General features: G+C 32.4%; 13 protein-coding genes and 2 pseudogenes across 17 annotated transcripts in view; 8 read left to right on the top strand and 7 right to left on the bottom strand.

The window, feature by feature from the left end:
- Positions 1-218, bottom strand: part of LOC140836979 (annexin Gh1-like) — a 2675-nt gene extending 2457 nt beyond the window's left edge. The window contains exon 1 of the mRNA XM_073202897.1: positions 15-218. Coding sequence (XP_073058998.1) covers positions 15-90 — 76 coding nt within the window. The 5' untranslated portion in view covers positions 91-218. The remainder of the gene's footprint in view (positions 1-14) is intronic.
- Positions 219-4306: 4088 nt separating this feature from the next.
- LOC140836977 (protein SCO1 homolog 2, mitochondrial) lies at positions 4307-8996 on the top strand. The gene is made up of 7 exons (XM_073202896.1): positions 4307-4595; positions 5171-5285; positions 5388-5466; positions 6595-6795; positions 6880-6969; positions 8360-8492; positions 8603-8996. The coding sequence occupies exons 1-7, from the start codon at positions 4525-4527 to the stop codon at positions 8709-8711; spliced, it is 798 nt and encodes a 265-aa protein (XP_073058997.1). The 5' UTR covers positions 4307-4524; the 3' UTR covers positions 8712-8996.
- Positions 8997-10271: 1275 nt separating this feature from the next.
- Positions 10272-13545, top strand: LOC140836069 (TPR repeat-containing thioredoxin TTL4). Its single transcript, XM_073201480.1, has 6 exons — positions 10272-11349; positions 11566-11761; positions 12175-12347; positions 12512-12845; positions 12936-13087; positions 13373-13545. Exons 1-5 carry the CDS (start codon positions 10463-10465, stop codon positions 13053-13055), a joined length of 1710 nt encoding a protein of 569 aa, XP_073057581.1. The 5' UTR covers positions 10272-10462; the 3' UTR covers positions 13056-13087; positions 13373-13545.
- A 415-nt stretch (positions 13546-13960) lies between these two features.
- Positions 13961-14852, bottom strand: LOC140836976 (PLAT domain-containing protein 3-like). The gene is made up of 2 exons (XM_073202895.1): positions 14696-14852; positions 13961-14625 (listed from the first exon to the last, which is right to left on the bottom strand). The coding sequence occupies exons 1-2, from the start codon at positions 14759-14761 to the stop codon at positions 14158-14160; spliced, it is 534 nt and encodes a 177-aa protein (XP_073058996.1). The 5' UTR covers positions 14762-14852; the 3' UTR covers positions 13961-14157.
- A 28930-nt stretch (positions 14853-43782) lies between these two features.
- Positions 43783-47587, top strand: LOC140836975 (probable trehalose-phosphate phosphatase J). Of its 2 annotated transcripts, XM_073202893.1 has the most exons (12): positions 43783-44021; positions 44166-44443; positions 45094-45234; positions 45373-45444; positions 45537-45629; positions 45767-45823; positions 45952-46053; positions 46137-46214; positions 46296-46365; positions 46522-46592; positions 46705-46797; positions 47269-47587. In XM_073202893.1, the coding sequence occupies exons 2-12, from the start codon at positions 44174-44176 to the stop codon at positions 47377-47379; spliced, it is 1158 nt and encodes a 385-aa protein (XP_073058994.1). In that variant the 5' UTR covers positions 43783-44021; positions 44166-44173; the 3' UTR covers positions 47380-47587. The 2 variants fall into 2 exon arrangements, with proteins under 2 accessions (XP_073058994.1, XP_073058995.1); XM_073202894.1 differs by having other exon boundaries at positions 43783-44443.
- Positions 47588-72748: 25161 nt separating this feature from the next.
- LOC140836974 (protein DETOXIFICATION 27-like) lies at positions 72749-76787 on the top strand. Its single transcript, XM_073202891.1, is given in 9 exon segments — positions 72749-73124; positions 73238-73345; positions 73347-73780; positions 74020-74106; positions 75065-75121; positions 75696-75934; positions 76062-76180; positions 76479-76568; positions 76678-76787. Coding segments are annotated over 9 exon segments (1479 nt in total). The 5' UTR covers positions 72749-72839; the 3' UTR covers positions 76738-76787.
- Positions 76788-77199: 412 nt separating this feature from the next.
- Positions 77200-81945, bottom strand: LOC140837462 (glucan 1,3-beta-glucosidase-like). The gene is made up of 7 exons (XM_073203624.1): positions 81441-81945; positions 81136-81255; positions 80433-80444; positions 80290-80379; positions 78857-78923; positions 78501-78588; positions 77200-78133 (listed from the first exon to the last, which is right to left on the bottom strand). Exons 1-7 carry the CDS (start codon positions 81708-81710, stop codon positions 77698-77700), a joined length of 1083 nt encoding a protein of 360 aa, XP_073059725.1. The 5' UTR covers positions 81711-81945; the 3' UTR covers positions 77200-77697.
- A 4698-nt stretch (positions 81946-86643) lies between these two features.
- On the bottom strand, positions 86644-88029 carry LOC140836068 (uncharacterized). The gene has a single exon (XM_073201479.1). The coding sequence runs from the start codon at positions 87864-87866 to the stop codon at positions 86949-86951; it is 918 nt and encodes a 305-aa protein (XP_073057580.1). The 5' UTR covers positions 87867-88029; the 3' UTR covers positions 86644-86948.
- Positions 88030-92103: 4074 nt separating this feature from the next.
- LOC140836067 (uncharacterized) lies at positions 92104-94582 on the top strand. The gene is made up of 5 exons (XM_073201478.1): positions 92104-92341; positions 92444-92512; positions 92701-92783; positions 92972-93174; positions 94324-94582. Exons 1-5 carry the CDS (start codon positions 92178-92180, stop codon positions 94390-94392), a joined length of 588 nt encoding a protein of 195 aa, XP_073057579.1. The 5' UTR covers positions 92104-92177; the 3' UTR covers positions 94393-94582.
- Positions 94583-99818: 5236 nt separating this feature from the next.
- On the top strand, positions 99819-102834 carry LOC140836971 (ABC transporter G family member 9-like; annotated as a pseudogene).
- A 430-nt stretch (positions 102835-103264) lies between these two features.
- On the bottom strand, positions 103265-111079 carry LOC140836972 (peptidyl-prolyl cis-trans isomerase CYP37, chloroplastic). 3 transcript variants are annotated; one of them, XM_073202889.1, is made up of 12 exons: positions 110802-111079; positions 110354-110611; positions 110180-110269; positions 109368-109463; positions 108029-108136; positions 107585-107634; positions 106785-106887; positions 106427-106480; positions 104070-104222; positions 103847-103969; positions 103728-103777; positions 103265-103642 (listed from the first exon to the last, which is right to left on the bottom strand). In XM_073202889.1, exons 1-12 carry the CDS (start codon positions 110994-110996, stop codon positions 103525-103527), a joined length of 1398 nt encoding a protein of 465 aa, XP_073058990.1. In that variant the 5' UTR covers positions 110997-111079; the 3' UTR covers positions 103265-103524. The 3 variants fall into 3 exon arrangements, with proteins under 3 accessions (XP_073058990.1, XP_073058988.1, XP_073058991.1); XM_073202887.1 differs by having other exon boundaries at positions 104064-104222; positions 110802-111078; XM_073202890.1 differs by having other exon boundaries at positions 104064-104222; positions 110180-110227; positions 110802-111078.
- On the top strand, positions 104251-106407 carry LOC140836973 (NADPH-dependent aldo-keto reductase, chloroplastic-like; annotated as a pseudogene).
- Positions 111080-111400: 321 nt separating the features above from the next.
- Positions 111401-118729, bottom strand: LOC140836970 (3',5'-bisphosphate nucleotidase AHL-like). Of its 2 annotated transcripts, none has more exons than XM_073202885.1 (3): positions 118323-118729; positions 111888-112560; positions 111401-111780 (listed from the first exon to the last, which is right to left on the bottom strand). In XM_073202885.1, the coding sequence occupies exons 1-3, from the start codon at positions 118477-118479 to the stop codon at positions 111477-111479; spliced, it is 1134 nt and encodes a 377-aa protein (XP_073058986.1). In that variant the 5' UTR covers positions 118480-118729; the 3' UTR covers positions 111401-111476. The 2 variants fall into 2 exon arrangements, with proteins under 2 accessions (XP_073058986.1, XP_073058987.1); XM_073202886.1 differs by lacking the exon at positions 118323-118729 and adding an exon at positions 116904-118309.
- Positions 118730-127621: 8892 nt separating this feature from the next.
- Positions 127622-130733, bottom strand: LOC140836969 (indole-3-acetic acid-amido synthetase GH3.6-like). The gene is made up of 3 exons (XM_073202884.1): positions 130343-130733; positions 129222-130135; positions 127622-128420 (listed from the first exon to the last, which is right to left on the bottom strand). The coding sequence occupies exons 1-3, from the start codon at positions 130594-130596 to the stop codon at positions 127843-127845; spliced, it is 1746 nt and encodes a 581-aa protein (XP_073058985.1). The 5' UTR covers positions 130597-130733; the 3' UTR covers positions 127622-127842.
- A 9076-nt stretch (positions 130734-139809) lies between these two features.
- The window catches only part of LOC140836968 (organelle RRM domain-containing protein 2, mitochondrial), a 4830-nt gene continuing 460 nt past the window's right edge, over positions 139810-144179 (top strand). Inside the window, exons 1-3 of the mRNA XM_073202883.1 lie at positions 139810-140047; positions 142010-142078; positions 142168-142274. Coding sequence (XP_073058984.1) covers positions 139876-140047; positions 142010-142078; positions 142168-142274 — 348 coding nt within the window. The 5' untranslated portion in view covers positions 139810-139875. The remainder of the gene's footprint in view (positions 140048-142009; positions 142079-142167; positions 142275-144179) is intronic.

Below are 144179 nucleotides of genomic sequence, written 5' to 3'. Positions count from 1 at the left end.
ATATACTAAAAAACCTGCGAAAGCTTTCCTGAGTTGCTCAGCATCCTCGGCCGGGGAAGGGACACTTGAAGGGATTAGGATGGTCGCCATAGCTGAACTCGATCAGTCTCCAAGAGTACACGTAATTCTGGTGGATGAATGAATAAATGCACGTAAATGTAGGGTGGTTGTCGTGTCATGTCTTGACGTGAGGACGTTTATAGACAAATTTATTACGCGGATGGAAAAAGTCCAAGACAAGGAACGCATCGGGATCAACGTTTACAATGTGAAATTAAATGGGAGGATTTCTTTCTTTTAACGGATTACTGTAATAATAACGCAGCATGAAACGTAATATTCATGTGAAACACTATACACAACATGACCATAATGTAGGAGATCTTACCAGAAACCGAATGCAGAGTAATTTATCGAAAATTAGTGTATCATTCTGAAGACATGAATTGGAGAGTTCAAAGCTATCCAATATCTAATCATTCTTATAACTTTTAAAATAAACATATATAAAATTGTTATATACATTTTATCATACATATACATATATATATGTGTATATATATATATATATATATATATGAGTAGGTAACTTTACAGATCTTTATTTGTAAAACGTATCAATCATGTTAATATTTACAGTAATAATTACAGTAATAAGTAGTATTTTTTGCATAAAAATTAATACACAAAAACTTTTGTGAGACGGACTCATGAGTCAATTTTTTAGACAAATATCCTATTTAGGTCACACGTAAAAAAATATGTTAATTTTTGTGTAAAAAATATTATTTATCATTGTAAATATGAGAATGGTTGACTCGTCTCATGTATAAAGATTTGTCGCATAAAGATCCGTAAGATCGTCACACAAGAGACCTGCAAAAATTAATATTCTTTTATGTGTGACCTAAATATGATATTTGTCAATTTTGAAAAAAATAGACAGAATTTGAAATCTATATGAATTTGGTGTGTTTGATTTGCATATGTTTTATTTATTCTTGCAATCAATAACAAAGATTTACAAGGCATAAAAAAAAACAAAGATTTATATGCAAGGATTTCTTTTTAGTTTGGAGAATAAGATTGGTATAACTGAGTTTCAAATTCGAAACGTCTTATAAAACTTACAACTTTTGGAGCATGGACAAACCTAGGGAGGCTAATTTTTTTTCGATAAAAATCGATGAGTCAAAATACCCCAGATATCATATTAAGCAAAAACTTATGTGAGTCGGTCTCACAGGTCGTATTTGTGAGACGTATATCTTATTTGGGTCATCCATTAAAAAGTATTACTTTTTATGCTAAGAGTATTACTTTTTATTGTGAATATAGGTAGGGTTGACCCGTCTCACAGATTATGATCCGTGAAGCGGTCTCACATAGACCCACTCATCACATTAATACATTATTCTCTTAACTTATGTATCTTTTTAATTCATGAGTAAGTCCCATGTGAGACCGTCTCACGGAACCCAATCTGTGAGACGGGCCAACCCTACTCATATTCACAATAAAAAGTAATATTTTTCATGGATTATCCCAATAAAGATCCGTCTCACAAAATACGACCCATGAGACCGTCTCACACAAATTTTTGCCTTAATTCATTAGTTTTTTTTTAATATAGAGTTTAATTCTTTAAATTTAACTATGTTATGAAAAACAGATGCGAATAAGTCTTTTGTGAGACGGTCACACGAATCTTTATCTATGAGATGGGTTAACCTTACCGATATTCATAATAAAAAGTAATACTCTTAACAAATACGACCCGTGAGACCGTCTTACACAAGTTTTTGTCAATAGAAGCTTCATCACTTTGTCCACTTTATCGATTTAAATATCAATTAATATGGATGACAAGAAAATAAGTAATTTACTTAGTATATAATAAAATGATCTTATTTTTATTTATCACAAAACACATAACTCCAGATTTTATATATATTTAAAAATATGATTTTTTACAACTTTTAAAAATAAACGACGTCTTAGCCACCACAATATATAACATGAAATCTTAAGTAATCCATACCCAAAAAAAATTAAAAAATTAAAAGCCCGATTATATTATAATATGACCAATACCAATAAATATACAAACATATAGGGCTGGGGTGGGCTTGGGGCAAGATAGAGCTGGAGCTGGTCTAGTACTTGCTAGAGGACCATATGCAAAAAAATAAAACACATAGTGTTTTACAAGTAGAATTAGATTTAGGATTTTGAACGATTTCGGACGATTTGCTTTTTTTATTTTTATTTTTATTTTTTATGAATGATCAAATAGAATGCAAAATAATAGAACATATATTTAAAATTATTCGAAAACAATAACAATAAAGTATCTTCCAATCAAATCATACAAAAATAAAATTAAATAAAACAATAATCAATATTCAAAATCCAAGTCAATAAATTCTAATATACTTGTGCGCACAATAAGACAATCATAACAAAATGACCTTTGTACTTTATACTTCTAAACTTCAGACAAAATATTTGTAATATAAAGAATTAAATATTCTATCAAATACAAGACTAATTCGAATAATATTTAAGAAGAAGATATTTTCATTTTTTTTTTGGAAAATGAATTTTGAACTAGAGTTTAAAGAGAGTGAATGATCATTTCATTAATTGAGTGTGTTGTTTACAAAGTATAATAACCCTAGATAAAAAAAACTGTCAAGTGGTTTAGGTGGGTGTTTGCACAATATTTGGTGTTGCGGGCGTGCCAGGTGCGAAAATGCACCGATTTGTGTGAAAATGATAAAATCTAACTTCTAAATATTCAAGCGACGTGAATTCTAAATTCGACCGTCAGTTATAGTCTCCTAAAACAAATGCAATGCCAAAAATAAAGAAAACTATTGGAAATTGATGCAAATAAACCCCTTACATGATTTTGAATTTACAAAACTGTAGGAATTCATTAATGACATGAAAAATATAATAAATTGTTGCTGAAATCTAGAATGAGAAGACGTAAAATGCTAGAAATATACTGAAACGCTTGAAACTAATGCTTGAAGATTGAAAATTTTGCAGAGAGTATTTTTGCAGATTTGTCTGTAGAGTTGTGTGTGTCGAGTCTGTAGCCGATGTCCTTTTTTTCTTCCTAGCGCTTGGGCGGTTCTTCTCCACTCCCCCATGATCCACGTTCTTCCGCCTTTCATCCCACGATTTCTTCCCTCTATGCCACGATCTTTTGTGATCAGTTTGAATCGATATAAATTAATCTGCTACAGCTCATGGGCCCATATAATTAAATTGGGCCTATAATTAAATTGGCCTTCCATAATTAATTATTTTTAGCCCAAACAGTGGGTGATTTGGTGTTCTTGACGAAAAATAAATAATCGCACTGTATTATTATTTTTTTATCGCGTTTTTAGAAAACATGAAAAAAAACGGTCAGTTCAATTCGGTTCATGTGATTAATAAAAAAATTTGATCATCCCTACCAGCTAAGTTATGTCCCTCCTTTGGCCATATGAATTATATATCATCGACCATACATAAAATTCCAGATATAATTATCCTTCCATTTGGTAAGTATGTTTACTTGCCACATTCTTAAAATACCGTGACAAATACTCCTCTATTAAGTAAATATAATAGGTCATTTTTTTTATCGATGAAAATCATAGTCATTATTTTTTAATGAACATTGGATAAATTATTAGGCAAACGTAGTAAGCCAACAAACTAGACAAGTAAATCATACTAGATAAACCATGTGTGATAGGAGCTATCGAAAAAATATTAACAGAGAGAATCAAACTTACAAATATTGATCAAATGCTTATATACTTTACCAACTCAAACAAATCGACTTCTTCCTATTTAATAAATCATATTAGGTATTTTATGGTTTCTATAGGTTTCTTGGCGAAATTGATGAAAAATTCCCTTGTTTTTTTCCCCACCACTATAATCACTATGTTCAATTTAATTTTTCAAAATATATATTTTCAACTACAACGTAGTCTAAAATTCTAAAATAATTTTTACGCTATTAAAATTTTAAATACGTGTGTGATACAAAAATAATAAATCTATCATTCTTTATGATTAATTTTTAGTAGATTTATCATAACACGTCTCATATATCTTTATTTGTGAGACGAGTCAACTCTATTTTTATTTGAAATAATTTTGACATAAAATATAATAATTTTTTATTGATGACTGAAATAAAGGATTAACCTCACAATTTTTTTTTGTATTAACTAAATATATATTTTTGGAAGATGAAACCAACTTTTGCAGTTAAAATATTCTTTTCAATAAAAAAGTGTTTCTTTCGGGTCGAGAGAACCCGCCCACAGTGCCCAAGATCCGCCCAGACTAAATTCTTGGGGAAAAAGAAAACGCAGACGACCATTTTTACCATCAGGAGGCAGAAGAATTGAGAACAGTAATTATACTCTTTTCGTTTTCCTGAGTCAGTTGCTTAATTTTCATCCAACAACTACTTTATATATTCAAGAAAGTATTAATGAAAATTTGAAAATGTCATTGTCGAAATTTGTCTTCTCCTCGTTGAGAAATTGTTCGAGAGCATCACTTCCGAATTTCAGGAGGTAATAATTTCATTTCTTTTGATATTTGAATTTGAATTAATTTTTAAATTATGTTTTAGCTTTTGCAATTATACAGATGGAGTGTGTGTTTGGTGTCATCTGTGTTAGATTAGTGTGAACGAATTTAGTGGGCTCTGTATGTGATAGTGGAGCTGCATTTGCAAGGAGGAAGCTAATGTATTTTGGGGGTTAGAGGGTGTTTTTTTCTGAGGACACTGTCTAGTGTATAGTTGTGGATTGATAGTAGTTGACTGGAAATGAATCGTTTAAAGAAGTATGAGATTTGTAATCAGAGAGAAGTGGTGAAATGTAATTTTTAGTTTACAGCAATTGATGTAATGCTTTTTCTGTGAAAAACAGCTGGATACATATAAGACAACTTATAATTTTGGTGTAGTTAGAATTTGAGCCAACTTCATTGATCTTGGTTACTATCTGTTTTCTTTCTATAGGCAATGAACACTGTAACCTATACTCATCTCATCAGAAGCCCAATTTTATTGTTCATATTATTTTGAATGAATCTTAATGTCTTGCGACTACGACATAGAAACATTTTTGTACCATTTGCATAGGTTTGATCCATCTAGAAGACATTGCTCTTCCAGCACAAAGCCCACAAGCAGGACTAATTCTCCTCTTCCATTACCTGAACAGACTGTCTCCCCCACCTCTCGGACACCTTTTGTTGTATGCAATCGTGATTTCATTTTTTTAAATGCTTCGAAATTCCATGCTGTATGCAATTTCTTTGGGCAGTTAATTCGTCTCATCTCACATTTATTCTTGCAGTTTGTTACTGTTCTGGCTGGAATTGGTGGGTTAGTTTTCTTCATTCACAATAACGATGAAAAGAGAGCAGTACCAAAAGGTGATCTCACAGTTACTTATATTGATTGATCTGGCTTTTGAAAGCATACGTTGTCTCTGTTTGTCACCTATCTAGGTCCCTGACGAATTTTAAATTTTGTGGTTAAAGCGGCATATAAAGATTTAGAATTGCTGTTAATTCAGAAGAAATTCATCAGGATTCGCCTAAAACTTGTGGATGTTTGGAGTCTGGAGGCAACATAATTAGCATATCCTCTATTGATTTGGTCAGATCTTTGTGAAATTTCTGTTGACAAAATTCTATTATAGATGAAACGCTTAAATTCATGGATGGCCTTTAGGGATGCAGCCACATATTAATTTTTTTTCAGTAATATAATTTTTGTTAAAACCCATGGAAGGATGTGCGTTGGGGTTACGTTGTATACACTAACCAAAGACAAAGCTGAGAAACTCAACTCAATGCATAAATAAAGAAACGAGCGTCCAAAATTCATTTATCTGAAGAGAGTGACACCCATGCATGTGTTTATACACCTCTTATTATTTTTCTTGCCAAACATAGTAAACTGCATCACTGACTATGACCTTGAGGCTTAGGCTAGGTGTCTTACATCTTTACCATGCGCCTTTAATGAAATATTTTCAGTGAATGATTCATTAGCAGTATCTTGTTCAGTCCTGATCAGTTATTTCTGATGTCCTTAAAAAATTGAATGAATAATCTAGGAGATTGCCCAAAATATTCTACTTTTTGGATATTAGTTGCTCTATTTTAGGATCTGTTTGAGGTGACTACAAAACAAGTTTTTGACCTATAGTTCTCACCTAAAAGTCAAGGTGTAAAATTCTCATCCCGGTATACTCGCTTGTACGTCAGACAGCAGGGTGCACAATGATGAAAATGGATTACGGGGAGATCCAATAATACTGTAAAAAGCTGTAACATCTATGGTACCTTGAATTCAAATGACAGCTCTTAATTTCTCGAGTTAAATGCACTGAGTTTTGTTGCAACTATCACATTTACTGTTGTAGCTCTTAATTATTCCCCTTTACTTCTTGTGTTTTACATTAATAAAGTGTTTGGACTAAAGCCATATTCTTTATATCTTGTCATCATTGATTTGACAACTTGTTAATAACGAATCATTCTCTGCAAGAATAGGCAAAGGTGAAAAGTTTGAAAGAAGTGCCATCAGTGGGCCCATTATTGGTGGCCCTTTCAGTTTAATCAATACAGAACATCAGCTTGTCACTGAGCAGAATCTTTTGGGTAATTGGGTTCTTCTATACTTTGGTTATACTTCATCTCCTGATGTTGGACCAGCTGAAGTTCAGAAGATGGCAAAGTCGATTGATATATTAGGTCATACTATTACCTTTAGACTGTTTCATCTATTTTTTCATATTCAGTCAGATTATTGACACTTTGTTGTTTGATGGAAATAAGAGTCCGAACAGAATCTTAAGGTCTTGCCTATATTTGTAACCATCGATCCTCGACGGGACACCCCGTCACAACTTCGTGCTTATATCAGAGGTGAGTTGTTCATGACTACCGTTTTGTTATCTTCATCAAATTAGTTTAACTATGAATTTGATTAAAGGCTGATAGAGCACATTTATCCTTAGATGTTCAATGTTAACATTGAGGGTGCTAAGATGTGATTCATTAGTCTGACCTTACAAAAGTATTTACAACACGTGCTTTTAAATTATGGAATATGGCCATTGTGTGCTCCAAATATTGTAAATGCGTGCGGGCCAGGTGCAAATGCACCAAATTTAGTGAACAACGTAAAAGAATCTAACTCTTAGAAAATCAAACGATGTAGGAACAAAATTTGGTCATAAGTTATGGTCTCCTAAGCCAATATACAGAATAAAACAAAGGATTTAAGTTGATAACAATGCTGGAAAGAGAAGAACAGACTCCTACTATGATACTGTATTTGCAAACATCACAAGGAGTCTACAAAACATAAAATTACAATGAAATTGATAACAACTGGACTGAAAATCTGGAAAATGATTGAAACTAAGAACTAAAGCGACAATTTTTTTGCAGAGTTGTTGCAAGCGTTTTGAAGACGAGTTGTCTGTTTTCTGTTAATTTCTTTCTGTTTTTGTTCAACGCTTGGACGATTTCTCCCTGTTCTGCTCAACTCCCCACTGTCATTAATGAATCCTGCCTTGCTCTTGTCGTACCCGAATCAATTCAAATTAATTTCAATATTTAATGGGTCTTTCCATCATTTGCTAGGCTTGACTTTGTAAAGTACTAATTTTATCTTATTGGCCTGGGCCAATCGCTTGGGCCAAATTTAATTTTAGCCCAAACAACCATATATTCAACTCTTATTGGATAAAGGAGCTCGGATTGTCCCATGTTACTTTGGCTTATATATTTGTGTATGCACATAAGTTGAGTCTGTAATATTTCTATCTTTAATGTTAAAGTCCTTAAATGTTGAGATTATTCTTCTTCGGAAATGACTTGGCTCCCATGGTGTTTCACGTATCTGATTGTGTTATTGGGTCTTTTTTTATTCTTGATTCATACCATAAGATTTATGGTTAATTTTAATGCTGTCTCACCAGCATTCTGATTTTTATCTCTTTTCTTCAAATGTAACAACATTGAATTTCAAATTGTGAGTTATAGGTTGAAGATACAACATAAACAAGCACGTCTTTGTACTTATAGTATTGGCATTCTGAAATCTTCCTAAACAGATTGAATCTGTATGTCTTCCATATTTGTTTTTGCCCCTGAATTTTATGTTAGAAGCGTATCTATCAACAGTAGAAAGGTGTTTTCTGCAATTTCAAATTGAGAAATCTGATGTTTACCGCTATCAACATGATGTAAGGATTTCCTCATCTTAAAGTAAAACTCTAACTCCATTGCTTTTCTTTTATGAACACAGAATTTGACTCGAGAATAGTGGGATTAACAGGACCAGTGGCTTCTATAAGGCAGATGGCACAAGAATACAGAGTATTCTTTAGAAAAGTTGACGACGAAGGAGATGATTACCTTGTTGAATCTTCTCATAGCATGTAACTCGCTAGTTCTCTCCCTACATCCCTTATGATGCTTCCCTTTTCCAGTCAATGGAGTTTTACCCAATTGAAACAAATGTCCTGATCGTATAACTATTACAAAACAGGTACTTGGTGAACCAGAGCATGATAGTTGTGAGGTCCTTCGGGGTTGAGTATAGCCCAGATGAGCTGGTGAAAGCTATTGCTGACGAGATGAAGAGAACTCCAAAATAATCTGAAAAAAATGCCAAAACTGTGGGGATGTTTTGATTTGGACAATCTCAACTACCCTCTCTTCGGCATTATGATGACCATTATTACATTTGAAGATTGAGGCACAATCCCTTTCTTCAATTATTCAGGTGGAATTTGGCGCCAGTTCTTTGCTTAAATATTTGTTTCTTTTCTTTCAAAAAACAGAACAGAAAAATTCAAGAATGTTATTTTTGCTTGGTTTCGATTCTTTTATAGTTCAAGAGGATGATGTAGGAAATGCAAGCACGTTGAACTTTCATTTTTAACTTTTTGATGGTACTTGATATTTTTTTGGTCAATCCAATTATGATTTAAGAAATGACAGGCCTCGTTCATATGTGGCTGCCTGCTGTAATTGTATCTCGAAACGAGGACACAATGTCTATGCTTTTAGACTGGTCATGGTGGAATTTCTTTAATTTTGGATGTAAGAAATATTTCTCAAAGTAATTTTTAATTTTAAAATATTTTTTTTTTAATATTAAATAAGATATTACTCCTTTAAATGATTGCTCCACAACATGTAAAACAAGCGAAGGTATTAAATATTGATTTTGATATACACACATATTTCGGTAGTATCAATTTTTAGAAATTTCGAGGATATATGATTTCGATAGGAGAAAATCAGGAAAACTTATAAATATTTAAAATTTCAAGTAATGAACTATCATGTCGATTTCTTAATAAATATTTAAAATTTCAAGTAATGAACTATCATGTCGATTTCTTAAGGACTAACATATAATAATATATTTGCAAAATAAAGCAAATTTTTTGTTATTTTTTATATTTTTGAAACTCTAGGAAAAAGTTGTTAAAAGGATTACATTCTATTATGATAGTAAATCTAAAATGCCGATAAGAAAATTAAAAATTTGAGAGAAATTTTAAATAATGAATACGACCACAACACCAAATGCTTTCCTCTTTAATTCAACCAAACAAGGACGGAGCATGTATTTTCCTTTTTCTAGTCTAAAAATTTTAAGAACCTCATTTTTTACATGACCGAGTCTCAAGGAGCAGTCTTTCCTACGCACAAACCAACAAGAAAGTAGTGATTTTGGTTTCATGGTTTTGTCGATTCGCGATTTTGGTCTTTTATGTTATCAAATTCCAGTTTTAGTTCTATATTTTTTGATTTTTGACAATTTTAATCATTTTTTCATAAAAAATATTAATTTCTGACATTGTAAACGTCATTGTCATATCAGCACTGTATTGGTGTCACGTCAACCTCAAATCGGAAAATGATTAAAATTATCAAAAAAAATAAATATAACGAACTAAAACTAATACACGATAACATAAATAACTAAAATTAAAAAAGAAACAACCACACATTACAAAACTATTTTCCAGAACAAATATCCCAAAATTAACAGGATGATTACTAATTTTTTTTTCCTATTTTCTCTTTGACATACCCATACGGGAAACCTATAAAGGAAGAAAAGAGAGTATTTGAGCGAACTAATTATTTAATAAACTTTCTTTTTCATATATATATATATATTCCCAAACAAGGGTCTTCTACAAATGAATACATATTGTTTCTTCAATTCATTGGCCTCAAATATTCCAACTTGAATGAATTATTGACAGAAATTTTAGCGTTCTCTTTTCTCCGTGCATGAAAATTTCCTGATCAAAAAATTTAATCTTCACCATGCCTAGCATGATTCAAAATTTCAAACACGAGTAGGGAAAGATTTTAAATTTTGAAAATGGGAGACATTTCTCCAGAGAAAAGATCAGGTTGTGGGATATTGAATGCGGTTTTTGGACGTAGGAGCATATGGCCAAGAAGATCAACATCAACAGGCTCTGTTCAATCATCAGGTCCGAACAATATTACCCGAATTCCAAGCTCTCCGATATCCAAAAGGCATAGGGGTGGCTCGAATGATGCATTCTTGGGCTCATCCGACAATCATAAACAAGTCGATAGGATCATTGCCCGGCCCCTCCCAAACCATTCGAAATCTCCACCCGTACATCAGCAACATCAGGCCTCACAAGCCTCATATCAGGAAACCGCGGTTTCAAGAAACCAACATGGCTATGTACAAAAGAAGAAAGCACCCCAGGAATCGCTTGGAATCTCGGGCGAGCTTGATAGCATGATCACAGATCATCAGAGATCGAAAGGCTCGAGCACGTTAGTGAGGGCATCTTCGAGTAACGTAATGCTGATGGGTGATCTAGGGAATTTAAGGCAACCAGGAGGAAATGTAGACACGAATCCTTCCAATGTGTTTTACCAGGTCAATGAGAAATGCTCCACGAGTGTTAATGTCGTTAAGAAGAAGGAAGGATCTGAAAAACCAAGTTCTTCTCCTCTCTGTCGGGCTCTGTCGACTAGGATGGATCCAGAAGAGTTGAAGATTATGGGCAATGAAGATTACAAGAATGGGAGGTTTGCAGAAGCTTTGGCTCTGTATGAAGCAGCAATCTCCATTGATCCCAACAAGGCGTCGTACCGAAGCAACAAAAGTGCGGCGCTTACTGCCTTGGGAAGGCTTCTTGATGCAGCATTTGAATGCAGAGAAGCTATTAAAATTGATCCGTTTTATCAGCGAGCTCATAATAGATTGGCCACTCTTTATGTCAGGTAATGAATTTACTTCTAAATTTATTCACATTGTTCGTCGAGACGTGGACAACCCCGATGCAATCAAATGATGACAGAAGGTTAAGTTCTGTTTTTTTTGGCGCAACGAGCAAATACGTAAAAATGTATAGAACAACCGCAATAGTTCTGTTTGCCTTTCCCGTGACATTGCAATATAAATGTGATAATTTACTGACTATCACAACAATTTGACAGATTAGGAGAAACAGAGAAGGCTGCGCATCATTTCAAGCAATCAGGATCAGAGGCTGATCCTGATTATATGACCAAAGCTAGAAGAGTACAAATTCATCTGAACAAGTGCTCTGAGGCGAAGAAATTACGAGATTGGAACACCCTTTTAAAAGAAGCCGGGTTTGCCATCGCTGCCGGGGCTGATTCCGCACCATTGGTACGTATGCCGCCATTGCTTGTACATTTCGAGCAATTTATTTACTATCGAAGTAGTTGTGAATCGTCGGTTACTTTCCTAACGGAAGACAGCGGTCAAAACGAGAAATCTAAATCAAGAAAATGATACACAACACAAGAATTTATCCATGTTCAAATCTCAACGAGAGATTTTATCCTTGCCTCCGTCTACTATGAATGGTTACAAGTTTCGTGGAAATAATGATACAATACGGCTATTTTTAACAGTATTGTTTATTTATTCTCGATCGTGATCAAACTCTAGTTTCTTATCATCCTTAAAACTTCTATATCTTAATTAGTCTTGCACTCCTGATTAGACATGAAACTTGAAAACATTCTTCGAGAAGCTAATTATCAGATTCTGATTTATGGTTGGTTTTGTGATTGAAGATATTCGGTTTGAAAGCTGAGGCCTTGCTGAAGATGAATAGGCATCAAGAAGCCATGGAAACAATGGGAAAAGGCCCGGACTTTGACATTGGAGAATGTGTAAAATTCTTCGGCCCGATCGGAAGCGCAAGCCTCCTACTATTTCGTGCTCAAGTTGACATGGCTGCTGGCAGGTTAGTCTCATATAAAACACACAAAAATTAGAGAGAAATATAAATAGACGGATTCAAAACAATGTCGTTCCACCCTGATCGGAAATGGTGATCTTCCTAGTTCCTACTTGCCCTCTTTAGCTCTATTTCATCCAACAGACATATTCCATGTTTATTACTATTAGGTTCGATGACGCTTTGGCAGCCGTCGAACGGGCATCAACTCTGGACACAAACAACAAAGAAGCAAACATGATACTTAGGCGGGCAAGGGCAGTCACGATCGCCAGGTCAAACGGGAACGAGTTGTTTAAGGCGGGGCGATATTCGGAAGCATGTGTGGCATATGGAGAAGGGCTTGGTCACGACCCTTACAATGCAGTGTTGTTGTGCAATAGAGCGGCCTGCAGATCTAAACTTGGCCAATTCGAAAAGGCTATAGAGGACTGCAGTTCAGCACTCGAGGTCCGCGCAGGGTACGCCAAGGCCAGGTTAAGAAGAGCCGACTTGTATGCCAAGGTCGGATGGATGCCTAGTTTTTAAGAATATTGATTGGCATATGAAATGAATAATTTCACATATATCATGTTTTTGCAACTGTGATTACAGATGCAAAACTGGGCAGCGTGCGTGCAAGATTGTGAGGTATTGATGAAAGAAAACGCCGACGACGAGGCGGCGACGATATGGAAGGAAGCCAAGGCACAACTAGGAAAGCCTAGAGACTGAAAACGGAGGAAGGCCATATATGGATGTTTGAGGTACTTTTTAGATACTAATCCATAAAATGTAGGGTCAAACATGCATATGACAAGTATGTTTTTTGTGAAATGGTCTCACGAATCTTTATCTGTGAGACTTTAACTTTACTGATATTCACAATAAAAAGTAATACTCTTAAAATAAAAAGTAATACTTTTTCATTGATGACCTAAATAAGATATGTCTCACAAAATACGATCCGTGAGATCGTCTCACATAAGTTTTTGCTATTTTTTTAATGAATATTTGTGTATATTTATTCTTTGTTTGACCTGCAATTTTAGGTTCGAGGCTGGAGGGAAAAATGGACTCTGTCTTTCAAGGAATGAAGATAATAGGATATTCATTTTAGAGGTAAAAAAATAAATCATTAGTAATAAAAAATATATATATATTTAAATGAGTTGTCACTTAATTAAAAGTAGTCGATATTGTATGTCACGTTTGAAATGTGGACACCTTGATTAATTGGAGATGTATATATCAAATAGATTGCAGTAAATATCTTCCTATATATATATAATTGGAATTTTACAGTAAATCGAATGATACAATCGCACAAAAGGTATAAAATACTGAATAATAAATCCTAAAAATGCATGGAACTGATTAATCATTGGTTGGAAATTATTTTTGCACGAAATATCGACTTAAATCCAATTTTATACCCAAGTAGTAAAAGTTGTTGACAGAAAATTTATTTTCATTAAATGTTACAGCTGCTTTCTTTTAAAACCTTAGCCAACTTGGTCCTCATAAATTATTTCAATTTATTGATATTTTATCAATCTATCCACTGGCACAAATAATAATAAGAATTAATTATTATTATCATTATTATATATGACAAAATCTTCCAAAAAAGGAGAGAATCAAAGAAAAATGGGGGCCTAAAAGACAATTTTATTTCCGCAAAATGACTACAATGCCCTCAACGAGCAGGGGGTTTCGGGCCGGGCCCCAACATTATCAAAAGCGCCACACGACAAGTAGTAGTACAAAGAAAAAGAACTCAATCACACTACGGTGTGACGAACTCAAAGCCCGCAACAAAACGGGCTGGTGCCAGTCACGAAACAGAAATGACGGGCAAATCGGCATTGTAGATCAGGGGAGACTTGCTTGCATCGGACGAACAATAATCTCTGATGGCGGTGAGATTATACGGCTTTGTATCCAGCGCCAGCCATTGCTCCACCGTGAACTGCGTCTGCGCGCAGTCTTTGTGAACCCCGGTAGTCGTCACCTCCACATAGTTCACATACCATCCATGCCCAGATCCGGATCCATCCGAGGTCAGGTTCATCGCACATGCCGGCCCGTTTAAACAAGGCACTCTCCCGCTGAAGATGTCCAGATTTCCTCTCTCGAAATAGTTGTATCCCTCGCCCATAAGCCCGCCCCACGTCTCCAGGTTCTTGATCAGGTACCCGTAGCCGCCGGAATCGTACAGGGTTAAACTTATGATAGAGTCGGTACCTCCTTTAATGATCGATCCGGTCCGCACGTACACTGTTAACACGCAATCTGGATCGGACTGCGCATGCCGTAAGCATTAAACATTGAGTGAAGAAACATTTGAAGGAAGATCGAGAGAAGAAACTTACGCATCTGATGATTGTGGAGATGGAGAGGAAGATGAGCAGAAGGAAGCTCAGGCGGTTGACTTCCATGGTTGCCTAGCTTGGATCTTGGACGATGAGGTGGAGTTTGTTCTTATAAATACCAAATTAATTGAATGAACGATTGGTCGAAATTTTTTACTGTAAAGTTTAGATTAAATTTTTATTGTGTAGCCACGTGGTTGATCGGCCATCCTCATTTTTTTTTAAAAAAAATAATTTAAATGACTATATTTAAAATCATAAATTAATAATTTACTATTTTAAAATATTTTTTATTCAACCAACATAAATTTAATAGTATATACTTGCATTATACTCTTCGAATTAATAAATAAAAAATTATATATATATATATTATATTTATTAAAATAAAAATAAAAATGTTTTTTTTTCAATTTTTAAATAATATTCATCATATTGACTGTTGTATAAATAAAAAGTAATATAATTAAATTTCATGAAAACAACAATCATATTTTACAAATTGTCATTTTTTTTTTTGTAATTTTAGTAAATTATTAATTATAATATTAAAGAGATTTTATAATATTAAGGAGATTATAGTTTGAGTAGGTATCTTTATCTGTGAGACGAGTCAACATTACCGATATTCACAATAAAAATTAATATTCTTAGAATAAAAAATAATATTTTTCATTGATAACCCAAATAAAATATCCGTCTCACAAAGTACGACCCGTGAGACCGTCTCACACAAGTTTTTACTTATAGTTTTACACGAGATTCTTCTGACAAATAGTTATTTAATTAATTTATCAAAATATTAATTAAATAAATTAATCCAAGTCATGAGAAAAATATATTATTTTAAAATTTTATTACTCTATAGAATATTAAATTACAAAGGATTTACTTAAGTTACTTATTGGATATTATTTTATAAGTATCCTCAAATTTAGTCATTACACATGGATTTTAATCATCCGATGGAATATACCATTATTGTACCAAAAAAAAAAAAAATTCAAATTCCAAAATTGTCTTAAAAAATCAATTCCTTGAAAGAACTACACGTGTAACCTCAATTATTAGTCAAGAAAAATCAATTTGTAAAACAATCCACGTGTAGTCTCAACCGTAAAGATAAAAATAAAGATAAATTATAGATAAAGATAAAAATAAAGATAAATTATAGATCTCACGTTATGTACAGATGATATGTACCATCGTCTAACAAATTAATATTCGTGAGACAGATCAATTTTATTTATATTTAAAATAATAAGTAATATATTTTTGTATAAAAATAATATTTTTTATGAATAGTTTAAATAGAAACTCTGTTTAATAAAATTGATGGATGAAACAGTCTCACAAAAACTTTTGTGAAGATAAATACCATGGAATTGCAACTACAAATGTCCATGCCATTATTCAGATAGATTAATATTAATTATCACAATAAATGATAATGCACATTTCTCACATCTTAATATTATAAATGTTAATGATTACAATCAAAATTTTCTTATAATAATTATTTTAAATATAGATTATTGAGTAGGTCTCATGTGAGACCGTCTCACGGATCTTAATCCGTGAGACGGGTCAACCCTACCCATATTCACAACATGTGAGACCGTCTCACTCTATATTTTTCATAAAAAAATCTAAATAAAACTTCCATTTTACATCGAACAACTCTTCTAAATTGAAATAATTTCGAATTAATTTTTTAGTATTATTTGATTAAATTAAAATTACATATATAATACTTGTGTATCTTTTACTGGTTGTAATTAATGTTTTGTAATTTAGTTCAACTAAATATTTATTTAAAGTTTTATGTTATCTGAGGAAAATCATTAGGAGCTCGTCAGTTTTTGCTGGGCCAAAATGGGTTTTGTTTGGGCTTGAAGTAAGGGTTTGTTAATTGGTCTTTAAAGATAATTTCCATAGAGTAAAACAATCAGGCCATGTTGGGCTTTGGCTAAGCCCAATAATACTGCAGGATGACATAATACCCACCGTCTATACAGTGTTCAAAATCAATATTATATCTATTTTCTTTATATAATACAATTGATTGAAAAATATGTTGAACAAATTTATATATATATATATTATATATATATATATATTTTTTAAAAAAATTCTATATATTACATTAGGTAGCCATTTAGGCGGTCGATTTTTTTTAACAACACTAGGAGACATTGTCTTTCTAAAAATTGAGACGATGGATGCCACCTTTAAAACACCAGTAATAAGTAGTGCAAACGAAGTCAGCTGACTCAAAACTATTCAATTTATATTAAATTATTGAATTTGAGTCAAACTAGAACATTTTTGAATTTTTTTCGAGCTGAAATCGAACTCAAATTTTTTTATTCAATAGTTTTCAAATGACCAGCAAGCTTTATATTTATTTCGAGTGAGAGTTCGAATAACTCGAGAATAAGTGATCATGATAAGGGCCTCAAACCTAAATTTTAAGCCCGTAAAAATGAAAATCATTTTCGATCGGGCTCGGGTTTGGGCTGACATAGTATATTTTCATATGCAAAAACTTGTGTAAGACGGTCTCACGGATCATATTTGTGAGACGGATATCTTATTTGGGTTATCCATGAAAAAATATTATTTTTAATGCTAAGAGTATTACTTTTTATTATGAATATGAGTAGGGTTGACCCGTCTCACAGATTAAGATCCGTGAGACGGTCTCACATGAGACCCACATTTTTCATATTTGTTACTATTTTTAATAAATAAAATGATCTAAAATATTAACAACTAGAAATTTACTCATAAACAGTATATTCAAATAAATTTTCAAGGAGTGGGTCTCATGTGAGACCGTCTCACGGATCATAATCTGTGAGACGGGTCAACCCTATCCATATTCACAATAAAAAGTAATACTCTTTCATGTGTGACCCAAATAAGAGATCAGTCTCACAAATACGACCCGTGAGACCGTCTCACACAAGTTTTTGCTATTTTCAAATACGAAAAATCATATAGCTTATAAAAAAAATCCAACGGCCCAACTGGATTTCATTTAAAAACATCTGATATGGCATGATTATCAGATTTCGCTTTAAATTTTATAATATTGCATTTGAATGAAAGAATTTTGATTTAGAGTGAGACATTCGAATTCGAAGAATTGATTTCAAATCTATCACAATTGTCATTATATCTACGTAAATAAAAAGATAATGGATTTAAAATTTACATAATATAAATTCATCCGAACAATCAGATCGTACGTACACGGACTACGTAGTTGCAGTATTATTAGTCATGCATGGTAGGGGCCATGCAGTTCCTTCAACTCTCAACATTATGCTGAAATGTTCTTACAAGATTCAAACCATTCCTTTTGGCCTCATCAGGGTGCAGTGGCTGCATTATTCCAACAAAATTATTAACTAAAATACAAAATTGCATACTGTTTTAGGTAGCAAATTGACCCAAGGACATGCAACAATTCAATAAGGGAAGATGCCAATCAGAAGACGATCGAGAATGAGTAAACTTAATTATGATACATGGGATTAAAAGTAAGCGTAATTTGGTGAAGCAGGCGAGCCTCGCATAGTTTAGTTAATCACGCGGTTTACTTGTTTAGCTTGGTCTGCAGGCTACTGCAGTAGTCGGTTGGTTTAATTACTCAACGCGCACTGAAAATTTCATCGTCACATGAAATTTATTATAAGACTGGACAGTCAAACTGTAATGATACATGGGATATACTGTAATTAATATACATTTGTTGTAGGATAGCTTTAATTAAAAGCACAAAGGAATTAAGTTTAATATTGTATTACCCACTAATTAATTACTACTTATTAAGTAGTATCGAGATCAAGAGCGTGGGGGTCGAATCAGAGATTTTTTTACTTTACAAGCCCCACCATTAAGCCTAGTACTTCCAAGAAATTGATTGAATAAAAGTTGAAAAAGCAGATATATTAGCAGTAATTAACATGCATATGTTGATGTTGATGCCACCAACGTGGAAGACCATTATTTTGATCTGGAGCCTTGTAAAGAAGGCCCCCCCAATGCTTCAATCAACTGTTTCTGTTGGAATTTGATTGTAACACTTCTTTTTCGATCGAGTCGAGGGATTAATCGGTCAAGACGACTCTATTCATGAAGAAAATGAAGTATATAATCAGAATATATATATAAAACTTGATTTTTCTTTTATACGGGTGAAATGATTGCTCTTGTCGGGAGAGCTATCGGCTCGTGGCTCTTGGACTGCTGTACGGTTTAAAAGATTGATGTTGTATTGTTACCGTGAACTATATTTTTTAGTCAAATTGACATGTAATTGGTTCTATAATTGGTATAATAGAGAATATCGCGTACTTGATTCTCATAGATTATTTCAAGAAACGAAATTATTGAGAAGGACATTGTTGGAATGCAATAATTTCCCTTGCTGGAAGAGTGGTCGACAGTATATGACGTTTGGGCTGTTGTAGTGTTTAAAATATTAGAATTATATCGTACAACATGCTATACCTTTTGGTAGAACTGGAAGAGCTCAAGACCTAATACTCACATTTATGAATTTTCATGTTTTCAATAATTGTTTTAAATCTACTTACAAGGATATTAATGTTTCATTAAATTAAGACGGATACAAAATGTTGAGATGCATCACATCAGTTGGATAGAGTACCTGAAAGTCGTATATATGGACTTGGATAATCATCTCTCTCTTAAGCTAGCTTTTGAGGTTGTGTCAGGTCCAAATCTCAATCTTAACACGAAACAATTATCAGTAGAACACTCGTTTCGTATAGATAGTCTTATTCATCCGCGAACATTCGAGATAGGATGATATTCAATCGCTACAAACTAACTAACCATGTCATTAGAAGTTAAAAAATGCTACTTTTTGAGGATATTAATCATAATAAATCCTCTGGAAAACTAGAAGATAAAAAGGGTTAGCACTCGGAATATAATTGAAGAGGCTAATCAAGATGTGACAAGGAAAACCCTTAGCTTTTTAAGATAGATATCCTCTCCTCTTTCTACTATGCTGGAGTGTAGGGTTATATAATATATATATATATATATATATATATATATATATATATATATATATATATATATATATATATATATATATATATATATATATATATATATATATATATATATATATATATATTGGTGGATTTGCCGACCTCAAAGGGCACTGTAAGGATAAGGGGATAATATATATATATATATATATATATATATATATATATATATATATATATATATATATATATATATATATATATATATATATATATATATATATTGGTGGATTTGCCGACCTCAAAGGGCACTGTAAGGATAAGGGGATAAAGCAAACCCATAGCAAATTACATGTGCATGGCTGCTCGATGAGACTAATGTTAAAAAGATGATCACTCGATTGTTTATCACATTTGTCTTTCTTTGTGCTTAATAAAATATATAATATTATCGATGGCGATCGCCATGGTGCATCCTAGTTCCTTTTATCATGTTATCGACGCCTTTGATAAAGATTATTGTGCAATATTTTAATTAACTTGGATTTTACTTTTAAATACATTATCTTTACGACGAAAACAATCGAGATCTTGTATCTAACGTACAATAGCATTTTCTGATCAATTTATAGGTTTTACAGTACTGATTTGTGTTTTTTTTCCCATCCAATTTTTGTCTTTCTTCACGGAAGTATTGACGTGGGGTCGAAAAATGATAATATGGCATTGAGAATTGATGACTTAGCTCCAGACATCAAACACGTCAGTAATCGATTGAAAATGGACTAAAATTAATAGACTAAAACTATGAAAAATTCTTATATTTTGAGATCTTTCTTCAGATCATGATAAATGTATCAAAACATAAACTTATTAAATATTGGATCAAGAAAGTAGGGTACAAAATCTCAATATCTTTATATTATTTAATAAATGAAACACTATTTTGGAATGTTATAAAAACAAAATGTCATGAATATTAAATTTGCATCGAACAACTTTATTTTTTTGTGGGAAAATGCCGTAGATATTTTTTCTCGTTTGATATATACCTTTAGCTCTAGCACGATCACTAATTTTATTCCTAAAAATTACGAATTTAAATAATTTTGTAGCCCGTGGATTCGAATTTAAATGTCTCCGCAAAAGCATCTAACATCCCTTTTGAGATGACTCACCATTCCAAAACCTTTCTAAAGGTACTACTTTTAGTAACTTTCAGAATATATATATAGCAAAAATTTGTGTGAGACGGTTTCAAGGGTCGTATTTGTGAGACAGATCTCTTATTTGGATCATCCATGCAAAAATATTAATTTTTATGCTAAGAGTACTACTTTTTATTGTGAGTATATGTAGAGTTGACTCGTCTCACAAGAGCTCTAATATATATATATATATATATATATATATATATATATATATATATATATATATATATATATATATATATGCTAAGTGGAATATTGACTATTCAGGATTAATGTATATAACTGAAATGGATTTTCTTGGCGTCTATAAATTTTGGACACGACAGAGGTAATAATAAAATATAATATGATCATCAAAGTTCTGTTAAATCCATGCTAAATTATCATATTTTACTTTTTTCCTTTTCACTTTTCTATATTTTTTCCCCATAATTTTTAAATCATACGAATATTCAAACTTTTATTGTTGTAAAGAATAATTCTTTTTTATAATTTGATAGGACTACATTTATCATCAAATCGTGAAGAAATACCTTTATGCTAAGATTCAAAACGAAATAAAGAACACATTCGATCTACGATTGATTTGATCGCGCCACAATATAAATCAAAATTAATTCTACGATCATATATACGAGATCATGAACATGTAATAATTAACAGAAAATTAGATCCGATGTATAATTTTTAAAATAGATTTCTCGTTGTTCTATGTAGAACAATCACTACTCTCTCTTGCCACGACTAGACGAAGTTACATCATTATGTTTTTTGATAAAACAACAAATATTCGATCCTATAATTTATATAAGATCCAAGATCACAAGTATAATTCTCATTGATTGCAATGAGTGAAATTATTGGAAGAAAGATCGTAGGACGCGATTAATATATACTTGCTGAGATAGAGATTCTCACACGTGTCGCTTGAGCTGTTATACAGTTTAAAAGATTGAGTTGTATCATTACAATCAACTATAACTTTTGATAAAACGACAATCGCTCGGTCCTACAAGGGGACCAGGCATGCCATTGGTGTCAACTTGTACATGGTAATCCATGCCGAAAGTTTCAAGGCAGTTATGTTGCTTAGCATATATGCACACACACACGAAGTATCCAGGAATCAACTGTTTTCTGCTTAATTGGAGGCGGTGCCCCCACATTCCAACTATATCTTCTTCTTCTTTTTTTTCCTACGAAAGATGCTGGGCTGAGTACTAATGATTTATGTATTTTATTATTAGGAAAAGAATAGTTAGACTAAGCTTGTTCGTTCTGTTTGTGTCCGAAAATGAAATAACAAGAATTTTTGACATTCCTATCTTATTCGAGAGTGACAAAATTAAATTTCATTTGTATATGTCGACCCTTTGTGGAAAAGTACGTGCTTCAAACGTATCACACACACACACACACTATGATCTATATATACCCATCCGACCCGTTAAAACTCAAAAGCGTGTCCTATCGATCCATAACCGGAGTTTAATGGGTTGGACTGATAACATTATTCACATAACTAGTTGAAATGAATCTATCAAACTGATCTCAACTGAAACGTTCAAACTGAAAGAACATTTAAATCAACTATGTAAGATTCCTGAGACTCATTGTCCAACCCAATATCAAGTTTAACATACTCATATTCGACTTAAAAATATCGGATACGAGTTGGACACTCGTTTAACTCAGACTTGTTGTCATCTCTAGTCAAACCGAGCTTATGTGTGTAATAATTTGTAGATTAAATTTTATTTTTATTTTCACACACGATTAGTTAATAAACTTGGTTAAATTTAAAACTCGAGTATATTTTAAATCTTGATTAGACTAGTAGAGATATATGTCTTAAGATTGAATAATTGGTGACCGATAAAACGACGTGGCATGACGCAAATATGCAATGCCAACCCTTAAAAGACATGGGAACGAAAATGCAACACGTACACAAAAAAAAAAGAAGTCAAAATTAAAAAATTATTAGATTTTTACTTTTTGAAATTTGATGGCCTCAATAATTGGTCCCACTAAAGCATGATAAATTCATAATGAATGAATAAATCCAAAAATACCTGAAAAATACTTTACATCGAGGCATGCAGCAGGTACTAGTCAATTCCTACTATAAACTAATCATTAATACTATCACATCTACAAATTCGGTTAAAAAATTCGATCTGTGTTACATCGAGAGTGTTATTTATTATGTATTTTTGTATAAGATGATCGTCTAGATTTAAAAGAAAAAATTATGAGATCAAAATATGATCGTATGGTAAAAATACATCGAGAGTAACACGTTACGACTCTATAAATCGATTTGATCGATTGAGTACAATAATAATGCCTATTGTCAAGTGGGCTGTGTCCCGTTTTTAAACAGTGGGCCGATGCCAAAAAGTTCTGTGGTAGCCATTTGGATCTCAGGACTCAACTTTTTTAGATGCCGACTCTATAAAAAAAGTAGCAACTTTTTCGGGGAAAAAGTTGAAAAAGATTATTTGTACGTAGATCCAAGGTGTAATATATGTGAGATATATCGATTCGATATATATCTAGAGTGGAGAGTAATATTTTTTTTACATAAAAATAATATTTTTTCACGGGTCGAGTCTGGTAAGAAATCTGTCTCATAAAATTAACTCGTGAGACTGTATTATATAAGTTTTTGTGTATTTATATATTTCAATTTAATTTTAAAATTATTTACGTTGACATTCCTTGAGGTTCACCAATCACAATTACAAAACCCCCAAAATAAATGTGAAAATAACAAGCATCTCATTAACATTTTTACATGTCTAATACATTACCTCCTCCATTGAAAAATTAATAGTTTTTTTAATTTTTTTTTAAATCTCTACAACATTCAAATTGATTATTTATTAATATTATTATACAAAGTATAATTTTAAGGTTCTTATAATTATTGTCTTGAGAAGTTTTCATAATTTTTTAGAATAAACAAAACTTTTAGTATTTGAAAATTTTGATTTCACCTTAATTATTTTTATTCGCTTCATAATAATTTAAATTAAATTATATACTCATCAAATTAAATAATAATAAAATATTTCACATTTTAAAATTAAAATATTGCAGAAATAAAATTAATTAAGATTCAATTACATTTGATAGTAATTTTAAATAAATTTATCATATATTAAAATTATACTTAATATAATAATTATGATCAAAATATATATGGAACCAAATTATAATAATGAGAAAACCATTTCTTTTCATATTTTAAATTACAAAAAATTATTATACAAATAAAAATAATAAAGATGAATCTTCTAAAAAACTTGAAAAGATTAAAAATTACAATTTTTATAAGTAATATAAATAAAAGGGCATATTTTTTATGTTTAGAGTTTTTTGGATTACATATATGTTTTCGTAAATCAAATTTGTTGGATCTCATGAATCATTAAAAATTATAATTTGTATAAGCTATATTACTTAAAGCCAAAAGGTAACATTTGTTATAGAGATTTTTTATTATAATTTTTGAATTAATTTTTTTAATAGAGATGATAATATGTATATAATTGTTAAGGGATTCTTATTTATTTGGTGTTTTTTTTTTTGGTAATTTTGATAAAACTTAAGAGAGATCAACATAATCAACCCTTACATTTTTCAAAATGATGCATTCTGTAATGTTTCAAGCCCAAAAAATAAAAATAAAAAAATCAAGTTTGTTAAGATAAAATTTGAATTTAAATTCTGATGTTAACAAAATCGAACTGATCGGAATGGACAAAGATCGAGTTGTATATATACACGGTGAGAGATTCATTATACACTCAAGAAATCTGAACCAGCCAAATTGATTATTATGGAATCAGTGCGCATGTATCGAGCTGATACATTGAAGAATGACAAAAACTTGTGTGAGACGGTCTCACGAGTTGTATCTGTGAGACGGATCTCTTATTTGGGTCACCCATGAAAAAGTATTATTTTTTATGCTAAGAGCATTGCTTTTTATTGTGAATATGGATAGAGTTGACCTGTCTCACAAATTTTGATCCGTGAGACGGTCTCACATGAGACCCACTCTTAAAGAATTAGTCGAGACAGTCCAACCAAGCTGAGCATCGATCCATCTAAAAACATTATCTGCACAATCAACCAGTTGTTTCCGAGTTATCTTCGAGAATGTTTTTACATATGACAAAAAGTTTTGAATGTCACACTCACTCAATATTTTGTATGTGAGCTAATTTGTGTTGTGGCTTGATTGTAAAGTATCAGAAGCAGTCGCAAGACAGATTGTTAGTAGTAGCTGGAGTGAGTTTGTACACGACGTCGTACAAATCAAATTCTCTAGTTGAATTTTTATGATAACAGAAGAAAGAGATACATAAAAGCTTTGTCTTCGAACTTCCATACACAAATTTTCGACTTTTTTTTATATGTCTTTACCTTATATTACAATTTGAGCATATCAGTTTTCACTTTGTATTGGAAAGCTTTTTCCACACTTTAAAATATTTTTAGTGTCTTGTAATATCTTATTTGATTGAGAATATAACTTGAGATGTTAATCCAGCTTTAATCTAAAAGTTACTTAAAAATATTTTAAAATATTTATTCATCCCCTCTAAACACATATTCGATTCTAACAAAGTTCTAATAAATATCTGCCCAAACATGCTTTGGCTGAGCCGCTAAGAAAAGAAATATGATAATATTATAAGGATAATGTGATACATAACTATGTATTTTTGTAGTAATTTACTTAATTTGTATACAATATTCTCCTAAAAAAAATAATTTATATCGTATCATTTATTCTTCATTAAGAGAAATGATATTTTCTTTACTAGTCATTCAATAAAAACACGTATTGAAATTAAATAAAGACATGATGATATGATTGAGTTGTATCAACTAATTCTATTTAATTATCAAAATTGAATTTGATCCATTTATTCTAAATGAAATTATAATTAATCATTTCTTGATTAACTATAAATATGTCAAAATCTACCATTTGGGTTTTCCTATATGAATCATTTTAATAATGGGTGTTTGAAGAAAAAAGAAGAAGAAATAATTAGTTGTTTTGGGTTTAGACTTTAGATATAGAACTTTATTTCTTATTTTGAATTTTGTATTATTAAAAATAATGTTCTGGCTTTATCATCGACTAGTGTCCCTCATACATATTAAATTTTTTTATGTTAATTTTTTTTTAGAATTTCATGATATTATATTAAAATTTAAAGTTTTAAAAACATTTTATATAATAATTTTTTTATTGTTTTGAGTTGAGGGGGTCTCATGTGAGACCGTCTCACGGATCTTAATATGTGACGGGTCAACCCAACCCATATTCACAATAAAAAATAATACTCTTAGCATAAAAAGTAATACTTTTTCATTGATTACTCAAATAAGAGATCCGTCTCACACAAGTTTTTGCCGTGGTATGATTATTTAATTTAAAAATTCAAAATTCTAAATAAATATTTTATTTTAATATGATAGATATAGATAGATACAAATTTACTAAAATATGTTTGATTACATTTCTTATTAAATATATTTTTTTTAAATTTGAGAAAAGGGATATTTTTTATTAATCAAAAAATATATCATGAGATCATAATTTAGCAAAACCACTTCCTCTCCTATTAAATATTTGAGTGCCCCCAGAAAATTAATCTATTCATAAAGTGTTTTTACTAGTGGTCAAAACAAATCTCATGGGCCATAAACATTGATTAAGTAAATTAAATAATCAGTTGATTCAAATCCTTTTTTTCTTCATTTTAAATGCACTTTAAAATTTTCCCTTGTTAATGTAGTCTACTAATATTCTTCAAAAAAACAAAACTATATACTTTTGTTACTGATATGATTTCACAAAAGCTCATATAAGGCCGTATCACAGTCTAATTTTGTGATATAGATATATTATCCGATTTATGAAAAAATATTACTTTTGATTTCATATATATAGACCAAATCGACCAATCTTATCCATAAGACTGCCTCACAAAAAGATCTATTGATTTAATTTTAAACTGTATCAAATCGAGAATTATTTTTAATTCATGTAAAAAAATGGTTCTTTCTTCCTAGGCAAAACTTGTGTGTGACGGTCTCACGGGTCATATTTGTGAGACGGATCTCTTATTTGAGTTATCCATGAAAAATATTATTTTTTATGCTAAAAATACTAATTTTTATTGTGAATATGAGTAGGATTGACCCGTCTCATAGATTAAGATCCGTGAGACGGTCTCACATGAGAGCTACTCTTCTTCCTAAAACACTCTCTCCATTAAAGGTGGCCTACCCAATAGGGACATTGTGTGTATATTCAAATGAAAATCTTAGAATCGTATATTTATAAATAAAAATCAGCCATCATCTTAATAATGTGAGTTAGAATAAAGTAATTGAGTAACATTGTCAAAAGAATAATTAGGTTGAACAAAATAAAATTATAAAAATATTGGAACCTACTTTGTGCATGTATCACACTCTATTACTTTAATGAATTGTCAAATTTAATATGACAAAGTTTAAGCAAATGTATTGCATGCATGCCAGAAAATAAAATTGGCAGAAATAAATCTGGAAGTTGTATTTTATTATCTTAAATAAATTTCTTCAAATTATAATCATTGTTTGCTAAAAAATTTCAGTAATTTTTTTTAATTATATGATTTTGATATGCTGTTTACCCACTGTGTCTACCAATGAGTTAAAACTCATATATTGTATTGGGTGCAATAATTGTCTCTGCTTGGTAGAGCGATCGAACCGTGGTGCTTGAGCTGCTGTGCGGTTTAAAAGATTTGAGTTGCACAATTACTACTAGCTATAGCTTTTGGTAAAACGGCAAACGCTCGATCCTATATATTGAATGTGACGAAACATAACTAAATTGTACATCCAATACACGATTCACAAGTTTGGGCACAATCTGTGGTCGCCGTTGTATTTGTAATCATAATTAATCTCCTGTTTCATTTGATTTTGAAATCTTTGTTTGTTCACTTTGAAGTGGCCATTTGTCGTCTATTAAAACATGAAATTAATTGAGTTTTAATTCAACAATGTTCGAATTCTTTTTCAAAATGGATTTATTAATTAGCAACATTAGCACAATTTAAGCTTGGACACATTATTTTAATATTGCATTAGTTAAATATCTATTTTGAGCATAGTTAATTACTACGAACAATGCAATAAAAATATGTATTTGTTTTTTTAATTCTAGGAATGTATTTTGCCTTCAAATCATGTCTTTCTTCTCAGTTTTCCCAAGTTAATTTTCAAACAATGTAATTTTTTTTAATAGAAATTGTGAAATTTTTCTTCCAAAAATTAGAATCATTCATTTATTTCAGCTCGACTGAGATCGATCAACATGTCCCAAAAAAAAAATATATGATCTCGAGCTAAAGCTCCACCGAGCAAATCATGTCTCACAATTTTTCCTTGGTACAGACTAAAGAAGCTTGTTTTTGTTGGGTGTAATAATTGTCCCTGCTTGGTAGAGAGATCGAACCGTGCTGTTTAAAAGATTTGATTTACACCATTACTACTAGCTATAGCTTTTGGTAAAACAGTAAGCACTCGGTCCTACAAACTTAATATGTTTTCCTAATTTAATTTAAATTTGATTGTGAAAGATTAAAAATAATCGAGAGGTCGTTTTCGTGGAAAGACTGCGTACACATTTTAGTTCTAAATAAATGGCCATTTGTAGTACATATATTAATCGTATACGTGGGATATAGATTTCGTAAATCTAATATTTATTATTCTAGAACCTGATATTCTCTACGGCATACCAAATTGATTTGAAGAATTATTCTCATCATATTTGTATATAAATGCATTACTCTTTCTTATTATTCGTCCGACAAATTGAATTTGAAAGAGTGGCGCCCCATGTATTCATTAATCTATACTAGTTAGGCAGATTCTTTGACCCGACAAGAGCCAAGTGAGCAAGAATTTTGGCGGATTGAGCGTTAAATCGATTTTTGATATGTTGTTCATCAATCATACTCACATTTATATCAACCGCTAAGATATCATTCAACTATTGGACATGATGAAACATATCAAAATTGCGCATCTACTAGATGATTGTCACGTCAACGGTTAGCACAGAACTAAACACGGTTGATGTGAATCATATCAAAATTTCTCGACATATATACACGATGAAAAATTATAACTTGTATTAGTACAAATGAAAAGTATTTAGAGATTTTTTCTTTCTCGCTAATATGTGTGTGTGTGGAGCAAAGGGAGATGCACCAAAGATCTTAGAATGGTTTATTTTTATAAAAGGAAGATCTTCGTAGTTGAAAAAATGTAATTTTTTGCTATTCTTGATTTTAAAAAAAAACACACCTTTTTTTCAAATGTAATTTTCATTATGTTTGGACGTACTATGTACGGGGCCGATCCTAACAATATTTGGGCCTGAGTCTAATTTTTAAAAAGAGGCATCTGAATCATAATGTGTGCTCATATTTTTTTTAGTTCCATAGCAATTTTTCAAATTTAATCAATACGTCAAAGACAATATAAAAAACTAAAAGAATAAAAATATCAAACATGTCCAAACGATCACTAAAAAACAACCCGGCTAACAGTTTTAGAGCTAAAAATACTAATCAAATCTGTATAATCAAGTTGTTCAGTAATTTCTTTCTCAATCGATAACATAGTCAATTCATTCAATCTTTCTCGTGACATGGTTGATCAGAGAAAAGTTTTGATGAGCTTTAGCTTTGAGAAACTTCGCTCTGCACTTGCTAGTGTGACCGGGACAATCAACAAGATTTTATAAGCAATATGAGGGTTTGAAAGCCGGATAAGCATTACATTTACTAAAATTTCAGTCAAAAAGCGTAGATTATAGATATCATATAAAGCCCCGAAGAAATTAAAAAACTACAATAAAAAATTTGGAGCCCGAACAAAGCAAATACAAGAAAATAGACTTACAGGTCCTCACGGGTCTTTCAATCAAACCTAGAGATGACGCAATGACTGGAGTCGATTAAGGGTTGTCTACATATGAATATTGGGGAAGATTGGGGAATAAATCGATAACAGACTAAGCAAGTTCCATCTAATAAATACTTGGTTTTGGGCTATCTGGTAACTAGTATTATATATAATATTTTTTTAAAAAAAATTTTGGGCCCAAAAAAAAACAAGTGCCTGAGTCATTGGACTCATTTGCCTCTTAATAGGCACGACCCTGACTATGTATGATAATTGGTAGCAAAAGTTTAAACATAAAAATAATTAAAACATCACCAGAATTTATCAAAAAAAACATCATGCTAATGCAACAACTTACAAACCACGATAGCCTGTGTTGGTAAAAAGAATCGAACTCATTACCATTGTTCAAACACTCTTCTATACAACCAACTCGAACATATATATATATATATATATATATATATATATATATATATATATATTATTGAGGTTCATGCATGCTTCTGTGTTATTTCGGTGAACGTGCTAATGTTCTTTAGGAATCTTGAAACAAGTTGATTATTTAAAGAAGAATCAAGAATGAAATCAGAGGCATGACGTTTGAAAATCTTCTTTCACTACACGCCTAAACCAAACAAATAATAGAGACAAGATATGCAATTTGTACAAACCCTTCATTCTTTTGTATTATACTTCACTTATGAAGCTTAAATATTTGGCAAAAACTTGTGTGAGACGGTCTTACGGGTCGTTTTTCTGAGACAGATCTCTTATTTGGGTCATCCATGCAAAAATATTACTTTTTATTGTGAATATGCGTAGGGTTGACCTATCTCACAGATTATGATCCGTGAGATGGTCTCACATGATACCCAGTACTCTAAGTGTGTTTGGTTGAGTGGATTAAATAAGGATAGATTAATAGTCCAATATTTGTCGTTAAAATTTTAAGATGTTTTAATAATCATTTTGACTCGGTTTAAGATTCAATTTTATTAATCAAATAGTTATCCATAAAATTGGATCTTAAAACGGGTCAAAATGATTATTAAAACAACTTAAAATTTTAACGATAAATATTGGACTATTAATCTATCCTTATTTAATCCACTCAACCAAACACACCCTAAATATTTATGCCCATAAGTGCCAAAAAAATTGTCAGCATAGTGTGTATATTTATGTTTGTCATTCCTATCAAAATTAATCTTTGATTATGTGTACGTACGTACTCGAGAAATCGAAATCTGAAAATTTATACGCAAACCAAGTAATTAAAAACGATGGACCGGAGGAAGGCCTTGGTCCAAGGCCTAGTGATCTTGAGTTTAATTATCATCGTTTGCGTGAGATGTTGGATATGATTTAAATCCTCAATTGAATTAATTGTTGATAGGATTATAATATTAACGAGACACCTTTTTATTGAATATCATATATATTCGGTCTTTGGTAAATATTTCGATTATATATATATTGGAAATTTTTTAAAAAGAAAAAATTGCAATTTTATTCCTATTTTGGATTTTAGTCATATGATCTGTCAAAGTTTGGTTTAATATATTAAATTGAATTTTTGTTTGTTTTGTTTTTTTTTTATTTGGAATCACTAAATCCATCAAATATGTTTTATTTGACATGGATTATCTTTTACGTACCACATATGACAAGAATTAAGCTCATATTATTATAATTTAATTTCATTCAATCAAAAAAGAGAAAAATAAAGCAAAATGACCTACAATACTGAAAAAATTTACAACTTCTTTTGTTTGTTTTTATTTATGTATATTTTAATATGTATAATATAAATTTTATTCTTGTCATATGAAGCATGTAGGAGCGCATAAATATCAAATAAGCAATATTCGATGAATTTAGTGGTTTAGTGAAAAAAGAGGACAAAAAAAATGAAAGTTGCTAGAAGAAAAGCCAACTTTTGACAAGTTACGTAACTAAAACTCAAAACATATCAGTTTACGTAACTAAAATTGCAATTTTCCCTCGGTTTAAATGACTCTCTTCAAAATTGCTTTGAGATATGTAACATTAATATCGAAATAATTTTATATTTATGTTTCTTACTTAATAAATCATAAATTAAAACAGTTCTAATTGAAAATTTAGTTCAAGATTGTAACTTAGAGTAAGTTGACTGTTAACATAAAAAATAAGTTTTTTTTGTGTATCTATTATGTATATCACAAAATTGATCAAGGAAATTAACTAATAATTTTTTTTTTTTGTTTATATTTTAATAACAAATGAAAACTGAGATGTTAGTCGACATAGGAGTGTCAAATCGATCTGTACATAAAAACAAAATAATTGCAAAATAATGTATAAAGAAAAGTTCTTTCCCGATGAATATAATATAGAAAAGTCTGAAACCGATGATTCAGGCGTGGATATAGGAAGCACTTGGGGATTAACAAATGTTTCTTCTAGTTAAATGTTTGCTTCCTATCAATTTCCTTTTTTCTTTATTAAAATATTTGATTCTTATAACTTTTATGAATATAAAAAGGTCACTTGTATTAAAACGCAATATTTGTTTGTAAGTACAGCATCTTGGCATGGAGAGCATGTATTTATTTAAATATTTGTTGGCCATTTTTGAAAATTTTGAGATTATATTAAAATTAAAAACCATAAATTTATTTTTAGAATTTTTTTTAATATAATCTCAAAATTTGTAATAACTTTTAAATAAGGTTGAATTTGATTTAAACTTGTATAACACTTAGACAAGATTGAGATAATTTTGTGTTTGTACATTTATCACAATAGACCTTTTTTTTAAAATATATAGCAATTTTAAAAAAATAAGAGTATTCGATACTAAATAAAGAGGGATGTAAAATATTTTATAATATTATGAGGATCATCTATATTTTAATTAGTGCACAGATATAACGTGTGTGATATAGTATATGAATATTGTATATACATGTTTATGAATATGAGGTTTTTGATGGGTGTTCGAGTTTGTGAAGTAGGCAAGTGTTTGACTAATGATTATGAGTTTTATTCCTTTGTCATTAAAAAAAAAAGAAAAATTGAGGATGTAGAGGATATAAATAAAAAAAAAATGTTTAATCGACCGAATTAAAAGTACTTAGTCGAGAACTCTCAAGTTTTATAATTTAAAGATAGTTTAAATATTTCAAATGTTCAAACCATTTGGTGGTTTTCATAGGTATCACTTTATATATACTAGCGGCTTGACACACAAATTGTGTGTGATATAATACAATTATATTGAACAAGGATCTTCAAAAGAGCAAAGCATACATGGTGTTGTGCATTGTAGAGTCGTCAGAATATATAGATTTCATACGAGGTCCACTTGATCCAACGGTGGTATCGTGCAGTGTTGTGTAGAGGTGAGCAAGATTTCAGTTAAACCGAATTAACCGACCGAACCGAGCCAATTCGAAAATTCGATTCGGTTATTTCGGAAATTCGATTTTCCAATTTAAAAAATTTGGTCATATCGGTTAATTCGGTTCGGTTACGGTTTTCAAAATTTTGAAATCGGTTAACCGAATTAACCGATATAATAAATATTATTATTTAATAAATTTTTTTATTTATCAATTTTTATAAATATTTTAATTTTTAATTTTAAAATCGATATAATATGTATTAATTGGGGTTTTTTAGAAATAATTTAATTTTAAAAAAAATTAAAAAAATAATTTAAAAAAAACATTTTCAAAACTAATGCAATCCGCGTTTACGGAGCGCGGAGGCTGCTCACGTGGAGCAGCGTCCGCGCTTAGTAAGCACGGACGATGGTCCAGGTAAGCAACAGATTATTTTAGCGACAAAATCTATATCAACATCGTCGCTAATTTCCGACATTTTATAAAATCGTCGCTACACCGTCACTAATTTAGCGACAGTTTATAAACCGTCGCTGTAATCATTTAGCGACGGTTTAAAAAACGACCGTCGCTAAACCATCGCTAAATGCGCATAATTTTATAAGAGAATTTGAGCGCTGCGAAAAACCATTTTTGCTGTAGTGAAGACAGAGAAAAAAACAAACAAGAAATTCATCAAGAAATAGGTGTGTTCATCGGGCGGTTCGGTTCGGTTTTTGGTTTTAAAAATATATAATCCGATATCCGAACCATTTTTCTTCAGTTCGGCTCGATTTTCTACCAAAACGGTTAGGTTATTTCGGTCGGTTATTTCGATTTTGATATAATTATTTAAATTAATAATATAAATATATTGTAAAATATAATATGTTAACTTTCTACATGTTTTCTTAGTAAAATTTTTAAATATAAGGTTTAAATTAATTAAGAAAACAACAATCAACTAAAAATTGTTCAAAATAATTCTTCATTCACTAAATATCATATCAAAATATATAATATAAATAAAAATATAAAATTTTTTATTAATTTAATGAAATTTCGGTTTTTTTTCGGTTTTGATATATATAATCCGAAATCGAACCAAATAAACTTCGTTTTTATTATTTATATCCGAATTACAAAATTCGATTTTCGGTTCGGTTCGGTTCGGTTCGGTGTTCGGTTTCCTCGGTTTGGATTTTTCGTTTTTATCCGAAGTTTGAACACCCATAATCTTCACTACAACAAAAATAGCAGAGTAGTTCGGCATTTAGCGGCGGTCAAAAACCGTCGCTAAAATTTGCGACGATTTTTGAACTGTCACAGATTCCATTAGCGACGGTATTTTAAATGCCGCTAATTCATTTTAGCGACAGTTTCAGAAACTGTCGCTTATATGCGATGGTTTACTAAACCGTCGCAAATTAGCGACGGTTTGTAATCTGTCGCTTACTCACGTGACGCTGCTCCACGTGAGCAGCGTCCGCGCTCTGTAAGCGCGGATTGCGTTAGTTTTGAAAATGTTTTTTTTAAAAAATATTTTTGATATTTTTAAAAAATTTAAATTAATTTTAAAAAAAATCCGTATTAATTATGTTCAAATAAAACTTATACATTTGTGATGTGTGTGATTTTATGTTTTTATGTATTTGTGTAAACTGTAGTGTTAAAAAAAATTACATATATAATTAAAGTTAAATCACAATTTTTTTTTAAAACTAATCAGTTAATTCCGACCGAATTAACCGATTTTAATTCGCTTCGATTTTCATCGGTTATGAAAATTAATTCGGTCGGTTCGGTTATGGCTAAATATCTCGGTTCAGTTATGGCTAATCCTGTTCGGTCGGTAACCGAATTGACCGGTGTACAACACCAGATCCAAAACCAATAATATTATGTGTTAATCATATTTTGTACATTTTTTTAAAAATAAAATATGACATGAGATTTAGTAAGATGATTATTTAAAATTATGAAATATACTAATATAAACACACACACTATCATACTAAATAAAAGTAATTTAATAAAAAAACACAATATTTTTTGTTTGAAAGAGTCAAATTTAAGAACGCACAAAAATTATATAATCAGAGCCAAACGTGTGGGGGTAATCTTACAATTAAAAAAAAACACTTCACCAAAAGTTAATTAGGTATCCGAGTATCTCTTTTGATTAATGAAATAGTTAAAAATGGACAACCTTATGCTATAAATATAAACATTATTTTATTTTATCATAAAAAATTAAAAATAATAAAATTAAAATTTGTACTACACGAAACAAATAATTTTTAAACCTCGCCCAAAATATCATAAAACTATATACACATTAATATATATTAGCGAATGATACAACATGTGTTGGGTGCAATAATTATCCATCTTTGGTAGTGCGATCGAACCGTGACGCTTGAGCTGCTGTGTGGTTTAAAAGATTTGAGCACATTACAATTAGCTATAACTTTTGGTAAAGTGACAAGCGCTCGGTCTTACAATCGGTATCAGAGCCAAGGTCACGGGTTCGATTCTCATTTATTGTAAATAGTGCAACTATTGAGATGAAGATTGTTAGGTGCAATAATTGTCCTTGCTTGGTAGAGCGATCGAACCGTGGTGCTTGAACTGCTGTGCGGTTAAAAGATTTAAGTTGCACAATTACCACTAGCTATAAACGCTCGGTCCTACATCATGCATATATTAAATCTATTTAAGATATTTTAGTGAAAAATTAGTTGTTATCACAAACTCGCACCATTGCAAATCTCAACCGTGTATATGTATATAGATATATATACAGTATGAATACGAAAAGTTTGGTCAAAAAATTACAGGGACGCATGTGATGAATACTGAATTCGATGAGTCAACATTAATAAAGAAGAATCTCATACTTTGTTTGGTAACGAATAATGAACAATAAACAAAGCTTTGTATTTATTATTCTCAATCTCGTACCTCGATCTTTCGGTTCACTCCTACAAACCTTTCAACGAAATATTCATCAACCACCGAGGCTTTCATTTGTTTGGTTTACATACGATTATATCAATCTTAATCGAAAATCGAGAAAAACGAGATGTTATTCTTATGATTTCGATATTTTCTAACACATGAATAATATTAATGTTGATAGTATTTGATACCCCTATAAGTATATGGGTTCATTCATTTGATACCCGTATGAACAACCCGGGGTACCGGGTCGTTTTATGAACGCCCGGGTAAATCTTCCCTTCCCGGGTGTGATGGCTTTATCTGCAGTCCTTTTCCAATAGCCCGGGTCCTCATAAAGCTAGCCGGGTGCTTCTCACCTCTCCGGGCACAATCACTTGGGCAACCTCGAGAATGACACCACCTCGAGAAGTGAACTGCACTTGAGTGCGATTTATACAGGCAATCTAATCTGTCAGACAAACTTGGGCTTGGAGTGTCCGAGAAGTCATCAGAAGCTAGTATGGTAAACCGACTTAGTAGATGACACGAGAATCGAGGTAACTATCCATTCCTCTCCTATAAATAGCAGATATTAATGTCATTAAATGATCCTGAGAAAAAAAAACCTTTGAACTTTAAGCACTCTACGTATTTTTTCCTCAAATATTGCTCGAAGTTCATCATCTTACAACCTACTGACTTTATCATCGGAGTGGCTACGTCGGATATCCCTCCAGCGCCCATTCACGAGTTCTTTTCATGGTTAGCAGGTGTTGTTCAAGCCATTATCTTCGTTCAAAATTCCCAAACATTATAAATTGTTAATTTGATCCGTTGGAGCTTCTGACCCGATTCGCCCATTTCAACGAGATCTTATCAGTATTGATTACGATGATACTATTAAGATAGTTTATACTCGACCGACCAAATCTCTTAAACTGCGTGTGTATCGGGCAGGTGGCTGTTTCACGAGCACCTACAACTTGCCCTCTCACGAATTCGTGCCAATAATTGACGCGTGGTTTTTCTATTGATGTGTAATTAACAATAATAATAAAATAAAGCAAATAGCTGCTTCGATTTTTTTTTCCCTTCTTAAAATGTGTGGGTAACATGCCAATAGCTTTGACCACGTCAATTACGTTTTCAGTTGTTTACACAATAATAATAATAATAATAATAATAATAAAAGATTTACTTGGAAATTGACTATGGAGTATATAAATTATTATCTGCTAGGCTTTAAAAAAAATTCGACCATGTCCGTGCATGCACTCGTGTTAAGATCTTGGTTCATACAGACAACTGAGTCTTAAAAAGAGTACATTTAATGCTATATATATATATATATATATATATATATATATATATATATATATATATAAAATATATATATATATATATAAAGGTAAAATTAGGAAAAGGAAGTTGGTGTCCTCTCTAAGTAGTTATTAACATGTCCTCTCACTTAATAATATAGTATATAAGTATAGACATATGTGTGATATTCATGCTAAAAAAAAATTAAATTTATATTGATAATAAACAAATAAGTTTTATTTAGTGTAATTTACTAATATTTTAATGTACGTAGTGACGTCTACAATGTGATGCACATATGATGTGGTATGCATGAGCATATATGATCAAGTGAATAATAATTTGAGGAAAAGATTAAAAAAAATTTCACAATATTTATTGTACTAAAAATGTCGAGTTTTGTTGTCCTAACTTTCCTATTATTATTGGTAAAATCAGTTATTGATATATATGTTTTAAAAGCGAGACCGATTTTTACTAGGAACTATCATTCGAGAAGAAAAAAGATCTAGAAAAAGGAATGTTTTTAGTTATATTAGATTATCAAAAATTTAAATTACCATTTCGCAACTAAATGAAACATAATAAATAAATTAAATTAAGCACGATTAAATAAGACAGATTTAAACTACGGCGATTATATAATTACATTATATTAATAAAATATTAAGAATTGTCAACAACTGACGAACTATCGAACAAAATAATTTGGACTCGAATGAGTTCGGTTCGAATTTCGTAAGCTCAAATACGAATTAATTTTTTTTTATCATGTTCGAAAAGTTCGCGAACCAACTCGATTCGTTTACACTTTTAGTTGGGTTAATTAATGATCAGGAGTTCGATTTTCTCTGATATAACTTTCTCCTATGACTTTAAGATTTTTATCCGATACAATTTACATAATTATCGTGATTTACATTTGCCTAATGCGTACGGAATAATAATGATTACATGTTATATCATCGAGGAAATTTAATATCATGGTTATACATAGCATAGTAACTGGTCAGTGACATTGTTTAAGGATGTCAAATTTAGACATGACTCACTAATTTGATACGGTTCAACTCGAAAAAAATAAAGTTTAAGTTTGGGGTTTGGCCTGAAAATTTTAATTTTTTTTTAAAAATATAATTAATAAATATTGCCTATTTTTTATATATTATATGTCCGAAAAAATATTTATCGTATATTTATATCATAAATTTTCATAATTTAATATCTATTTTGAATATTTTTTATTTTTAAACAATTGTTTATTTAATTTAATAAATATATTTTATTTTTCTATAATCAAACTTTCAAATCTAAATCATATATATGACATAGATTTTGTTATTATGTGTTTAAACTATAATATTATTTTTAAAATTTTATTTTTTAAAAAAAATTCAAAATCGGGTTGATTCGAGTTTGGCTTCGGGTTGGCTCGGGTTCGGGTTTGGGTTAGACAATTTTTGAATAGTACTGTTGCTCAACCCCTAATCCAACCCACCCAAATTGACGCCCCTAATTTTGTTGTCCAATTTTTTCTATTAAACTATTGTTCCATTTTACCACATAGGCCGTGGCGATGTTGTTGTCCAATTTTTATATAATTTTTTGGATCTTGAAACCATGTTCTCCTTCAAATTGGAAAAATTAATTTTTATTTTTTAAAAAAGAAACCTATCAGAAACATCCGTGTGGCCACAAGCCACGTCAATCTTACGGGGACAGGTCCTGCTTCTCCATCTGTCATTTGCGAAGGCATCGAATTCGCCGTCGTGATGGGGTTGGCACGGCGGCGAAGATACGGCGCCACTCGAACATTCTCTCCATTATCGGTGGACATAATTAAAATTTTTAATTGTCCTCTAATTACCATTAATTAGTGTAAAAACTTGTTAATCTGGACGCCATAGCACAAATAATACATTTGACATTAATATGAATTCGTTTTTACAATATTTATGTTGTATATTCTGAAAGGTAATCAAGGCCTAGAAAAACTTAAGCTCGACTCCTTAGCAAACTATGCATATTCCCTAAAATGGATAATCATCTCTCTTCTATACTTCATAGGCTTAGACAAAGGTGATTAAACAAGGTGGTTAAACACAAATAATGTTCTCCTCTCGCTCATCAAGAATGTCCGAGTTTGTGAAATTAATGATCGTTTAATAAGTGATCATAAGTTCGATTTTTCCTATCAATACTTTATCTAACGAGTATGGCACATATAGTTTGCATAATGTAATATGATTTGCAAACTAATATATCATATCGGAATTAATTTACATTAATGCGAACCAGATGATAACGACTATATGTTCTATCATCATAGTGTAAACTATAAAACGAAAGGGGAGAAAACTATAAAATGAAAGGGGAAATTACGTTTTAACCATATTCCCATGCAAACGAGTGTATATGGATCTCATCTCGTATAAGAAGAAGAATAATTGTCACGACTGAAGTAAATATCAAAATTTGTTGATTTAGTAATGTGAGATTACTAAATAATTAACAATTTTTAAAGAATAAAATATGACATATCTTGATCATATGAAGTCCAAATTTTTTAAAAGTTAGATTTAATGTAGAAAACTCAAAGATATATAAGTTTCATGTTTTGAGTTTTGGAAAATTTGATCGTTTGACCGGTTCAAAGAGATATATCGATGTTAAAAATATTTTTCGATATTGCGACTTGTTGTTTTATTCAATTGACGATCTGACTTCGGTTCTGGAATCGTTGACACGAGATCTTCGATTTGAGATATAAATTTTATATTTTTGGTGATGTTTGAAATCCGTCGATTTCTGAAATAAATTCGATAAATTGTTAAATCATACAAAATTTGAAGATTGTTGAGTAGTGTATGATTTTAACAAAATAGATAACATTATAATGATGTTGTTTTGAATTATTCGTAATTTATTATAACTAGGGATTTTAATCGTTCAATTGAAACTTGAGAGCTGTTTTTCAGTTGTTATTAATTCTGATTATATATTTGTAGTCTACGATGTACATGCTACATGTTGATATAAAGTTTTCGTAGTTTAACGAATGTTGTAAAATAACCTATTATTTGAAGTTAATTAATTAAGGTGTATTTGATGGTATTATTGTAAATTAAATATACCGAAATATTAAATTGATGACCGATAAGAATTTATAATCGAATTTTATATTTTTTTGAATTATAAATTGTTGTTGGGTTATTTAATGTTATATATGAAGACTGTTATGATTGTGTTGATACGGTGACAATGATCTGATAATTGTTTTTAAATTATTTAAATATATCACACGCCTCTAGATCAAAGAAGTGCCCAGATTTTATATATGTACTCGATTATCAGGTAAGTATTAACGTATATGTTGTTATTGTTTAGTATTATTAAATACTATTGTGTTGAATGATGGTAAATCACCGAAATTGACTGATTTGATATTATATTTGTTGGTGTTTATTATTGTTGATGTTGTTGGTTGTCGTTGTCGAGAGACGTATTGTAATGCCCGAGATTTAATTATTTAATCAGACATTGATTAATTATCATGATTGAGATTATATGAACTCGAATGAAGAAACCGGGCGTCGTTGCATTGTTAGCCAAGAAATTGGGACAGAACCTTCGGCGCTCGAGCGGCAGAAAGTTACCGCCCGAGCGCCAATGCAATATAAGAGCACCCTTGGGCAGAGAGTCTGGCGCCCGAGCGGTAGTTTTTGACCGCTCGAGCGCCAGTAGTGGGAAAGATAATCACCCGGACAGTATGTTCGGCGCCCGAGCGGTACCTTTCAACCGCTCGAGCGCCACCCGGAAATCATGAAAGGTAGCCACGTTTCTTCAGACATGCAGCGTTGGTATATATATATACATTACACGCCTAAATCCCTCAGAAATCATAAACGAAGATCGAGAAAAGGGTTCAGAATAAGAGTTGAAAATCCTTATGCCTTTTGTGCGGAATCCGCCCGTCTGATTTTGAATCCGACTTCAGCACCAAGTTCCTATCGACGTAGGCTACATCTGGACGTAAGTTTTGTTACGTTTAGACAAGATTTGAATGTATGATATTGTCAGAATTGAATATGATTCGGATATGATGTTTCTACTAAAGTAGACATTATAGAATTGAAGTCAGATTAAAGAACAGACTGTTCCTGTAATTGTTATGATTTTTGAAAGATATTGACTGAGATTTTATAACAGAATTGTGTTAATATTCAGAGTATGAATTATGTGGGCACAGATTATGAGTTCAATATTATATTTGTGATGTTCAGATTGACGGGGTTATTCAAATTGTATTGTTATGTCGTCGAAACATCAGTTGAGTTAGATTGATCAGATTCGGATATGATTTCGATTAGATTGTGATATTATTGATATGACTCAGATTGTATCTTGTTCAGATATTGATCAGATTGTATACTGATTTGAGTATTGATCAGAACAGATTGTGTATTGAGTTAGTTACTGACACGGCGTATTCGATATTGTCATTTCAGATTTGATATGGACAGAGTTGAATACCAGACTTCGTCTTCGTCAGACAGGGACAACAAAGGTATAATTCATGTGATATCTAGGAAGATACAACTCAAATCAGATCCCATTTGAGTTTCCCAATAAAATCACATACTTGATTATTGTTTGTCTCTTAATATGATTATGATTTGTTTATAGACTTTATATTCAAATCTTTTGGAAATGAGCATGCTTTGTTTACAGATTGTTATACATTGCATTTGAGATAGGAAAGTTTGACAGATAGTCAGACATCTAGACGTTCGGTGTATCGTACATAGGAGCAGACACCCTCCGATTGTAGCACCACGATACAGCCATGGCCGAAGTCTAGGAATAAGACATACAGTTACCACGATCGGTTGAGTAGGTAACAGCCATTGACGTCTTATTCATCACGGGATCCCTAGAGTTATAGTTGAGTCGAGTCTAGACATGATTTGACTAGAACTGCATGTGTTTATAGAGGTGGTTTCATAGACTATGAAACCCATATTTATTGCTTTCAATTATGATAGCATGTTCATATGATATGATTTGAATTGCATGATTATCTGAACTGAGTCGTATGCTTATTTTGAGTAGATTCCATAGATTATGAAATCTATTGCTTTGAATATATTCATGATAGCATGTTTTATGATTTAGATTGTTTATATACATGTTACCATGTTTTATACTGGGATTTATTCTCACCGGAGTTATCCGGCTGTTGTCTTGTTTTGTATGTGTGCATGACAACAGGTGGGACTGGATCAGGGTCAAGATGAGAAAGAGGCTGGACTAGATAGCGTGGTGATTCCGGACTTACTGTAGACTTGTTTTATTACTTGAACTTAGTAACTAAACCTTAGACTGAAGTTGTACAGTATTGTACTTTTCTACTGAATTGTAGTTGTTATACAGAGATGTATATTATTTAGATTCTATTACCTTCCGCATTTACATTTTTAAAATAAAAATTTTTAGACCCTGTTTATCAAAACTGATAATTAAGTCCCAACGATGATTAAGAAGAGGATTAGCGTCCGGGTCCCCACACGTATCGTTGTTATTGTTCGATCGACGATATTGTTGTCGCCGGAGTAGGGGTGCGACATATCGTTGATGTTGTTGTTGCACAGTGATGTCGTTGGTATCGTTGGTGGTTTGATTATCCAGAAACAGCAGAGTGCGTATTTTTGTTATGATTTCAGTTATGTTTTATGTTGTTGTTAATATAACTGTTATGTATTACGATGATGATAGTTGTGTATGCTCATTTTTCGGGGCTGTTTCTGTTGGACAGGTTACATGACTATGCCGTGAAATAAGATAGAGGTGAAGCACTCTGTGTGTCTAGTCAAAAAGTTGTGTAGTTGATAGTGTATAGAGACAATATAATTTACAGTTTTATTTGAATTATGTGTATATTTATTATACTGTTTCTGCTATACTGTTGTATATAGTGTGATGATTGCACTATTTTGTCATATATGTATCATCTTATTATGTCGTGGAAAAGAAAATTTTTTATGCATATGATATCACATGTTATATAATTACGTGGCTATGTCACAATAACCAAGACGGTCACCCCACACGAGAGTATTGAATTTGGGGTCCCACCATAGGGGGCAATGTTTTCGTCCATTAGTATGTGGGTGCACCTATAAAAATAACCCAACTCCCTCCAAGTTTTCTCGCACAACTCAAGCTTCTCTCTCTCCCCCACCCATTAAGCCAAATCTTTGTCTTTTGCCTGCGCCTCATTCGAGTTCCTTGGTTTAGCGCTGCTTTATGTTTTGTCTCCAGTTTCACCAGATTTGAGTCTCCATTCTCTCCACATTTATCAAGAAACAGGGACCTCTGTTTCTTCAAGAATAGTAGCTGCATCAACTAACCACCACAATTATTTCCAACTTTTCGACTATTTAACTAGGTAGCCCTACCTTCTATTTTTCATCTTTTTCTATAAGGGAAAACCCACTATTAAAAGTCTTCAAGAGAAAAGGACTTTGTTTCGACATTTTGTTTTTCATACTGGTCTCACTCTTTTGTGTGTGTGTGTGTTTGTGGTATAAAGGAGCGAAAATGACTAAGCAAAATGTGGTGGTATCCGAGGCCAACTCAGGGATCAACGTCGCCATCACGGTGGCGGTTTCAGGCTCAGCCCTTTACACCACGGCGGCGCAGAAGCCGCCCGTGGTGCCGCGCAGTGCTTACATCACTATTTCGAAGAAGAAACTCCTGCAGAATCTTGAAATTACTAGCGGCGCTAGAATCCATTCTTGGGTTGACTCCATGAGAGCTTCATCTCCCACAAACATGAACCCTTCTTCCGGTGACCACCACTCTTGGATTGTAAGCCTCGTTCTTTTTAATATATATAATATAATATATATGACGCATAAACGTGGGTCGAGGTGTCGCAACCTCATAAACTAGAAATAAATTTCAAGATAACATGAATCCGAGATGCATATTTTTAAAAAAATTATCAAGAAATCCTTGAGAAATGTATAGCTGTAAAGTTATATTTTCTCATCAATTAATCTAGATAGGGACTTAATCATATTGGCATACCAGGATCACTCGGTAAAATTTTAAATTTCTTATTCATACAGTAATGTCCTTTCGGAATCTTTAAAATCAAAATTTTGATTTTTATTAGGTTTATCTAACAGATTCACATACAGACTCACTCAGTAGAATTTTAAATTTGTTAAAGTAATGTCGCCCGGATCAGTTCCTATATTAAAATCAAACCTGAAGCTGTGACTGTAAACTAGCCTCATCAAAATTTGCGTGATCTTAGCCTTAATAATATAATAATAATAAACTTACAAATGTCTGAAAGTTCACCGCCTCAGTGAGTTTGGGATATGCATGGACGGCAACTATTGCCATGTGAACATGTGTTATGTGTTGTCATGCATACACGTGTGAGTATTTGCTTCATTCTATATATATTAATGTTAATTTGCGCTGTTCCAAAAAAAAAAAACCTGCAGTTGAAGCATCCATCGGCTCTCGACATGTTCGACCAGATAACAAAAGCTTCCAAGGGAAAGCAAATAGTGATGTTTTTGGACTATGATGGTACCCTTTCTCCCATTGTCAACGACCCCGAGCAAGCCTTCATGTCTGAGGCGGTCAGTATTCAAATTTTACGTTAATCCTTTAAAACATATCCCCATCTGCTGTGCTTGCTTCTAATTAACTCCCAGTATATATTTTTGCGATTCCATTTTTGAACTTTCGTTTTATTGAATGGCTACTTTTGGTTGCAGATGAGAACAACAGTGAGGAAACTTGCTAGGTATTTCCCTACAGCCATAGTGAGTGGGAGGTGCAGAGATAAAGTACGATTATTTTACATTTTTGGTTGCCTTTGGTGATCATTAAAGTTGATATGTATAATTATGCAACAATATATATATATGCGTGTGTGTAGGTGTATAATTTTGTGCGTTTGGGGGAGCTGTATTATGCTGGAAGCCATGGCATGGACATAAAAGGCCCATCAAAAGGTTCCAAACATAAGAAAGTGAGCCTTTTTTTAGCTTTTCTTGTTTTATTCACTCATGGAGCCAGATTAAGATATGCGTGAGTGTTGTGTGTGTGTGTGTATATATATATATATATGTATATATAATGTATGTATACATTTGAAATATATTTCAGGGAACGCAAGCTGTTTTATTCCAGCCAGCTAGTGAGTTCCTGCCCATGATAGATGAGGTGAAATGATTTTATATATATATATATATATATATATAATGTGCATGACTCTTTATCTTCGATGTTTTTTTTTTTTGGTTATTTTAATTTAATAATGTATCAAAAATATATTTAAAATATACATTCAGGTTTATCAACAACTTTTGGAGATAATAAAATCCACCCCAGGTGCTATGGTGGAGAACAACAAGTTCTGTGTCTCGGTACATTTTCGCTGTGTTGACGAGAAGGTATACACACACACGTACAACATTTATGCAATTCTTCACAAATAAACCAATTATCGGTGTTGAAATTTTGGATGGAACCGCAGAAATGGACCGAACTAGCGAAGCAAGTCGGGTCGGTTTTAGAAGGGTACCCGAGTCTTCGATTGACTCAAGGAAGAAAGGTGCGGATTGATTGCATGTTATATATGTGATTCTTAAGTTATGGGTCAATTTTTAAGCTTTAAATTTGATGGTGTACGTAGGTGTTGGAAATTCGTCCTACTATTAAATGGGACAAAGGGAAGGCTCTTGAATTTCTTTTAGAATCACTTGGTAAGTTTTCCAATACTAGCATAAAAGTAATAAAACCCGCCCCGCCCCGCACCGCACCGCCTCGCCCCTAGCTAGCTACTGATGAGTTATATATACATGTAACAGCACAATAATAATTATAATATTGAGAAGTGTGGGTTGAATGTCATTGGACAGGGTACGCCAATTGTAGTGATGTGTTTCCTGTTTACATCGGAGACGATAGAACGGATGAAGATGCATTTAAGGTATCCAAAGTGACTTTTTTTTTAAATAAAAAATAAAAATTCTTTTTTTGGGGATACAATTATTATTTTTCTTACAATTTGACTTCTGTTGTTTGATACTTTTTGAAATAAGGTGCTAAGACAGAGAGGACAAGGATTTGGGATTCTTGTTTCCAAAGCACCGAAAGACACGAATGCATCATATTCTCTGCAAGAACCATCCGAGGTATGATTCCCCGAGATGTCGAGATCCCATATTCCGGTGTTTATTATTATTATTATTCGCTAGACATTTATTTATTTTTATCATGAAATATTCTTTTATTTTTGTAATTTGACGTAATGATCAATTCATGAAATGTAAAAATATGTGCTCCATTTTTAAATTCGTTGGGAATATATATAATTATATGATTCAAAAGGCCCTAATTCAACTTGACACGACCATTTGTGCTCTGGAAAAATAGATCAGAAGCCATAAAAATCAGCTTTGTCTCGTATATGTTTTTGACGTGAAGTTGCATGATGTAAGAGACGTGTCTTCCAAGAAATATCCAATTACATAAACAATCATGCAAATGATCATGAATTTTCCCTCAAAAAATGAAATTGAAAATGGGTTTTTTTACATATTAAATAATTTATTTATGAATAAATTATGTTAAATATTTAACGTGTATTAATTTATATATAATAGGTAATGGCATTTCTGCGTCGCTTAGTTGAGTGGAAAAGGCTCTCCTTAAGACGAGAGTTTAGAATGAGAAGACGTCTGGTTGAAGATATCAGCGTGGCTCTACCAAATTGACAAGTTTAGCTTGTGTATTATTATTATTATTATTGATTACTATATTTTCTAGGAGAAAATATTTAGTTTTGTATTTTATATGATTAAAAGAAAATTAGGAAGAGAACAAGGAAAAAAATTATTCTCTTGTTCTCGATTCTCATGCACAACTGTATTAATTTACGACTTACTAATTAAATACAAGTTATTAATTAATTTCCTTTGTTTTTTGTATTTTTAATTGATTATTATTTATTTTTGGATATCAATTAGTTGCATGATTATTATCTTAATATTGTTAATCATGGTGTAAAATTATTCAAAATGGCGTGGTTATTTCCATGCATGGCGTATACTTAGTCGCCATCTTCCACAACCTACTCAAAATTAATTGAAAACTAAGAAACCCGAACTAGGAATGGCCGCGAGTCCGTATCTAACGGGTACTCGACCTGGATCCGATTCGTTTGAGGCATGTATGTGTATAAATGAATAATTTATTTAGGTATGTTTTATATTTGTATGACCTAGAATTAAGATGGCTGGAGAGCTCAAAGTCCAAAGGTAATCTAGCTAGATATGTTTTCATATATGTATAATTTATTTAGAAAAATGTATCGATGTGTGTGTTTATTCTTTGTCGATCTGTTTTTCTCTTAATCTTACATGCATGTTTGTTTAAATTTTTGCAATATTTTTAATTCATATTTTCATCAGACATCAAATGCATGATCATCACCTTAAATTGATGAACAATTAATGTTTTGGTGGGCTCACAAAATCAGACGAAATTGAAGCTGAAATATTTGGATCAAAACTTAAGAAATCCGGCAAGACTTCTACAAATCAAGCTGGACTAGGCTTTAAAGGATATAAAACAAAGCACTGCCAAAGTTCAAACTGAGTTTTCAATTCTTTAATATCGAAGATATCATTTTCAGTTAGGTTCAGTTGATGGAGTATGTTTTCTGAGAAGGAATAAATCTTGAAATGTCAGAATCCCCGCGCACTACCTATTTGTATTATTTGGAGTAAGGAACAAGACATGGAAACAGCTGCAATTTTTGGCAACGACGCTAACACGATCCGAAAGAGCCGTTCAAATTTGAACGTTGCATCTCATCTATAAATAGATTGTGCCTCAAAACTCTCATACTCTAAACACACACTAGAAAAATTCCTGAATATTGAAGTTTCGAGATCCCTGCTGAGTGCTGATAGAAGAACTGCTGAACTTTTCAAGTAAACACTTAATTGTTTATTTGATTATTTTAGGATCACTTGTATTGAGTTTATTCATTCTAAAGTACGTGTTAGAAAGAGTTTTTTTTTTTTAATCAGATTATTAATTGTCTGTCAGCAAGGAGTTTTAGTAAAACATGAGCAAGCTTTTTTGAAGTGAGTCTTTATAAATTATCTTCTAGTGATATCTTTTTAGCAACAGAAGGCAGGGAGACTTTTTCGAACTTTCATAAACAAATTTTTTGCAACATTCACTTACTTTATTTTTACGTATGCTGAACCATAAAAGCGCAACCGAGTTCAATGAGCTTATTCCGCGTATTAAGAAGTTGGCTAGCTCAATGCAATCAACAAGATTGATATAACTTTTGTTGTTGCTAACCCAATACAAATTTTCAAGAAACTACAGTGTTTTGAGAAATATTTATTCACCCCTTTAAACATATATATGATATTGTAAAATAGTAATAGAGATGGTTGATCCCATCATCCAACAAGATATCTTTGTTCTCTAGAGAAGAATTTGATTAGGGAGAAATTTGGATACAGTCACATCTTGTTCAGAAAGATGTTTTTGTTATTTTGTTTTTATTCTGAAAACACCACCATGAACAGAGGACGCTGCAACCTTTTAATTTTTTCTTTTTTGTTTTTGTTATTTTGTTTTTATTTAATGTCATGTTTCCTTTGTGTAATAAAATGGGACTTGAGGCTACGTATCAAATATGCGAGTTCCACTAATTGGAAAGACAAATAATTTTTAAAGAGTAGATATTTTGTGAGAAATTGTTATGTATAAAACGAGTCAATTTGATCCATACCTATAATGGAAACTAATATTTTTAATATAAAAAAAAATAGTTTTTCATGGGTCGGGTAAGGTCGGATATCAATCTAAAAAAAATTATTCATGAGATTGTTTCTTTGAATTTTTTTTTGTTTTGAGAATGATGGTTAACCAAAAAAATTTTTTTTTTAAACAAATTTCTTTTCAAATATCAAGAAATTTATCTTTAAAAGAATTGCAATCTTTTTATTTTTCTAAAAAAAATTATTCAACTTATTTATATACATGTTGGTTTATTTTTAAAAAAAATAAAGGAAGGTGCATGCATGTTGGTCTACTTTTTTTTTTAACTAATAATATGATATAGCTGTATAATAATAATAATTCGAATATATAAAATTATTGAATTTTTGTAGGCAAAATGATTGAAAAAAATAAAAGGTATGTATATATGTCTATCCGTATTTTTTTTAAAAAAAATTGATATATATTATTAATCATATAAGGAGGAAGGCTACCTACTACAATAATATTACTAGTAAAAATAAATAAAAAATTAAGTGGACAGATATATATACACAAATTTTTTTAAAGCTAAACCTATATATTTAAATAAATAAATGTATTTAAAAAAATAAAAAATAGAAAGAATTCAAGAATTTTGCTTGGGAAAATTTTAGAATTTACTATATTTCAATTATTATTCCTAATATCATTATGTTTTTAATTAATCACATTACTAGTAAAAAATAGACAGACACAAATTCGCACTTTCTCTTATTTTTTCTAAATTTTCACATATTCCAATTATTATTCCAAATATTAAATATATTACTAGAAAAAATAAAACAAAAACAAAGTGGACCGATACACATAAACTATCCTTTATTTTTTAAAAAAAAACTAAATCAAAGCATATTTAAATAAGTTACATAATTTTGTTTTGAAATATGAAAAGACTAATCTTTTCTGAAAGATAATACCTAATATTTTAAAATAATTTTTTTTAAATACATGATTTTTAGGTTCACCACCATTTTCAAAATATCAAAAACTCCAATGAGTCTCACGAATAAGTTTTTGTGAGCCGGTCTTTCGATTCGATCCAACCCATAAAAATTATAACTTTTTTTGTTAAAAGTATAGTTTCCATATTATTATGTATCGGGCCGAATCATCCTATAAATATCCGTTAAAGTTCTCACAATATACCTATTTTTTTAAAATTATTTATCTTCCAAATTAGTGAAATTCACATATGTAACATGTGACCTCATATCCTATTTAATTACACAAGGAAACATGATTTTAAATATAAAAAAAAAACCAAAAATAACAATAAAAAGGCTGCAGCGTCGGCTCTTCCAGGTTCAAAGTGAATATGACTTTCTTTTTAAAAATAAAAATTATTAAAATAAAAACCCTACGGTTGTCATGTCTTCGTAGGTTTCAATACCAAAATTTGACTTATTAATATTTAGAACAATTATTTGAATGACCAGAAACCCAGTTAAATTATTGGGGACAAAAAAAAATACTAAAGAGTGGGTGGCTTTTTTAGCATTAAGCATGTGGACTTGGGTTTGACTAGATACATAAATTCCAAAAGTCGCAGTTTGAGTTCAGTCACGTGTTGCCAGGTGGTATTGTTCTAAATATAACATGAAATTCAATACAAGTTATAATATAAAGATGAATTGACTTATTTATTCAAAATTATGCTTTAAAAACTATAAGAATTTACCAATGAGTCTTGAGTCACACAGCTAAGAAACAATAAAGTTTCCATACGATAGGTTCCGTATGTCGAAAATCATATGTACTATTTAGTTTTTAGATTCCTATATTTCATTACAATATATATCTCAATTTTCCATTGAAATACTTATTTCGGGTTTCTGTTTTGAAAATAAGAAATTTCGAGCAAAATAATTTAATGGATGACCGAAATAAAATATTCGTCTTACAAAACTATGAGATAATCTCATAAGAGTTTTTGTGATCTTGGATTTGCTAAGAAATTGAGTTTAATAAAATAATTTTTATTGGGAAGAGTAGAAATTGATCTAAATCTATTTTCACAAAAACGAATTGAAGTGAATTGGTGACATTATATTGAGATAAATGACAAATGGACTGAAAATATTATGTTATTTTTTTTTAGCTCTAATATAGAAAGATATTACCAACCAACACATTTAGTGCTCCACTCGTCCCAACTTTAATGTTTGCCACGTTCAACCGATCAGTTTTTTTTTTAAAATATATAAAATAAATATAATTTTGAATAACCATGCATGTAATATATATATATAAATTTTTCAATAATATTAATTTAAGTAAACATAGGATAAAGTTTAACTTTTAAAAAAATCTTAAATAATTAACAGATTTTGTTAGTTACAAATATATATAAAACCGCAAGATATTCAAGTAAACATCTTGTTGAATATCACATCGAGTGTCCCTCACACATATTTCTGAAACCCGAGAAATTTACTATATTAAATGTTTTCGCAATATTCACATAAACATCTTCTTAAACGTAATCTGACAGAACTGCCAACTCACTCCACCGCGTTGGCTGGCGCCCATCAGCCCATCGTTACCCACCTAGTGATGGGTAAGATAAACTTTCTCTCTCTATATATATATATATATATAGATACACGATTTTAAAAAACAGAGCTAATATAAATGATTAATAGGCTAAGCGACTTGAGATAGGAAGCACAAAGCATTGCATGGAAGAGGCTGGTGATGCTTATGCCAAAGGTAGCCTTCCATGATAAGACAAGTAGGCAAGTTTCCAAGTTGCAAACTTTAAGGAAGTCACTTTGGCAAAAATCTTTTGGAATTTAATCTTATTCAAGGCGAGTAGAGAATATTGTACCGATGACATAGCTTGTATGTGTCTTGTGCGATAATAAAATAAACTGTTAAGATTGAGACTTAGATCTAACTCAACTTCAAAAGCTAGTTCAAGGGAGGTGGATTGTCCAAATCCATATGTGCAACTTCTAGAGATTTTATCCAACCAATATAGATAACTAACACACCCTTTCACACCCAGGAATGAGTATCTGAAGCGTGAAATTTACAAATGACCAAATTATGGGCAGAACGAGTGGCCTAAGTATGGACAATCTAACACATAACAGTGAAACTGAATTCTGATATCTTGTTAAAATGAGACTTAGACCTAGCTCAAGAGAGAAGATTGTTCAAGTCCATATATACAATTTCAATAGATTTTGTTCAACAGATGTGAGACCAGTAACATAACCAAAAAAATGTGTTAGGGCACCCACAATAGGTGTTAAATGGATGTTAAACGTCTACTGATATTTTTTTTAAACAGTATATACTTAAATCATAAAAGCAGTTAAACATATATCGTAGATCATCATAAAAGCTTAAATCATGTTAACATGCAGGTGATATGAGTAAATCATTTAGAACAATTAAATCATAAAAGTTTACAGACTTGAGGCTTGAAAACCGAGCTGCAGAAACTAGCGGTGACACAACCCGAGGACCACATGTTTTCCGCATTTTGTTTTTATGAGATTTGAGATTATATGAACATTTTTATACGCTGGTTTTCATACGCTGATGATTTTCACAATTTTTACTCGTTTATGTTTACGCACTATTTATTGTCAAATACTTAAGATATTTTTAAATGTTATTTCGAAAATGTGAGCTTTTATTTAAAACAAAAAAAATTATTTATGCGCTTTTAAAATTAGTAGATGTTACAGCATTCTCCAATGTGAGTGGGCGTTATAACGCCCACTCACCTGAGAGAGGGTGTGGGGTGTTCAATTGTTTGAACGCCCCTGTGTCAATTTTTTTTTCAAAAAAAAATTGGATAATTAGCAAACCGTCTTCTATGAGCGACAGATTTTTACAAACCGTCGCTGATTTGCTTACATACGGGCCCCACGTGTTTTGAATTATTTTAATTGTGTTTTCAAATTTTGAATTTCGGTTTTTTTAATGAATGTCTAAAAGAATGTAGGGTAAAAGAGATATATTGTTGCAATGAATATGTGGCAGTGGAACCCATAAATAATGAGTTTGAATGTTAAAAGGAATGTTGTTAAAAGAGATATGTTGTTATAATGATTATGTGACAATGGACTCCATGTTTTTTGATGAGTTGGTTTGTGTTTAAACACGCAACAAATGTGGATGCTCTTATTGATGAACGCATTGCAGAAATATAATTTTGGCGGATGGGATGGATTAGTAGCTAGGCTGGCACATGTTACTTCAATTCCACGGTCGCTTTATTTCTGCCAATGAATCAATAATTGGTGCTGTCTAATATTTATATTCAATGTATGGCATCTAACAACACATTTACATTCACGTTTGATTTCAGAAAAGTAGGTTGTGAACGTACATATACTTGTGAAAGTCGCTTTCTAATTATTTTGAAATTTGTGCTACCAAATCAATGGACACCGTTCGTACCTTTGATTAAACTTGTGAAGTATATTGGTAGTGCTCCGAGACAAAAAAAACACGTGGAACCTGTCTAGAAAGTAAATTTTAGAATTTTGATTTGGATATGACAATATATTCTTACTAGAGGCACACTTTCGAAGTTTATGTTGGGGTTACTCCGAGACTAGAATTAGATCGCAATGGAATTTAAAATTTTTCGATCTTTATCTATTCATGTTAATGGATTAAAAGAATATATTTCATGTTGACCGTGGATGATTTGATTGAGCTCAAGTCAAGTTCAAGTAGCTCGGTTCTTCACTTTGAGTCGAGTTTAAGTTTTAAATATTTTATTTGAGTAGCTCGTGAGCCTTTCGTGTAATTAAAAAATAAGAACCAAGTTGATATAAATAACGACCTATGTACGATTCAAAAACAACAATTCGTTTTGAACATTGAAATTTATAAACTATTTAAGGACTTGCTTTCGGACATTCAAAATCTCTATCACACTTTTTTTATTTTCGATGAAAATTTTTTAAGAACTTCTTATAGAGCCAAGCTAATATTTGCAAGCACACTTTTCAAGTCCACATTTGATCATTTGATGATCACTTATTGTGTTTGCTCATTATGAAATCTTTGTAACTTTGACAAAATGTTGGTCTAGATTGCGTGTTTAGCTAAGAGTTTCAGTAGACTATGAAGTGAGTTTTTGAAAAGTACTCGTACTAACCAAAATCTTATAGTAATATCCTTCTGCAAAATGAAGACGTAGAAGAATTACATTACCATCAATCTTCCATAAACATATCGTACTTTTTGTTTCTTGTTATTATCTACCAGTTTATTGTCACTAAGACTTGTTAAATTTGACCATTCTGTCAGCACTCTTGCTGAGTCCAACAAGCTCCCTTCCGCATATTTTTATTTTGTTAGCTTGGTATACTCAGCAGAGTCCAGATAAAATTTGTGACATATTATGCTTTTTAAAAAACTAATGTCTTATGTTTAATTATGCGGCTCCTTAGCTTCTAGATTCAAACATGTTCTATTATAACAAAAAATTTAAGTGAGGCAAAAACTTTTGTGAGACTGTCTCACGGGTCGTATTTTGTGAGACATATATCTTATTTGGTGATTCATGAAAAAGTATTACTTTTTATGCTAAGACTGTCACGCCCGAGCCCGGACCCGTGCTTACATGACTGTACAATGTGCCTCTATAGCAATTACTTCGTATTCGTCATCGTATTACGAAAATGATTAACCAAGTTGTTACAGAAGTCCATTGTAATCCATTACAAACTCATTTTAAATATTTCATTTTTAATATGTGGGACAAATGTATCATAAAGAGTATTACTTTTTATTGTGAATATCGATAGGATAACCCATCTATATTCACATAGGATAAACCCATCTCATAGATAAAGATTCGTGAGACCGTCTCACAAGATACATGTTCAATTATTTAAGAGAGTTCCACAATTTATCATAGCATTAAAATGTGAATGCATGTACGCTAGTGATATGTTGCAAGAAATAAAATGAATATACTAAGAAGGACGACCGAATCACGTTATTCAAGAGCTAAGTGGGTAAGACAAAGAACATGTGCCAAGCTGCTCCATTGGCCTACGGATGCAATGTCATATCTTATTTCAAACGAGTAAATATCATGGTCAAGCCTATAAGGTAACGAGCATTCAACGGGGAAAATGTAATTTTAGTCATGCAAGTTGATATGCTTGGAGTTTTAGTCATGTAATTTGTCAAAGTGCGGTTTTCATCCAATAAATTAGAATTTTTTTGTTTTTTTTTCCACTTGAAACCATTAAAATAATTAAATATTTATTATTTGATATTGATGCTCTTTTATGTGGCTTATGTGATGAGAATAAAACATATATTATACACATTTAAATTCAACTAAGCATAAATAAAGGAAAACCATAAAAAAAATTCATCTCAATTAGAAATATTGTAAGTCATTTTTATTTATTTTCTCTTTAATTTTACTTATATGAGTTTTAATATGTATAAAATAAACTTTATTTTTGTCATATGAGTAATGTAAAAGAGTTAATGTCAATATCAAATAAGCAATATTTGATAGGTTAAATGACTTCCAGTGAAAAAAAGACCAAAATAAAAAAAAATTCCAAGTTATTGAATGAAAACATAACTTTGACAAGTTATATGATTAAAACTCAAAACATACCAACTTACATAAATAAAATCGCAATTTTCCTACATTCAACCACATGAGCACGCCCGAGGAATCGGGTTATCTATTACTATCAATTAAGAATCTCTTTAATAGAGACAACAGATTTTCCAATTTTTCGCTTATTTTATATCACAATTATATTTTGTTTTTATTTTTTTAATTTCAAAAAACATTTTTTTTATTATTATTTTTTAAATTACATATCAAATAACAACTGCGACTAGCAGTTCAATAATTTGTGATGCAGATAATGAACATAATTGTTTGAAGTAGTTTGGTAATTATTTGAAGCTAGTGTGTGGGAATTTAACAGATGACAACTAAACAAGAGTACGCAGCAGACAAACAAGCAGATATAACATACTTTTAATCGACGGATCAATATGTATTTACAGGGTTCTGATTAAATTCAAATATATATTAAAGTCTTCTCGTCATAAATTCAGTATTCAATCGTCATATAATTGAGAATGTTTATGTTTCATGCTAGCTTTCTGTACATTGTTTACCCAATGTAGTTTACCTGATTAGCATGACTTGCACACTACTACGTTAATACGAGAGTTTATCTATCGCGTACAGAAAAGTGATGGCTGAGGATTTCATCGTCATTAAAAACATACGATATATATGATCTACTACATATGTTTACCTGACATTATGTATTAAAAAAAAACATAAATCTTTTAGAAACAACATAAAATATGTATCAAATTCTACACTATAACCATTATATATTCCTAGTACTTTAGGTTGCGAATCCACTAGTTAGCAAGGGTTGTAAAAATGGTTGAACGAGGAGTTGGAATCCACTTGAAAGTTGTACATTTGAGAATGTACATCAAACCACCATCCTTTAGACGTGGAAAGAGGAAATCCACTAGGTTTACCCCATCATTGGCACTTTAATTAAGTCCTTCAAAGATTCAATTATTGGTGTGAACCAAATTATATCTTACCGTTGAGTGATAATGTAAAATATAAAAAAAGTTTGTCAACATGTTAAAATTCGGTGGAGCACATTTCCTTGCACACACATATGTATATGAACCAAATTATATATTACCGTTGAGTAATAATTTAAAATATAAAAAACATTTGTCAATATATTAAAATTCAGTGGAGCACATTTCCTTGCATGCGCGCGCGCACAAATATATTCTACAAAAGTGTAAGGTTTGGGGCCGAAGAGGACGAGGGGTGATCGCTGGCTAGATGAGGTTATATGGACAAAGAGCGGCTCCTGGTAGGCTTCTAGGCTAAGAAGACATGAATAAACCGATCTCACACCGGAATGAGAGAGATTCCAAAACTGTTCAGATATGAGACTATGAAGTCGAAGATGACTTTAAAAAATTGATATGTATTATTCATATCAAGAAGACACACACCTTCTTTTCGGGAGCTCATCATATAAGAACTCTAAAGTTAATGTGCTTAACATAAGACCATTTTGGGATGAGTAAATCCCTGTGATTTTCTCTAGGATACATGTGAGTGAGGACATAAGCACACTAAAAAGACACGTCTTGGTACAATGAAGACAATTGTCGAATCTAAGGCGTTACTGTTGGTATTAGAGTCGTCCTCTCCTAGTACAGTGTGGTTTGGGGACGAATCTAGTGGAAGCTGGTGGGCATGTGAGGCCCGGGACCGAAGAGGTCGGGGTTGATCGCCAATGCCATAAGGTTGTACGGACAATGAGCGACTCCTAATAGACTTTTAGACGAAGAAAACATGAATGAACCGATCTCACACCGGAATGAGAAGGATTCCAAAACTTTTTATGTATAGGACTATGCAGTTGAGGAGAACTTAAAAAATTTGATAATGTAATACTCATATCAAGAAGATGCATCTTTTCTTCGGGATCTCAATTCACATAAGAACTCAAAAGTTAAGCATACTTAACTTGGAGCAATTCTGAGATAAGATACCCCTTGGGAAGCTTCTTAGGATGCATGCGTTTAAAGACATAAACACTTTAGAAAGACAAAATAGAACGAAACCACATTACTTGTGCATTAAAATTAACCGGCTGTGGCGTTGGGTAAGCAAAGAAAATGAAGGAAAATTCGAACAAATCAAAATAAAGGTAAAAATCGTTCCAAAAGCTGCACTGAGAAGTTTCCAGATAGTAAGAGTGCGTCGGGCCTGGAAATTCCAGACGCCACGAGCCCACTGCGCTGTAGTTTCTTTACAGGGATTTCCACCGAGAAAACGTGAGTGATGTAAAATCCAAGATTTCCGTTTAACCGTGATAATATTTAATGCTTCAAATGGTTCACCAATGCCTTGCCAATTATTGCATGTGGTTTAAGTCATGTTGTGAAGTGTGTGTGTTTCGAATTTTGCATGTTGTGTGTTGTAGCTCGAACAGCCACCTACTTGTTGGGTATTTCCCAAAATACTCACATTTTCTCTCTCTCCTCCCTCGATTTATCTGAAGAACAAGTTAAGGAAGAGGAGTCCGAACAATTTTGGGGCTGGTGATTCACGCGATTAGTTGTAGCGATGTTTTGTTATATTTTCGAGATTTCGTATTTTAAATTTCTTTAAAGACGCTTCTGCATTAATTATTTATTATTCAGTTATAAAGACATTGGTATTTTGGAATTTATGGAATAAAGTGGTTTCGGTTTACACTGTGCTAGAGGCTGGTTGTTTTTCGATTGTGTGATCGATGAACAACATCGGTATCGACTAACTCCGGTCTCGGGGCGTGACAGGTGAGCCCAAAAATGGTCAATAATGTTTTTGCAACTGTGCATTACACGTTGATTTTTTTTCCCACAGAATGCATCGCGCATTGAGGATTTTCTTTCCAATGCACGCTGTCCATTTTATTTTCCGCAACGTGAGATTTCAAAAACTTTTAGTTTTGCAATGTGCAATATGTGTTACGCAAAGTCGATTAGGCGATACGAAAAATCATTTTTATGGTATTCTCCAGATATCGTTCAGCCGGAAATAGTTTTACTCACTTTGAATATGCAACTAGGACTGCTTCTGTGAACCATATTTACAGAGCCCCTGCATCGAGGGCCGAGCCAACTTTCTCTCGATAAGCCAGCCTTATTATATTTAAATAGATTCCCAGAAAATTATCTTATTATGTTTCTGATCGATAAATTCGTTTGTTAAAATTTTGTACATTTTAGTATAATGTATGTATGTTCTAAAATATAATATTTTAAAAATAACAAAAACAAGAGCAGATTTTGTATTTGGCTAAATTAGTAAAAAAAAATTGTAATAATGAGTGTTTGCCATTATACCAAAAATTTTAGTTGATGCTAACATTGCAACTCAAAATTTTTAAATAGTAGAACATCTCGATCATTACGTTTCGATTGCTCTAACCAGCAGTGACAATTATTGTGCACGACAAAATATCTCCCAATAATAGTACTTTTTGTCATCAATGAAAATCAAACACTTGACATTAGCTTTGATATCAATTATAGAATCGAGCGTGTCGTTTTGTGCAAAAGATATAGCTATTGGTAATGGTGCAACTCAAATGCTTTAAACCGTACAGAAGTTCAAGCAATATGTTTCGATTGTTTTAACCACTAACCAGTATGCAAAATTATTGCACTGACAAAATCTTTTTATCTGCAATATATCTATCTGGCACAAAGCCACTCTCTTCAGCTCATATTAGCTTAGAAATGAAATGCTTCAAACGGTTCGCCAATGCCTTGCCAATTATTTTCTCAGTTTCATCGCATAAACTCGAAGGCCCATATTCTGTTACCAACTTTGGATGTTTGACTTTAGGAATAATATGAAGGCCCATATCTCTTACCAACTTCATAATCTCGAAGGCCCATATTGTCATTCCCATGATGAGGTCGGTTAAGCCCGGCTGGGCCCAAGAGTTTAGGCCCAATATGACCCAAAAGGCCCAACATCAAGGGTCATCTTCACGAGGAGGATTTGTAGCCCGGAGATCGCCCGGAGTTGAAGAGCCGAGACCCACTTAGTGAGGCTTGGGTGCTCGATTGAGGATGGGCGTGTTGGGGAGGGAGTGATTCCCAGAGCAAGTTTATTAGCTCGGACATCGCCTGAAGCAGGCTGAGGGCCGACTTTAATTTAGTAATTAAGGTCAGGTATGTGTCTCAAGCCAACGAAGATCTTACTAATTTGGTTGGACTTGAGTGTCGAAGGAGATACGTTGAAACACATATGCTCCAGCCGCTCTCTAACGTTCATTATTTGGTTTCAGGTGACAGGTAGTACGCATCTCTTAGTTTCGGCATTTGGTTCATCAAATCGACATCAAGTTCACTCGATGGTTATCTGAAATATGGACCCATATTTTCTCCCGTGCATCCGGTAGCACAGAAGTACCCCGATTCAGCAAATCAAAGCATAAATTGGTGATCGACTGTCCCAAAACATTCCAATTTTGCTGCTAGAATCCAGCATGAAATCCATCCGGCCCGAGAGCTTTCCTCTGTCCCATCCCCAAAAGAGCATGTCTCACCTCCTCAGGAGTAAAAGGTTCATCTAATTTCATTAGCATTTGGGCTGTTACCCGGCTTCCAGTAGCATCCGAAATCCGTTCCATACATTCTGCAGAAGTAGTAAACAAATTTCCAAAATAATTTTCAATAATAGACGAGACTTCGTGTGGGTTTGAAATTTTCTGTGGAATTAAACTCCATCTATTCTATTTTTCTGTTTCCGAGCTGTTGCTACGATCCCCTCCTGCCATTTCATCCCACACCTGAATTGCAATATCCATGTGAGTACCGATGGCGATAAAGTGTTACTCATCAATTGGATATGATGAAATATAGAAAAATTGTGCATCTAATAGATGAATAACACCTCATCGATGCTCAAATAAGTGTGCACGGTAGGTGTACATCATATCAAAACTATATATATATATATATATATATATATATATATTTATATATATATATATATATATATATATCACATGTTTTTAAATATAAATTATAATAATCAATATAATTTTAGTTTATATAAAAATCAAATATATTAGTGTGCGTGTATATATTAGTGTATTTGTGTGTATACATATATATATTGATTCTTACTGAAAATTTAAGGTCCGATTCCAACAAGTTATACTAGTCTAGATGCATGCTTCGAATTTGCTCTGGGTCTGAAATCACAAAGAAGGTCGTTAGAAGAGGGCCGGGAGAGTGTCCCGGCATAGTCCTTCCGACAATCAAGTTAGAGACTGATGATATAAAGGGAGAACAGCTAAGAGTGCTGCCGAAAAATAATATAGTGAATGAATGAATCGTATGTTCAAACCTGTTATTTATAGGAGAATATCCGGATCTGTCATGAGCAGTCCACCCCAGGTATATATATATATATATATATATATAAATTCGACTCCGCATTGTTCACAAAGATTCGGGTCAGAAACGAAATGTTCCAAATCTTCCTGGAAATTCTTGCTCCCAATCAATAATCGAGCCGGATATGGTGAATGTATGTATAATTTGTACAAATATATATATATATATATATATATATATTACATGAAAACGATGTTGACGTGGCAACTTTTAAGATAATATTCGATTTCCTACCACGATATTTGTGGCGTGTTAGACTTGGACATTCATGCAAATCGATAGATGGACGTGCGTTGACATATAATGGACAAAAATGCTTTCGCAATAGCTTACGTTCACATTCTTTATCAATTCCTTTTTTTATACCAAGGTTTTGATTTTATTTTTGATTTAAAATTAATAAATATTATCTGATATAAGTTGAGAGAGAATAAAAGTTGCATGAAAAATAAATATTGATAATGAGTTCATCAATTGTTTTCACTTTCTTGATTAAAACCTACGACTTTCTCAAACATAATGAAGCGCAAACAAAGACGATTTAGCTTCTCTTAGCAATCAGAAATAAACTATTTCATTTAAAAAATAGTTGTGTATTTAATATTTGTAAAAGTTTCGTCACTAATTACAAACTTAAAATTAATTTTTACTCCTAAATTAGAGACACGCGGTATAGGATTAAACTAATTAAAACTAAAAGATTTTTGAAAAAGATTAGAAACAAAGTTATTACAATAATCCTCAAAAAATAATTAACTGATCTTAATATAAAATAACACAATGTTTCCATATACATAATGTTGTGTGTTAAACGAAATACAACAAATTTTGTCATTCTTTATTTGTCATTTTGTAATTATTATTAGAGAATTGGTTATAGTTTAAATAATAATATGCAAGAAATTAGATTAAAAGAGTTGCAAAGAAGGGGAGCTTTCCAATAATGATGATGGAACTTTATATCCAATCATGTGAAAAGAGTATTCAAATGCATTACTTTTTATCTAAAAAAGTATCACTTATATTTAATCAGTTCTGTTTTGATAATAAATATGAATATATTTTGATTTACTTTCTAATGTATGTTGATTTTTTTTTTCCTAGCATTTTTAGTTTTACGTATCGTTTTCAAATGACTTTTTTTTTTGTTTTATTTCATGTTGAATAAAAAATATTACTTTTTTCTTCAAAAGTATTACGTTTTACTGCAAAAACATCAGTTTTTCTTAGTTATTTTTTCTTTCATATTGTTGTTCAGAAAACTAGTCTTATATTTTGAAAAGAAAAAGAGTTGTAAAGAACAATGAGCTTTCTCATGTAGAGGTGCTAAAAAATTACGAATTTTCGATATAACGAGATTATCGTACCGAAAAATACTAAATTTATAGAAATTTTCGCTACGGTATAGTATCGATGCCGAAGTTTCAGTACAATAACGATACGAAATTTGAAAACTTTTGTATATTGAAGGTTAGATTATGTATCTAATTTTTACCATAAACAAGTTGTGATTATTGAGAGGAGGAATTGTTCCGGGAGTGAAGTGGGGAGCTAAACAAAATTGAGAGGATTTTATTGAAAGTTAAAAGATGAATCTGCCTAAAATTAAAGAACTGGCTACAGTGAAAGTTAACAACTTAATATAGAAGAGAATCGAATTTAATAGATTATTAGCCCGGATAATGTTTTTTAATGTAGGATTGTAGGATTTGGATGTACCCGGCTCGGCCCGGACCAGACCGGTCATTTCCCCACAGGTTTGGGCATCATTGGAAAACCCAAAACGAGACAGGTTAGAGGGGACTGTTTCAGTGATGAGTTCTGGTAATTTTATAAAATCCCTGAATCATATTGAGATGGATATGAGAGATACTAACTCTATCATTTAACTCGTCCAAATAATAATGATAATAATTGTCACGTCCCGAAACTCGGGATTTGACACCGGCGTCGTTTAACAATCACACAATTGAAAACAATCAGCCTCGTAGCATAGTATAAACCGAAATACCAGTTTATTAATCATAATCTCAAAAACCAAAGTCTTTACAACTGAATAAAATAAATTAGTGGAAAACGTCTAACATGAAATTGAAGGTACTAAAATTCAAAAAGAAATAACATGACTAAATTAAATCACAAAATTCATCATCCCCAAAATTGTTCAGATTCTTTTTCTTCAATCTGTTCTTCGGATTTAACTGGGGAAGGGTGTAAGGGGTGAGTATTTTAGAAAATACTCAGCAAGTGGGGGATATCGAACACAACATAAAATTTTTTTCCATATTTTCGAAAATAACATACACCTACGTACAACATGATTTTCATAATCGTAAAATCGTATTCATTTCATTGTAACACTGCAATTTTTCCACCTTTAACGGTTTACTGACATCAGTCCCTAAGTTTTTATCCTCTAAGGGGGCGATGCCATAAAACAGTTATATTCCACTGTTAAGGGCCATATGTTGGAATTCTACCCATTTTCAGGAAATCTTCACAATGCCAACGTATAAACGTAACAAGATTTTAAAAAACGTAAACGGTGTTCGACCGAATTTTTCTTTAAAAAGAAAACACATAAAAGCAAATTTAAGAATCTAAAATTTGCCCACTTACCTTAAATTTTTGATGAAAAACGTGAAAAAGGCTAGGGTTCTTGCACAGGAATTTCGAAATTCCTACTTCACTGGCTGGACGGCGGCAGCGCTTCGCTGTGCTCGAAAATTCCTAAGGAGACTAGAGGAGATTCTCGAAAATTTGAGAGAATTTGGGTGCAATTTTCGAGTCTATAGGTCCTCCTATTTATAGGGGTTGGCTGCTATCGTGATCAAAAGTTATAGTGTATTTGAACTGTGAATCAAATCTAGAATCATGATGTAATTGTGATATTGATTGATATTCGAAATCTCCATCTCCCATCCCATACAATATTCGAAATTTGCATAACATATACACTGCTAATTTTCGAATTCTAGGGATTTTATTATCTCTTGCTTGATCTTTTATCCCGATATCTCAATATCGTCTTAAATCTTAGACATTTATCTGTTTATTTTCGAAATTCCTTAATAAATACTTAGATTGATAACCCAAAAATATCTTATATTCTGAATGATTTAAATATTAATATCCAAGATTACACCATCAAATTATTAATCTAATACTATTATAATGAAATCACGATACTCCAAAATCCCGGGTTGTACAATAATAATAATTAATATAATATAAAATCCTTGAATAATACTGAGATAGATATGAGATACTATCTCTATCTTTTAACTCGTCTCGATGATGATGATGATAATAATAATAATAATTGTAATTATTTTGTGATTTATTAAATTTATAAAATCTTGGAATAAATATAAAATATCCTAACACTAAAATTAAAATTATAGTATTGTTGGTTCGAATTATTTTCATGCATTATAAATAATAGATCCGCTTATAATATCATAACTTTTATAATATAAAATATTATTTGAACATCATTCATGTTGTGTAGTTATATAAACTATTAATATATAAATATATATATATATTATTTATTTTGAGAATTTTTTTAAAAAAATATATTCTTATTAAAAAATTTGATATATATTATTTTTATAAATAACATATTTGATATATATATATATATATATATATATATTATTTATTTTGAGAAGTTTTTAAAAAATATTCTTATTAAAAAATTTGATATATATTATTTTTAAAAATAACATATTTGATTGATAACAATATTTCTTATTTAAGATAATGCGAATAATTTTAAATTTTAGTTCTACATCAACATTTTTTACAGTATAATATTTTAGGTATTTTATAATTTTATAATAAAATTGAATAATTTTTTATTAAGTTTATTAATATTTTATGTATTTTTATAATATAATTTACTAATATTATTATACATATATATATTTGGGTATGGGGCGGAGATGTGGACATAGTCTCCATAGGGATGAAGAATCGCCAATAAAAAAAACGGGGATTAGGGGCAAGGATGGAGGTGGAATTAATATTCGGAGATAGGGATGTGGATGTAGAATACATCGTCCTATTGTCATTCATAGATATTCGGTAGTCCAAAATGATATTATAATTTTATATAGTAGATCTTCCTGTAAGATAATCTCACGAATATGACAAATATATATTTGTAATATGATTCAACTCAGTTCATGCTTACATAGAAAAATAATATTTATGACAATATTACTATATTAAATCAAACAAACCACTGCCGACACATATCTTAAATCTACCGACATTTCAATTCATCAAATTGCAAACACATATTCAACATTTAAAAAATAACAATATTACTATATTAATTCCACATATAAAATTACAAAAGCATTCAACATCTAAGCTTCATTGATATAAAAATTACTGACATTTTCTCTGGCGAACATATCTTATAAGATTTGACTCAGTGTTATTTATCTGGCTAGCATGATTTGTAAGGTAATTGATTAAGTGGGACTTTAAATAGTTGGCTGTCTTGGCTTTCCTGGGAACGAGTCCATTTCGTCTGCTTTTATTACATTAATTTGTTAATATTTTTCATTATATTTTTTTGAAATATATCCTTTAAATTTTTAAGGAGAGAATATATTTTGGTACGATAATTTTGATTTTTCTCTTTCAAATCATTCCAACCCGTGGAAGTATTTCTTGGACGTCACGCACTTTTGGTAGTCCAACTTCGTACCTATCTCACCTCCTCTATCCCATGTTGAGATTTTAGAAATATGGCGGCTGCTGGAGGAGGGAACCCAAACCATCTAGCTAGAAGCTTTCTATGAAATGATTTCATGAGATTCAGCTAATTGTTTTCAGTACTAATTTGCGAGAGTTTTGACATGATGTCGAAAACTATTTATATGATATTAAAAATGTTGATTTGACGTTGAAAAATACTGACATGATACTATAAATTGTTGAGTTGTCTAGCGACGCGACACTAGTTGAATCATAATAACCAAAAACTAAAAGTTAGTGAACAAAAGTATTGACGAGTTAGTGGACTAAATCCAAAATGAAAATGTTAGTGATCTGAAAAATCATTTTAATAATATCAGTTACATTAGGGAAGTGTTATTTACGCTCTAAAAATGCTAATAACACTTCAATATATTTTTTAAAATCATCACTTTTTTATTTTTTTAAAATCAAGTAATATAAAAGAAAAAAAATTGTATTTTTGATTGTGTGTGTTATTTTTTATTTGTGATTTTGGTTCTTTGTGTAATAAAATTTCAATCTTAATTATGTATATTTCGATTTTTGATAATTTTAGTTTTTTTTGTTGAGAGTGTTGATGTGGCACTACACACATCCGTGTCATTTCAGCGCTATATTGATCTTACATCAACGTCATGTCAGAAAAATACTAAAATTGCAACATTAAAAAAATTGCGGACTAAGACCGAATTTGACAAAATAGGATACCAAATCACAAATAAGCAACACAGACATGACCAAAAATACAATTTTGAATATAAAATATTTAAACCATACATACAATTATATGCTCTTTAATGGTCTTCTATCTTTTGCGACTTTAATTCCATGTTTTTCAAAAAACTAACAGACCGCAGACCAAATAGGTTATTTTCTATAATTTTGGGGGATGGTAGGATATTTTGAACTCTGTCTAGTTTTAACTTTCGTTTGAGCGGCTTGACTTGCAATATCGTCCTTGAAATTCTCAAAATTTTCTGTTTATAGTTCGACTAGAATTTGATGATTTTAACTTCTGCAGATTGGTCAGTTTAATTAGTTGATCTTTTGCAGGTGGAGTTTAATAAATACATCGGTTTGCCTTCTTGACATAATGTCTTGACCTTTTGAACGACTTGAAATGTTTGATTTGATACAAAGGTTTCAGAACATGTTATACAAACAAAATAGCTGATGGATCTTAAAACAGGCCCATGCTATTTATTTTTTCAATTATCAAAACCTTAGAGTATTTGTATTTAAGTATATGTTAGCTGAGATATAATGAGATTGCATATCATGATTAGATTGAAAACGAGCACATAAACAAACAGCAAATGTGATATCTAATCGGCTGGCGGTCAGATACAAAATTAATCAAATTCAACATACTTTGCACTGTTCCGACATTATGTACAAGTATTTTTTAATCGTCGTACATATCATTAAATGTTCTTTATTGTCATTTTGACTTTTTTGACTTTAAGTCCATGCTTTTTTGAAAAGTTGACCGACCGTATAACAAATACGTAACTTTCTATCACTTCAGGATTGGTAGGATTTTTGCACTCTTTCTATTTTTTGCTTTCGTCTTATCGGCTTGACTTGCAATATCCTTCTTGAAATGCTCAAAATTGTATGTTTGTAGTGCGGTTAGAATGTGAAGTTTTGAAGCTTTGCACTTCTATAAATTTTTGGACCGATGAGTTTTGTCAGATGATTTCTTGCAGCCGTAGTTTAATAAATACACTGGTTTAACTTCTTGAGATAACGGCTTGAACGCCTAAATGACTTGAAATTCCTAAGTTGACCCAATGATCTGAAGAAACTGTCATACAAACAAAATAGCGGTTGGATCCTAAAATAGATCAATCCTGTTTATTTTATCAAGCACAAAAAATTTAAGATAACATAAATATTCTACCAGCTAGTATTACTATACTTTTGATTATACCATAAGATATTGTGTAACGCCCCAGATTTGACGACTGTCCTCACTGTACCAAGACGAGTCTTTCCAGCGTGCTTATGTTCTCACTCACACGCACCCTAGGAAACTTCCCAGGAGGTCACCCATCCCAAAATTGCCCCAAGTCAAGCACGCTTAACTTTGGAGTTCTTATGTGATGAGCTACCGAAAAGAAGATGCACCTTCGTGATATGAGTAGTACCAATCAAATCTTTTAAGCCCTCTTCAACTGTTCAGTCCATTACATTGCCCAGTCTCGGAATCCCTCTCATTCCCGTGTGGGTCGGTTCATTCATGTTCCCTTCACCTAGAAGCCTGCCAGGAGCCGCTCATTGTCCGTGCAACTGATGGCACCGGCGTTCACCCCCCGCCCTCTTCGGCCCCGGGCCTCACATGCCCACCAGCTTCCGCTTGGTTCGTCCCCGAACCACACCGTACTAAGAGAGAACCTGACTCTGATACCACTTGTAACGCCCCAGATTTGACGACTGTCCTCACTGTACCAAGACGAGTCTTTCCAGCGTGCTTATGTCCTCACTCACACGCACCCTAGGAAACTTCCCAGGAGGTCACCCATCCCAAAATTGCCCCAAGTCAAGCACGCTTAACTTTGGAGTTCTTATGTGATGAGCTACCGAAAAGAAGATGCACCTTCGTGATATGAGTAGTACCAATCAAATCTTTTAAGCCCTCTTCAACTGTTCAGTCCATTACATTGCCCAGTCTCGGAATCCCTCTCATTCCCGTGTGGGTCGGTTCATTCATGTTCCCTTCACCTAGAAGCCTGCCAGGAGCCGCTCATTGTCCGTGCAACTGATGGCACCGGCGTTCACCCCCCGCCCTCTTCGGCCCCGGGCCTCACATGATCAACTGGTACCAGGATTGCTGCCAAGATCTATATAAGTCCAGGAGGTCATGGGTTCTAATCCTGGGGAAGGCAAAAGCTCCAGTTCCTGGGCTGGAGAAGTTCTATGAGTACACGCTCAACTGGTACCAGGATTGATTCCAAGATCTATATAAGTCCAGGAGGTCTTGGGTTCTAATCCTGGGGAAGGCAAAAACTCCAGTGCCTGGGCTGGAGAAGTTCTATGAGTAATTGGTAATGGGATAACCGTGTTGCATCAGTCCAATCGGGAACAGCCCATGTGCATTACATATTGTATAGTGTACATGATAAGAGATTATTGATTTTTAATCATTCACTTATAATGTGTTTAATGTGTACGATTAAGATTGTGATAAGGCTTGTTCAGTCCGCACCAAGCCCACACTGTAGTCTTATTATCTTATTGTTTGTGATTATTTAAACTTTTCGAGGAGAAAGGAAGATGTTAATTAATTTAAGTTTTCTTTTAATATCCTAAAATTTAAAATAATCATAAATTCACCAAATTTAGTAATATTTAAATATAATTTAACTATTATTATTGTTGTCGTCGTCATCGTCATTAATATTTATTTAATATTCAAATTTGTATTACTATTTTAACTATAACAATAAATGCATATTTATGTTATTATTATATTTTATTTATTTTTTATAACATTAATTGATTTTTTTAGTAGTTTTCCTGAAATTGTTGAAAATTTAATAATTAGTATAATATTTTATTTTTATCTATTATTTTTAAATAAATTAATTTTAGAAATTTTTTTATTTAATCAATAATATTTTTTTAAAGAATATATTATTGATTAATATATAACGATGACTGTGAGAACCAAAAATATTACAATAATTAATATTGGGAAGAAATTTTATTAGCTAAGATCCTTTTGTTGGAAATCCTTGTATGAGAGATTTTATTTTTGAGAATCTTGATTATAAAGTAAACAATATTCTTATGAAGGCATGCATATTTTCGAAATTGGGAGGATATATTGCAAAATTTGGGGAGATATCATGCAAGGCTAAAGGAATCAATGTATGGAGTTAGCAAATTTCGAAAATCAACTAGATATTTTGCCTAAATATTGTATTGCCTAAAGATGTAATGTTATGCTAGAATAAGCCTCAAGAGGGGAAGCAAATCCTCCCTTCCCTTGCACCTCAATTTCGAACCATTAGATTAGGAGGGAGGAGAACTCGATTTGGTAGATAATCATGCAGCCATGGAAGGATATTTTTGAGCCAAAAATATGAGATTTAAGCCAATTTTGTGCAAGATTTGAGCACCATATTTAACACTCCTTCCCTCCACCTATAAATACTCCACCACTCCCACTCATTCTCACACTCAAAAAAAAATTCGAAAACCCTTGCTGAGGCTCTCGAAATTCAGCATCCTCTCCTCAGCCGAAATCCACTCAAAGTCATCCAAGAAAATTCGCGCCGAAGTGCCGCCGAAGTGAGGATCAAGGAGCGGACCTATTTTCTAAGTCATTCATCCACGTTTTAGTATCAATACACACTGTAAGTGGGCTTATTTTTAAACTTTAAAATTTCGGATTCGGGTATGCATGTTTTCGATTTTTACAAGAAACATAAATAGTCGAGTACAATCTCCTTTCTACTCTTTTCGTGTAATTGTCATACGATTTCAAAAGCACTGTGAGGAGTCGACTGTATACGGGAGGGAATCCCAACCACGACGTACCCTTACGCGGTGGGGGACATAACCGCTATACGGTCTCGCCCCCTTAGAGGAGTAAAAATTAGGGACTGACGTCAGTAAACCGTAGAAAGTAGATGAGTCGCAGTGCTGGGTCAATGTTATGCATGTTTATGAAGTACGTATGAACTTATGATTTATAATTCGAAATTTATGCATGTTGTTTTATTGTACTCGATATTTCTCCCATTTACTGAGTATTCCCCAAATACTCACCCCCCTTACAACCCCTCCCAGATAAGTCCGAAGAACAGATTGAGGAGGAAGAATCCGAGCAGTTTTGGGGATGGTGAATTATCAAGGAAATCGTTTATGTTTAAGTTATTATTAATTAGATTTACGTTTCCGCATTAAAACTCTGTCATCTTAATTATTTCAGTTTTGTAAAGACAATGTTATTTCATTGAAATTATGATATATAAAATGGTTCGGTATATACTGTGCTACGAAAAGCTTGTTGTTTCGATTGTGTGATTGTTAAACAATGCTGGTGTCAAATCCCGAGTTTCGGAGCGTGACAATGACATTCTAGTAATTATAATATAATTAATAAAAAAATCAAACAATTTAAAACGATATCAAACATATATAATTTATCACAATATGTTATTTATTCTCACCTTTCATTTTATAATAATTTTTATTACATATTATTTCCTTATCCTATCATATGAATCAAACAATACTCAATATTATAATTACCTTGGTTATTAAAATATCTAGTGATATAAAATAATGTAAAAAATGTTTAAAATTATGTGTCGTGTCAACATTTGTATAACTCATTCAAATTTTGATATTTTTGTAATTTTATAAAACTTAAAAAATCTCCACGATGAAATTTGGGCGTGATATATTTTCTATTCATATTTTGATTAGATTTATTTGTTTTTTTGGAAAAAAAATCATTCAGTTGTATTTATTTATTGAATATATTTAATTAAATTTCTCACTTAGAAATAAATTAAATTAATTTGAATTTCGGCATTTTATTTGATCGGTAACCATATCTAGTGTTTACACAATATATATACATTATCTGATATATACTTGAAGTAGATTTACGAATTCAGACATATATAATAAACAAAATCATAAAAACAAAATATTATGAATCTACCTAATATAATATTACTATCATTTAAATAACACTCAAGTTGCTAATTTCCAACTACGTGAGTGTAAAAAACACTGACAGTGTATTTATTCACCGAACTTCATTTATTAAATAATTAATTTTATCTTTAAAATAATTATTATAATTAATCTTAAACTAAAACCATGAGTTCTAAAACAAATTTTCTTCCCTAACCGGGTCCCTGGAGCCATGACGTTTGCCAACAGGTGGGATAACTATCTTGATCGATATATATAATTTTGACATGTTGTACATCTTTCGTATATATTTATATAAGCATTAATAATGATGACTTATCTTTTGGATGAGGTTAAGTTAGGTTTAAGTTTCAATCTTAACATGGTATCAGAGCTCAGGTTCCACCGTTATGTGTTGGACTGTCCATAATTGAGCTACTCGTTCTACCCATAGTTGGTCATTTGTAAACTTCACTCTCCAGATGTTCATTAATAAGCGTGAGAAGGTATGTTAGTTGTCTCACATCGGTTGGATAAATAACCTGGGAGTTACATATATGAACTTGGACAATCCTCCCCACTTGAGCTAGTTTTTGGGGTTGAGTTAGGTGCAAGTTCTAATCTTAACACATATCTAAAAAGTGAATGATATTTCATCAATAATCATATAAATATATACGATAAATGTACAACATATCAAAATTATATTCTAAAATTTCGTGTTCTGCACGTGATGTAAGTATGTTTATATTGACTATGATTTGAATTTTTTTAATATGAGGAGGTGGATGTAGTATGCCAGATCCGATAACTACAAAACAGGACAAATTTTTAAAATTGATAATATTCAGACACAATTAATTTCTAGCCACATGCGTTTAATATATGTATGGCCTTTACAGTGCTATAAAAACGAATGGTCCAGTCTCTCTGGTAATCACAATTTCCAAACCCTTGATTGTTTCTCTCCAAAGGAGAAACCTTCACCGGGAGAATTGGAAAAACAATGGCAGGTAGAGTCGAAAATGGAGAAACTACTGAACCTTTGTTAGATTACTCATATTCAGTCAAGTTCATAGAAGAGGAAGAGCAAGATCAGACGATTTTTCGAAAGATTTGGATTGAATCCAAGAAGCTATGGAGAGTTGTGGGTCCGGCGATATTCAGTCGACTTGCCTCGTATTCTATGTTTGTCATTACGCAAGCCTTCGCCGGTCATCTTGGTGATCTTGAGCTCGCTGCCATGTCCATTGCTAGTAATGTCATTCTTGGATTCGATTTTGGTCTCATGGTAAGATTTTTATCCATTCAATTCTTGTTAATTCGAGTTCTTTGAGTAGAACGACGAAATTTCTGGAGTGGAATCATGATGATTTACGTATATATATTAATATTTTGTTTTAGCTTGGGATGGCGAGTGCGCTGGAAACCCTTTGCGGGCAAGCATATGGGGCCAAGAAATACTACATGCTAGGAGTGTATCTCCAAAGATCATGGATAGTTCTCTTCTTATGCTGCAGTCGTGACGCTTCCGTTGTTCTTGTTCGCGACGCCGATTCTGAAACTTCTGGGGCAGCCGGCGGACGTGGCGGAGCTATCTGGGGTGGTGGTTCTCTGTTTCATCCCTCTCCACTTCAGCTTCGCTTTCCAGTTTCCACTGCAGAGATTCCTGCAAAGTCAGCTGAAGAACAGCGTGACTGCTTGGGTAAATCTGATAGCTTTTGTAACGCACATACTGTTGAGCTGGTTGATCGTGTACAGGCTGAAATTTGGAGTGGTGGGCACTGCTCTTACGCTGAACTTTTCGTGGTGGATTATCGTGTTGGGCTTGTTTTCTTACACTGTCTGCGGCGGCTGCCCGCTTACCTGGACTGGCTTCTCCGCTGAGGCGTTATCGGGCCTCTGGGACTTTCTCAAGCTATCAGCTTCTTCCGGTGTCATGCTTTGGTATGTTACCGTCCGTAGTCTCTCAATAATTAAACATTCGACTTCATGTCAATCTCTACCTCTATTTCTATCATGACGTTTCACTATTTTGATATAATATATCAGTCATATTCAATATATGAGTGTCATCTCAACGTTACATATAGACATACACGACTTATCAAAATTGGTTAACGAAAATTACAGTATAGAATAGAATTATTTGTGAATCTAACATTGATTCATCTTCCGACGAACAGTTTGGAGAATTGGTACTACAGGATTCTAATAGTGATGACAGGGAATTTGGAGAATGCCAAAATTGCGGTGGATGCATTGTCTGTATGGTAAGAAAATGTCGTAATTACTTTTTATTCAATTCAACATCATATGTGCTTTTTTATATATATGAAACTCTACTCATCAATTATTTTGTTTAAAATAAAAGTAAAAGTAAATTAATCAATTAGGAGTTTTGCCAAACAATATTTAATATTTTTCTCCATATAATTGGTTTATTGGTATTTTTTTGGTAACGGGTATTTGTCTATTCATGGTTAGTTTTCCATGAGGTAAAAAATGAGTTTGTCTCGTACCTTTCAAAATTTGCCAAATGATCTTGTTATTTTTCAATTGGAATGTTGATATGAAACTCTACATGTGAGCATCGTGTCATCACGTTGGATCGACGCCATAGTCGGAAAAACGATCAAAATTACAAAGAAAAAATATGATCGATTAAAACTGAAATTTGAAAACAGAATGAAATCTTTATATAAAAAAAAAAATATGCATAACAAATACGCAATTTGGCCTTCATCTATTAAATGTGGTGCAAAAAATTTGAAAATACCGAACTTTCCTATTTTATTCACAACTTTGATGCCAAATTGGATTGTGCATTTGCAACACGTTACGTGACGATTTTGGCTGAGTTTAATTACTATGTACAATTCTTGGTTTTTATATGTTTCTCGATTCGTGTTCTGTCTGCTGTCTTTGTCCCTTTCTCTAATCAAACACATCACATAAATTATCAAAGTTAATAAAAATCAATGGAACTTATATATAAATATATATTTTTTTTCGTGTATGACATAAAAATATGTATTTTTTAATATATGGTTCCCCTTGGCCTGCTTTGTTTTTGTTACTTTTCTTATATTACATATCATGAAGTGGACGGACAATTTATTTAGGTATTTATCGAGGATAATAAGAATTAAATGCATGGTTAGAAAATTCTCAAATTTATTTTTTTTATAGGACCTTATTTTATCTTCTTTTTTTTATGTGATGGGATAGCATGAATATCAACGGATGGGAGCTGATGATTCCTCTTGCATTTTTTGCTGGCACTGGGTACGTACGTCCTTTCCTTGGTATTCTTTAATACAAGTTTTAACTGTCTCATTCAATGTCGAATAAATACAAATTTCATTTCTCTGTCTGATCTCTATTATTCGATTACCTTTTCATTTTTATTACATATTGTATTAATTTTTCTAGACCTAATGATCTCGACTTGTAGGTAGATTAATCTATGCAAACTCCGATTGTATTTGTACGAACATCTTATTTTAAAACAAAAAATTTATTTACGAGCCTTACATGTTTGTTTTAAATTTAGATGTTTTCACGAACATCTCGTACAAAAAGTTGCACCCAGATGATTTTCTTCGATGTAGTGTAGAATTTTCTCCGTCTATACTGTCATCACTTGTTAATTATGATAAGATTCAAGTCCATTTGGTACAATACTTTTGTACATAGCACGGGTTTGAAGTCTACAATTTACCCTTAAATTTTAAAATTTGTAACCAATAATTAATTTGATGAAAATGAATGTATGATCCAAAAAGTTTAAAAGTGTGTATAAATTTTGACATCTACCTAGCTTAATAATATATATGTACATGTTTTTGGACGAACATAGAGTACGAGTGGCGAATGAACTCGGAGCGGGGAACGGGAAAGGAGCGAGATTCGCGACGATAGTATCGGTGATGACGTCATCGATAATCGGCCTAATATTTTGGGTGCTGATAATGTTTTTCCACAATGAGCTTGCCCTTATATTCACCACCAGCCAACCAGTGCTCCAAGCTGTTAGCAAGCTCTCCATTCTCCTGGCCTTCACTATTCTCCTCAACAGTGTTCAGCCTATTCTTTCAGGTATCTTCTTTTATTAATTACTAATTTTTAATTCAACCCTCTACTTAAAGATTTTATTAACTTGGAACATTTTTTTTTTCTATATTTTTTAAGCATTTGGATTGTTTTTATTTTTTATTTGATTAAGGGGTGGCTGTTGGATCGGGTTGGCAATCATATGTGGCATATATCAACATTGGCTGCTACTATTTGCTCGGAATCCCTCTCGGAGTTTTAATGGGATGGGTTTTCCACCAAGGAGTTATGGTATGAACCATTTTTTTTAAATTTACTGCTGTTTGAAAATGAAATCAAGAAAGTATTTGTAAAGTTGATGCCTATATAAACTATACATTTGGTGTTTGACGACTTGTAGTCTGTCTGACACCAAAGTTTCAAGTTCGGGACGAGGTCTTAATTCAAGACTCAATTATAATAATCTCATCTCAGCTCAAGGAAAAAAAACTATACATCTGGTTTTCTAGAAGGGAAAATTCACATCTATTTATTTAATATGAGATTATGGAAATCGAGTGACATGTGATTATTTATATATTTTGAGCAGGGGATATGGGCTGGGATGATTTTTGGCGGAACAGCAGTGCAAACTTTGATATTGGCAATTATTACCATTCGATGTGATTGGGAAAAAGAGGTAAAAAAACTAACTTAAATCTGATTATTTTTTCACCATTAATTATTATATCTCTCGCTCTTTGTTTTTCTTTTGTGGTTAGTAAGCGATGCTTTCTTTCATATTGCAGGCAGAGAAGGCCACTATGCATGTCCGAAAGTGGGCAGACAATAAGAGATACGTTGCATGATCAAATTCTTGCATATAAGTTAGCAATGACTTTGTAATTTTGCTTGGCATTGTCAGTGATACGATCGAGTATATTGTAAAAAAAATGTGATTTAATATTACTCGCATCTGGATATCAAATGATAAGTACTTCTTTCACAATAACTTGTATCGATTTTTATATTTGTAAATCAATCTTATTTTTATGTACGAAATGAACGAGGGATCGCGTGAAGCAGTGGCTAGTGTAGTGTATGCGAGGCTAATAGACAACAACACGATGATTCTCGACCGGTTATGGGGGGGGTTATACGTTGCTTTGCATTCTCCCTGTGCACATTCATAGCCATGGCACACGCCTGTGATACAAAGTTAGCCAGTCAAATAACCCAGCCCAGGTGTTCAGTTCAGTTCGAATCACAGTGGCAAATCGCCGAATGCGAATCCAAGCAACAATATAAACTTGGATATTTGCCTGAATGACGAAGCACCTGTAGAAAAAGGCATTACATATGTAGTTCAGATCCTAACTAAAACCAATGGCAACACAGTCCATTAGTCCCTAGAACGAATTTACGGGACTTACCATTAGATGTTTCAAAATCTGTCAAAGCACCAAAGAAAACGAGCTGCTCTATCAATATATTGATGCATAAAATTTCGCAGCCTAACTGCCAAATATATGTACATGATCATGATAGGATACATATAACATTACCTTGTAGTTGGAGATAGTTGTTTAGAATGTTCCACTCAAAATCCAGTGCTTCCTGTCATTCTTTAGCGTCCAGTGCACCCACCCAAATGAGGCGGCATTATATACATCTAACTGGGCGGCTCTTCCGAAATCTTGATACTCTATTTGAAATCCGTTATTCACAACCCATTCATAGACCCAATCTCCTGCGATCAATCAAAACAACAATCTCACAATTTAATATTTGTTGTCTCATACGATCACATGAAAAAGGAGAATTATCATTCAAGAAGTTTGAAAGTTAACATGATAAAGAGAGGAAAAAAAAATTTGAAGAGCCTGTGAAATAGTGAGGATTATGAAACAACCAATGAAAACCAGCGGTCCATTTGTATCATTCAGAGCTTGCATCTGTGTTTGTCTATTCTTATATAGAAACTGAACATTATCTAATGAACTCATATTGGCAAAAAGGGTGTCAAACAAATTGTAGTAATGCAAATCAATAACGGCATTTACTCTGCCTAAATTAGCTTGGTACAATTCGTATGGATCTGCATTGCTAATTCTTTGGCGGAATATAACATAAGCTGTAGAGGTGTATTTTGGGACAATTTGGTATCCTTGTTTGTAGAATGAAACTAGGATGTCCAAAGGAACTGTGGCAGCAGATGACTCATTCAATAGCTCGATCCCAAGTAATGCAGGATGTTTGGCATACCTACAAGAGAATCAGGTTGGACCTCAAGATTTAGACGGAAGATTTAATTAACAAACATGCACACATTTCATGAGGTGCACCGTGATTTAACTTCACAAAGCTGAAATTAGGGTAACTATCGTTGCATAAAACGAAATTAGACACCTTAAAGCAACCCTGACACATTTACAAAAAAAATCTGAAAAAGAAAATCTTAAAATAAGTACGAAGCATTGGAGTGACAACAAGCTAAAAGATGTTAATCATATCTCAGTTGAAAAACCAAAAACATAATAGTCGGCTCTTGAAAATTTTGAGATTGATTAATTTTTCAATATGAAATAAAAATGGGTAGGGGAGTACAACAATTCAACAGCAACAGAATGACCTTGAAGCAAGAAAATCAATCACTTCTAGTGTTTTAGAGATATACTCTGGTGTAGCCCAGCCCGTAAACCCATCACGACTTACACTAGATTATTGGTCTTTATATGTTCACAAGACCTATTTGGAAAGTCATGTTCTTGTGGATTTCAACAAATTGGTGTCACAGCAAAACGAACACTACAAGAAAATTTTGCTAAGAGTTTTGTGGAATGTGGTGTAACATTCACCATCAAAGACAAAAGAGTCCAGCAACAAAATTTTGAAAAATAAGGGAAAATGAAAAAAACTTACTGTGCCCATGAGAATGCATTGTCAAGCGCTTCCACCCCTCAATCACCAATGCATTTCATTAAGAACCATTTGAGCACTCGGTGTCACTCAAATGCCAGATGAATTGAATGCTGATTTGTTCACCAGTATTAATCTGTATCAAAGAGCACAAGAAAGTAGTTGTACAGAGTACAGACGCACCAAGCAAGAACTAACTTGATAGAACATTTTTTTTTTTGGATTTGACCCTCAAACTGATGATGTCAGAGTTTTAGGCCATCCAATTAGTGAAGATAAAACCGCTTTGAAACAAACAAGTTGCTACTTTAGAAATCTTCAATTTTTCTAAGAGCAACAATATGCCAGCTAGCAATTAACTATTCTTGATAGTCTAAATATGGACAACGTGAAGAACTTATGCACAGAAAAACATCATCCATAGTGACCCATCAAAATGCAGTCTAAATACAAGGAGGGCGGATATATTGTAAAGATCTTGGTGGAACTTAAGTGAGAGGAGGTGGTGATGCAAATCAAAATGGCACCAGGTTTGAAAATGGTCTTTTAAAGAAATAAAATATCAACAACCTTATATGATGAAAGGGTGTAACGACCTTCTTCTGAAAAAAATGTTACAACTAAAAATTAGCGATATTTTACACTGTAATTTGGTCCACACCTTAGAACTATATATGCTGGGTACATCATATGATAATCAGAACGAATATTATAAAAAAAGCATATTTCATATTTCTATCAATAATCGCAGCAAGAGAGTTCACGAATTTTCTCAACTAAACTGATGAGAAGCCTATCTGGCCATCTTGCTAGTTTATTCTACATCATGAGGTGCCAGATTTAAAATAGCACAATAATCGAATTCACCAGGTCATGATCTAGTTAAGCTCGTGCTCACCCTTTACAGAAGGATTTGTACATGCAGCGAGAATTTTTCCCATAACCCAGTATTTACACTAAAAGTAATGAAAAAATTTCAAAGGCAGATCTCCTTTATGAACAATGAAACAAATTGATCGATGCAAGTAATCTAAACATTACCTCCATCATCAAAGAGGAAGGAATAGATTCGTGTTACCAAGGAACGAAAAAATCGTTCAGGGAGTTAAAGAGGTGTTTTATCATTGCTTCCCAATAGAAAAGGCAACCCAAATGCAATGGTTGCAATGAATTTCAATGTACTCGCGCCATCAGTAGAAAACTATTGATATGGATATCTTTCTATCCTACAAATCTTATCCAACCCTCAATATTTTTGACACAAAATAATCAGAACCTTGGTTAGGATTGTGACGAACATAGTTATCTTGTAACCAATGGGAGAAAATATTTCTAGCGACCGATGGTTTAAAAGATAAGGGGAAAATTGCATTTGCACTCCCAGTGAAAATCCATAAAGGCAAAAAACCAACTATGACAAAAATGCCGTGAAAATCTTTTGACTAACAGAATCAGTGAAATTGTACCTCTATGTAAGTACCATCTTGAGTTTAATAGTGGACTCGATTGTCATTATTTCTTTCAAGGTAAAATGTTTCTGTTCCAGATGGCAATTGGGCCACTGCGGTTATGTTGTCTTCATCGCCGCTGCTAGGTTAAAAATTGTCCTTCAGAAGTGTGGAACTGAAATATTGACTCCTGAAACTCTCCATAACTGCTGAGAAATGATTAAGTAATAATATAATCCTTGCAGATCAACAAGTTTCAACAAGAGAAAATACCAGTTATTTTCACATGCTAATGGCAAGCCAAGAAATTGTGAACCGACTTATTCATAAGAATGATCTTTACTTGATTTATAGAAAACATCAACAAATACAAAGCCAAAGTAAGAAGAGGTACGATATTTTTCAAGTATTTGATATCCACACCAAGTAACAAATTTTTTCAAGGCATTTGCCACCCCCTAGTAATTCGGAACTGAAATAAGCAATTCCTATCCACCCTTAATCCACAATAATAGAATTGAACTTCAAAAATCGTGATGACAAACACACCTGGATTAAGTATCAAGCTGTTTAATTCGTCAACCTAATCGGTGGTATATTTTTTCTCATATCAAACGTCGTTAACTAGTTCAATACTTAAAAAGAACTGATATTAAGAGCCTTAGGACTACTCCTAGGACCCCAATGATCTGGATTTGATTTTCAAATATCTTATGTTTTTGATATATTACAGAGGAATTTCTGAAATTCAGCAATAGTTGTAATCATAATGTTAGTTATATGACTTCCTAAAGCAACAAATTATTGGTGGAAGATAATTATATTTTGCTAAAAGCTAACTACATCAACACTCAAGACCTTTGGAACAAGAACATAAGCAATTCAAATTATATGTCTGACCTGAAATGTTTCCCAAGACTGAGGAGTATCCCTGTCAATGGTAACCGTCGCACCGCCACCGTTCTCAGCAGAAACATATTTCTTCAATGTCACTGATTTTAATTGAATTTCCGTTCCATCCTACACAATGTATATATAATCAAACCACAAATATTAAGTTGACCGAATGAACTCTCACATTTGGAACAGGTAAAATAGTGATGGATGGACCCAGAGGGGAAATTAGGGTTACTAAATATTGTAGATAATATAAAATGATGCACTTCCATTCTCTATTGGCCCAAAATTTAAAGAAACCAACTTACAAGTATATCCCCATTTGGAATGTCATGAAAAAACGAAGGCTTTATCCACCCCTCAATCACCAACCATCCACCCAAATTCACTCCCCTTATTCTTGAATTCCTCAGCAATCCCTCAGCTGAATTCAAGAATCCCAACACAAAAAACACAAGCACTAACAAGAATTTAAGTCGTGGCATCTCCAAAATCCACCTAACAACAAGCAAATCAAACAAACAAATGAATCGCATAAAGTCCCAACAAAATGCCAGTGCCAGAGCAAAACGGAGCATCCAATTGAAAAGATGAACAAACAGAACACGCAAGAAAACACATTTGCAGAAAAAAAAAAAAATCCCACGAGAAATTCGCTGCCCCGATGCTGTAGAAATGCATCACAAGCCATTCACACGCAGAAAATAAGCTCGAGCCAAATTGTCAAAAGAGGGCATTATCGGGGATTCGTAGCTTGTAAGTGATGCTGATTCCAAAATGAAGGCATTAATAAAATTATTTCTTCATGAACATTTAATTACTACCAGTGGTGAAGAGCCGCATGCAACAAGTCAACTCAATGTAACATTTAAATACTGAATTGGATTTATCATATAATGAGTATAATCTAATCTGAAACCAACACTGAATTAAACTAAATAAAAACTCAATTGACATCAATATTTTATTTTTATAATCACTTGATCAGATTCAACCAAACATGATTAAAGTAGTTTCGGATCCATTTTAAGCAATCTAATCTGGTTTACTATTGACGTAGGATTCAATTTAGGCGCCGTTTGGTTCGTGTGATAGGATAAGTAAATGATATATAATAATAGTGATTATAAAATAAAAAGTAAGGATACACAATACATTATGATAAATTATATGATGTTTGACATGAGTTTAACTTGCTTGATTATTTTTGTTAATTATTTACTAAAATGCCCTCATCATATATTAGTTAGTAATATATTCTTAAAACGATTGAATAAATAAATAAAATATCTAGAATTAATTGATTTAAAAAATTATAAATAAAATTTAAATATTATATTAATTATTAAATTTTCATTAATTCTAATTTTCAAAAAAAGAAAAACTAAAAACCGATTAATATTATAATAATTAAATTTTGATAATACTATAAATATGCATTTATTGTGATAATTAAAAATATTAATACAAATTTGAATAATAAAAAATGGTTAATAAAAATTATAATATTACAGTTAAAATAATATAATAATAAAAAATATGATCGATAATAATTAAATTATTTATAATATTAGTCAAATTAAAAATTATATTTAAATATTATTAAATTTTTTAAATCTATAATTATTTTAAACTTTAGAATATTAAAGAAAAATTTAAATTAATCAAACATAATCCTTTCTCCTCCAAAGGATTATATAATCACCCACATGAGGATAATAATGCATATAGTGCGGGCCGGGTGCGGGCTGAACGGGCCTATCACAATCTTAATCATGCACACCAAACACATGATAAGTGAAGGATTAACAATCAATTCCCTCTTATCATGCACACCAAACAATGCTAATATACAAGGATTAAACCAGTTTCGGATTCAAGACGGTTCTAGATTGACATGTCTGATACACATCCCTAGTTTCTATGTCCCTTCCATTTTATAAGTGAAATAAAACACAAATATGACATTATGTTTGAACTTGAAATACTCTTTGAAGAGATCTTTTGAAATGATTTTATGTTTTTGATATTTTAAATCTATTGTCAAGTAGATTTTATCAAACAAACGAATGGATTTGAAATCACTGGTTTCAAATTCATTCATCCACCTTGTACCTAAAATTTATGTGGAAAAGTTGAATTCACAATTAAACCTTTTGAGAAAAATAAAAGCATGTGGAAAACAACGATTAGGTAACCAATTATTGTATGCTATGTTCGTATTCGGATTTAATCATTATTATATAGTTTAAGTTGGCAACTTTCTATTCGCGTTATTGAAATGTTGTGTTCCAATTTTTTAGATAAATAATTAGTTAAAAATACATTTTGTACAATATTATTATAATTATAACAACTTATAGTAGTATCTTATGAGGTGTTTTTTATGAAGCGAGAACCCGTATCAATTATCTTTCGATGTCGCACTAAGTAAATCTCCAAAATAATGCAATGGTCTGTAAACCACATTAGTCAGTTAAATCACATTCGGCAAGTCCCGTGAGACAAACTCGCCCAAGAAGGTACTGATGATGAGATCAAACTCCTGACCACTGATCAAACGTTTACCTACTCCAGAAATCAAAATATTATTTTGTGGTTCCACGAATCCCACCAACTAGGGATATAAACAAACCAAACCATTCGCGAGCTATTCAGAGCTCGGCTCGATAAAAGGCTTGTTTGAGTTCGTTTGTTAATCATATCAAACCAAGCTTTAGCTCGATTTTTAGCTCGACAACTTAATCAAACCAAGCTCAAGCCTAAGTGTATTCGACTCGTGAGCTCGCAAACATGTTTCGTTAATAGGCTCGCGAGCTCGAACTCGGCTCGTAACTCGAGCTTGACTCATTTGTTGAGTTGACAAATAAAAATATTAGTACTAATAAAGTTAAACTTTTATGTCTAATATAAAATTAGTTCATAGATATATTTAATTGTAACAAGCTCGAATCAAGCTCAAATTTGAGCTCAATTGTATGTTTTACGAGCTCGAAAACGAGCCGAGCTCAAGTCAGACTTGTTAAATATGAAAAACAAGCTATTAATAAACCAAACTCGAGCCCAGCTTGATTAACACGATAAACGAGCTTTTAACGGGTCGAACTTTAGCTTTTCACAAGCTTAGTAATTTCAAGACAAATCGAATTCTAGCCTGATGATAAAAGCTCGAATAAAGCTCGAGCTCAATCTTAAACGAGTCAAACTCAAGTCAGATGATAAAAGCTCGAATCAAGCTCGAGCTCGAGTTTGAGCTTGGATTAATCTTAAACGAGCCAAGCTCAAGCCTGATACTATTCGGCTTGGTTTGGATCATTTACATCCCTACCACCAACCAGTGCTCATATAAACTTCTATCAGTGCTAATTATAACGAAAAGATATTTGAAATTTACCAATTTTCAAATTGTAAACTTGCTCACCACATTCATGCTCGGAAATAGATACCCAAATACCTAATTCTTTAACATTTGTACTCAAATGATGACAATTGATATCGTACTAAACTTGACTATGTACCGATGTGCGCATTTTACGACATATTTCATCATAAAAAAATACCTGATTTTTTCTAATGTGTGCCTAATTTGTTAGGATTCAAGCCATATCATAGTAATTTATGTACCTAGGTCCAAATTTTACGTCAAAATACATAGATATTGTTTGGTGTGCAGGATAAGAGACGATTGATTTTTAATTTTTCACTTATCATGTGTTTGGTCTGCATGATTAAGATTATACTTTTGTGGATGGTTATATAATCTTTTAGGGGAGAAATCATGATGTTGATTAATTTAAATTTTTTTAATATCCTAAAATTTAAAATAATTATAAATTCAACAAATTATAATTTTTGATTTGAATAATATTATAACTAATTTAATTATTATTAATCATATTTTTATTATTATTATATTATTATTTTTAACCGTAATATTATAATTTTTATTAAGCAGTATTTAATATTCAAATTGTATTACTATTTTAATTATCACAATAAATACATATTTATGTTATAATAAAATTTTAGTTATTTTCTATAATATTAATCGATTTTTTAGTTGTTTTCGGAAATTGAAAGTAGTAAAAAATAAATAATTAATATGATATTTTAATTTTATTTATAATTTTTAAATAAATTAATCCTATAAATTTTATTTATTTATTCAATTATTTAAAAAATATATTACTAATTAATATATGACGAGGACATTTTACTAATCATAATATAATTAATAAAAATAATTAATCAATTTAAAATCTTGTCAAATATCATATAATTTATCGAAATTAGTTATTTATACTTACATTTTATTTTATAATCACTCTTATTATATATCATTTACTTATCTTATCATATTAACCAAACGATTATTAATATTTTAATTTATTTATGAGAGAAATTGAACATGAATTAGTCATTCATATCCCAACCACTAAAACCAAACTTTAAAGATTGTATCTCATGTGAGACCGTTTTACGGATCATAATCTGTGAGAAGGGTCAACCATACACAAATTCACAATAAAAAATAATACTCTTAGCATAAAAAGTAATATTTTTGCATGGGTGATCCAAATAAGAGATCCGTCTTACAAATAGAACCCGTGAGACCATCTCACACAAATTTTTGTCAACTTTAAAAACATCATTCAACCTTACAGACATAAATAACACTAAACCCAAACACAAATTATTCAAGTGCATAACACTGTCCGCAACCACCACAACTTTTCCATGATAAAAAGTCAACATAAACAACAAACACAACAACTAGTTCACATCGTACAATAATACATAAGAAAAAAATAGATATTTACTGATCTATAGATTTCAATCCCTAAAAATTGAAATGTTTTTCGATTCAAGAACTAACCCATAAAAATTGGGCATGATCTCGTTATAATTGATACTACAAAGCACTGTATTTCATCTCTTTATCCATGATATACTGATCAGTCTCTAATGGTTACTCTTCTAGGAGGGCGAGACCATATATTAGTTATTATAACACACTGCATCAGGGCCGTATCTTATCATGTCCCGGAAATTTCTTACAACTTTTAATTCGAATCATAACAGTTCATTTTCAAGACATCATAACATTAACAGAGAATCACGCGGAACGAAACATGTACGAACCAAATGAAGTGAAATGAGTAATGTACGGTTGAGTTTTCAGTTGAGTCATCCACAATAATATTCATTTATTAATTTGTCAATTTATTAATAGTTCGTGTATCAAAATGTTTTTAACTCGATAAACATTCTAAATCTTGTGTAGACTGATTGTTCTATATTGGCCAAATACTTCTTTTCAAATACTCACTCCATCTCAAATATATATAATCATTCGTCCAAAATGAAAATTTTACCCACAAACTTTCTATTTTATATTAATTTAATTTATTCAATAAATGGTTACATATTTAATATATGTATACTGCTAATTACAACATAGAAAATAAATTATATATTTGATACAATCGAAAAAATAAAATTTATATCTTCGATTGTAGTGTATTTGAAACAAGATTTATGCATATTCGATCCACAAAAAAAGAAATCTCTCGACCCTTTACACGCCCACATTAAGTGAGCAACGATCGAGTGAATGAAAAATTGAGGCAACGACCATATTTAATGTATCTCCCGAATGGAACACCAAATTAGTCAAGAAACATTGATTGCACGGTGTTCTTGCGCAGATTTTACCTCAGACATTAATATTGTCGAACTCGAAAAACTTCAAATTCTGATGCAAAAATGGCAATCATATACACCTCATTAATTCTTGTATTTACACATATCGACAGTCAAGTTTCTGAACATCCTTCGTCTGATTTGCTGTCATGAATGTCAACCAGTACTGAATCAGAAGAGTAATCCATGGAAACTGACCTCCTAACTCTCTCCAACTCGCGATCAACTCCCACTACTCTACGATCACTCAAATCGCTGCGTACCCGAAAAGCCCGCTTTTTCGATAAAGCTCGAGCCATATTATCCAATCCAATATGCGGGGATTCGTCTCCGTTTTCGTGCACAGACCGCGTATCTGCTGTTTCATTTGTTTCGAATTCTGGCCTTTGTATTGAACCCGAATGATCCGAGCCCGTGTTCGTTGAGTTGGCAAGAGATGTATTGGTATGGTTGATCGACACCGGGGAACGACAAACCGGGCAATTCTTGTGCGATCTTAACCAAGTATCAATACAAGGCATATGAAAAGCATGGGTACACTTGGGCAAAAGCCTGAGGCTTTCATTTTCTTGAAATTCATTCAAGCAAACTGGGCAATGATCACTCCCTTCGATCATCTTTTCTCCTCTTTTATAATCGAATATCGGAATCGAATCGATCAGATACTGGGGAAGCCCGACTGTGCGGATATACCATACGTGATGATCCATCATCGGCCCAGCTTGATTTTCGTTTAAGCCATAGTTTCCCAGTACTGGTGACTGATTCATCCTCCTTGAATTCCTCAGAATCGAGCGATATCTAACAAAAACTAGATAAGAAAACAAGAGAAAAACAACACCTAACCCACAGATCATGAGTATCAAAACTGTGGAAAATGGATGGTGCGAGGTGGTTGGAGGAGGTGGTGGAGGTGACGAGTAGGTGGTGCAATCGTATGGACAAAAATAACACACATCGCAAGATTCATATTTCTTGCTGGTTTCAGTTCTTTCGACTGGATCGAATATTTTTCTGTGAATCAAAGGCATCGTGGAGCTTGAAAAAGAAGATCAAAAAGAAGGGTGAAGGATACAGGATTGATGAAGTTTTATTATCTTCAATTTTCTTTAATTGTATTAATTATTGGTGTGATTTCATTTTCTTCGAAGTTTCCAGGTTTTGTTAGCTTGTCACAGATCAAGTAGATAATGAGCGTTGTCATTATCATAAGTAAAATCAAACAATTTTAAAATGAATTCAAAATATACATATAGAATTTTATACAGTAAACATCTATGTGAGTATCGATTGAGATGATCTTTTGTGCATCCAATAGACAAACTTCACATCATCTCAATCTATACTCACATATATATATCTTCAAAACTATATATACGTTGTTTAATGTATATTTATATAATGAGTAGATTTTTTATGAGACGGTCTAACGAATTTTTATCTGTGAGACCGGTCAATCCTACCGATGTTCACAATAAAAGTAATATTTTTTTTATGAATGAGCCAAATAAGATATCTGTCTCATAAATTACGATCGGTGAGACGGTCTCACACAAGTTTTTGTCTTATATAATTGAAATATTTATTTAAATATGATAATTTATTATTTTAATAATTGAATGGTAAAAAATTAATGTTGATTATATACAAAACCACACACTAATATAATATTGCATGATTGTTATCGGTGGCGAGACATGAGCTAATGTCGTGTTGACGAGATAATTGACAATATATATATATAATATATACTAATTAGAGAAGACATCAACTTTTTTTTCTAATTTTACTTTATATGATACTAATATTACACTTTTGTTTTTTGTTTTCTTTTTAAATTTCAACACACACATTTATTTTATTATTTTTTATTTCAATCATTCAAATATCAATCTAGCCTCTCCATAATTTGTCAAATTCCACTTTAGTCCATCGATAATAATAAAAAAATTATACACACGCACCACGTGTGCAGAGTAACTAGTGTATATATATGTGTGTGTGTGTGTGTGTGTGTGTGTGTGTGTGGGTGGGCGGGGGGCTTTATGTTGAAATAGATTTGATTAAAAAACTAATTTGTCAAGCAATTAAGTCCTCTTCAATGACTTTTTTCTTTTCAAATTATGAGTTGGTAATTCATTTATGTTTCGTATCATTTTTCTAAATTATACAGTTTATTCCCACGCAATTTATTTTTATTACTATTTGATATCATATTCAAATAAAGATGGCAATACTGTTATCAAATTGATCAATACATTTGATATATTAATTCAGTGGAACTGTTATTGATAAAAAAAAAAGTATTAAAAAATAATATATTAAATAAAATAATAAGATTAATGCAAATATTTTAAAAAAAATTATTTACAATCTTTTTTAAAAAATATGTTTTATAAATTATTGATATAGACATTCAATGTGTTTTGTAAAAAAAAAAATTATTAAATATAAGAAAATATTAAAATTAATTCAAAAAAACTCTTGTGAGATTGTCTCATGAATTAATTTATGAGACAAATCTTTTACCTGACTCGAGTTATGAAAAAATATTGTTTTATGATAAAATTATTATTTTTCACTCAAGATATGGACCGAGTCGACACGTCTCATTAATTTATATATGTGAGATCATCTCAATGAAACTTACTCAAACTAATTTATGTATATTTATTTATTTTTACCTTGAATAACTTTTTGTAAATATATTAACAAACAGTTTAATTAGACTATTGGTTTCTAACATTTTTTAAGGCGCATAACATATTATTGTAAAATAATTTTGTTAGTAATTTTCTTCAAAAATATATTGTCGTGAATTTTAAGATAGTTTTTTAAACAAATTATTTTTGTTTTAATTTATAATATTTATTTATTTAAATTAATGAATTACAAAAAAAGTTGTAAATACTTGAACATTTCGTAATTATTATGTGTCATTATAGATTTAAGTTTCTCGAATAAATTTGGCTTTAGTGAAATAATAAATATTTGCACTCTTATATTTTAATGTAAACTAGTAAAAGATACACACACATTGTATGTGTTATTATTACTTTAATTTGATCAAATACTAAACAATGAACACAAAATAATTTTCAATTTAAAAGAGTTGTTCCATTTAAAATTGAAATTTTGTTTATGTTTTTTTCAATATAAAACATGGAGTGAATTTAGGAGTGATAAGAAAGGTAATTGTGAAATCAAATATTTTAGTGTCATCTAAAATAATTATTCTAAGAGTTTCACAATTAATAATATATTATATATTATTACATATATAAATATATTAATAGTTTTTTGTTTAAGGTTTTAAAATCAATATATTTAAATAAATATACGAGAAATAATTAAGAATATTAATATTTTTAAAATAAGTAATAATATTGAATTAATTATATTGGAAATTGAAATATTATTAAATATAATAATTATTAACATTTAAGCATCAAATTTTTGACAGATATAACAACCTTAACAGGTGTCTGGATCTGAGGTGATGCCCAAGAGATTTGGATTCTCTGATACAGTTGAAACAGAAATTTTTATAGGAGATGATCAGTAGATTATGTGGTGAACGTCACACAGTATCAGATAAATTCTAAAAATTGTCAGATTAGTGTAAAAAGAGCACAACACCGGTACTGTGTTTTCAGCCCTAACAGATGACCCAAATCCATGTCCAAGAGGTCTTTGCCACAGGCCTTCACAGCTCAGGGCCCTCAAAATAAAATTCATAAGGCCCAAGTCCAAATACAATTATCCAAAACACATGCAAAGGAAAAAAGTTCTTTTCAAATCTCTAAAAATGATTTGCACTGTCTTTTTTTTTTCTTATGTGATTTAAAGAGAATGACCTAAGAATATGAGATTTATATAAACAATAATATTAAGATAACAAATTTTAGAAGGAATGCGATCAAATCCAACCAAATTACGGATGCATCACTCGCATAAAAATATGCAAATCCCTGAACACAGAATTCAGGATCCAAGATAAAAACTAAATCACTACAAGCTCTCATTCAATCAAATCATAATCAAACGGTGATTGAATCGTTCTACTTTAAAAAATAGTTCGACTGGTCCAACCGAATCGATCGTCGAACTGAAAAACCATTATATTAAATAAAATAATAATGTGATATAGTAAATAATATATTTTAAATTCTAAGTATCTTATTTGTGAGAAAATTAAATATATACTAATCCGTCTTGGAATATACAAAAAGATAATTTAATGTTTAATAGCTTTGGTGTAAAGAATCTATATATTATAGTAAATTTACATATTTTACTTTTATCTGGTGTTCGAGTCGGTGGAGTATGTGATTGTTTGACCAATAATCAGGATTTCGATCTATCTGTCAATACGTTCTCAGATGAATTTGTCGCTGACTACTTGATGATATAGTCTAGATAACATATCATAAGATCTACAGGCCTCGTCCTCATAAGTTCTTTTCACGCTCGAGGACAGTGTCTCGGTCCCTGGGTTAATTAGGTCGTGACGTACAGTGTCTCTTACAATCACTAAATACTCATCTCATGTCTTATGGAGGAATACCAGACAAATCATGTGCATCGATTTTTAAGCCAAAATATATAAGGAACGTAATAAAAAATAAAGTAAATCAAAGAATAACGTTGCATTTATATCGATTATTTCAAATTTATGGATCTCAAATGTATTTTTATTGTTTAGAGAAGTATTATTACAAACATCAAATTTATATTTTTATAGTATTTTACATTAATTTTGAGAGATTTTAACATTTGAATTTATTTTATTTTATATTATTAATTTGTAAATAAATAAAACATAATTTTAGAATTTGTATAATTATATCATTTCAAACAATAAATTATATTCGAAATAAATTGAATAAATCTATTAAGTATATAAATGCTGAGAGCAGGTTTCTTGTGAGATAGTCTCATAAATCTTTATCTGTGAGACTGGTCAACCCTATCGATATTCACAATGAAAAGTAATATTGTTAGCGTAAAAAATAATATTTTTTTAACGGATGACCCAAATAAGAGATATATCTTACAAAGTACGAATCGTGAGATCGTTTCACACAAGTTTTTGTCAGAGATGCTGACACACACTCCTTGGCCCCACAACCAATACTATTATTAGATAAAGATAAAAAGCTCCAACATGTGTTTTTTTGTTAGAAAATGTAATGAAAAAACAAAGACTAGGACTCTAGGAGAGTAATTCAACACTCCATCTCAATTATCGATTCGCCTTTTTCTCAAAAAAAAAAAAAGTATAAGCCCTTTGCCCTTTATTTCAATAGGCTGACTAACTTTTTGTAGCAAAAATTGGAGTCATGAGTGCCGAAATCTCAAGCCGACGTATCAACTTCCATGTTAACGGTTGCAGCAATCTCCATCTTCCGTGTATTCGGCCGGCGTACTACCTCTCTCGAGAACACTGTAAGGTCGATCGATCTCAGAGGTTCTTGAAATCCATCTCCAAATATGGGATCTCTACGTACGTTGATTGGAAACTCCTTGAAACTTTTCATCATAGTTTATTTAATTAGCTCGGATTGAATATCTATTTTTTTTTTTTTTTTTGCAAATTTAATTACAGGGCTATCAGTACTTCAAAGAACTTTCTGCCCAGGGCATCATCTTCTTCAGATCCTTCTACCGCACCATGGTAGCTAGATAAAACTTATGTTTGAGACATGTACAAGACTGCGACTTTGTTTTGGTGGAAGCAAGGATCGTCGATTTTCATGCATAATACATTTGGTTAAATTTTCGAAAAATGGATATATACTTGTTTAGTCAACTGATGTTTTGTAACTTTTTCTTGATTTTTTTTTTAAAAAAATTTTAATGCAGGAAAAAATGGTTGTTAGGCGTACTATTTACAGTGATTCTACCTGCAGCTGGCCACAAAGGAGGACTCTTCGTAGGACTTAAAGGTCCGTACGTCTACCAGTTTCTGATTTTTGAGATGAAAATTATGAATCCATTTTTAGTTTGATCGAATGACTTCAGACAAGTATATATTAATCAAGGAAAATCAATTCTATGACATTGGTTTCTGACCAGTATTTTATATCGTACGTGGGTACTGAACATGTATGTATACATATATATTTGGTTGCAGCTAAGATCGACAAAGCTATAGAAACGGTGGAGGTTGTGACGGACGTGGTGGAAGAGATAGCGGAGGAAACGGACAAGATCGTGGAGGAGGTTGAGTCGAAGCTCCCCGGAGATTCGAAGCTTAAGAAAACACTGGATAAGTTAGATAATCTTACTAAAAAAGCAGTCGATGAAGCCAAACAAGCTGAAGATATTATCCACAAGGTCAGTCAAACTAATTAATTTTGTCTGATAATAATATAATAATAATTATGATGATTATAAATAGTTTTTTCGTCCAACCGATCAATTTTGAGTTTTGATTTTTTAAGTTTTTAAAATTTGATTTTGATATAATAGATTTTAATTTTTAATTATTTCGATCTAGTTGTTTCTATAATATCAAAAAATATTGATATGACATAAAAAGAAAAATTAATAAAACATAAAAAATTTATGATATATCAAATTATAACTCAATAATTGAAGCAAACTAAGAAAGTAAAAATCATTTTATAATAATAATAATGTACCATGTACCACTTTTAGCAGGTCAGTTGACATAATAAATATTATTCTAATAGCTTGGCTATGTGTGAATCGCATGCTTATGATTATTCTCATGTCCCCATCAATTTTAAAATTATTACGGCTAATTATTATATTGAGCCAAACTTCAACTAAAGCCAACCTGTCCTATTAATTGAGAGTAAGACTTTTACGAGACTCTCTTACGAATTTGGCAAAAACTTGTGTGAGACTGGTCTCACGTGATCGTATTTGTGAGACGAATCTCTTATTTAGGTCACCCATAAAAAAGTATTATTTTTCATGCTAAGAGTATTACTTTTTATTGTGAATATGGATAGGGTTGACCCGTCTCACAGATTATGATCCGTGAGACAGTCTCACATGAGACTCACTCTACGAATTTTATATGCGAGACGAGTCAACCTTATCGAAATTCATAATAAAAAAGTAATACTCTTAGCATACAAAATAAATTTTTTTCACAAAATACGACCGTGAGACCGTCTCACACAAATTTTTATCATTAATTAATGCTTTTTTTAAAAAAATCCCATGATATTTGTACATATTATTTCATGTCGTCAAGCCATCAAATCTTGAAAAAATGTCATTACATGTATAATTATTATACCAAAATACGGAATCCATTTGTTGCATGCATAATAAAATTAATACTTCAAAATTTTAACGCAAATACGAACATAATAAAACTTATATCACACATATTAAAATTTATTTTAAAAAATTTAAAAAGAAAATAAAATAAAACGACTCACAATACTTTTAGAACATATATTATTAAACAAAAGTTAATTAAGAGTTGATCAATGTGAACTGGTGCAGGTAAGAGAAGTGGAGCAAGACATAGAAGACGAATTGTCGAAAGCCAGTAAAGATGAAATCAAAAAGTAAGCTTTTGTAACATTGGATGGATATCGTATAATACTTTTTTTTTTTCAATATAAAATAAATCTATATTTACCCCAAACTTTTATTCTTTTATTTACCCCAAATCTATATTATTAATTTCGTACGAGCTATGTCAGTATTTCCTTGGAGAAAACTAAGCGACAATATATAGTCACCATGTGTAATTTTTCTACTGTCCCCAGTCTATTCTGCGGAATATTTCACCTTATCTCATAGGGCACTGCTCTCATGAAAAGATCAAATGCCCAGTTTTAACCACACATATACGGAGTCCACCAATTCTTATGCGAGGTCCACCAAATTCTTTAGACTCAACGGTCCAGATCCTGTGAGGCACTACCATATTCCGCCTACTGCAATTTTCTTAGGTCCACTCATTCGGAATATATTTTACAATATTTTTCGTTATACATGGTTATTCAAAAAAATAAAAACAAAACAAAACAAAACCGTCCGAAACCGCCAAAGTTGTAAAATTAATTTTACATGTAAAATCGCAATTGTTTTTCAAAAGAATAACATTTGAAAATTCAATAATTATTTATTTCTACTTGGTTTTAGATTATTATCTATCACTATTAGTGTAATTTAACCCAGCTAGATACATAATATAATTAGAAATCTAAAGGATGCAAAGGTTTTAATTTTGCTTAAATCAAAGGTGAATTGAATTCTTAAACCATAATATTAGTGCACGAAAATAATCACTTTTCATGTCCTTATGTAACATGATGTGAAAGAGCTGCCCGTCAGCCCTTTTTTTCTAATCTGTGTTCATTCCAATATCAGTGTAATTATACTCATTTTGGCCCATCAATTTTTATTTATTATTTTTATGTGGAAACACGCTATTATCTTTCGGTATGTATTGGATAAATCTCGGCTTAATGCAGTAGCCTCAAACGATGCTAACCAGACAAATAACACTAATAAAGTTTTGTAAGACATGCTTACACGATAAAATATTAATAGAGAAAATCAAACCTTAACTCACTGGTAAAACGATCACCTACTTCACCGACTTCAATACCATTGAGATAGACCCATCTATTTACTTAAATGTTTGGTTACAAGATTTTGCAAATTCTTATTTTTATTATACCCCTTCTATTTGATAATTTTATTATTTCAACTATTTCACCATATAAAACTGACCAAACTACTCTCTATTCAATTAGGCAAAAAAAATTAATGAGATATTTACGAATGTTAATTTGTTACATTCTTTCATTTCTATTTATGATCAATACATGAAAGTGCTATCCCAATTGCACCTTTCGTATATACTAACACTGAACACGAGTGGTGCGTATCATATTAATATAATATATATCACAAAATTCTTGTGAGACGGTTTCATAGGTCAATTTTGTGAGACGGATCTTGTATATGGTTCATACATGAAAAATCATTACTTTAAACGCCAAAATTATTATTTTTAATTGCATATATTGACATTGTTGAAACATATCATGAATAAATATTTGTGAAACCATTTTACAAGAGACTTATTCTATATATTATGTGTTGTTTATGTATAATATGTTTTAATTTTTGAAATAATTGGTTTAGTTTATGATTATCTATCCTATCTTCTGAAGTTAGTTGAGAACAAGGTGGAAAAAATTAGTGATATATAATAAAATAAATGATAAGCAGAAAAATTGGAAAAAAAAATAATAATTGTGGGACGAGTCATACCAAAACCGATTACTCTAATACCATCATATTTTTTATATTAGTATTTTTTTAGGGTCAAAAGCTCATAATATTATTGCAAATAATCGTCAATTACAAGCTTAAGCAACCAGAAAGGTAATTCATCATTCACCCAAACAAAAGATGATGGGGATGACAAAGTAAAACGAACAATATGTTGTGTTACTTTATTAGCCGATCTGGGTTCATGAATAATCTCAGAAACCGTAGGTGATTTCGTGTTCTCTATTATATTTCTGTCGTGCAGAATCCAATATAGCCAAGATATTCCTGTTTGGTGGTAACTGCTTGCACCGCCAAAATTTAATCTGATGCAACTTGAACATGTTGAAAACAGTTCTCATAAAGCAGTTTAATTAATGCCTTCTCGGATTGCAAATAGTTCACCATGAGCTACAGAAATTGGTTGATTAATTTTTTTCCCGAATGCCGATAGTAGTCGGCCTTGAGTCATGTCTCGAACTACTCCACCAACGCTATATTGATTCCGATCCTCATCTGCGTCTGCATCTACATTAAGTTTGAGAGTGGATGAACTTGATGGTTTCCAAGTCTTCTCGCGGCTTCCTCGCTCAGATGGGTAGGAAATTGTCTCCTTCATTCGTGCATTTTGAAATTCAGATAGCATTGCAGAGCTCCATGGGATATTTTCGATCATCTATAGAGCATCACACTTTCCTACTGTAGATAGTGTGATTTCTCCAGCGACATATGGGTTGAAACTGGAGTAGAGTAGATCGGCATCCCAAGCTCCTTCTTTTATTAAAATATTTACAGTGACGTCGTTATCCCAAGGGACCACCGGCTTACTGATTTTGGGCTGCATGGTTGGAATCCAGTGCTCCTCAAAGATGTTTATTGACTTGCCATCGCCAACCCTCCAAAATAATCATCGCATCAGAATTTCTTTGCTCCAGAGGTTCGATCTCCATATGTAGGAAGGATTACTCCCCAATCTCGTTTTTAATACCGACTCATGTCGAAAGTATCTTCCCTTTAACACTTGAGCAGCTAAGGAGTCAGGGAAACGAATAAGCTAAGGCGCCATATATAGCTGTTTGAAAGCAAGAATTTAGGAATGAACTTCGTTTTTCTTAACCATATATATTGACGTTTAGATATACAAATATAATTCTTTGTTCATGATTTATTTTTTATGATCTCATACTGATCAAGAATTTAGATCATCGAATTATTATAGTTTTCTTTTAATTATTAAAATTTGATTTTGAGAACTCCTAAACGAATTTTTTGTTTGAAAATTTTAATTATGTTATGTTTTGTTCTGGATTTTTTAAGACACGATTTATTGATTTGTTACTTCTGTTGTCAATTTGGCTAGTTTCGTTAATAAAATGAATACTAAATTATACAAGTAAAACATACATAAATGCAAAACTTTTTTTTTAAAAAAAAACATGATGTAGATCAACATACATATATATTAATTTACAAATGAATTTCAAATTTCTAAGTAATATATATTTTTTATATAATAGATATAACTTATTTATTTTTGTTAGATAGAATCACTAATCATGAAAACAAGAAATTTTTTTGGGTAGACCAAAAAAAGGACAAAATTAATTAAGATTAACTCAGAGTCAAACCAGATATGATAAAGACAAAACTTGTGTGAGACGGTCTCACGTCAAATGTGAGACGATCTCTTATTTGGGTATCCATGAAAAAGTTAATTTTTTATGCTACGAGTATTAGTTTTTATTGTGAACTATGGTAGGGTACCCTCTCACAGATAGTTCCGTGAGGTCTCACATGAGACTCACCATTGAATAAATTTTCGGAGGTGTATTCAAATAAGAGTTATTCAATTATTTTAGAAAACTCTAGTTATTATTCAAATTTTTATAGATTTTAGCAGGAGTGTTAGTCAATGAAGATTTTATGATTTTAAAAATCTGATTTTAACATTAGCTCGTCAATTAAAAGTTTCAATACTCTCTTAGAATATAAAAATAGACTTCATAGAGTTTTAAAAGTCAAGTGGTATTCAACATTGATTTTTGAAAGCTCTATAAAAGTCTAGAGGTATTCAAATTTTCAATAGACTTTTAATAACTTCATGAAATTTATTAATATATAAACATTAAAGCCTAAAGTACAACTATAAATTATCAAAAATTATATTAGATTCAACCCAAAGATTTTGATGGATTTTTAAAACTTCTAACTCATACACAAGCTATTTATTTCTCCCTCTGTTGCTTCACATCGCCTATCTTCTTATCTTCTCTCCTCTCATCTATCCTTATCACTCTCTCAAATTTTCAAAATGTGTCTCTATATATTTTCATCTTTCCTTTCAAATTTTTAATTTTTTGTCTGATTGTTCATTTAATAATTTTTTATTTTAATATAATAGAAAATTTCGAATTCTAGAATTGATTTTGTGATTTTTAATTTATGATTTATATAAATTAATGTAATATTCAATAATAATAAAAGATGATCCAAAATAATGTTGCTTAATTCGTAATAATTGAATAGTCTCGTAACAACCATGATTTTTTAAATTCATTTTAGCATTTTTAATCAATATGTAAGCTATGATATTTTTATACAAAATTATATTCACACAATACTAAATAATATTCTTTTCACATGTATATTATCAATTTAAAAACAAGGTTACATATTAATCAATTGATGTATTTTTAAAAATTTACAAACGTGCATACAAACCCACATATATACACATGTAAGTATTAAATGATTTTACTTTTAAATAAGTAAATTTATTAATTAATATAAATATTGAAAATTATTTCAAACTTAATATGTTATATATGTCAATTACTTATTGGTTCAAAGAAATTTATAAAAAATAATGTGTTATAATTAAGTTAAAATTTATAATATGCTATAAAAATATTTCACAAAAGTCTATAAAAATCTTGCAAAAAAGTCTACATGAATCCACATAAATCTGTTTTATAAATCTGTGATATTCTGTAGAAGTCAATAAAAATTATCAAATCCATAAAAGTCTATCATTTGAAAAAGTCATTAAAAATCATCAAAACTTTTTTGAGAATCGCCGGTTAATTTCAAGGATATAAATAGAGCACGCCATCGGGATATCTCTAGAATATTCCGATGACGGCGAAAGTAACCAAATATTGTTTGTGGGATTTGCTTGTAGATCAATATAGAGATCCGATAACGACCATTTAGTATCATTTTCACGACAAAAACTTATGTGAGATGGTCTCATGGATCGTATTTTGTGAGACAGATATTTTATTTGTGTTATCCATGAAAAAGTCTTATTTTTTATTTTGAATATCGGTAGTGTTGACCCGTCTCACAGATAAAGATTCGTGAGACCGTCTCACAAGAGACCTACTCCACTTTCACTGAAGATACACACAATTTATTGAATTTTGATAGACCCATATTTTTTAAGTTGGAGTCAAACTCTCCAAATCTCAGGTATAAAAATGATTGATGATCAAATACTTCAAAAAGATAACACGAATACTTATCGAATTACTAAAAAAAATCTTAGAAATTTGTTTGGCCAACCATTTATAAGCAAAGCACTAGCGTGCGTGCTCCTCAGCTATAGTGCTATATATGCGGAAACAATAATAAAATAAAAAAACAACTGAAAGAAAATAGAATTAAGATGGGAAGCCGAGAAAGTCTGTGATATCAAAGAACGTGAATATGTATCTGATTTCTTGTAGGGAACAAACTCTATCTGATCCGAAAAGAGAGAGAGAGAAGAGATGTGAACGTGGAACAAACCCCACAATAAAAGCAGCTGAAAACACCACAAAATCTTGTGATTCCCCCATCGCCTCCATTGCTCCGCCCTTTCATTTCTCCTGCATGACTCTTTTCTTTACGCACGCTGCACGGAATATTATATGCCGCTTCTTCATCGTGATCATCTTTTAAAACTTTGCTCTACTAGATTCTTTAATCGAGTCAAGAAATTGATCATCTGATTGGTTTACGGTGTATAGTAATTAAATTCTTCGTTAGTCCGTGGTGGTGGAAAGGGCGGAGATGGAGAACGAGATGGCGGATATGGAAGCACAGAGTAACGGCGTTGAGAAAGAGAGTGCCACCATCTTCAAGAAAGCTAATTGTCCTGTCACGTTGATGGTACGATTGATTTAAATGAAATATTTATTTATTTATCAATATTATTATACTATATTCGAGTAGTAGTGCATGCATGAGATGATGAAGAGTGGAACGATGCATATAGAATCTATTATCCTCCAAGAAATAGCAATCGTGTTTCGAATGTCAGTTTTTACGGTAGAATTTATTTGGGTTTTAGAAAATCTAGAATATATATGATCGATAGAGTGAATCTTTGTTGATACTTCAAGTTAGTGTTTGAAAATTCTATAGTATCATTCTACAAGCATCTGATGAAGTATCTAATATATGTAAAAATTTGTAATTGCTGAGCCATCTCTATTAGTATTCATATTGACATTCTTTTGGAAAGCCTGCAAGCCGAGGTTCAGTAAAGTGTGTGCCTTGTATATCCTTCCATAAAAAAATTGGCTCTACAATGCGGATGCATCTTAATTCTCAGGTGCACAATAACAAGTATTATTGATCAACTTGCAGTTTAAGGATGTTGTTTACAAGATCAAAATTGAGAAAAGAGGAATCATAAAGAGAAACTCAAAATCCGAGGAGAAAGTAATCTTGAAAGGCATCACCGGCATGGTGCTACCAGGTGAAATTTTGGCTATGTTAGGTCCATCAGGCAGCGGTAAAACAACTCTTTTAACTGCATTAGGTGGCCGACTTGGCGGCCTTCTCTCTGGTAGTGTCACTTATAACGGCAATCCATTTTCAAACACGTTGAAACGGAATATGGGATTTGTTACACAAGATGACTTCCTTTACCCGCACCTGACTGTGCTAGAAACCCTAGTTTACACGGCATTACTGCGCTTGCCAAGAACTCTGACGAAAGAGGAAAAGGTGCAGCATGCAGAAGATATTGTGACTCAACTTGGATTGTCAAGGTGCAGAAACAGCATTGCGGGAGGACCTCTACTGAGGGGAATTTCGGGGGGCGAGAGAAAACGAGTAAGCATTGGTCAAGAGATGCTGATAAATCCAAGCCTATTGTTTCTTGATGAGCCCACCTCTGGGCTTGATTCAACGACTGCGATGAGGATCGTCTCTACATTGTGGGAGTTAGCTAATGGAGGACGAACCGTGGTAATGACGATTCACCAGCCTTCGAGCAGGCTGTTTTATATGTTTCACAAGGTTCTTTTGTTGTCTGAAGGGAATCCCTTGTATTATGGGAAGGGATCTTGTGCCATGGATTATTTCTTGGATATTGGTTTCGCTCCATCAGTCGTCATGAATCCTGCTGATTTCCTATTAGATCTCGCCAATGGTATGTTGATCAACAACCTTTTTTTCTGTTCTATGGTGACAAGACATACAACATGACTAATTTTTTTTTTGTGTGTGTCAAATACTTTTACAGGAGTCTCGACTGCTGATTCGCAGGAAAATCAAACAGATATTAAGCAGACCCTTGTTCGCGCTTTCGAGAACAATTTGTCTGAGAGGGTAAAGGCAGAACATGTTATCATCAATCACCATATCCTGAAACTATCGACGAGAGGCCATTTAAGCAATTGTCGAATACATGGTGGTATCAATTTTCCGTTTTGTTGAGAAGAGGACTAAAGGAAAGAAAGCATGAATCTTTCTCCGGTCTCAAGATCGCCCAGGTTCTGGTCGTAGCTTTCCTGTGTGGATGTTTGTGGTGGAAATCTGATATCAATCACTTGCAAGATCAGGTAAATACTATCATATGGATCATAGCATGCTTAATCCTCTGATAAATTCTTGAAATGGATCGAATTTCGTGTTTAATTTGAATGCAAATACAGGTCGGGCTTTTCTTCTTTTACTCGAGCTTTTGGGGCTTCTTCCCTCTATTCCAAGCCATATTCACTTTCCCACAAGAACGTATAATGCTAGCAAAAGAAAGATCTTCTGGCATGTACCGTCTGTCGTCCTACTTCATGGCACAAACCGTGGGTGACTTGCCAATGGAATTAGTCCTACCCACCATTTTTTTCATCATAACCTACTGGATGGCAGGGTTGAAACCCACAGCAGGATCCTTCTTATCTGGCTTGGTCATTCTACTATATAGCGTGCTATGTTCTCAAGGGCTCGGGCTTGCCATTGGAGCTATTTTCATGGACCAGAAATCAGCAACAGTTCTTGGATCAGTTGTCATGTTAACTTTCCTATTAGCCAGCGGATATTTTGTTCAGAACGTGCCCGGATTCATTGGATGGATCAAGTACATATCGATCAGTCACTACACGTTTAAGCTCTTATTGGGATCACAGCACAGGCCGGGTGAAACTTATCCTTGTGATATGAATAAATCCTGTCTTGTTGAGGATTTTCCATCGGTAAAGGCCGTGGGACTCGACGGCCGAGCCATAAGTGTGATTGCTTTGGCCATTATGCTTGTGGGTTATAGGCTTATTGCATATCTTGCACTGATGAGAATTGGTATGCCAAGAAAATAGATGCTATTTAGTGGACACTCATGGTCAGGAGGCTGCTTGTTTTTTTTACTATTTGAGAGACTTTGTAGCTCAAGCATTATGATTTTTACTCTAAATTTGTTGTATTGACCAGAGATAAATAGTAATTACTGTAGGATTATTTTTTAACTGTAGGTAGTGATCAAGCATTGATTAAAAATAATTTTAATCTTTTCAGGTGCATGTTTTTCATATTTTTGCTGAGAAAATTCAATTCAACAATCGGATGCTCATTGTTAAATATTTTTACTTTTTGAGTTTATGACCAAATTTCTGCTCCGTTTTTTTGTTTATATAGAGCTTCTTTTTTTATCACATCTTGTGGATAAAAAAATTAATTATGTTCAGTTAATTTTTCTCCTTTGAAATAAATTTTTTTTTTCGTTTTTTAAATTTTTTAAAAGCAAATTATAATAATAAGAGAGCACATGTTATATAAATGTTATTCGTTCTGTTCAATTTTATTACTCCAATGCTGTTTATAATTATGTAACATTTGTAATAAAGATCTGAATTTTAATAAAATGGTTCATATCCAGGAGAAAACTAAATTAAGCAGTTAGCCTCAATCTCAATTTTGGACTTAACTTTAGTTTTTGACACATGCACGAGCACGAGCACGAGCACGTTCTGTTTCGACATTCACACCTTAATATTTACTCAGTGTGGTGAATTCTTGATCATCTTTTCAAGTCCCTTGACAACCAAAATAAAAAATAGAAGAGAGAGGTATGGGACCTTTTCGGTTTCCCACGACAATAGGATTATCGTGTTCCAAGTGAAAAGAAGGAATATTAGCACAAACAAAAACTCAGTTCGAATTTTCCTTGGGTAGTATGAGGCGATCTTGGCCTTCCACTAGCTTTGCAGATCGAATGACGTCCCCACTTTTAATCTGACTTAAATTTTCTCGTCCCACCGTAGTATATCTGTGCACCGATTCAAAGAAATTAACTAACTCGGAATCCTTATTTGATCCATAAACAAATAAAATACGAGAAAATAAAAACATACCCACAGACAGAAAACTGACCCTCTTCAAAGGATATCCCTCCTAAGCCAGACTGTATCAAAATCTGTATGTTATTTCATTGAGTTTCAGAAAAAATGTATAGTGCTTTAAATATGCTCACATTTCTCTTGTCATAAAGATAAAAGAAAAACTGGTTTGGTGAAGAATACTCCTCGGACACCTCATTATGAGCCATGGCCACTGCACCATAAACAGATAGTGGAAGCACAGGCAGCTCACCATCCTTCGTATAAATTTTTGAATGTCAATCATTGGATAAAACGAAAATTGCTAATTCGTGGTTATCTCATTATGAATAAAATGAATCTTGTGTAAACCTGTACGTTTAGGGTTGTCTTGTACAGTGGCTCAAACTGCCCAGATGGCATTATCTCCAGGGGAACACTGTAGCCGACTGCCTTTCCCATTGCGCTGTCTGAGATAATTGCTTGGTTGATGGACAAAAGTTTCACCCCATTATAAGCCCCATCAGCCACCTACAACATATCAGAACAGTATTGAGGAAATACATGCGATAAACTCATTCGTTCTAAAAAGAGCGTAAAGGCCCAAAAAACTCAAAGCATGTAGAACATTCAAGCCGACAATAGCAACAGATGAAATGTTTAAATGTAAGTTATAACAAGAATTATCTAGAACATATAGATAATCTACATAATATTTTTCAAGAAGTTTTAGCTTCCTCCCATTTAACTCCACTTTCATACACAAGAATTTCCCAAGTGACCACGCAAATGTCCGTCAAATGTGGCTACAGAAAGTATTTCAGAAATTCGGTAAATTGTTTCTGAATTTTGGTTGAGTGAGTGCGCAGAGAGAATCTAGCATGAACAGAAGAATAACACAAATAATAGCATGAAGATGCACTGGCCAGTTAGCATGAAAAAGGGTAGCGTTGGATTCGAACCAGAGAATCTTACTAAAGTTGATGTCCCTAGTACATGGAGAGCTATGGAATCACTCTATCATACAGAAAGGCTCGAGCTATTGGTGTCAGCAATTTCTCTTGCAAGAAACTGTCGGATTTGTTGGACACAGCACGTATTCCTCCGGCCGTAAACCAGGTGGAATGTCACCCTTCATGGCAGCAGGACCGGCTGCATGAGTTATGCAGAATCAGAGGAGTTCACCTATCTGTGAGTGCGTTTATCCACGTTCACCTCATGCATTACAGAATCCCATGTATTGGTATGAAGTACGAATTTTAAAGTCTGTATGATTGGAGGTTACGGATATAAACGTAGTTTGCTCACGGGCTCAGTCTCTATGGAATCAAGCCAATAACATTTATTCCGCAATTTCACATTTGTTAGTGAATGATATGATTTTAATCTCTGATATTTTATGCTTTACAAATGCAAGGGATATTCGCCTCTTGGTTCCTCAGGTTCAGCCACTGTCGAAACTGGGTTGCTTAATAATCCAATTGTCAGTATGGTTGCTGAGAAATTGGGCAAGACTCCTGCACAAGTTGCTCTGCGCTGGGGCTTGCAAATGGGCCACAGTGTCCTTCCAAAGAGCACCAATGAGAAGAGAATTAAAGAGAACTTTGATGTTTTTGATTGGACAATCCCTCAAGACTTGGGTTCCAAATTTTCATATAGATATTTTGGTCAATCTATTTATGTGTTGAGGACAAATATGGAAGAAAAATTGTAATTGACTTGAGAAATTATTTGCAATTTACTTCATTGTCATTAATCATTCTTTAATCACACCTAATCTTCATATTAAAAAATATGACCGTTTCTCTATGGTGCATTTAGTATGGGAAAAGATTCAATTCTTTCATTTAAATTGGTGTGTGGCCGTTTAATAACTAGTTAGAACATCTTGATTTTTTTATTTATAGTTCATTACTATCAATGATTTTAATAGAATTTTGATATTCTTTCTAATTAAACTTCTAGAAGAGTCTAAAATAAAATTCTAATGGTGAATTTAATACATACCATTAATAAAAAATAAGCTTGAATAACTCAAAAGTTATACATTAGTAAAATAAGTCAATATCATTAATTTTTTTATTTAATATTAATTAATTTTCGAACTTCCCTAAAATTAATTTGATGACATGAATGTTATTCATATATCTTAATTATTTTGCATTTTGATGTTCTAAGTTGGTGTTAATTGATTTCAATCAATGGATTAAAAAGAATGCTAATAATAATTATAGATGATGAGCAAGTGCTTTGGATAATACTACATAAAGTAAATGAATTACTATACAAACAAAATTAAATATTAGCCGATAGAAACTATTATCTAAACAAAATTGGAATAAACAAATTGCTATGAATAACTATTTCATGTTTTTAATTTAATTAGTCTGATTATTAGTTGTCATTTCATCTCCATCTAAATTGTTCTTTTTTTTTCTTTTTGTTATTTTTCTTAATGTACGGTGCGTGAATGGATAAATTTTTTTTAAAAAAATTTGTTTCAATCCATATTGTTCTATATGTGTTATGTTTATCATCATATGTTAATAACACAAGCTTTATAGATTGAATTTTAACTGTAGATATATTTTTAATTTATGTTATATCTAATTGGTGTACGTACTTTATGCTAGTGTAAATAAAAGGCTAGATAAATAAAACAATAACTACCGGACCACTTGTAGGGGTGAGAATTAAAAAGAAATAAAAAGATGAAGTCGAATTCACTACCTTACCAGTTTTGCAAAGTTCCCTGCTGTAAGTGGTGCAGAATACCCGTCCAAGACGACCTATGGGCAAATTAGTTGATAAATCATTTAGATTTGATGGATCAACTCAGTGTTAATAATTAAGGGGAAAATAATTCAGTGTCCACCAAGCCCGGTATTTTGAGAAGAGTGTCTCATTACTGCAAAGGAGAGATTTTAGGAGTTTTGGTAGCAAAAAAATGATATCACATCCACTGACTTAATCAGTTGGAAGAATCAATTTGAATAAAACAAAGAAACATTACATCTGCAACAATCTTCCCTAAGTGGCTAAGCAGGATGACAAATTGTATTCTTTTATCTAAAAAAACCAAATTTTGGATACCTGGATTGTAATTGTATTTCGAGATTGACCACCAGCTTCTGGGGAAAACGTTGAACCATCTCCCTTTTCAATTGCAAATTCAGCAACCGCTCTCCCTGTAAGCCTGTGTAGTTTGGTTTAAATATCAGCCATACATCATTACTTGTTCCTTTCAACTATTTTAGACAACCAGAGCTAGAACCCAAGAGTGAAAGGGGTATGATTAAACACAATAATAAAAATCTACAAATGTTCTCGACAAATACGCATATTCTGAAGACATTAAAAAATAAGCTCATTGCTTCCTCTTTAAAAAGCCCCTCATCGACAATACAAATCAAACAAATGTTCACAGGCTGATTTAGATCTTGGTTACACAATCAACTCTTCACAACTGTTATTACAGAAATTTTGGTATCAAGATTCAGAGCTAACTAACAACTGTAATTTATAATAATACTAATTAGCATGCTATTAATTTCCAAATGGGAATTTTACCACTTTAACACAATACATACCCCTCGATTGCATTTTGATACAGGATGATTCTATGCGTGCGGACTAAGATTTTCTTTCGTTAAATTAGAAATGCAAGGCTTCCATTCTCTTTCAAATTTGAGAATCATAAACTGGAATTGATGGGGGAAATTGCACTCCGTTCACAATTTAGCTCTGCCCATGCTTCTTCACGAGACACATGTATAGCATACTTTTGTTGAGGGAGAAGAAATTTGACAAGTCACTAGAATAACTAATCATCCACAATGTTAAATTTCAGAAAAGATTTACTTCATAACAGAAAATCTATTAAGATGCTTTACCTGGGGTAGTTTAAGTATGGTTCAGGTAACAAAAATGACAATCCTGGAGCCTGTTGAAAAATACATCCTTGACATATCACTAGGCAAATTCGTGAAAAATAATGCATCAACACAAGTTTTACACATTGGATGTTCTATAAATACCAAAGAGAAACTTCATCATTCGTGAAGTCGTACTTGAAATTAACCATCACTACGATTTGCTCTACAGCCATGATGAAATGAACGTGAGGGTTTTTGATCCACATGAATAAAAAGAAAAAAGAAAAAGAACGAGAAAAACAATATTTTAATTTTCACAACGGCTATCATGTTATTGACCATCAGAGCAAAAAACCCATCATCCATGAAATCTTAGTCCAAATTCTGCCGGCATTGGCATTTATTTTAATCTAAAATGTCGTGAAAATTACATATTACTCAATCTTAGAACAGTATACATACCTGTAGCAACTCCAATTGCGCAACAATATCAAGTGAAGATGCAAGGCCAACTGACACTTTATCAGCATCTTTATCCTTGATGCTTTCAAGCAGGTTTTTCAGTCCACCCTGAACATCCACAAAGGTTCAATCATGACACTTTTTTGCAGTACAAACTCTTGCAAAATACACAACAATTTTTTCCTTCAAAGCTCGTCCTATTTTTAGTGGCATGTCTTGAGTAAATCTCAGGTGACCAAAATACTATGTAAGGCTCGGTCGATATAGTAGTACATAAGAATACCATAAAGATCGAATGATGTTAATGGCAAATTTTGGGTTCCTAATGTAAGTGAGGGCATGACCGTGATCTTCATGTCCTAACCTAGTTGAGTGCAATAATTGTCTTGTTGGGAGAGTAATCGAGACAAGTGGCGCTTAAGATGTTGTACGGTTTAAAACTTTGGAGTCGCATTTTTACCATCAGCTATAGCTTTTGGCAAAATAGCAAACATTCATTCCCACAATTGGTCAAAGTCAAGGTCACGTTGCGCTTGAGCTGGTGTACGATTTAAAATATTAGAATTGGAATGTTATCACTAGCTATAGCTTTAGATAAAGTGGTAAGTATTATGTTCTACAAAACTAATTCTTCAATATACATAATAGAAGGTCACATAAGTTTATGAAAAATGTGGATTACTCGAATGCCACACCGCTATGTCCTATATCACTAAAGATGATTAACGTTTTTTTTTAAAATGAAACAATTTAACATAACATGCACGATAAGTGTATATGTTTTGGAAATTCATAATTGGATGTCTTCAAGGTGGGGCCACAAAGTATACACCAAACCAAAGATCTGTTTGCAGAAAGAAAATAGAGGCAGACCAGTTTTGGTGAATTGATACTTTGATATGGATCATGAGTAAATATTGAAACAATTGAAAACCTAAGAATTGAGTAATTTATTTATGACCACTAATGTGTAACCCTTAAATAAGATCATTTACTACAGAAATCATTACTTATCTTGAATGATTATCAGAAAGAAGTTATAGAGAATATTCTACTCGAGAATATGAGCTGGTTTGCTCATGGCTTTGGAAGGAGAAAGGCTTGGCAAATTTCCTTCGACTTTGTCCAACAAGGTAAACAGGAATAATTGCCATCAATTGAAGAGCACAAAAAGCTGCTGTAAAACTTACACAGATTCACTAACAATGATGAATGAAATTAAATTCGACCAAATGAAACCAGCCTATCAAAAGAGAAGCCTGACAATTGACTGAATACATGATGATATAAAGCATGTTTTTTGTAAGGCAAAGATCTTTCACACTCTCTCCCGTAGTACCTTCCCATCTGTCAGAGATGCATATAGAACTGAACCTTCCTCCCTCAATTCAACTGGTATGCTCGACAGAATGGACTCTTTTTCATCTGTGGCAATCTGAATATAAGGAAAATAAAACTCAAGAACGGAACAGAGATTGTAAGAGGGAGCAGAATATAGGACAGCAGAAAAGAGTAAGTTGCTCTACTGCGTGAAGTAGTTCAGAAGCATAAAAAATTTATTCAAATTGGACCAGGACTTCCTATAGAGAATATTTAGAAGAGTACAAATTTTGTTAAATATTCAATTAGAAATGGTTTTTGCAGATTCAAAACAAGAAACCAAGAAAAATAAAGTTAGCAGATTTCAGGTTCAACAATCATTGATTCTGATCATATCTTATTTGGGCTATCCCTTAAATGATTAGTTGTAGAATTAAGGTCACATAAAATCATATTACCTAAATTTATGGAATTTATAACGATAATTTGTGTTAGAACTATCAATTAATCACAACAGACAAGAGAAAAGGATGCTCAAGGAGCATCACAAATCTAAGAAGCTCAGTTCAGTTAAACCTACCTACAGAGACAAACATAGCAACGTTCATTTAAGAAGCTCAGTTCAGTAACCTACCTACATGTATGACATGCTTGCTTTCTTTCACAATTATAAAACTTATGTTTATGAACCCAGCTACAAAATCCATCTACAGGCACCAAATACTGGATCTAAAAGCCAGTTAACTCATACCTCAAACCATTTGCAAGTCTTATGGCCATTTTGATGCAACTAAACAAATGTAGAATACATGAGTGCTGATCAACCATTACCTTCAGAGCTTTCTTGACATTTCCCTCCATGGTTCCAAAGGGTTTCCTCTGTGGGATCCTAAGCAAGTAAGAAATGTCCTCCAGAGAATACTTTAAGAGTTGCAACAAGATATTTTTAACTTTTCCTTTAACATATGAAATGAAAATAATAAAAATCAAATAATTAAAAGGAACCTGTATAGCTTTCATATTGGTATTAGCTGGAATTGCTCTTCTCAAAGCCAGTTCCCCTGTCCGAGGAATTTTTGTTTCTGGGGAATAAAGCACTGCTTCAGCAGAAGGAATGGACCAAAACTCGTGAACTGTCCCAGATACTGGAGATGTTAGCTGGAGAAAGAAAATGACGGCTGCCAGGGTGATCTCAAACTGCTTCCTTCCTAGGTCCATCCATGTTCCTAAATAAGGCCGATGATTGCACTCATTCATCAACTCCTGCATAAATAGGAAGCTTGTCAAAATTTCAAAATCTAAACGAGCGAGATGACGAAATCCCATGACAATTTCTGCCTCGTGAATTTCTAATTACGCTAAAATTGCTTGATCCCCCCAACGGGAAACCCAAAAAAAAACGGATCAATACGGTAATTTTTTTAAAGAAGAAGGCATAATTCATGAGACTTACATTTGTGTCATTATCCTTTTGGGACCAAATGCGACTGAATGTAGGAGAGAGAAATCTTTCCAGATAAGGTCCTCTGTTGAAGCAAAGTATGGAGCTTACAGTTGAACGAGAAATCGGCTTTGCAGCAGATGGGGCGAGTAGTGAATGCTTGGTGGGAGAGAGACAGGCACAGGAAGCACACAAAAGGAAGGCCATGAATGGAAGTTGGTAGCTGATGAGGTTTTGGCGCGCCTCATCCAAGTATTTGCCGGGCGTTCACCAACGCGGACACAATATATACAAAAACAATTTTTCGAGTATCAAATGTATTTTATTGTTTCAATCGAAGATAAAATTTTAGATAACAAAACTCTTATAACTTAAAAAATGCAACTTAGGTTTTATGGGTGAAATTTTGTTTTGAAACTTGGGGGAAAAAAAGAAGAAATATGATTTTTTTGTAATAATTATTTAAAAAAAAAAAAGAAGAATTGACCTCATTCAACTATCTTTATTTACAAATTAGACATATCAATATTTTATAATTGACTATGGTTGATTCGATCGTCGTTATATCACTGAAAACTGACATAAATAAATAAGAATATATAAAAAAATTTCGATTGGTGATACTCATATTGTTATACAAAAATGTTACATAGATTTCTTATCAAAAGAAAGACATACAAAGAAGTATTACAGTTGTGACGATTCCCAACTAGCATAAACAGCTGAAATTATTTTTTGATGCAACCTAGATCCGCAACAAGCAATTAAGCCTCTATCCAGGCTTTCTAAGTATATTCCTCTCGAAAAATCCAGTGGCCGTCCTGCCCCATCCGTGACCACTCCACCTGCCTCTTGCACCAGGAGTACACCTGCTGCATGATCCCATATCTTCTCTTTGTATCCAGACCTTGCAAATTTCATGTAAATCTCTGCTTCTCCTCGAGCTATGGCGCCGTACTTAACCATGCTGTGAACACGGAAGGGTTTCTTTCTGCGTTTAGGAGTTTCATAAAATGCTGGTTAGAGTTTGAACAGAAAAACTCTATAGAAACATAGCTACTACAATAATGCTTGATGCTACTTGAAATTACATCACACCTTAGTCCGATGGTGTTGGCAACTCCAGCTGCAAATGAATGGTTAGAGTTATTGCTTTCCACAGGCTCACAGAATGTTGCTTCTGCAGGATCATCGATGGAAGAAACCCGAATAAGTTTTGCAGAATTCGGCCACTCAAGCCACTTATCACGATGAATCAAAGGCTGCATCCAAGCTTTACGAGTGTGTTTCTGCGCGTACATCACACATCCTACATCCCTTGATGATGTTTCTGATCTAGCATCATTTTGTAGGCTATGCATGTTTAGGCCATCATCTTTCACTGGGTAATTCGGACATCCGAGTACACCAAGTACAACTTCTCTGTCATCAATCATAGCAAGAGCAACAGCATATTGATCTCCACTTACAAATCCTAAAGTACCATCGACAGGATCAAGGACCCAATGCCGGCCTAATGGGCCCCCATTTGAGTTACATTGGCTGATTGCATCAAGAATTAGTGAAGCCTCTAGTGGTTTATTAGGTCCTTGGAGACCAAATCTAGGAGCTTCAGACAAGCATTCATTTACAGCATCAACAACCATGGCTAATAGAGCTGATGATTCGGGTTTTGAAAGAGTTTGGGAATCTTCTTCAGCAACAATGGAGATATTTTGGTCACCCAAATTTATTGAGAGCATCAAGCTCACCGTGGCTTGAACACTCCAGTCTGTTGATTGCAAAGATTGTTGAGATATCAGTCAAAGCACATATGGCAATATTCAAGGGTCTATGATGAAAGCCATAAGAAAGTCCATATTCGAGGGCCCAAAGGCATGCAAATTCATTGAAACGTGGTAAACTGGATTGCTACAATAATAGAACGAGTTATAAATTGATTCCATGAAAGTTAAAGCTATCCTGTACATTGGCATTTGATACTATGACAGGCATGCAAATTCATTGAAACGTGGTAAACTGGATTGCTACAATAATAGAACGAGTTATAAATTGATTCCATGAAAGTTAAAGTTATCCTGTACACTGGCATTTGATACTATGACACAAATGAGGGGAGTTTGTAAAAAAAAAAATCACATCATTGCCATGGTATCATCATCCAAACTATCAAAAAGATAATTCTAAAATCGACCCCATCTAATATAGAACTAAGAGCTTCTTGTATGGCCATGAATTTTGTGACAAAGAAATACCTTATGTGCACATAGGAAATAAGTGTTTTAAGTAGTTTTTTTTTATCACAAGTGACATTAAAGTCCTTGAAATAATTTGTGATTTCAAAATAACAATGTAAACAGCTCATTGCATTCTCGAGTTCTCAATTCCAAATTGGTTGTGGTTGAAGATTCACAACAGTATGAGAATTGCGAGGCTTCGGTTTCTTGCTTCAGCGGTACATTTCCTTCATGTCCTTAATCTCTTCTCTAACATTCATACGCATTGGGTGTTAGACACTGGTGCCACTCACCACATTTGTTGCTCATTATCCATGTATCACACCTCGACACATGTTTCCTCTAAAGTTACTCTTCGAGATAGTTCCAGCAACACGTATAGGATCAGTTCATATGTCCCCTAACTTAATACCTGAAGATGTGTTGTGTGTTTCTGCTTTCCATTTTAATCTCATGTCCATCAGTGCATTAACCAAAAATATGCATTGTTCTGTGTCTTTTTCCTCTGATTCTTGTCATATTCAGGTTCTCACCAAGGACAGGATGATTGGGACGGGTAAACGAGTTGGCAACCTATATGTTCTAGATACCTCAAGTATATCTCCAACTGTCTGTAATGTCTCTTTTAGTCAATACAAGTTATGGCATTATCGTATGGGCCATCCTTCCCCTAATAGACTATCTGTAATTGGAAAGAATTCGAGTATTGATTCAATAAAACATGATGAAATGTTTGACTGTTCCATTTGTCATATGTCCAAGCAAAAGAGATTGTCATTCTTTTCAAATAATTTCATTCGTGATGCTTCTTTTGATTTAATCCACATTGACATCTGGGGTCCCTTCCATCCATTAAGTGTCGAAGGATATAAGTATTTCCTCACTATTGTTGATGACCATTCACGTTTTACTTGGGTTCATTTATTGAAAAGGAAATCTGATGTGCTAACCATCTTCCTTGATTTTTGCAAGCTGGTTTCGACTCAATTTGGGGCTAAGATTAAGGTAGTCAGATCAGACATTGCCCATGAATTAAATTTTGTTGAGTTCTTCAGATCAGAAGTATAATTTCCTATAAATCTTGTGTTGAACGTCCCCAACAAAATTCTGTTGTGGAGCGCAAACATCAACATCTTCTGAATGTTGCACGAGCCTTGATGTTTCAATCTCACATTCCTTTGTCTTATTGGACCGATTGCATCAATACCGCAGCTTATATAATAAATAGAACTCCTTCTCCACGTTTGAACGACAAATCTACATTTGAGTTGTTGTAGCATAAACTTCCAATTTACACACCTCAAGTCCTTTGGATGTTTGTGTTATGGCTCCACACTGCCAAGCCAATGCACCAACTTCTCTCCTCGAGCCAAAAAATATGTCTTCCTTGGTTACCCATCTTGATATAAGACATATAAACTCCTCAATCTAGAAACAAATGAAACTTACATATCTCGTGCAGTTATTTTCCATGAGATTGTATTTCCCTTTGAGAGTCAAAGCCTGCTCAATAATGATTTCTTTTGTGATAGTGTTTTGCCAACTCAGCTTGAACCAATCTCGTCTTCTCATCCTGGTGAACATCTTCCCTCCACTCGTTCCGGTAGACATTCGGTTCAACCATCTCAACTACGAGATTATCATTGTTTCACTGTTAATTCTCTCATTCCTTCTTCTAGTATCCATCCATTGAAGAATGTGCTCAATGACCACAAATTATCTTCTTCCTATAGAGCATTTGTCAATAATATATCTACTGTTATTGAGCCCCAATCATTCTCTCAAGCTGTTGTTTCTCCGGAGTGGCGTCAAGCCATGTTGGATGAATTGCATGCCTTGGAACGCAATGGGACTTGGACCATTGTTCCTTTGCCACCCCGGAAGAGTGTTGTGGGTTGTAAATACGTATATAAAGCAAAATTCTTGGCTGATCGAACTCTAGAACGCTATAAATCTCGCTTAGTGGCCAAAGGATATACTCAATAAGAAGGGATTGACTACTTTGAGACATTTTCCCCTGTTTCCAAGCTTGTTACCGTTCGGAGTTTATTGGCTTTAGCTGCAATGCATGGCTGGCACTTGATGCAATTAGATGTGAACAATGCATTCTTGCACGGTGATCTTTCTGAAGAGGTATATATGTCCTTACCGAGGCTATCAGATCAAGGGAGAGTCCTTACCTTCTCACACTATATGCAAGTTACACAAGTCTTTATATGGCCTTAAACAAGCATCGCAGGCAATTGTATACAAAGTTCTCCTCAACTTTGCTTCGTATTGGCTTTGTCCAATCACATGCCGATCACTCTTTTTTCACTCGAACTCATAAAGACGCATTCATAGCGTTGTTGGTCTATGTGGATGATGTGGTTATAGCCATAAATGATGAGGCAGAAGCAGTTTAAGTTGAAAGACTTAGGTGATCTAAAATACTTCCTTGGAATTGAAGTTGCGAGATCAAAGCGTGGCATTTATATATGTCAGCATCACTATGCTTTGCAGCTGCTCACTGACACTGGTCTTCTTGGGTGCAAACCACGAACGACACCTATGGATGTTAATCTCAAGCTTACACATTATAATGGTGAATTGCTCCCCGATTCCTCTTTGTATCGTAAGTTGGTGGGTAAACTCTTATATCTTATAGTCACTCGGCCTGCTTTGGCTTATTCTGTTAACAAGCTTAGCCAATTCGTGTCTGCTCCATGAGATAAACATATGTAAGCAGTTTACTCAGTGCTCAAATATATCAAAGGAATAGCTGGTCAAGGACCATTATATTGTTCATCATCTGCTCTTAAGTTGAGTTTATTCACAGATTCTGATTGGGCAGCTTGCCCGGATATTCGCAGATCGATTTCCGGCATTTGTGTGCTTCTTGGAGATTCCATCATATCTTGGAAATCAAAGAAGCAACATATCGTGTCTAAATCTTCAGTTGAAGCGGAGTATAGGTCCATGGCAAATGGTACTTATGAAGTGGTCTGGATGCTATGCTTGTTGAAAGATTTGCATGTCCATATTGATAGTACAGTGGCCTTTTTCAGTGATAGTCAATCAGCTATACGCATTGTTTCAAATCCAGTCTTTCATGAACGAACAAAGCATATCGAGATCGATTGCCATGTTGTGCGTGAAAAAATACAAGTTGTAATCATCAATGTTTTCTACATTGCTTCCCATTTGCATTTGGCCAACATTTTCAACAAATCTCTTCTTCCAAGAAGATTTCGGGACCTATTAGTCAAGATGGGAATTCAAAATATATATTCTACATCTTGAGGGGGAGTATTAGAAATGAGCTTTTGTAGAAATACATTTTTACCATGTCATTTATTGCTTTTGAGTCAACTTCATTTTAGTATAAAATACGAGTTACGAAATGTTGCCATTTTCAAGCTACGATTGTGAACTTTCACGCATTACGGTTATGATGAATTCACTTTATCCAAATTCTATACAATTCTGAAATATGTCGATAGTGGTTGTAGTAACCACACAACGAGCAATCTCAACAGTTTTGTGGAGATTGACAGAAATTTCTCCACCGAAGCGAAACTTGGATATGAAAAATGCAAAAGATTTAAGAAAAAAGGCACAGTCAAAGTGTACACCAAACAAGGTACCAAAAATTTTATTCCCGATATTCTTTATGTGTGTAATATTTCTAAAATCTGTTAAGTGTTGTTAAGTGTCGAGCAACTTATTCGTAAAGGTTATTCAGTTCATTTTGCTGATAATGTCTGCACAACTGTTGACAAGAAAAGGAATTTGACTGTGGCGAAAATTCAAAGGGGTGAAAATAAACTTTTTAGTATCATTATGTGGGTTGGAAAAAAAAATGATATTCCAAAATCTGAGTATTAAAGAGAACCACCTTTCACTCATGGCCTTGAGCCACAACCAACTCCCAAAACCGGTGACTCGATCAATGAAGCAGTGATTCAGAATCTCAGGTAAAAAAGTCATGTTCTTTGGAAAAGATTTATGATGCTAACAATGTTGTCTTGTTCTCTTGTGAGCCTCTTTATGAAGACAAAAAATACGTCACTGATTCGGTTGAAGCAATGAAAGGAAACATCCGTGTTGAAAAGAAGAAATAGAAAAATGCATTTCATTAGAAGAAGAATTACAAGACAAAAGATGGAAATAATGTGTCAATCTAAAGGAAGAAAGGTCCACCAGCTATAAAGGAATATACTCAAAAGTGGAAAAGTTAGAGAAATTAAAGCAGCACTTGAAATTTACAAATTAAATGAGTGTTGAAATAATTTGTAATTTCAATTAATCCAAGAGTCATGCTAAATTAAGGGTCATGTTCTAGATGGTAAAAAAACAAGATATATTAGTCTTGGTATTTTGAGTCTTGAATTAATTGTAGTAAAAAATTAGGTTTAATATACTTAGAAAATTGGTGATTCTAATTGTATTTATAGGCCATTTTGTAATCTACAAGGTGTAGAAAAAATCAATCAAAAAAGTTCGGTTAAAAAAATAGAGCAAAAGCTCCATTCTTCCACTGTGCACGAACAAGGAAAACAAGCTAAGCACTATTGGTTGATAGAGGTATCATTTCTCCAATCATGTGTATAATCTAATAAAACAGTAATTTTTTATTTCATGGGCTAAAGACGTGCATTTCAGTTACCAAAGACTATTAAAAGAATCAAAACTCGTAAATTCCATCAAGAATTGGAGCTACTATATACTAATAAGGCTCAAACAACATCCACGGGCGCGGTGAAAAAGAAACTGCAAAAAATTTAGTCACGCACTCACGCATAATCAGAAGAGATGCAGTGGGATTAACCTCCAATATAAAAAAAAAAAAAAAAAAAAGGTAACAAACGCAAATATTGCTGAACCCAATCACCAATTCTGACCATCGAAGAGAGAACAAACAAACGCAATCAACAAGCAAGAACTAACCCAACTCGATCCATGAAAAGAAACACAAAACAATAGAAAAATTATGTACTTACTATTACCGGCGACAGTAACGAGGGAATGAAATTACCAGCTTCGCAAACAACCATAACCACGAAGCAAAGGCTATCAAAAATTAAAGCTAGTATCTATTAATGTGGCCTAAACAACATGATCCATATGCCATAGAACGAAAGGGAAACAACAAAAATCAGAGGCATTCATTATCAGACGAGATGCAACCTCCATTGTGAAAAATAGGGTAACAAGCTCATATATGGGAGAACCCAATCACCAATTCTGACCATGAACGAGCAAGAAACCGATTCGATAAATGGAAAGAACACAAAAATAAAGTAAAATTTATTACCCGCGACAGTAACGAGGGAATCATCATCCTTGGACCTAACCTGATCAAAATTTGTGGAAATCAATAATTGTTCTTGCAACTTTGTACACAGTGCGCATGCCATGTGTACCACCCTAACGCCAACATTCAACTCTCTCGAATATTTCTCATTCTCCATTTTTAACCTAGATTTAAAGTTTTGGATTATGATTTGATATGAAGAGGAAATTGATACAATCTGAGATGCCCAATTTCTCCACTTCCTTTAGCATTTGCTACATAGAGAGCATTGCGTGAACCTGTACGCAAATCGGGGACCGATGCATCCGATCTCTCTCTCTCTCTCTCTCTCCTTTTTCTTTTTTCCTTCTCTTTACTCTCTCTGCAATTTCTCTGTCGTAATTTTTCGATTTAGTTTTCGTTTTCTAATTGTTCAAGTTCTTATGTCAACCGCTCATTTAAAAATGAATGACTGAGAAATAAGCAGGAGTGAGTCTCATGTGAGACCGTCTCACGGATTATAATCTGTGAGACGGGTCAACCCTACCCATATTCACAATAAAAAGTAATACTCTTAGCATAAAAAGTGATACTTTTTCATGAGTGATCCAAATAAGAGATCCGTCTCACAAATAATACCCGTGAGACCGTCTCACACAAGTTTTTGCCAATAAGCAGACTACTATATAATAATTTTCTTGTTGAAATAATATATTTTAATATGGAAAAGTAATAGTTGAATATTTGAATGTTGAAAATAAGAGTTGTAAAGTTAGAAATTTGTGTGTGATGATGTAGGTAATGATGTATTTTATTTTTGGATTATGTGTAATGAAACTCTATAAATAGATCTCTCATTTGTGAAGAAAATCACAATTGAGTAGAGAGAAAAATATTATAAAGTGTGTAGTTTCGTAAATTTTGAGAGTTTGAGATTTTTACTTTTTACCATAAATTTTTACTTTTTCACAACACGTTATCAGCACGAAGCTCTAAAAGTCCTACATACTATTCCAAGCTCCAAACAGAAGAAAAAGGTAACAAAAGTAATAATATTTATTTTACTGTTATTTATTTATTGTGTATTTATTTAATATGCAATATAATGTTATTATTAGAAATAATAAAAATAAATTTTTCATAAAACTTGTTATAAATCCTGGGAGGATGTTAAGACGACATCCCACACTCCCGGTAAGGGATACGACAAGTATAAAAGCCTATACGGTTTTTAAACAAAACGTAATAATATTTATTTTACTGTTATTTATTTATTGTGTATTTATTTAATATACAATATAATGTTATTATTAGAAATAATAAAAATAAATTTTTCATAAACTTGTTATAAATCCTGGGAGGATGTTAAGACGACATCCCACACTCCCGGTAAGGGATACGACAAGTATAAAAGCCTATAAGGTTTTTAAACAAAATAAATTATGACACTCATTATAATATTATGATATGATATACATATTTATTTAAACATGTCTAATATTATATACATCATATTATTACCATAAAATTATACAAATACATACATTTATTTTTTGTACACCAACGGTCATAAACGGTAACAAACGGCTAGTTTTTGTCCTATAAATATCATCTCACAAACACATTCAATCACTCCAACTTTCTCTTCTTCTCTAAAAATTATTCATCATCAAATTTTTCGAAGAAAAAAGAAGATGGCTTTCTCAAGGATATTTTTATTTATTTTGGCTATCATACTCACGAGTCTTGTATTTATCGGAGAATATCCTCCTCGTGCGTTTTCTTTATTTTTACAAATACTTGTACTTGTTGTTTATCCGTTACTTTGTATTGCAATATTTATTAACTAATAAAATGCATCGTAATTTTTTTTAGTACCACCATGTCAAATTTAACAAAGCTCGAATTTATTGCGCTCGACATCACGGGAAAGAATTATATGCCATGGACTCTAGATGTAGAAATGCATCTTGAGTCATTGGGTCTAAGCGAAACCATTAAAGAAAATGGCATATGCACGTCACAAGAAAAGGCAAGAGCCATGATATTTTTACGTCGACATCTCGACGATGGATTGAAATGTGAATATCTGACTGAAAAAAATCTCATGGCTTTGTGGAAGGGATTAAAAGAAAGATTTGAACATATAAGGGAAGTTATACTTCCGACCGCCCGGGATGAATGGAACACACTGAGATTCCAAGATTTTAAAAAAGTCAGTGATTACAATTCGGCGATGTATAGAATAATCTCGCAATTAAAATTTTGTGGACATGAGGTCACAGAATCTGAGATGCTTGAAAAAACATTTTCCACATTTCATGCATCAAATATTACTCTACAGCAACAATATAGAGTACGTGGATTTGCGAGATATTCTGAGCTCATCGCCTGTCTTCTTGTGGCGGAAAAGAACAACGAGCTATTAATGAGAAATCATCAGTCCCGACCCACTGGATCAACAGCATTTCCAGAAGTAAATGCTGTAAGTAAAAATGAATTTATACCTGGAAACCAAAATCAATTTCAAAGACAAGGTTTTGGTCGAGGTCGAGGTCGAGGTCGTGGACGTGGACGTGTATGTGGACGTGGAATTGGTCGTGGTCGTGGACGCGGCCGTGGTTTTGAAAATAATAGAGATAGTTATAACTCATCTCAAAAGAGCGTCCCAAACCATCCACAGAAAAGACATCATGAGAATACAAGTGTTAATGAGAATCACTCAAAAAGATATGAAAGTTCTTGTTACAGATGTGGTACTCCAGGACATTGGTCCAAAGTTTGTCGAGCCCCTGAGCACCTTTGTAAACTTTATAAAGAATCATTAAAGGGGAAAGAAAAGGAGACCAACTTCACTGAACGCAGTGACCGTTTGAGTGATTCAACTCATCTTGATGCTGGTGATTTTATGAATGATTTCTCTGGAAATGATCAACATGTTGGTGGGATAGAAATGAACAATTTTGATGCTGCAAATTTTCTCAATGATTTTTCTGAAAATGAACAATATAGTGGTAGAATATAAATGTACAATAATTTGTTTTTCATGTATTCATATAATAATGTTTTATTGTACAATTATGATATGTGTTATATTTATATATGTATTGTCAGTAATTTTATTTCATTGCATATTTTTTTGAAGTTCAAATATGGAAAATGCTATGAGCAAAGCTGGAGTTTGCATACCCGATAGTGGTACAACGCACACTATCCTCCGAGATAAAAGATATTTCTTGGAACTAAAACCAACAAAAACAACGGTGAACACAATATCAGGTCCTGTAGACTTGATTAAAGGATGTGGTAAAGCACAATTTTTGTTACCTAATGGTACAAAATTTTTGATCAATGATGCTTTATATTCACCACAATCGAAAAGAAATTTGTTGAGTTTTAATGATATATATTCCCATGGGTATGATACTCAAACAATGAATGAAGGGAATGAGAAATATATGTGTCTTATCACATATAAATCAGGAAAGAAATATGTGATTGAAAAACTATCAATGCTCCCTACTGGATTGCATTATACACATATAAGTCCCATTGAATCAAACATGGTAGTTGATAATTCCTCGATATTAACCAATTGGCATGATCGATTGGGACATCCTGATTCAACAATGATGCGAAGAATTATAGAAAATACACATGGTCATCCACTGAAAGACCAGAAGATCTTTCAGAATAATAAGTTTCAATGTAAAGCATGTTCTCTTGGAAAACTTATTATAAGACCATCACCAGTCAAAATCCAAACTGAATCACCAATGTTTCTTGAACGTATTCAGGGTGATATTTGTGGACCAATCCATCCACCATGTGGACCATTCAGATACTTTATGGTATTGATTGATGCCTCCAGTAGATGGTCACATGTATGTTTATTGTCAACTCGAAATGTTGCATTTGCAAGATTACTTGCTCAAATAATAAAATTGAGGAATCAATTTCCCGATTATACAATCAAGAAAATTAGACTTGATAATGCTGGTGAATTTACTTCCCAGACTTTCAATGATTATTGTATGTCTATGGGAATCATTGTTGAGCATCCTGTTGCTCATGTACATACACAGAATGGATTGGCTGAATCATTGATTAAACGTCTGCAAATGATTGCTAGACCAATGATTATGAAAACAAAGCTCCCTATTTCTATATGGGGACATGCAATTTTACACGCTGCTTCATTAATTCGCATCAGACCAAGTGCATATCATAAATACTCCCCATTGCAGCTTGCATTTGGTAAAGAACCAGACATTTCTCATCTGAGAATTTTTGGATGTATGGTGTATGTGCCTATTGCACCACCACAACGAAAGAAAATGGGACCTCAAAGAAAGGTTGGAATTTATATCGGTTATGATAGTCCATCAATCATTCGATATCTTGAACCTCAGACAGGAGATGTGTTCACAGCACGTTTTGCTGATTGTCATTTTAATGAGGAAATCTTCCCAATGTTAGGGGGAGAACAAAAACATACCGAAAAAAAAATTACATGGTATGTATCATCATTGTTACATCTGGATCCAAGAACAAAATAATGTGAAAAAGATGTACAACAAATTGTACACTTGCAAAGAATAGCAAATCAAATACCAGATGCATTTGCAGACACAAAAGGGGTAACTAAATCATATATATATGCTGCAAATGCCCCTGCTCGAATTGAAATTCCAAAGAAACAAATGGAAGATACTCATGATGTCATTAAACGCCTGAAGCGTGGAAGGCCAGTCGGTTCCAAGGATAAAAATCCTCGAAAAAGAAAATTCATAGAGAAACATGATGATCACAAAATAGAGAATGTTGTTCCTGAAGAAACACATGATGATGAAAATGTTCTGTCAGAACCACAAACTGACGAGAATCATGAAATCTCTATCAATTACATTAATACTGGAAAAATATGGAACCGAAAAGATATAGATGAAATTGATAATATATTTTCTTATAATGTGGCAATCGACATCATAAATGATAATGAAGATCATGAACCAAAATCTTTTGGTGAATGTAAAAATCGGCAGGACTGGATAAAATGGAAAGAAGCCATCCAGGTTGAATTGGATTCGCTAAATAAACGTAATGTTTTTGGACCTATAGTCCTTACACCTGAAGGTGTAAAACCTGTTGGATACAAATGGGTTTTTATTCGAAAGCGAAATGAGAAAAATGAAATAGTAAGATATAAAGCTCGACTTGTTGCACAACGTTTTTCTCAAAGGCCTGGAATTGATTATGAAGAAACGTATTCTCCTGTGATGGATGCAATTACGTTTCGGTATTTGATTAGCTTGGCGGTATCTGAAAATTTAGAAATACGTCTTATGGATGTTGTTACAGCTTACTTATATGGATCACTTGATAGTAATATATATATGAAAATCCCTGAAGGATTTAAGATGCCTGAAGCACAAAGTTCAAAACCCAGGGAATGTTATTCTGTGAAATTACAAAGATCATTATATGGGTTAAAGCAATCAGATCGAATGTGGTATAATCGACTAAGTGATCACTTGATGAAAAAGGGATATGTAAATAATTCAATATGCCCTTGTGTTTTCATTAAGAAAACAACATCCGGATGCGTAATTATTGCTGTATATGTTGATGATTTAAACATCATTGGAACGAATAAGGAAATTCAAGAAGTTGTGTCATACTTGAAGGAAGAATTTGAAATGAAGGATCTTGGAAAAACCAAGTATTGTCTGGGTTTACAAATTGAACAAAAAGAATGTGGAATGTTTGTTCACCAGACAAATTATACAGAAAAGATCCTTAAACGTTTTAATATGGATAAAGCAAATCCTTTAAGTACTCCAATGGTTGTTAGATCATTAAACATAGAAAAGGATCCATTCCGTCCATGTGAAGATGATGAAGATATTCTTGGTCCAGAAGTACCATATCTAAGTGCCATCGGTGCCCTTATGTACCTTACAAATTGTACAAGGCCTGATATATCTTTTGTCGTGAATCTGTTGGCAAGATTTAGCTCATATCCAACAAAGAGACACTGGAACGGAATTAAACATATATTCCGTTAACTACGAGGAACGACAGACTTGGGACTTTTGTATTCAAAAGATGCTAATCCAAGTATAATTGGTTATGCCGATGCTGGATACTTATCTGATCCACACAAGGCACGTTCCCAAACTGGATATGTATTTACTCGTGGAGGCACTGCAATATCTTGGCGTTCACAGAAACAAACGCTCGTAACAACTTCATCAAATCATGCCGAGATTATTGCACTACATGAAGCAAGTCGTGAATGTGTGTGGTTAAAATCAATGACCCAACATATCCAAATTTCATGCGGATTATCATTTGATGAGAAGCCTGTGATTCTATATGAAGATAATGCTGCATGTGTTGCTCAAATGAAAGAAGGATACATAAAAAGCGACAGAACTAAACATATTCCTCCTAAGTTCTTCGCATTCACCAAGGAGCTTGAGAAGAATAAATGTATTGATGTTCGTCACATTCAATCAAGTGAAAACTCATCAGATCTCTTCACAAAGGCACTACCTACGTCAATATTCAGAAAGCACATATATAATATTGGGATGCGCAATCTACGAAATTTGTGAAGAGTTGTTCGTGTCAACATGAGGGGGAGTTCACGTGACTGCACTCTTTTTCCCTTACTATGGTTTTTATCCCAATGGGTTTTTCCTAGTAAGGTTTTTAACGAGGCAGTACAAAACACGTAATGAAGACATCATCGTATCATGATCATCATCACAAGGGGGAGTGTTGAAATAATATATTTTAATATGGAAAAGTAATAGTTGAATATTTGAATGTTGAAAATAAGAGTTGTAAAGTTAGAAATTTGTGTGTGATGATGTAGGTAATGATGTATTTTATTTTTGGATTATGTGTAATGAAACTCTATAAATAGATCTCTCATTTGTGAAGAAAATCACAATTGAGTAGAGAGAAAAATATTATAAAGTGTGTAGTTTGGTAAATTTTGAGAGTTTGAGATTTTTACTTTTTATCATAAATTTTTACTTTTTCACAATATTTCTATTTAGTTTCCATTTTAATTGTTTTCACATTTTCCCGGTTTCGTTTCTCGTTTTTTCGAATGTCTCGAGTTAGTCTTTTATTTTACATAAGTTTCTTCGGTTTAGTTTCATGTTAATTATACGGTAAAATTGACAAAAAATAAAACATGAAATCTGTAACAGTCATTTCATTCCGTCGAAAACGTTATTTTCTCCTAAAATAAAAGAGTAGGTCTCTTGTGAGACGGTCTCACGAATCTTTATCTGTGAGATATGTCAACCATACCGATATTCACAACAAAAAGTAATACTTTTAGCACAAAAATTAATATTTTTTATGGCTGACACAAATAAGATATTCGTCTCACAAAATACGACTCGTGAGACCGTCTCACACAAGTTTTGGCCAAAATAAAAATATATCCTTTTTATATCCTAAATCAAACAAATAATAAAGGTCTGGGGTCATAACAAAAAAAAAACATCACACCAACTAAAATGTTTCATGTTTGAATTAGACCTAATTCGTTCATGAATTATGAAATAATTAAAAATTATTAAATAATCCTAAATCAAATAAAGAGTAACTCGAGATACTTGGAAGAGAGTTCAAAGAAATAGTGTATATAAGCTCGTTTATATTAAAAGATCTTTTTTATATAATAAGAAAATATTTAATTTACTTTCTTTTTTGAGAGAACATAATTAATTTACTTTATGATATAGAGTTGCATAAAAATAATTAAATAGTCTTATTTTTATTTCTCAATAAAGCAAATAATCATATATCTAGTTATATTTTATATTATAACATGAATTCTACCAACCGTAATTAATATTCTCCTAACCCGTTGAAATTTTCCATGAGTTCTTCGATGCATACCGAACATGTTGAAGGACATAAAAACAAATATTCGGTTAGATTGGCCACTGTTCTAATTTGATTCGAGTTTTTTTAAATGAAAAAACCGGTCAATTTGATTTAACAAAAAAAAAAATCGATTGGTTCGATTTTGAAACAATTCGATTCGATGGGTTCGAATTCGACGATCAATCTGCACGTAGTGGAACTTTACCACTCATACATAGGAGTGAGCAAGATTTCGGTTAAATCGAATTAACCGACCGAACCAAGCCAATTCAGAAATTCGGTTCGGTTATGTCGGAAATTTGGTTTTCAAATTAAAAAAATTCGGTTATATTGGTTAATTCGGTTCGGTTACGGTTTTCAAAATTTTGAAATCGGTTAACCGAATTAACCGATATAATAAAAATTATTATTTAATAATTTTTTATTTATCAATTTTTATAAATATTTTAATTTTAAATTTTAAAATCGATATAATATGTATTAATTGTGTTCAAATAAAACTTATATATTTGTGATGTGTGTGATTTTATGCTTTTATGCATTTGTGTAAAGTGTAATGTTCATAAAAAATTACATATATAATTAAAATTAAATCACAATTTTTTTAAAAAACTAATCGATTTTAATTCGGTTGGGTTTTAATCGGTTATGAAAATTAATTCAGTCGGTTCGGTTATAACTAGATATTTTGGTTCGGTTCAATTATGGCTAATTCGGTTCGGTCGATAACCGAATTGACCGAATGATCACCTCTACTCATACACGATTGTGTTGTAATAAAACCTAACAATAATGTTGAGTCGAGTGGTTAAAGGATAATTTTGAATAATATAATAAAAAATCAATATATCAAAATTCTTTGTTTTTAATTAATAATATATATATATATATATATATATATATTGATATTGAATTTATGATTTTTAAAATTTTAATTGAAATCCAATAAAAGGTATTTATTTTAATTAACTTAATTTATTGATATATATATATATTGATATTGAATTTATGATTTTTAAAATTTTAATTGAAATCCAATAAAAGGTATTTATTTTAATTAACTTAATTTATTGATTTAATTAAATTATTAACCATAATTAAGGAAGAATTTAGTATGTAACTAATTGTTTCATTAGTCAACCTTTTCCTCTCAAATTCTTATTTTTTAAATGAAATCTCAAGTGTTAAGTGTGAGATTATACAATTGTGCTGCAATTATCCACAAGATAATGGATCCAATAGAAAATAAAACTTCAACTTAATTTAATCTCAAAAACTAACTCAAAGAGAGATATAACACACCCCTTAGGTCAATGAATGAACGAACTTATTAATTTAATCTCAAGAGCTAGCTCAAATAGAGATATAACACACCCCTTTAAGTCGATGAATGAACAACTGAAACATGAAGATATCAATCTCAAAAGTTAATTCAAGAGGAGAGGATTGTCCAAGTTCATATATACAACTATCGTAAATTTTATCAATAGATGTACAAGAAGTAACATATCCAAACAAAGAGAGATTCAATCTATCTTACAATGTTTACATGTTCCATGGGAAATGGTTTAGCACTCGACTGATCAACACTGGAATTCGTCTAGGTTTCTTTTGGAAAACGAAGTTCTCAATTCTTGTAGTTCCATCGAGGGGTCCATTGAGGGCACTTTGGACTGAAATAGCAGGACATAACCCTGGTGTTCAACAGCTCAATGATCGGCTCCGATTTCACACACCGAGGTGTTTTGTACTGATTATTTGAAGCACCGAGGCTGATGGCATAGTCCATGATCTTGTCGAAGGTTCCAGCTTCCACGATTCTGATCTCAAGAGGACTAATTGTCTTGGAATTGCGGTGCTGTCGATACGTGCTGGCGAAGGACTCTTCAATGGTGAAGCAACAATCTTGAAAAACTGTTGGAGGAACCGGGTTAGATAGTTCATTTTGGCTGAGCTCCCAGTACAGCACATAGTGGCCTGGAACTTGAGTGGTGTCAGCATAGCTTGTGTAGTCTGCGACACATATGTTGAACGGGATCAAATGACTTGCTGCTTTTTTCACTGCATTTTGGAGTTCAGCCTCATCGGTCTTATCAGAATCAATGCTCAATAGAACGTTTTTTCGGCACACGAAGTTAAATTGAGGGGCATTGTTCTTGAATCCAGCCACACGAAGCACATCTCCAACCCGGTACCTGTACAGCCCTGCACAAAATTTGTAATATTACAAAAAAAAGTCTAACCCATTAGGGATGGCAATTGCTCTTCGTCCTCGTTAATTATATTTATCCACATTTCGAAATATCACAAAAATAATATCAATTTTATGCCAATGATTTTCTTCATTTCATCCCACTAATATCATTCAATAAAAAATATTAGAATCAAACATCATATCCGAAAAACTATTTATATATATATATATATAAATTCAACCGGATATTCGAGTTGCCATACCCGAAAATCGTCATATCCGATTACTCATTTATTTTCCTCAATATCCTCTCCTACTCGGGCTCGGGTATTTGGATTTACCATCTTCACTTTGGAGGAAATTGCTAAAACCCATTGATTTGTAACACACACACACACATATATACTAATGTACTGACGCACGCGTTGCGTGCTTGTATAATATTTTTATAATTCATTTGATTTATATTTAAATGAGGAAAAAAATATAATTATAACAAATAATGAGGGACTAAATTGTAATTTTGATATATAAATTAAAAAATAAATAAAAAAATAAAAGAATAAAAAAATGATCTCTATAGGAATTGAAACTTTAACCTATACCGTTAAGAACAAAAACTCTAACCGCTGAACTACATATAACTTGCATTTAAATTTTAACATTTTATTGATATATATAATTAATAAAACAGACCATGACACTAAAGTTAGTTACTCTAAGTACCTCACCCTTAATAAAATAGTATAGAAGTATAGATATATATACATAAATTGTTTTTATAAAACTAGAGATAGATGAAACAAATTTACCAGCATAAGTGGTAACCACCACCTCATACTCATGTCCAAGTTTAACATTAACTAAATCAACCAATTCTTGTTGTTCCTCTCCATCAAGAGATTTCGGCAAGGAAGTGGAATCAGTGACTTCTCCATTTACGGGCAAGAACTCGAAATAAGCCATGGTGGGGATGAAGGTGTAGGATACGTCACTAGGCTTGCTAAGAGGGTTAAGGTTGATGCCGAAATAACATTCCGAAGAACCATACAAAGTGGAGACTAGGGGTAAACCATTGCCATAGTAATCAATAGTAGGTACATATTGTGACATGGTGCCGGTCACAATAACGCCTATATACTTGGAATTTGGCCACAGTCTAGGGATGATCCCCTGCCAAGAATCCTTCCTACACTCCGATTCGATGAAATCTGCGAGCTCCGGATCGGGTCTGAGGATCCTCATCACTGCCTCCCTCACTAACGGATCGGTGATCAATGAATTAACACTTCCGGTTCTGATATCATTACAAAGAAGGGACCAGTGTTCTTCCAAAAACCGGATAGCACGAATGAAACCAGCGGCAAAAATTGCCCCGGCCCGCAGGACTTGTTTGTTCTGGCACAGACCACAAAGCATTTGGGAATACACGCTCTGGAAGTAGTCTTCGCAGAGAAAAGAGTCCCTTGGGCTGGTAAAGGGATTGTGCGGCCCGTCCTTGAGATCAGAGTTTCGTAATGAACTCGTTATGGCTTGGCGAGCCAGCAGCCCACTTGGGGTCTTAGATTCCGATGCTACAAACAAGAAATACATCGCTTTGCCTCTGTCTATGCCGGGAAAGCATTGGGTCAACACAGGCGTCGAAAGGTTGTTAAATGATTCCCTCCTCCGCAGCTCTTCCCCAGTCATAGGCACCAATTTTCTCTCACCGCCAGATGTCCCGGAACTGCATATTTTAGAAAATAGAGACCCATTTTCATGTGGAAAAAGAAAAGGAGAAAAAAATCATCTCGAAGCAAACACAAAAGGGAAATTACCCACATATGAGACAACGTTATCAAATTTACACAGTACAAGAAATAAAAAAATGCAGCATGAGACACTATATTGTTTTCAAAATTTAGAAAAAAAAAAAACGAAACAAAACTCAAACCTTGTCAAGAACTCAGAGATGGGTTCGCAGCAAAGAATGGGAGAGGAGTCGCCATTGGCGATGCGTTTGATATCAGGCTGAATGTCCTCGTAGGAGACAACGGGTACAACTTTCTTGAAAGCATCTGTATCAGTATGGCCGTCGAGCCCATGTCTCTTCAAGTACTCTACGTTAGAATTTCTCGACAGAATTTCAGCAAGAACTCTTGTTTGAATCTCATCAGCGTTTTCGGTCACCTTCTCGATGAACTCCATCTTTCTCTCGTTGATTTCTGTGAGCGGTGGTGCTCAGAGAGGACAAATATATGCAGAGAAAGAGGAGTCGTACGTCTGTCAGTCTGTGGAACGAGAGATACATAACGCAGCAGGTCGAAGATTGGACTTTGGATAACGCTGGCGGTGATACATTTATTATTTTAACTATGAATATAACTCTTATGTTTGGTTGTATTTGTCATAGTCATGCATCAATTCAATTATTAATACAAAATTATAATTTTATTTATATTTATTAATTATTTAGTTTATCTTAAATCATAATTTATTCAATATTTTTCTATGTTCGATAAAATATTTTAATAACCACAAGGTTATATTCGAGTTTAGTATTTAGAGATGATTAAGGCAAAAACTTGTGTGAAACGGTCTTACGGGTCGTATTTTGTGAGACGGATCTTTATTTAGGTAATCCATTAAAAAATATTACTTTTTATGCTAAGAGTATTATATTTTATTGTAAATATCGGTAGGATTGACCCTGTCACAGATAAAGATTCGTGAGACCGTCTCACAAGAGACATATTCGATGATTAATGAACCGTTACAATTATCTTCGAAATATTTATGACTGAAATGGTTTTCGAACCAAACTTAATAATTGTTAACTGTAAAAATCATTATCTTCGAAATATTTATGATTGAAATGGTTTTCGAACCAAACGTAATGATTGTTAACTGTAAAAATCTGTTTCTCGACCAAATGAAGTTCGACCACTTTAAAATAGTTTTCAAAGTGCAGAACGTTCTAGCTGATCTGGATAAGAATATAATTAAGTGAATTAAATTTTTAACAACAAAACCGAAAATTAATAAAAGGGGAAAAATAAAAAATACACGAGAATTTATGAAAATTTCGAAAGCTTAGTTCTTTTACGTCTCATCTTCTTCCGTTTAGGAAGAAATTTACTAAAAGACTTTGATTTTATAACAATTTGTACAAACTCACTTCAATTTAAAACTTACCATTTGCTTAAGTTGAACTCTTAGTAGAACTCAAACAATTACAACGAATAGTAAATAAGTGAATCCTCTTATTCAACAGTTCAACAATTCTCGCAAATTAGACTTCAGAGAACTGACTTGATAAGTTGTAAGAAACTCTAGTGATCCTTGATGATTAGTAAAGACGTGAAAGCGATGGCGAGTGAGCAGTTTGGGAACTTGTCAAGTAAGAGTTCTTGAGATCGTGATAGTTAATGACCATAAACTTGTGGCAAGTTATATTAGTTGTTTTCTATATATGTAACCTTTGAAAGAGCGAGTTAAACTAAAATTCAACGTTCAAATATTGGCAACATTTAACTTTTGCTTTTTTGATACAAAACGATGTGTCTTTGTCCTTTCTTGATTCATCCTATAGTGCATTAAAATCGACGCCTTGCCAAATATGAAGATTGCAACAATTCTTTGTTTTATTGGGAGACATTTTGATATTCTGATAACATTGTTTCATGTGCATGATTGGTCCATGCATATATAAGGCCCACTTTTTTTTTTGAAATTGTATATGTGGCAATATCTTACTCGTTGGAATGAAGTGATGGTATTGCCCACATGGGTAGGATCTCATCTGCCGATGGATCTTTACCGTTTATTAAAAATAAAAACATTTCACAGGTGACTTAATGAAACTAGTGGATTATAATTTACTCTTGCATCTTTCTTTTTTTATACAACAAAAAAATTACCGGTTGATTGCGATAATTTCCTCAACTTCAAATATAGCGAATTAATTGTAAACACGTAAACTTCGTGAGATATCTATCGACCTCGTTTCGGGGTGTGAGGCTCATTCCATGGTTTATTATTAATATAAAAAGCTCATATATTTTTTTTGAAAAATAAAAAATAAAAAGCATATTAAAAATTTGAGAATCGCGTGATTATTGGCCGAATTTTGGGACCGACTCTGACATCCCGAGTGGAATTTATCCGGGATAAAAAATTTGATAGATATATACGTGTGTTTTTTAGTAGGTTTATTGTAAGACTGTATCATGAATCTTTATATGTGAGATGAGTCAATCCAACCGATATTCACAATAAAAAGTAATACTTTTTTTATGGATAACCCAAATAAGAGATCTGTCTAACAAAATACGACTCGTGAGACCGTCTTACACAAGTTTTTATCTTTATATTATGACATTTCTTTTCTTACTCTATTAAAAAAGTTATTCATCGATAGAACATTTATAAATGTAAAATTAAATAGATATAAAATATCAAGAATTATGTGTTTCGTTGCACAAATATTTCAAAAATCGAATATGATCTTATCTTTTGTTTGACTAGATTGTGGTCTATATATCATTAATTTTGCTTAGCAATCAAATGAATAGTTTAAATTTTGACTAGATGCAATATATAGAGTAAATGGAAAAATGGGATTCTCTATACTTTGTATAATCCGGTTAATTTGGTGAGTTGACTGCATGAATTACACATATAAAATGTCACTCCACCCATTTTTTAAAAACTATAAATACAACTGGCGTACGCTAGAGTTTCATAAATTAAGAAAGCGAGAAATTTGGTTTGCCTTGGAATTTAACGAGAATCAATGGCAACTAGCCGCATACCTTATCCACCTTGCGCCGACTTTGGTTGCATGGATCCTAGATGTTGTGGACTCGGTAAAGAAGCTTCTCTATTCTCTTCTCTCCGATCATCTACTGTATCGCCTAATTAAATTTTATTCATTGTTATAAAAATCTATAATGGCACTGTTTTAATATATTTTCAAATGTATACAATTATTTATTTAAATCGATTGCTGAAAATGATACATGAGATAGTATCGAATATGAAATCTGTTTGCTTCCGCAGATCACAAAGTAACGTGGCCTGAGCTAGTGGGTGTGGAGGCACGAAATGCGAAGGCTATAATCGAAAAAGACAACCCTTTGGTGACGGTTGTAGTTATCCATGAAGAGGCGTACACGATTTTGAATTTTTGTTGCAACAGGGTGTGGCTTAAGGTTGACCGTCATGGACGAGTCTCATCTGAACCCATGGTTGGGTAATCCTGAATGTTATGATAGCTGGTTTAATTAAGTCATAAACTTGAGTCGCAAAATTAGTTGCTACAGGGGTTGTCTTTCTGAATGTTGATGACAAAGAATGTTGATGACAAAGAAGCTGTAATGGATACATCTTTTTTTTCAGCAATATAAATGAAATCATATATTCGTAAAAAATGAAAATCATAATCTCGATATATAGTATATACTTGCAAGAAATCATTTAATTATAAACAAGTAATGTTGGATGGGCAAAGAAAAGAATCAACAAAGTTTTTCTTTTTAATGAAATATTACTTCCATTAAATTTGTTAAAAATAGTCAGAATTACAAATACAACGGACAATCCTCTTGAAATAATAAAGAATGGCAACACTAGAAGTAGTATGGATTTCTGCTGTGATAGGGTTCGGCTTTAATTTGTCGATGACAGGAGAAAAGTGGTCGTTGTAGCTAAGGTTGGGTAGAGCTAAAACATATCCATTTTCACTTAGCATTTACTAATTCAGCTCTAAGCCGTCGATAACTTGGGGCGACCTTACTTGTATTGTTATCTGAATTCGCTGCCAAAAATATTTTAAATCCTGAATCATCCTATCATGCATGGACATCACCACAAATTTTGGAGAAATCACTTCAATTTATTATCATTTGCTTAAGTTGAACTCTTAGTAGAACTCAAACAGTTACAACGGATAGTAAATAAGTGAATCCTCTTATTCAACAGTTCAACAATTCTCGCAAATTAGACTTCAGAGAACGACTTGATAAGTTTTAAGAAACTCTAGTGATCTTTGATGATTCGTAAAGACGTGAAAGCGATGGCGAGTGAGCAGTTTGGGAACTTGTCAAGTAAGAGTGCTTGAGATCTTGATAGTTAATGACCATTTATATTAGTTGTTTTCTATATATGTAACTTTTGAAAGAGCGAGTTAAACTAAAATTCAACGTTCAAATCTTGGCAACATTCAACTTTTACTTTTTTGATACAAAACGATGTGTCTTTGTCCTTTCTTTATTCATCCTACAGTGCATTAAAATCGACGTCTTGCCAAATATGAAAAATAATGCTTCTGAAAAGTTGATATGAAGAGAGAAGATTGCAACAATCCTTTGTCTTATTGGGAGACATTTTGATATTCTGATAACATTGTTTCATGTGCATGATTGGCTCATGCATATATAGGACCCACTTTTTTTTTTGAAATTGTATATGTGGCAATATCTTACTCGTTGGAATGAAGTGATGGTATTGCCCACATGGGTAGAATCTCATCTGCCGATGGATCTTTACCGTTTATTAAAAAATAAAAACATTTCACGGGTGACTTAATGAAACTAGTGAATTATAATTTAGTCTTGCATCTTTCGTTTTTTATACAACAAAAAAATTACCGCTTGATTGTGATAATTTCCTCAACTTCAAATATAGCGAATTAATTGTAAACACGTAAACTTCGTGAGACATCTATCGACCTCGTTTCGGGGTGTGAGGCTCATTCCATGGTTTATTATTAATATAAAAAGCTCATATTTTTTTTGAAAATAAAAATAAAAAGCTCATATTAAAAATTTGAGAATCGCGTGATTATTGGCCGAATTTTGGGACCGACTCTGACATCCCGAGTGGAATTTATCCGGGATAAAAAATTTGATAGATATATACGTGTGTTTTTTAGTAGGTTTATTGTAAGACGGTATCATGAATCTTTATATGTGAGATGAGTCAATCCAACCGATATTCACAATAAAAAGTAATATTTTTTTCATGGATAACCCAAATAAGAGATCCGTCTAACAAAACACGACTCGTGAGACCGTCTTACACAAGTTTTTGTGACATTTCTTTTCTTACTCTATTAAAAAAGTTATTCATCGATAGAACATTTATAAATATAAAATTAAATAGATATAAAATATCAAGAATTATGTGTTTCGTTGCACAAATATTTCCAAAATCGAATATGATCTTATCTTTTGTTTGACTAGATTGTGGTCTATATATCATTAATTTTGCTTAGCAATCAAATGAATAGTTTAAATTTTGACTAGATTGCAATATATAGAGGAAATGGAAAAATGGGATTCTCTATACTTTGTATAATCTGGTTAATTTGGTGAGTTGACTACGTGAATTACACATATAAATGTCACTCCACCCATTTTTTAAAAACTATAAATACAACTGGCGTACGCTAGAGTTTCATAAATTAAGAAAGCGAGAAATTTTGTTTGCCTTGGAATTTAACGAGAATCAATGGCAACTAGTCGCATACCTTATCCACCTTGCGCCGACTTTGGTTGCATGGATCCTAGATGTTGTGGATTCGGTAAAGAAGCTTCTATATTCTCTTCTCTCCGATCATCTACTGTATCTCCTGATCAAATTTTATTCATTGTTATAAAAAGCTATAATGGCAATGTTTTAATATATTTTCAAATGTATACAATTATTTATTTAAATCGATTGCTGAAAATGATAAATGAGATAGTATTGAATATGAAATCTGTTTGCTTCCGCAGATCACAAAGTAACGTGGCCTGAGCTAGTGGGTGTGGAGGCACGAAATGCGAAGGCTATAATCGAAAAAGACAACCCTTTGGTGACGGTTGTAGTTATCCATGAAGAGGCGTACACGATTTTGAATTTTTGTTGCAACAGGGTGTGGCTTAAGGTTGACCGTCACGGACGAGTCTCATCCGAACCCATGGTTGGGTAATCCTGAATGTTATGATAGCTGGTTTAATTAAGTTCATAAACTTGAGTCGCAAAATTAGTTGCTACATGGGTTGTCTTTCTGAATGTTGATGACAAAGAAGCTGTAATGGATACATCTTTTTTTTTCAGCAATATAAATGAAATCATATATTCGTAAAAAATGAAAATCATAATCCCGATATATAGTATATACTTGCAAGAAATCATTTAATTATAAACAAGTAATGTTGGACATCACCACAAATTTTAGAGAAATCATACTGTAGCAAAATGAGTCTCGGTTGTTCCATGTGTACTTTATTACATAAACAAAGACATGAAAAAATATACAACTACTTAAATCTCACTCCCCCTTCTAGTCGTCTGTTGTAAAAAATGCCCAAAATTCATGTAAACTCATTAAGTTTAAACAGGGTCCATTAAAAGCATGGAACTAGATAATTACCAGAACCACCATTTTGATATTCTGATACCAACGATATGGTAAGTATGATTGCTTTGAACTTTATGAAGTCCAGTCCGAAAACCAATTGCACTAAATCTTGGAGAGTCTTGTTGGGATATAGGAATGTCAGGTTTGATATCATCTTGAAGAATTCGATCATATATTACAGCAGTTGGAGAATACTGCTAGATATAAAATCCGATTAGACATTCATATGATCTAGCTTGAAGAATCTGGTTTTAGGAAGTAATGCATCTAACTCCTTTAACATTGGCTCAACACCTGTAAAAAATCTACCAAACGCAGAAAATGTTTACTTTACAGTTCGTGTTACTATTAGGTTACACAAATATTTTCCAACTTCAACGGTGATAAATATCAGAGATTTAGATTTATGACAATATACAAGAAATTACTTCACGGATATCGAGAGGAACCAATAGGTATGTTCTCTTGCTAAAGATGCAAAACAAGATAAATGTTTCTAACCTTGAGCAACAACTTATTAGTCTAACTTCTCTTGTGTGCAAATTGTTGTAGGGATTTGAAAAATTGCGAAGGCAGGTTGAATTTGTTCGGAAGTAGGTCATCAAATAGACATGTTTCCCCTTCAATATTTTGTATCAAAATTAATTTATCTTTTTATAACATGAATGCTTGAAAATTTATATAAGATTAATAAGAAAAACACATGAAATTTTTTTAGAAATGCAGAAAATATGAAAAAATAATAATTCTGGAGATGCAAAGTATAAAAAATGCAAAATATTTTTTTAAAAAATAACTGCTTGTAATAAAATATGTTTGAAATTATTATGAGTTCCACATGAAACTCTTAAAAACTGATACATAAATAAAATTTAGCATTTTACAACATCTTCAAAAATAGCTAGAATCCAATATATATAATTTATAATATTTTTATTATAAATCCCATTAATGAAACTATTTTTAAATAAAATAGATGACGTAATTAATATCAAGATGAAATATACTTTTCGCGTTGAAGTTTTAAATTTGTTAGAAAGCAAAGTTATTTTTGGCATTTCAATTTAGACAGATATATCATAACATTTTTATCTCTCATTAATGGTATTTGGATATATAATTTAAGAATGACATAAACTTATGTTAGACGGTTTTATGGGTCGTATTTTGTGAGATGGATCTTGTAGGACCGAGTGCTTACCGTTTTACCAAAAGCTATAGCTAGTGGTAATGGTGCAACTCAAATCTTTTAAACCGCACAGCAGCTCAAGCACCACGGTTTGATCGCTCTACCAAGCAGGGACAATTATTGTACCCAACAATCTTCCTCCCAATAATTGCGCTCCTTGCAATCAATGGGAATCGAACCCATGACCTTGGCTCTGATACCAATTGTAGGACCGGGTGCTTAATGTTTTACCAAAAGCTATAGCTAGTGGTAATGGTGCAACTCAAATCTTTTAAACCGCACAACATCTCAAGCACCACGGTTTGATCGCTCTACCAAGCAGGAACAATTATTGCACCCAACAGATCTCTTATTTGGGTCATCCATAAAAAAAATATTACTTTTTATGCTAAGAGTATTACTTTTGATTGTGAATATCGGTAGGATTGACTCATCTCACAGATAAAAATTGTGAGACCATCTCAGAAGAGACGTATTCTTTAAGAATTTCATCTTATAGGTAAAATGTATGTTTCCATAATGATTGCTAGGAGAAAATATTATGACTTAATTATTAAATTTATATTAACCTTTACTGTTATTATTATTATTTTTATACTTCGATTCCTAGAATAACCCCATGAGATCATAATATAATTTTTGATTTGATTAAAATATCTTCTAGTACAATGTATTCAATTAATTATATTACATATATGAACACTTCCATCTCATTAATGAAATCAATATTTGATTATGCTTTGTGGCAAAAATATGATGTTTTTGGATCTTTTCTTTTTATTATTAAACATCATTTATATTAAAATAATTTTAAAATATAAATATATTATATTCATTTCATATATTATATTCATGTATTGTGTTATACACGTAACGTGCATCCCTCAACGACTTATTAATCATTTTTTTCTCGAATGCGTTGACATTCCTTTTTTTTCATTCTAGTTATTGACATTTTTTAGTTATTCGGAGAACCCAAACACTCTCTTAATTATATATAAATCATGAGTTGCATGAAGTAACTAAGTTTTTTTGTTGGTTCCCTAGAGATCGTACTTTTTTTATGAGATAAAATTGAAAAATATTTAATATTTTATGAGCAAACTCAGTTCAAGAATATAAAAATTGAAATTCAAAGAATATAAAATCAAAAAATCTCATGAGATTGAATCGCTATCTTTATTTTATCATTTATATCAAAATATTTTTAAAATATAAATATATTACATTTATTTCATACGTAATATTCATGTATTACGTTATATACGCAATGTATGTCTCTCGATAGTTAGTTGAATAGGTTTTTTGTGAGATGGTCTCACGAATTATTATCTGTGAGACGGGTCAAACTTACCGATATTCACAACAAAAAGTAATATTTTTAGCATAAAAAGTAATATTTTTTCATGGACGACTCAAATAATAGATATGTTTCATAAAATACGTCCCGTGTGGCCATCTCACACAAGTTTTTACCTAGTTAGTTATATACAAAACATTAGGTTCATGAAGTAATTAAATTTGAGGTCATGATTTAATTTTGGATTTACCAAACATATATATATACCAAATTTAAAAAAAAAATACATCTTCACTTAACAAAAAAAATATATTTTTTATTTATATATATCTGATTCATATAATCCGTAACATAAAGTATTATTATTAAAAAATCATTTTTTAAGTTTTTCATTTTAATATAAAATGTATATATATTTTTTATTTTTTTAACTTAGACGGTCTTAAAATGGACTGGGTGAAAATAGGACTATCTACTGGGCTGAGCACGTCAAGGCCCATATCTAACCTCGGCCTGCTTATACTTCCTGCTTTGCTATTTGAAGGCACCCCTCGTCATATTTCTAAAAATCTCACTAAAACCCTCAGTCAAATGGCGATGAGAGCGGCTGCCACTACGACGGCGGCGGCGACGGCCGCGGCCACCAGAGGCGGAGGTTTGAGGGCTATGTTCTCGTCTCTTTCGAGCTTTCCGTTCAATATACCACAAACTAATGTCGAGAAGCCGCCTCCTGCGGAACCTTCTACGAATCTCTTTGTTTCTGGTACGCGTCCCTCTTTTTCTCCTAACAACCTTCATTTCTTCGATCGTTTCGTTATTTCTTTTGGGGTTTGTAATAGTTAGAGAAAACAAGCAGGAGATGAATTTATATTTGGATTTCATTTTCACCTCATTTACAAAGCAATACGTGTACACTTATGTTCAATTCATCGAATAATATATTGACACCTAGCTTATCTTGTTGTAACTATCAAAACAAGAAATATTCTTCTGTTTAGTTAAAAACAACGTCGCAGATATGATAATTTCTTCATGGGGCTTTGTGACTGAAATTTTTATTTATATGTGGGCTTCTCATTGGGCGGCTGTTTCTTCTTTCTCTTTAACTGTAATGATCTGTTTGTTCTTTCGTGTGCTTGCAATCCTTTTAAGTTCATTAATCCATTTCTATGGAAAATTATAGACTATGACTGATTTGTTTACTTATTTTTCAAATTACCCATTAGTTTATTCAGAAACTTAGTAAATTACTAGTAAGTAGTAATCGACTGGCTTGTAGCTTTGTAATGACTGCTTTTCATCAATCATGGTCTCTTTTATTATATTTTTAAGCTAAGTTGAAAAAATGATTATATTTGTTTTCGTAAAAAATCATACCTTTTTACATTTCTGCTCTCCGTTTATTGTACCCTGTTGTCCATGCTTAGCTTAGCTCTATGTTAAACTAATTGTTCATTTTTATTCTGTAACACCTGGTAGCATTCATTTTATTGCTTTTTAATGCTGCTGTGTTCATTACTTCATTATTTGATCATTCATGTGTCACCATGTGGTCTTTAAAATTATATCAGGTGCAGTCCTCTTGTTATATGGGCACATCTTGATTTTGTGAGTTTCTATACGAGAAATGTTTGATGACACATTTTTTAAAATCTTTGTATGTTGCTCCATTTTGCTTCTTTATTCATCTGTTACTCACTTATTTGCTATTTTTGCGGGAGGGATTCTTCCGTAAACCAACTTGTCTATATGTTGACATTATATCAGGCTATCAGCCATCTATTTTATTCTCAAAATATATCACCCAGATTTATAGGATAATCTCATAAGCTAGTTCCCTTCCTCCTTTTGTGTGGTTCTGTTATTTTTAACAGCTAAGTTCTTGTGTGCGTGCAGCGTGCGTGTGTGCGTGTGTGCAATGAAATTGTTTAACAAGTATAGAAAACTATTGTCAGTGATGGAAACATAAAGATTTCAAGGACTGGCCTCTATTTTTGTTCTTAGGAGAAGCAGAAAACTATTGTCATTGATACAACATCATTCATTTTTTTTCTTTTTCTGCGTGTTATATGTTCATTACTTCGTTCGTTGTTGGAGGATTATGCCATGTGTTGATTCTACCAACGAAACAGAATAATCAAGTGGTTTTTTTTTCTGGTCTTCTGTCCCTCCTTGCATACTGCTAATGATTTTCAGTATCCATTCTTCACAGTGATTATATTTGAGGTGATGCATTATCTAGATACAGTCTATTCAGAATGTATTTTCCATCAGAGTGGTGGATCGGATCATCGGAATATCTTGTAACGGCTGTATATCAGAGTTTGTTGCTGCCAATTCTGAATTTTCACTTTACAGCACAACTACCAAACTTTAAAATTTAAATTGGAAATACTTTTTTTCTGTTTCCAGTTTTGCCCTCATTTAGAATGATTTATTAGTTTCTTTGGTCATTTGTTTTCCTTGTTAAAAACCCATTTTTTGTACTCAGACATAGTTGTGCAGTTCAATGTAAATTTCAAATGTGTTTCTTTATTGTTGGAACTGCTAGTCGAATGATTAAATTTGGATCTTTGGAAAATTATTGTTGGCTTATGTCTTGTTGGATATGAGAGAATTTTGGTTTTTTTTTTTGGCTGATTTTGCTCATCATAAAAGTTTTCCATGGTGTTGTGCTGTCTTACCGTGCTTGACTTCATTGAACTTTCTTTGATATGATGTTCAGGGCTTAGCAAACGTACAACAACAGAAGGTCTGCGGACTGCCTTTGCTAAGTTTGGTGAAGTGGTCCACGGTATGTTATTTTTTTTTAAAAATGCATTGGGGCTGGATAGGTTAACTATTGGTAATTTCTCAAGCACTTGTTTTTTCCCCTCTTTTCAGCTAAAGTGGTTACCGATCGGGTCTCTGGCTATTCAAAGGGCTATGGTTTTGTAAACTATGCATCATTAGAAGATGCTGCTTCAGGAATTAAGGGCATGGATGGCCAGGTGATTAAGTGTTTTATAGAATATTTGTTCGAGGACAATTATAGTTCATAAATGGTAGCTGAATGCAACATAGATGGGATTTACTGAGAAAAGTAGAGGCTGCCTTCTGCCTGATTCTTATGCACGTGTTCTTTCTGCTAACTTCAAAAATCATAACTTGCTGCTTGACCCATGCAGCCATTCTATATATGCATCTGACCAAGGCTCTATAACTAGAATCAAAACAAGCGGTTCCTGTTTCAAAACCAACAGTTGTAGTTTTAATGGAAGTTATGGAACATGGGATTTAGTCCAAATATACTAAACACGGTTTGGTTCCAGCACCCAAAACTTATGGTTTCCCCTCAGTTATGGTTGGGATTGGTTTTAAATGAAGCTTACTTATATAAAGCAATGGTTGAGGAAAAAAATAATTGATGAGCTTTCGAGTTCGTACAAGACAAATCCTAAGTATAATCAACCCATAGTCGTGTTACGAATATCATAATTCTTTCTTTAAAAAAAAGAAATAAAATTTAATCTGGAATATAATATTTTAATGAATGGAATAATATATATATATATATATATATATATATATATATATATATATATATATATATAAATATTAAGTTATTTAGGAGTTTTCGGTGCCTTAGGAATTTATGACGAGTTTATAGTTCGGTTCCATACAATTATAGTTTGAGTTTTGATTTTTGTTTTTTGTTTCTAGGAACTGTAATCGAACTTTAAGTACTTAGTTTGATCAAACAGAAACCAAAGAGTGGTTATAGTTCCAGTACTTCGGTCTGGTATAGCTATGAAGCTCTTTCAGGTTTTTGTCTCTTCTAGAGTTTTCACTTCGCAAATTGGAAAACTGGAGGTAGAAACAATGTGAATGAAAGGACCTTATCGAAGAACTGAAGTTGGTAACAGTGAAGGGGTCATTGTGTTCTATTTCTGGGACAATGCATGAAAAGAGTTGATGTTCAGTAATATCAGTATCTTATCACATGGGTCAACACTGCTTTTCTGCCCAGATCTCCTTGCCTTTTTATGCTTACAAGCATTTTAAGATTAACGGCAAAGTTAGTTTACAAAAAAATAGCATCTGCTTGCTTGTTTTGTGAGAAAAAGTAACTCTTTTTCAAATTTACATTGTTTTTAAGCTCCTTTTGTTTATAGGTTTCCATCTTTTCTTCACAAACAACTAGTCCAAGTACTTCAATTTGGAGCCTATTTTATTTTTTGCAAATTTTCGAGAAGCTAGTATTTCATGTTTGAAGAACCCATGAGCCTTGAAAAGTTGTAGACACTTGACTGCTTAGATTGAATCATAACAATAAAGGAATGAAAAATTTAGGTAACATTTTGTAGCATTTTTTAGTGTGAAATGCTTGAGAAAATATGTTGTGGGGGGATTCTATGAGAGAATGTAGTATATATTTGGTTGTTTTTTATGAAATTTTTTTTTTACTATAGATATGTCATGCAAGAATCTGTGGGTTGGTGATGTCATATCATACATATTTATTTATTTTAATGATAAACGAAATATTTTAAAATTTTAAAATATATATAAGTATTTAAAATATAAAATAATAATCAAGTACTTTTGGATGAAATGTGTATTTTAAAAGTAATTATTATGTTGAAGGGATATAAAAAGATGGAGTCTTGGAAGATTGTTTTGGACAATGTGATCTATGTTTGATTTTATTTTGGAAGAATAAAATCACTGATGACAACTACTTTCAAAAATTGCCTTAATTCTCTTCATTTTTATTTTTGCAAGTGGTCATTCCATTGTAATTTGTATATCTGCTGTAAATCGAGTAAGAATGGAGTTTGCACAGTAAGCCCTTATTTTGCTCATTGAAAGCAAAAGCCAAATCTCCAAGTATGTGATCATCCAGTTAACTCAGT

This window comes from Primulina eburnea, chromosome 7 (genome assembly GCF_022965805.1).
Source record: "Primulina eburnea isolate SZY01 chromosome 7, ASM2296580v1, whole genome shotgun sequence".
Taxonomy (NCBI): domain Eukaryota; kingdom Viridiplantae; phylum Streptophyta; class Magnoliopsida; order Lamiales; family Gesneriaceae; genus Primulina; species Primulina eburnea.
This window is presented reverse-complemented; position numbering and strand designations above follow the sequence as displayed.

Excerpts from the sequence above, each read along its gene's own strand:
- LOC140836972 (XM_073202887.1), bottom strand. The coding sequence starts at position 110,996 with ATGGCCTTCCTTTTGTGTGCTTCCTGTGCCTGTCTCTCTCCCACCAAG. Across the intron at positions 109,464-110,179 it reads ATGTCAAGAAAGCTCTGAAG|ATTGCCACAGATGAAAAAGA; the intron begins GTAATGGTTGAT and ends CCTTATATTCAG. Across the intron at positions 103,643-103,727 it reads GGTCAGTTTTCTGTCTGTGG|ATATACTACGGTGGGACGAG; the intron begins GTATGTTTTTAT and ends ATCGGTGCACAG.
- LOC140836976 (XM_073202895.1), bottom strand. The coding sequence starts at position 14,761 with ATGGAAGTCAACCGCCTGAGCTTCCTTCTGCTCATCTTCCTCTCCATC. Across the intron at positions 14,626-14,695 it reads TCTCCACAATCATCAGATGC|TCCGATCCAGATTGCGTGTT; the intron begins GTAAGTTTCTTC and ends CGGCATGCGCAG.
- LOC140836975 (XM_073202893.1), top strand. The coding sequence starts at position 44,174 with ATGACTAAGCAAAATGTGGTGGTATCCGAGGCCAACTCAGGGATCAAC. Across the intron at positions 45,445-45,536 it reads GTGGGAGGTGCAGAGATAAA|GTGTATAATTTTGTGCGTTT; the intron begins GTACGATTATTT and ends GCGTGTGTGTAG. Across the intron at positions 46,215-46,295 it reads GATTGACTCAAGGAAGAAAG|GTGTTGGAAATTCGTCCTAC; the intron begins GTGCGGATTGAT and ends TGGTGTACGTAG.
- LOC140837462 (XM_073203624.1), bottom strand. The coding sequence starts at position 81,710 with ATGCTCCGTTTTGCTCTGGCACTGGCATTTTGTTGGGACTTTATGCGA. Across the intron at positions 78,924-80,289 it reads AAAGAAATAATGACAATCGA|ATTAATACTGGTGAACAAAT; the intron begins GTCCACTATTAA and ends TCTTTGATACAG. Across the intron at positions 78,589-78,856 it reads TGACACCGAGTGCTCAAATG|CTAGTGTAAGTCGTGATGGG; the intron begins GTTCTTAATGAA and ends AAGACCAATAAT.
- LOC140836067 (XM_073201478.1), top strand. The coding sequence starts at position 92,178 with ATGAGTGCCGAAATCTCAAGCCGACGTATCAACTTCCATGTTAACGGT. Across the intron at positions 92,513-92,700 it reads GATCCTTCTACCGCACCATG|GAAAAAATGGTTGTTAGGCG; the intron begins GTAGCTAGATAA and ends ATTTTAATGCAG. Across the intron at positions 93,175-94,323 it reads CTGAAGATATTATCCACAAG|GTAAGAGAAGTGGAGCAAGA; the intron begins GTCAGTCAAACT and ends GAACTGGTGCAG.
- LOC140836969 (XM_073202884.1), bottom strand. The coding sequence starts at position 130,596 with ATGGAGTTCATCGAGAAGGTGACCGAAAACGCTGATGAGATTCAAACA. Across the intron at positions 130,136-130,342 it reads ATCTCTGAGTTCTTGACAAG|TTCCGGGACATCTGGCGGTG; the intron begins GTTTGAGTTTTG and ends TAAAATATGCAG. Across the intron at positions 128,421-129,221 it reads GGTGGTTACCACTTATGCTG|GGCTGTACAGGTACCGGGTT; the intron begins GTAAATTTGTTT and ends AATTTTGTGCAG.
- LOC140836977 (XM_073202896.1), top strand. The coding sequence starts at position 4,525 with ATGTCATTGTCGAAATTTGTCTTCTCCTCGTTGAGAAATTGTTCGAGA. Across the intron at positions 4,596-5,170 it reads TCACTTCCGAATTTCAGGAG|GTTTGATCCATCTAGAAGAC; the intron begins GTAATAATTTCA and ends CCATTTGCATAG. Across the intron at positions 8,493-8,602 it reads GTTGAATCTTCTCATAGCAT|GTACTTGGTGAACCAGAGCA; the intron begins GTAACTCGCTAG and ends ATTACAAAACAG.
- LOC140836068 (XM_073201479.1), bottom strand. The coding sequence starts at position 87,866 with ATGCCTTTGATTCACAGAAAAATATTCGATCCAGTCGAAAGAACTGAA.
- LOC140836970 (XM_073202885.1), bottom strand. The coding sequence starts at position 118,479 with ATGGAGAATGAGAAATATTCGAGAGAGTTGAATGTTGGCGTTAGGGTG. Across the intron at positions 112,561-118,322 it reads TTCCCTCGTTACTGTCGCGG|ACTGGAGTGTTCAAGCCACG; the intron begins GTAATAAATTTT and ends TGCAATCAACAG. Across the intron at positions 111,781-111,887 it reads GCCAACACCATCGGACTAAG|AAAGAAACCCTTCCGTGTTC; the intron begins GTGTGATGTAAT and ends TCCTAAACGCAG.
- LOC140836069 (XM_073201480.1), top strand. The coding sequence starts at position 10,463 with ATGGGAGACATTTCTCCAGAGAAAAGATCAGGTTGTGGGATATTGAAT. Across the intron at positions 11,762-12,174 it reads GGGCTGATTCCGCACCATTG|ATATTCGGTTTGAAAGCTGA; the intron begins GTACGTATGCCG and ends TTGTGATTGAAG. Across the intron at positions 12,348-12,511 it reads GTTGACATGGCTGCTGGCAG|GTTCGATGACGCTTTGGCAG; the intron begins GTTAGTCTCATA and ends TATTACTATTAG.